Raw genomic sequence first — 143,311 nt, forward strand, 5'->3', positions numbered from 1 at the left:
GAAGCAGATCAACATACAGGGTCATGATATGAATGTCAGATACTTAGCAGGTGGAGACAGGAAACACAGGAGTCAATGATACCAAGAATATTGAAAGCAGATGCCTTAATACCAGTGTTGACCTCCCAATATGCTTTGGGTCATGTCTATTAAACTGTATGTCAGGTTGGCTGTTTATACCATGGCTAGAACAAAAAAAGAGCTCTGTTACTTTAAAAAGAGGGGATGTTTTAAATTGGCTGTATGGTGAATGTAGATAAGCCCTTTATCTGACAGAGAATTGACTGTATGGTGATTTGTTGTCTATTCTCTATTTTCTATCCAAGTCATGTAATATCCAGTGTCTGAGAATTATTTAAATAGTTGAATGTAAACACTTTTTTAACACCAGTTTTAAAAGAATTTGTTACATAATCCTTAATATAGGTATGAATATATATCTATTTTTAAATTTGGGCTCTGTCCCCTAACACCCTAGTGAGTGAGGCTCCGCTGTACCCCCTACCAATTCTACTGGGACATACAGGCCGGCACGCCCGAGAGGAAGTCGATGTGAGTGGTTCTCCCATGATTCAGCTGTGCTGTACACGCACACACACACACGCGGAGGGGAGGCCGTGCTATATGAGCTGAACATAACTCACCTTAGAGTTGTTATTTTAACACTGGCTTTTTTCTCAGGCACACCCAGATCATATACTGTATACTATATAATTTTAGTTTACACAACACGACATGAGAGGACACATACCAAAATGCAAATCAGGGCGTGAACGGGCGTTAAGAGAGGGATATGGCCTACTGAGGGTGAGAGCTCTTTAAAAGTGACATTGTAGCCTAAGACACACACAAACACACACACAGGTTATTTGGTTATTTCCATTAAACACGGAAAACCCCTGTTATTCACTTTTTATTATAGCAAATAACATGCCGAACACACACACATCACAGACTACAAAAAAAGCCAGTGCTTCATAAGTATTGCATCAGAATTGCCTTACATTTGTACATTCACAGAATATTACGTGGTCTGGTTGTGCTGCTAGTGATAGGCAATATATAACAGACAAAATACACAAAAAGTTGAATTTTTTCCCGTAATTGGGGTCTCAATTTACAGCTTGAAAAATACATGATTTCTAAATTGGCCTAACAGGTAGCTACTCAGTCAGACTTCGAACTGCACTTACAGGTCCATATGTGCCACACGCTCAGCAGTTGAGTAACCTTACAAGTCAAAATAACATTTAAAAATAATTAGAAGAAAAACACGCAGACGATAACCGTACATTCACACAGTTTGCGAAATTACGCATAGCTAAGGCTAGCATCGCCTAGAGCGCTTCGTTTGTGGCATTTGTGGGCGTGTCTGTGGGCGAACTACGTCATAACAGCAGGTAAACTGTGTATTAAGGTTTGAGACAGCACATTTGTATGAGGGAACGAAAGCTTATTAAAATTGGAAAATTGGAATAGAAACGTATTTTAATACATTTTTACATAACTCTACTTAATATGCCTCATTGATGTAATTCTTACAACCTACAATGCTAGCTAGCAAACCATGCAGCCAGCTAGAATTAGGTAGTAACCAGAAATTCTTTTTTGGTAGCAACCAGTCAACTAACTATCCAGGACTTGCCAGGATGAAGTGACTGAGGGGGCAGTTAAAATTTTGGCTACTATTATAGGGTGTTTAACCCTTTGACGCATACAGTCACACAGGTGTGATCAGGCTAGAGCGGTCCCAGGAGCGTACGATCACTGGTCAGACCGCGCTTTTATTAACTCACATTTAGCTCAAACAGTGTTTATAACTTTATTTCCTCATTGTAATTGTCTGAAGATCTACACTATGATATTAACGAGTTAGAAAGCGTTCAAATCGGGACAAGAAGTCATATTTTTCTAAAATAAATATAATATGTCTGACACAAAAATAAATAATATTAGTGACTCTCCCATTACCATATCCTGGGAGAACTGACAACCGGTCAAAATCATTTTGTAAAAACTTCATAGACGTTTTTGGGCGCTGCAATGTTTGTTTATCAACCAAAATAAAGAAAGGTGATTACACGATGAATTACGGATGATTATTTACATATTTCGGACAGATTTTCCATACCGGGAAAACTATGATTTGTCCCTCCCCAATATATCACTGTAAACAAACTATGTAATTTCAATAATATTTATAACACGTAATGAAAGCAATTGATTATAGCACGCTGATTATAGATACTTAATAACGTGTTTTTAAGTTTCAAAAGATGGCGACCGCCACCCATTGGCTCACAATGGTTCGGTCCAGTCCTCATGCTGGTGCTATAACTAGAGTGCGTGTGTGGGAATCTGAGGGAGTGTCTTTGGTGGCTGACTGTCAGTAACTACATCAAAGAAAAGATATGTTAGACGTTTCTTTTCTTCTACCACTCAATACAATAGGACACATTATTATCCGTCACCTTCATTTCGTCACCTTCATTTTTGCATTGAATTACAGGTCACGCGGTTAGCTGATGTTTTCTAGCTACAGTAACACCTGTTTTTGCAGCTGTAGTGTTCCTTTACCTGGCAAGGTGACTGTGTTCATGTCAACCGTCCGAGTGGCACTCAATGCACGTAGATAATCCAGCCAGTTTATTTTATGTTGGTAGGTTTCCCACACACAATAGCTGAATTTGCAGAGCTACAGTAGCGAGCAAACCAATGGCGCAAACTAAAACAGTATTACAGCACTACTCAGGAATTGCTCTTCAGAAAAAAGCTCAACATAACCTTCAAACATCAATTTTTTCACTGATCGTATTTGTCCATACTAAATATGCATGAATAGGAATTCATAATTTGTCATAAACCATTGAGAGCTTCTGAAATAGTACGTAAATAAATTATTTTCACACCACTTATTGCGTGAAAGCATATGTTTTATTGATACAAGTGAAGCCTGTCAGAATCTTTTGCGCCGCAATATTTAGAAAAATAACAGCATTTTCTACGGTTGGTCAATGATTATTCAATATGCTATACCTTCTTAACAGTAGCCTATTACTACCGGCAGTAGTTTGCTAATATTATAGATTTTTTTTTTTGATGCATAACTAGTAAGCAGCATATGTTGTTTTTGGGAAGCAGTGGATGAAATGTGTTGTGATGGCATAAGCACATTCTGGAACTCTGAGCACTGAAATCACTCGCAAAAAAACTCAAGCTCAGGGGACCGTTAAGTGATATTTGAAACGTATGTGTGAAATGTTAAAACTTAAACTAAGGGGGCAGAAAATACAACTGAAGGTGGCTAAGCCCCCTCTTGCACCCTCGTGGCGCCGGGGCTGCTTGTCGTAGAAGTAAACTCCATAATCCCTATTAATGTGCTATGTACTATCTCCGTGGGCAGACTAATCATATTACATATTTGTCAGCGAATTTTTTTTCAATGTATTAACTTGTATGTGCTGTAACACACCAGTAATTATCTGGTTAATCCCTTCAAGTCGAGCTTCAAAAGACGTGCACGTCTTGTTTTTTTAACAAAAGTGATTTGTTCACTCAAACCGGGCACCTGCAAGCCATATTTGTTACAAAGAGAAAGTAGTTTAATGGTTTTCGGCATTAAGTCGTAAAACACTTCACTGCCCCCGTCTGAGATTGGAGGAGATGACGGACCAAACGGTTTGACCATTCGTTTGAATGATTTGGCGAAACGAACGCGAGCTGGGTCAACCACCTCCTCTAATCAAATCAATATAAATAAATATGGAGCAGTGTCTCCAACATTCCTACAGCCACACACACACACACGCTAACTTATTCACGTTCACGTACACGCACGCGAGTTGTAGTTTCACTTCGTTTGTAGTTAGTTGAGGTGTTAAGGTGTGCATTGTCTTGTCTGTGCATTCCTGCATGTGCGAGGGTGATACCATAAAGCGGACTGCTTTAGTGTCTAAATGGCACATGACTTGAATAGTTTGGGGAAAGCCTTCACAGAGACAAGATCCTCAAAGACAGATGCTTCAATGGGAGGTAGCTGCTCATATACAAAAAACAAGCTGGAGTATTTAATTTTAGATGGAGGAGGTTATATAGATGCTGGTGGTTATATAAATGGTGGAGGTTATATAGCTGGTGAGGTTATATAGATGGTGGTGGTTATATAGATGGCAGAGGTTATGTAGATGGTGGAGGTTATATAGATGGTGGAGGTTATATAGATGGTGGAGGTTATATAGATTGTGGAGGTTATACAGCTGGCGAGGGTATATATCTGGCAAGGTTATTTCGATAGTGGTGGTTATGTAGAGGGTGGTGGTTGTATAGATGGTGGTGGTTATATAGATGGTGGAGGTTATATAGATGGTGGTGGTTATATAGATGGTGGATGTTATATAAATGGTGGAGGTAATATAAATGGTGATTGTTATATAGATGATGGAGGTTATATAGATAGTGGTGGTTATATTGATGGCTGAGGTTATATAGATGATGGTGGTTATATAAATGGTTGAGGTTATATAAATGGTGGAGGTTATATAGATGGTGGTGGTTATATAGATGGTGGATGTTATATAAATGGTGGAGGTAATATAAATGGTGATTGTTATATAGATGATGGAGGTTATATAGATGGGGGTGGTTATATAGATGGTGGATGTTATATAAATGGTGGAGGTAATATAAATGGTGGTTGTTATATAGATGGTGGAGGTTATATAAATGATGGAGGTTATATAGATGGTGGTGTTAATATACAGCTCTGGAAAAAATTAAGAGACCACTGCACCTTTTTCTTTCCTTTCCAAAAGAGCTGTAGATGTTGGAGGTTATATAGATGGTGGTGGTTAATGACTGTGCTGGGTTCTGAGTAATGTACGTTATACCGATGTGCTCACTGGCTATTAGATAATGTAAAACTGACAACACGCGTGGCTTATTTAAAGTGAAGACGAGTGGACACGACAGTGGAGAGGAAGGCTACGTGCTGATCATATGGACATTACTATGTAGCGTCCTTTACCGAATTAAGGAAAGGCAGCTATTGGATGAGACTGGATGAGCTTTAATTAAACCATCACCGTTAAGTGCATCATCATCACGGTTAACTTTGTGTATCAGTCAGCCGAGTTCTAACCGAACCCCAGGAGGTAACTGCGGTTTCTTCATTGGTTTGCCCCAACACGCTACTGCCTCAGGCCAGCTGAAACGACATCTCTGCTAATATGCAAAGCAGGTTGTCCGTGTGAACGTGCAGTGTGTATGCGTGTGTTGGTGTGTGTGTTCACAACTCTTGAATGCTAGTTGGCAGGTCTGGCAACATAATGATGAACTACCTGTGTAGTGATAATATCTCTCCTCCACTCCACTCAGGAAGGCCATGAGCATTACCATGGCACTATGATACCACGGTACTATGATACCACGGCACTATGATACCACGGCACTATGATACCACGGCACTATGATACCACGGCACTATGATATCACGGTACTATGATACCACGGCACTATGATACCACGGCACTATGATACCACGGCACTATGATACCACGGCACTATGATATCACGGCACTATGATACCACGGTACTATGATACCACGGCACTATGATACCACTGCACTATGATACCACGGCACTATGATACCACGGCACTATGATACCACGGTACTATGATACCACGGCACTATGATACAACGGTACTATGATACCACAGCACTATGATATCACGGCACTATGATACCACTGCACTAGGATACCACGGCACTATGATACAACGGTACTATGATACCACGGCACTATGATATCACGGCACTATGATACCACTGCACTAGGATACCACGGCACTATGATACCACGGTACTATGATACCACTGCACTATGATACCACGGTACTATGATACCACGGTACTATGATACCACGGCACTATGATACAACGGCACTATGATACTACTACACTATGATACCACGGTACTATGATACCACGGTACAATGATATCACGGCACTATGATACCACGGCACTATGATACAACGGTACTATGATACCACGGCACTATGATACCACGGCACTATGATACCACGGCACTTTGATATCACGGCACTATGATATCACGGTACTATGATACAACGGTACTATGATACCACGGTACTATGATACAACGGTACTATGATACCACGGTACTATGATACCACGGCACTATGATACCACGGCACTATGATACTACTGCACTATGATACCACGGTACTATGATACCACGGTACTATGATACCACGGTACTATGATGCAACGGTACTATGATACCACGGTACTATGATACAATGGTACTATGATACCACTGTACTATGATACAACGGTACTATGATACCACGGTACTATGATACCACGGTACTATGATATCACGGCATTATGATACCACGGCACTATGATACAACGGTACTATGATACCATGGTACAATGATATCACAGCACTATGATATCACGGCACTATGATACAACTGTACTATGATACCACGGTACTATGATACCACGGCACTATGATACAACGGCACTATGATACTACTACACTATGATACCACGGTACTATGATACCACGGTACAATGATATCACGGCACTATGATACCACGGCACTATGATACAACGGTACTATGATACCACGGCACTATGATACCACGGCACTATGATACCACGGCACTTTGATATCACGGCACTATGATATCACGGTACTATGATACAACGGTACTATGATACCACGGTACTATGATACAACGGTACTATGATACCACGGTACTATGATACCACGGCACTATGATACCACGGCACTATGATACTACTGCACTATGATACCACGGTACTATGATACCACGGTACTATGATACCATGGTACAATGATATCACGGCACTATGATACCACAGCACTATGATACAACGGTACTATGATACCACGGTACTATGATACCACGGCACTATGATACCACGGCACTTTGATATCACGGCACTATGATATCACGGTACTATGATACAACGGTACTATGATACCACGGTACTATGATGCAACGGTACTATGATACCACGGTACTATGATACAATGGTACTATGATACCACTGTACTATGATACAACGGTACTATGATACCACGGTACTATGATATCACGGCATTATGATACCACGGCACTATGATACAACGGTACTATGATACCATGGTACAATGATATCACAGCACTATGATATCACGGCACTATGATACAACTGTACTATGATACAACGGTACTATTATACCACGGTACTATGATACCACGGTACTATGATACCACGGTACTATGATACCACGGCACTATGATATCACAGTACTATGATACAACGGTACTATGATACCATGGTACTATGATACCACGGTACTATGATACAACGGTACTATGATACAACGGTACTATGATATCACGGCACTATGATATCACGGCACTATGATATCACGGCACTATGATACCACGGTACTATGATACAACGGTACTATGATACCACGGTACTATGATACCACGGTACTATGATACCACGGTACTATGATGCAGGGTTGTTGACTGGATTACAATCCATTACCGTCAGATATCTTCATTGGTGTGTGTGTGCGGGTGTTGTGTGGGTGTGTGTTACTGGAACTCTATTATGAGGTTTCTTAAGCTGCCACAATAGAACCCATACCAACCCTGGGTGTGGTCATAGCCACACACACACACACACACTCTTTTCATTCTCTGTCATTTAACACAGAACCAGTGATCTTGCTCTTTGCCCTCAGGTCACCTGCTCTGACTTCTAGTTTCTCTGTTCTATTGTTCATCAAAACAGTTAGTGGCTGCAGTGACATGCAATAGGTTAAATAAAAGAATGCTAATTTAAAACAACAAAGAAGAAGTGCACATGGAGAACAAATAAACATTTTACAAAGACAATAAAACCAATTAATCAAGTAAATAGAGTACTCATTAATGAAACATGTGAAATGGTTTCCATGGTGAATCTGTTGATGTTTGTCTCTTGTGGGTCGAGAACTTAAAGCTTTCGACTGTGTCCATGTGACGTCAGTGGATGTGGTTCTTTCCCAGCCTCCCAATGCTATTCACAAAGACCCTTCACAAAGAGGGTTCTACTGTTCTGGTACTGGAACAATTTTAAGCAGGATCTGTGGTCAGAGCGTTTACCCAAAATGAAAGGTTGTCGGGTCAAATCCTAACTCTTACGAGGTGAAATATGTTTTGATGTGCCCTTGAGCATAGCAACAGACACCTGATCATGTTCCCATAAATCACACTGCATTCAAACAATGGACATCTAGACACCTGTGGATACAGGAAGCACCTCCTCCTCCACACCGTCACCTGTGGATACAGGAAGCACCTCCTCCTCCACTCCGTCACCTGTGAATACAGGAAGCACATCCTCATCCTCCACACTGTCACCTGTGGATACAGGAAGCACCTCCTCCTCCACTCCGTCACCTGTGAATACAGGAAGCACATCCTCCTCCTCCACACTGTCACCTGTGGATACAGGAAGCACCTCCTCCACACCGTCACCTGTGGATACAGGAAGCACCTCCTCCTCCACTCCGTCACCTGTGAATACAGGAAGCACATCCTCCTCCTCCACACTGTCACCTGTGGATACAGGAAGCACCTCCTCCTCCACACCGTCACCTGTGGATACAGGAAGCACCTCCTCCACACCGTCACCTGTGGATACAGGAAGCACCTCCTCCTCCACACGTCACCTGTGGATACAGGAAGCACCTCCTCCTCCACACGTCACCTGTGGATACAGGAAGCATCTCCTCCACACGTCACTTGTGGATACAGGAAGCACCTCCTCCTCCACACGTCACCTGTTGATACAGGAAGCACCTCCTTCACACAGTCAGACATCCCATTATCGCTCACACAAATTAGAGCCTTTTCTGTTTTGACACTTGAAGTGCCCCTGAGGCAGAAAATGTTGCACAGTTTGTTTTGGCAGATTTACAGAGAAACCTAAAGAAATATATTTTTAAAGGAAGATATATTGGTATATATATCTTCCCTCCTATATATTTATATACATATATATGTATATATAGAACAAGCTATAGTTGTGTGTGAGTGTAAAGTAAACTCAAGAGGTTTGAGATCAGATCAGAGGTTAGAGCATTAACCCTAACTGAAAGGTCGCTGGGTTGAATCCCAGAGCCAACCAGGTGAAAAATCTATTTGATGTGCCCTTGAGCATGGCACTTAATCCCAGTCTAGGGTGGCTAATCTCTGGTCTTGTTCCCCGCTCTCTCTCAGGGTGACTCAGTTAGCGTAGTGAGTTAGGCATCCACTACACAATAAAAGCTGACAATGCAGGTTTTATCCAATCAGTCTATCAGCCATTCAGCCAATTACATGAAGTTGTATTTAATCCTCAAGATTGTTATACAACCTATATAGATTGAGTTCCAAAATCAGCTTTCTGGCTCGGATGCTCTCAATGTCTCTTCAGTCAGTGTTTCTCAGTGATTTTGTTGTTATTGTTTGTAAGGGCTCCATTAGATACCGGGGCGTTGTCAGAGTCGATTAAAGTTGAGACATGCCTATTGTATAACAGCCTAAAATGATTCATTCACTTTCAATGGTCTCCGAAGAAAACAAATAAAAAACACCCAATTAGACCAGGAATATTACAAATTAGATCATCTCTCATTCACTGTCAGTCATTACGATAATCATCAAGCCAAAACAGCTTCCGAAAACAAATGAACCAGTTCTGTTGCCAATCGACTCATCACATAAGTATGAATATACATGTACAGAGTATTCTCTATTCTCGCACACAGGTTTTCTCTAGATCCTTAGATTACTAAGGAAAGTTCTGTAGTATATTTTCCATTAATATTTCTGGAAAGATAAGGGGTCGTAAACAATTCTCTCTCTCTCCTAAAATACGTATAATATTTTTGTACATTTTTATTTTGACTGATATAGTATAATTAAATATATATTATTCAAAAATCTACTTGAATTGAATGATCTGTGTACATATTCCTCTGCCAAGTAAGCCTGTTTTGCAGCTTTGAGAAGGTTTTGGGGAGTTCAGAGTTTCCCAGCCCACAAAATGCCATTATTATTTGCAGCTGACAGACGGAGTGATCAATGGTCTACCTGGAGAGCTTCTCAGAAACGGACTGCCTGCTACTGGGAACCAATTATGAACATGAGCATTTAAATGTTCAACGATGTGATTCTCCTGTGTTTTACATACATTTCGAAACTGTGAACTCACAGAAAGTTAAATGTTTCCCAAAAAATATTTGACATTGAGATGCATAGGAGCTTTAACAAACCAAGGTATGTGTTTGAAAACTTGGTTTAACTTCACATCAGCATATAGCGAACTGGAGACTTCAGTCCCCACAAGATGTTTTAGCCAGTCCCCAGAAGATGAAAGGCTATTTCAGGCTTAGGAGTAAGGTGTAGGGCTAATTGTTTAGGGCTAAAAGTTTAGGTTAAGCCTCAGTGGTTTGATTTATGGCTAAAGGGTTGGGTTTGGGTCTAATGGGTTAGGTATAGAGTAACATTTACAATTGGGCTCAGGGTTAGAATTGTTAAAATTGTAGGACTAGGCATTAGGGGAAAGGTGCAGGCATAAGGTTTAGGGTATTGAGGTCAAGGTTAGGGATAAGGTAATATCCATGATAGGTGAATTTTTAGGTTAGGGTCAGGGGATATGGAAATATAGGGAACAATATTTCTGGTCCACACAAGCAGAGTAAAGCAAATGGGTGTGTGTGTGTGTGTGTATTATCAGCCTTCTGCCAGGGTGTGGTAACTCATGGCTTTGTTCAGGCATCATGTAGCAATATTTGTTAGACACGGAAGACCTGCTATTATTAACAGTTCTCTTATTATTAATCGATCAAGGAACGGCAGGCTTGGTACCATGTTCATTTATTAACTGTGTTCAATATGAGCCATTTGTCCTTCAACCCCCCCCACCCCACCCCCTCTGTATTGTAGTTACTTGTCTGTCGCGTCACATGTCCTGCACTTGAGCTGACGCCCGCGTCACGCCCAAAGTTTCCTCTTCCCTCCGGGAACACACATAGACACACACGCACACACACACACATGCAGTCCGACCCCACCCCTCGCCTCCCGGAGAGCCGCCCTAGTCCCGCCCTACGGAACGATCATATGACACGCGCACAGCGCACTCCGTATCTCGGGGAGTTTTGAACGAATAGAGGACGAAGAGCAGTAGAGTTTCATAACTGGGGAAGTTTTGTCTCTGTGCCAGGCCGGACTATCTGTCATCGGGATTTTTTGTTTTGTTTTCCAGACTGCGGTGGGTTGACCGATGCGTGTGACATCGTATTGTGCTTTTCGAGTGCGTCACTTTTTCAACGGAATTCTAAACGGAGTTTTAGACAAACAAAACGTTTTTACGGAGACAGTTGCTTAAAGAGATCTAACCGACGGGAATAACAAATTACGCGCAAGACTCCGCCGTTACCATTCAGAAGTAAGTTTTATTCTGTCAAGCTGCTAATTAAGGACGTTTATTTTAAATAGCTGATTAACAATCGATTAATATTACATACATGTGACTGTTGACATGATTTTTGTTTGTTAACTAAAAGTGTTTTGAACTTGACCTTTTAACGTTCTATATCTATCTTTCACATAGGGGTTGTTTTTCAATATTTTTAAGTCGTTAACACTCGTTCTTCACCCTTCTAGTATAATCCTTTTCCAAATAAAGAACATGTTAACAATTACGCCGTTTTGACAATTAACTATTTGACAATTTACTTAAATGTACTTTTCTTGTACTTTGTATAATATACTGTAATAGGAGCATTTTTGGGGAAACGCACGAAGGCACACAATTGTACGTTAACGTCACGTTAGTCTACCGTAGTGGTAAACGCTCACGTAGGATTTACTATTGAGGTGAGGACCGGCAATTTAGTACCATTAAAAAATAACAATATTACCTAACCCCTAACTCTAAACTTAAACCTAAAACAAACCTCAATAACCTAATCTTTAAGCCTAAACTTAACCTAACCCTAACTCCTAATTTAAACCTAAGCCTAATTCTTAGCCTAATTCTAAACATTAGCCTGAATTTAACCTCAAGACAGATAAAGTTTCTTGTTAAAGTGTGTACTAAATGTCCTCAATTTGCATTCATTTTCTTCTTTTACTATCATAGTGAGGAAGACACACACATGTTAAGATCACATTGTTGCATTCCAGTGTGTGTAGGTGCGTGTGTATTTCTTCAAACTGCTGGTCTCTAGCTATCACTACATAGGGGAAAAACAATAAACATCAAATTACTCTAAATGCAGCATGACACACCAATGTTTGGCCAAGTCAACAGGTGAACTGATCTGAAAGCAGCTTGTTTAGGTTATTTTTTTGTTGCTGATGGGTGTCAAGCTTGAAGGACTTGTGTTTGTAGCCGGGGCCAGCTAACTAGTTCAAAGGTCACAGGGATGAACGTTGAAAGGGGTCAGAGTGTAAAGGGCACAGTGATGAGCATTGAAAGGGGTCAGAGTTTAAAGGGCACAGTGATGACTGTTGAAGGGGGTCAAAGTGTAAAGGTCACAGTGATGACTGTTGAAAGGGGTCACAGTGTAAATGTCACAGTTATGACTGTTGAAAGGGGTCAGAGTGTAAAGGTCACAGTGATGACTGTTGAATGGGGTCAGAGTGTAAAGGTCACAGTGATGAGTGTGAAGGTGGCAGCTGCTAACAAAGTGGATGACAGAGTGTTATATTGCATCTAAGATTCATAGGTGATTGTTAGTGGCCTTAAAGTCTATAGACAATGTTGGCAAAGTTGTGGATTGACAGGCCGATAATTTGTACCTGGCAGTGGAGGGGATGGATGCCTTGTTGAAGAACAAGAAACCAACTGTGGATGGACAGTGAGCAGTCTGGCCTTATAACGAGGCATGTTTGGGTGTTGAAATAATCTAACTCTGACAGGTTCAGGAGCAGGATGTTTGGTGGAGCGGGCAGTCAGATTTTGGTATTACGTCCATGGAGGCTAAAGAAGGCTTTTTGAATAATGTTAAATTAATGTTGGAGAGTGGCCAGCATTGTGTTCAGTGAGGGGCCAAATATATACAGCAGTGTTCAGTGAGGAGTCAGATCAATCAATCAATCAGTCAAATGTATTTATAAAGCCCTTTTTTCATCAGCAGTTGTCACAAAGGGCTTTTACAAAACATGTATACAGAGAGTGTTCAGTGAGGATTTGAATATTTACAGGACACTTCTGTGAGGAGTTAGAGGTTTACAGGACACTGTTAAGTGAGGGCCCAGATGTTTACAGGACAGTGTTCAACGAGGGCCCAGATGTTTACAGGACAGTTTTCAGTGAGGGCCCAGATGTTTACAGGACAGTTTTCAGTGAGGGCCCAGATGTTTACAGGACAGTGTTCAGTGAGGGCCAAGATGTTTACAGGACAGTGTTCAGTGAGGGCCCAGATGTTTACAGGACAGTGTTCAGTGAGGGCCCAGATGTTTACAGGACAGTGTTCAGTGAGGGCCCAGATGTTTACAGGACAGTGTCATCGGCATGAAGGCGAATTAGTTACCTGCAACAAGCTACACGTCCTCTTGTAAATAAAGAACATTTCTAATTACATTTTGCTTTAACTCAATCAGACAACATCACCTGCCTACACATCTACTAAGTTACTGTGGTATTACTGGATAGATACAGATAGACCAATAGATAGAAAGATGCATGGTTATAATGTAGTAATGGTTGATCTATTGCCTATGCGCATTTTCAGTAGATGGATAAACATATTTGTAAATTCTATGTGGATTTTTTATCAACCTGTAGATGTAGAGATATAGAGAGGTATTCTATGTGGATGTTTAGTAACCTGTAGATGTAGAGATATAGAGAGGTATTCTATGTGGATGTTTAGTAACCTGTAGATGTAGAGATATAGAGAGGTATTCTATGTTGATGTTTAGTAACCTGTAGATGTAGAGATATAGAGAGGTATTCTATGTGGATGTTTAGTAACCTGTAGATGTAGAGATATAGAGAGGTATTCTATGTGGATGTTTAGTAACCTGTAGATGTAGAGATATAGAGAGGTATTCTATGTGGATGTTTAGTAACCTGTAGATGTAGAGATATAGAGAGGTATTCTATGTGGATGTTTAGTAACCTGTAGATGTAGAGATATAGAGAGGTATTCTATGTGGATGTTTAGTAACCTGTAGATGTAGAGATATAGAGAGGTATTCTATGTAGATGTTTAGTAACCTGTAGGTAGAAAACCCATCTATATCTCTACATCTATCTACAGGTTACTAAATATCCACATAGAAAACCCATCTATATATCTCTACATCTATGTGGATGTTTAGTAACCTGTAGATGTAGAGATATAGAGAGGTATTCTATGTGGATGTTTCGTAACCAGTATATAAAGTAGATCGGCAGATATAGACTGACATTATGTATGGGTATTCAGTAACCAGTAGCTTTGTCTGTTTGGTTGAACCCATAGAAATATAATCTGTAGAACAGGCCTCTCCATTCAAGCCGGAGATGTGTTAGAGTCTTCAGGCCCTGTTAAGCTGGTTCTCCCAAACACAGTTCCAGGAACAGATTTTTCTTGCAACACAAATCCAACCCTTTTCATGAGAGGTGACACTGGGTTAGGGCTGTGTGTCATTAGGTCTCTAGATATAGCCAAACAATAGCTGGCAGGTTAGGGTCACTGAGGTTAGGGTCGCGGTGGTTAGGGTCAGGGGTCACAGCGGTTACTGTGTGTGTGTGTGTCTCTTGTCTACTGTATAGTATAGTACAGTACATATCTCTGTCTGTCTCAATCCCGTTTTCCTGTGCTTTTGTTTCAAGGCTGGGGCTTGCGTCACACATTCCACTTGGCACATGAAGCCTCTTATCCTGTTTAGAAACCTGGAAGAGAGGGGGGAGGGAGAGAAGGGGGAGGGAGAGAGAGGGGGTAGGGAGGGGAATGGCTGATGAGGAATCTCACACACCCTAACCGAAGCCTAACCTAAACATAACCTTAACCATCTAACTTTTATGCCTAAACTTCACCCAGGCCTATATCTGACCCTAAACCGAATTTAATGCCTAAACCTAAAAGTAACCAGAATTCTAACACTTTGTCTCAAGTTCTTCCCTAAACCTAACCACTGTCGCTCGCTCACTCACACACACACACTTTCACACACACACTCACACACACAGTCTCTCTGCTCAAAGGGCAAGTCCTAGGGAACATTGGGCTAAACATTAAACTTTGAGGGTTGTTACCAGGTGTCTGGAGAACCTTTATGTCTACTAGTGAACTTTTACAAATACAGTAGCTGTCATTATCTTGTTAACTAAAGCCTTGATATTTCCTGCTGCTTCTCTCTCTTTCTCACATTTTCTTTCTATTCTCAGTCTGTCTGTTAAAGGTTTGGTAGTTATGTCATGTTCGGTAAGATCTTGGTTAAGACTTCAGATTACTGTCCTTTTCCCTTCCTCTTTCCCTCTCTTTCTCTCTGTCTCTACGACAGGAAACTGCATGCCCCCTGCATCAGCCCCCCCCCACAGGGCCCCTAACCCCCCCTGCCTCCAGTGTGGAAATAATAACAGTCAAAGAACTTCCGCTCCTCTCTCTTTCTCTAGCAGACTGTTCCGTTCCCTCTTTCTCTTTCTGTCCTCTAATATCTGGAAAGGCTCAAGCTTTCCTCTCTGCATTGGCGTGGTTCGTGTGTGTGTGTGTGTGTGTGTGTGTGTGTGTGGTTCGTGTGTGTGTGTGGTTCGTGTGTGTGTGTGTGTGTGGTTTTGTTTGTGTGTGTGAGAGTTTTGTTCAAACTTGTTTCCCTCTCTTTCCCTCTGTGAACTATATGTCTGCGACCCCATCAGTGTGTGTATGTTTTATGTAAAGCTTTGTGTCACAAGTGTCTGTGTGTGTGTGTGCATGTAGGGGTGAATGTGTTGTTTATGGTTTTGACCCTGTGTGTGTGTGTGTGTGTGTGTGTGTGTGTGTGGGTGTGTGTGGGTGTGTGTGGGTGTGTGTGGGTGTGTGTGTGTGTGTGTCGCTGATGTCCTCATCGGAGCTTGTTTGGTGTGAATAGACGTGTGAAATGGTCTTGTACTGGAATATGTCATCTGTAATCTGTAATCAGATGTACAAGGATATTTTATGGAACTGGTGCTTTGGTTTCTGTAGGAAAACCTGCCCACTGAGGTATACAACATTTGAGACTCCAAGACCCATTCAGTATTTATGGGTGATCCTGGTTTTCACTAAGATATTCAAATCTGAAAACTCTGGGGGGTTTTGCCTGTACTAAATTTGGGTTATGTTTAGGTTCAGGCAATATGGGTTAAGGATGGGATTAGTGTTAGGGGTCTACAGGATGGGGTTAGTGTTAGGGGTCTACAGGATGGGATTAGTGTTAGGGATCTACAGGATGGGTTTAGTGTTAGGGATCTACAGGATGGGATTAGTGTTAGGGATCTACAGGATGGGATTAGTGTTAGGGGTCTACAGGATGGGATTAGTGTTAGGGGTCTACAGGATGGGGTTAGGGGTTTACAGGATGGGATTAGGATTAGGGGTCTACAGGATGGGATTAGTGTTAGGGATCTACAGGATGGGATTAGTGTTAGGGATCTACAGGATGGGATTAGTGTTAGGGGTCTACAGGATGGGGTTAGGGGTTTACAGGATGGGATTAGTGTTAGGGATCTACAGGATGGGATTAGTGTTAGGGATCTACAGGATGGGATTAGTGTTAGGGGTCTACAGGATGGGGTTAGTGTTAGGGATCTACAGGATGGGATTAGTGTTAGGGGTCTACAGGATGGGATTAGTGTTAGGGATTTACAGGATGGGATTAGTGTTAGGGATCTACAGGATGGGATTAGGAGTAGGGGTTTACAGGATGGGATTAGTGTTAGGGATCTACAGGATGGGTTTAGTGTTAGGGGTCTACAGGATGGGATTAGTGTTAGGAGTTTACAGGATAAGGAACACAGACTTCAGCCCCCAGAAGGATAGTAAAAAAAACATGTCTGTGAAATGTGTCTGTGAAATGTGTCTGTGAAATGTGTCTGTGTGAAACTTATTTGACACCCCAATTGAGCAGCTAACATTCTTTCAGTTCCACAAAAAACAGACGATAAAAGCCTTCTAGACAATTTAAAAATACATATTTCTACATACAAACGCCACAGCTGAATCCAGGTCATGAGTCTCTATGTCCCTATGACATCACCATATTGACATCCTCTCATCTTTTTTTGAAGGTGATTTAGGTTTTTGATTGAGTAATTGAAGATGGAAAAATGTTGTGTGTGTTCTGCTTAAAGTCCATAGTCTGGAATAAAGAGTGTTTAAACCTTTAATTATTAACCTAGGGCGAGAGCACTGGTAGACACACCTCTGTAAATATACACACACGCACACACATACACACAACCAAAATTTGCTCTGTTTCTTATTGTAGAGTTGAACCAGGGGTCAAGCTGCTCTCTGTAACTTCGCTTAAACTAAATTACCAGAAAGACAGACAGAGAGAAAGACAGACAAACAGAGAGTCAAAGAAACAGAGATACAGAGAGAGAAAGACAGAGTTAAAGAGACAGAGATACAGAGAAAGACAGAGATACAGAGAGAGAAAGACAGAGTTAAAGAGACAGAGATACAGAGAAAGACAGAGATACAGAGAGAGAAAGACAAACAGAGAGTCAAAGATACAGAGAGAGAAAGTGGGAGGTGCAGTGTTCACTCATAGTTTGAAATGGGACCCACATCAACCAGACCTGCATTCAGAATTATTTAAAAGACTCCTCAGAGTACAGAGAAAAACTCAACAATGCATGCAGAGCAGAATTAAAACAACTCTCAAAACGAGCCTTTTATTTAAATGACCAACAATTCTACTGTTCTGAAACTTAGAGGGCCGACATAAAGACCATTATTCACAGAGGAGGAAGAAAAACAGGAACATGAACGAGGAAGATGAACAGGAAGAAGACGAATGGGGAAGATGAACATGAAAGACAAAAAGGAGGAAGAAGAGAGACGACGTCTGACAGGAAGGGGAAAGAAGAACAGGACGATGGAGGAAGAAGACATTTTTGTTGTCACACAGGGTGTCTTGGTAAAGATGGGTTTGCAGTGAGGGCTGGGAATCCATCCGTTTGCAGACTCATTTACACACCTTAAGGCTGCAAAATCCTTTTCAGGCTGAGGTTCTATCTGCTGGTTATTTGACAACTCTACAGAACACATCTTGCCTTTTAGCAAACAACCGCACACACACACACACCTAGAAGCACGCAATACTGATAGAAAAATATATTGAGAAAAGGTCCCCTGCCAACCAAGAATTCACAACATGATAGTCACACCAATTTGAGACTATGAATGCATTCTTTTCCTAAATTATCATCAGAGTACTTTGCCCATCTCCAAATAATGAATGCAGAGCAGACACAGTTCCACAGCTACTAATCATCTAAAGCCAGAAAAGAGCTGCTGAATTTCCCTTTCATCTAAAGGAGTGTTCTGAAGACTCCCATGGGCCAGCTGGTTTTGGGTCTCTATTCAGAAACCCAAACAGACCCCTCAGAAACCCGGGACAGCAACACAGTTAGACCCAAGCACATAATGAGAAAACAAAAAGAGAACAATTTGACTGAACCCAAATGAAGAAAATCCTTGACTGAGAACAGGTTCAGTGAGCATGGCCTTTCTGTCAGCCATATTGAGACATAGAGAGAAGACTGACTTTGCACACTGCCCACAACTTGAGGTGGAAACTGAGCTGAACTTCCTCAACTCCTGCCAAATGTATGACCATATTAGAGACACATATTTCCCAGATCAAACAAACCCACAAGAAATATAACAAGGCGCAAAATACTTCGAGTTTTAGATTAAAAATGTTTATCACTTGTTTAATTTCTTATATTTGCTTTGGCAAAAAAATGCCTTTAAATTTTGAATTAACAGAGATAACAAAGATGGAAAGAAAAAGAAAAGACAGACTGAGAAACAGACTGAGAGAGGCAGACAGACAGGTATGTACAGTGGGGAGAACAAGTATTTGATCCACTGCCGATTTTGCAGGTTTTCCTACTTACAAAGCATGTAGAAGTCTGTCATTATTATCACAGGTACTCTTCAACTGTGAGTGACGGAATCTAAAACAAAAATCCAGAAAATCACCTACCAACCAGTAAGAATTCTGGCTCTCACAGACCTGTTAGTTGTTCTTTAAGAAGCCCTCCTGTTCTCCACTCATTACCTGTATTAAATGCACCTGTTTGAACTTGTTACCTGTATAAAAGACACGTGTCCACACACTCAATCAAACAGACTCCAACCTCCCCACAATGGTCAAGACGAGAGAGCTGTGTAAAGACAGCAGGGATAAAATTGTACACCTGCACAAGGCTGGGATGGGTTACTGGACAATAGGCAAGCAGCTTGGTGAGAATGCAACAACTGTTGGCGCAATTATTAGAAAATGGAGGAAGTTCAAGATGACGGTCAATCTCCCACGGTCTGGGGCTCCATGCAAGATCTCACCTCGTGGGGAATCAATGATCATGAGGAAGGTGAGGGATCAGCCCAGAACTACATGGCAGGACCAGGTCAATGACCTGAAGAGAGCTGGGATCACAGTCTCAAAGAAAACCATTAGTAACACACTACGCCGTCATGGATTAAAATCCTGCAGCGCACGCAAGGTCCCCCTGCTCAAGCCAGCGCATGTCCAGGCCCACCTGAAGTTTGCCAATGACCATCTGGATGATCCAGAGGAGGAATGGGAGAAGGTCATGTGGTCTTTTGCCCAGCGACAACCTGAAGGATCTGGAGAAGGTCTGTATGGAGGAGTGGGCAAAAATCCCTGCTGCAGTGTGTGCAAACCTGGTCAAGAACTACAGTAAATGTATGAACTCTGCAATTGCAAACAAAGGCTTCTGTACCAAATATTCAGTTCTGCTTTTCTGATGTATCAAATACTTATGTCATGCAATAAAATGTAAATTAATTACTTAAAAATCATAGTGTGATTTTCTGGATTCTTGTTTTAGATTCCATCACGTACAGTTGAAGAGTACCTATGATAAAACTTACAGATTTCTACATGCTTTGTAAGTAGGAAAACCTGCAAAATCGTCAGTGTATCAAATACTTGTTCTCCCCACTGTAGACACAGAAAGATATGTCGAGACAGACAGACAGACAGGTGTGTAGACAGACAGACAGGTATGTAGACACAGACAGATAGACTAACTGTATCTCTCCTGCAGCAACCTCATTGATTCTGACTTATCTTTGTAACGCATGTCACCATTGGAGGAATTACTGTGTGTGTGTGTGTGTGTGTGTTTTAGGTATAACTATATTCATGAGGACCAAATGTCCCCATGAGTATAGTAAAACCAGAAAAAACCCTAACCTTTTGCCGGTCCCCATGAGGCAAAAGTCAATTTCCAGATCAGGGTTTAGGTTTAAGGTCAAACTTACAATTCATTTTAGAGTTAGAATTGGGGATCTTTAAGGTCCAGGTGTTGTTGGTTAAGTTTGGGTTTAAGGTTAGGCGTTACATCTAGATACATTTTTGGCATAAATGTTACTTTATTGAGGTTAGGGTTAGGTTAATGGTAGGGTTAGGTTTAGTGGTAGGGAGCATGCAATTTCTCTTTCTGGTCCTCATGAGGGTCGCCATACAAGCTTGTGTGTTTGTGTGTCATTAAGAGAGTCTGTAAATATTGTCTATACAGGTCAGTGAATCTACTGTATCTCTTACTGCAAATACTTACAACATCCGTCCTCCCTCCCCCCTCCCCCTCCCTCCCTCCCCTCCCCCTCCCTCCACTTCCTCTATCTCTCTCCCCTCTACTTTCATTTTTGGCTTGCTCCCCCCCCCACACACACAAGCGCCAACCTTTCACTTCTCCCTCTCTCTCTCTCTCTCTCTCTCTCTGCCTCTCCCTTTCTCCCTCTCTCCCTCCCTCTCTCCCTCTCTCTCTCTCTCTCTCTCTCTCTCCCTCTCTCTCTCCCCCTCATGAGTTAGTAGGTGAAGTAGTACTTTAGCTTATTTAGTAATAAGCAGTAACATATTGCTTATTACTGCCCCCAAAAGTAACTCATTACTTTATTCACTACTCCCTGGGAAAAGTCATTTGTTGCATTACTTCTTAGATTACTTACTCATCATAAATGAATAAACGTTTGAATGGTCATCTTCTGTGAATACTGTAGCTGAGTGCCACTGTGACCAAGCAACTCACCACAGATTCATAACATTGTGATAATATATAACCTGCTTTTCTCATGCCTGTGTTGTGATTCAGTTTATTTGCTTGGGGTTATTATTCTCAGTGTACCACCGTATTTAAATATATTTGCTTCTTGGGCACCGTGTCCCTAAACTTTTATTTATAACCAAGCCGATCCAAAATGAAGAAATGAAATGTGTGTTGAAATGCTGTCTAAAGGTATTCCCATACAAGGGTACCTGTTCTGTCTGCAGCCCAGTCCAAACCTTACCCACTAAACCTGGGTAATGGTGACAGTTCAATATATGTGTATCATAACACCAATACTGTACAGTCACAACACTGATGATGGGAAGGAATGCTACACAACACTAATGATGGGAAGGAATGCTACACAACACCAATACTCTACAGTCACAACACTGATGATGGGAAGGAATGCTACACAACACTAATACTCTACAGTCACAACACTGATGATGGGAAGGAATGCTACACAACACTAATACTCTACAGTCACAACACTGATGATGGGAAGGAATGCTACACAACACTAATACTCTACAGTCACAACACTGATGATGGGAAGGAATGCTACATAACACTAATGATGGGAAGGAATGCTACATAACACCAATACTGTACAGTCACAACACTGATGATGGGAAGGAATGCTACATAACACTAATGATGGGAAGGAATGCTACATAACACCAATACTGTACAGTCACAACACTAATGATGGGAAGGAATGCTACATAGCACCAATACTGTACAGTCACAACACTGATGATGGGAAGGAATGCTGTTCTCCTTTGGACCAATGATTACTCCCCTTCACCCCTGTGATGTTGCTGGTTAGTATTGTAGCAGAGGGAGATACATTGTCATTCTCTGGTGACTGGGATCTGCTGTAGTGAACACATGGAAGCCTTTCTGAATTTATTTGCATTTTAGTTTGTCTATTTTTTATTTTGTAGTAAATAGATTAATGCACACACACACACACACACACACACACAAACTAGAAGCTAGCTACATGTAGCAAACCCTGAATAGATCTTTGAAAGTATATCCCTGAACTGGTCGAACGCTTAAGGTAGAGAGAAATGATGTAGTTAGACACACACACACACATATACATACACAGATATACATGAACATAATATACCCTGTAGTGTGTTGTAATGACCTTCCCTCTACAAGGAATTTACTTTTCAACTCATCTTCCCCTCTTCCTCTGCTGTCTTCAATCCCTATCTGTCATCAGAAACAGTGTGTGCGCGCATGTACGCGTGTGCGTGATCAATTGATTTGTTGTTGAACTGAGACAGACAGACTAACTTATGAATTATTAATTAATCTCTTAATTGATGTCTTGACAGATTTGTTAATTCATCCATGTCTCTCTCTCCCTGTATGTCTCTCTATCCTTCCCTGTCTCTCTCCCTGTATGTCTCTCTAACAGCCTGGGATCATGCTGATTTATGACTATCCACAGAAGAACAACATGGAGATGACAAGACTGGAGGTGTGTTGCTGTCACACCTTACACATGCCAGGGCATGCATTTAGCTCCATACACAAGACATGACACACACACACGTACACACACACACACACACACACACTTCTACAGTCCTCGACTCACTGCTTCCCCCATTGCCTCACACAATACAGTACAACCTTTTGTTTATTGTTGTTGTTTACTGATGTTCTTTTCCTCTGTGTTCCCCTGTCAGTCTGTTTTTCAGCCGTATCCCCCGACCGAGGCCTACAGCGTCATCTTCTCCCCTCACTCATACCAGCCCACACACACCCAGTTCACACAACCTTTCTCACACACACTCACACACACCTCCAACCCCACAGCACAAACACAACTGGAACCAGTTGACCTGTCCATCAGTAAAAGACCCTCCTCTTCATCCTCTCCCTCTTCATCCTCTTCCTCCCGCTCCTCCCCTGCCTCACCCCACCGCCGCTCTTCCCCCCAGCCCTCACTTCCCTTCCCTCTGATGTTAGGGTCAGGCTCTGGGGTCACAGGGGTCGTTCAGGGGTCAGGGGTCATGCTATCCCAGGTCATGCTTCAGCCGTTGCCTGTCCTCTTCCCCTCTGCTTTGCACCTGCCAATCATGGTCAACCACACTGTGTCTAATGACAACCGGGATCACCATGACCACCATCACCATCATCACCATCATCATCATCACCGGCCCACAGGCAGCTCTCAGCCCAACACAGGTGACCCTGCTAGTCTGTCAGTCTGCCATATGTCTGTAGACCAACCTGTTGGCCTGTCTGTCTCTGCCTATCTGACCGTCTCTGTCACTATCTGTCTTTGTTTGCCTGTCTGTCTGTTTATTAACGGGTGTATTTTGTAATCCAGCATCCTCTATGAAGACCGAGCTCAGAGGTGACACCCACCACGACCTACACAAACCAATCAAAACGGAGCATGCCCACGAATACAGCCAAGAAATGACCTCATCAGTCATGAGTGGGCCACGAGCCTATAGCGAGTAAGTGGAGGCGGGGGCTTGTAATGGGACAAATAGAATGTCCAATGACTAGTTAAAATATACATTCACGTGTCGTCAAAACAGTAATGAGTAGTAAAACATTAATGAAAGGCTGAGCGGGGGAGAGAGAGAGGGAAGGAGAGAGAGAGACAGAGGGGGGAGGGAGACAGAGGTGGGGGGGGGGGGGTGGAGGGGGGGTGGAGACACAGAGAGCAATAACAGAATTAGAGGATCAGAATGAATTGATGACAGAAACAGGAGGCAGTGGAATGTTACTTCCTGGTTGTGTTCCTTCCTGCTCTAGTTGTTGGGAGTGGTTGTCTGGGTGGTTTCCAGGGCATGCCCCCCCTCATTGTCGTGCCAATGCTGAGATAATTGGCTTCTACAGAAGTGGGCATGGCTAGACCTGTCACCAGCTTTTCTTGTTCAACACACACACACACACATACACACTGAACTTGCCTGACTGGAAGATAACACGTTTGTTTGTTTAAAGCTGAACGGTACTGCAATTCCCTGGTGTGTGTGTTTGTGAATATTAGACGAAAAATCACCTGCAACACACCTACACAATTCAGGAAACTCTATACAGGAACACAACATTTTATTAAAACTGACTCTTAAACCCCATTCAAATCCTGAAGACCTGACCCCAACACCCTGTGTTAGAATATGCCTAAACAACTCCCTAAGCAGGAAATTGCCTTTTTCCTTGTGAGAACCAGCAGAAGGTCCCCACAAGGTCCAACATCCCTGGTTTTACTATCCTTTTAACTTTGACCGTACCCCTGAAATCTGTATCCTTTTAACCTTGACCGTACCCCTGAAATCTGTATCCTTTTAACCTTGACCGTACCCCTGAAATCTGTATCCTTAACCCTGACCGTACCCCTGAAATCTGTATCCTTTTAACCTTGACTGTACCCCTGAAATCTGTATCCTTTTAACCCTGAAGGTGAATCTAAATGTACCCCTAACCCCTTAACAAAAATAGCATTTCTAAAGCTAAGGACATTGGTATACCTGTGAGGAATTCTGGTCCTCCCTAGTAATGCAGTCCAACAACAATGACAGATACACAGATAAAATCTCCCAGCATGCGTCAGTTAAGACAGTGTGTCTCCAAGAAAACCCAAATGTGGGCAGTGGATCTGATTGACAGTCTGTGTGAATGTGTGTGCTCTCAAGTGTCCTGTTAAAGAACCACTCACCAGGGATAGGAAGAGATGGGCCCAGGTAGAACACACACACACACGCACACACACACACACAATAAACTGGATATATGACATAAGTATTAACATTAAGATGATGATGATGTAATAGAAGGTAACAGCACTCCCTGGTGGTGGGAATATAGACACACACACACACACGTTCTGGTTGGTCTCATTTAGCATGTTTCCATTACCCAACAGATGGAAAGAAATGGACTAAATCATACTCTTCTTCTCCATCTCTGTCTCTGTCAGTAACAACCCATCTGTGATTGTCCATTCTGGAGGTAAACATCCACTGCCGGTTGAGTCTCCTGATTCGCTCAAGAAGCGACGAATCCATCGTTGCGATTTCAACAGTTGCAACAAAGTCTACACCAAAAGCTCCCATTTAAAGGCTCACCGCCGCACACACACAGGTGAGATGAACACACACATACACACACGCACACACACAGGTGAGATGAACACACACACACAGGTGAGATGAACACACACACACAGGTGAGATGAACACACACACACACACGTGTTCTAATAGGCTTATCTATTCAATTGTTAGATTTTCTTACCTTCTCCCCCCTTTGTCCTCCGCTCTCCCCCTCCCCTCCCCCTCTCCCCCTCCCCTCCTCCCCAGGAGAGAAACCCTATAAGTGTGTATGGGAGGGGTGTACATGGAAGTTTGCCCGTTCGGATGAGTTGACACGACACTTCCGCAAACACACCGGGGTCAAGCCGTTCCAGTGCCTGGACTGCGACCGTTCCTTCTCCCGCTCAGATCACCTGGCTCTGCACAAGAAACGCCACCTGCTGGTCTGAACACGCCACTGCAACTGAATGCAACTGAATGCAACGCCTGCAGAACTCACCATGAATGCAGCCATGTGATAGTTGGACGTTGGACCAAACTAAAGTTCCACCCAGCAGAATTGGAATAAATCCCCCCACCACACTCACATACATACATACACACACACACAATTCCACACTCTTTTTTCAGACAGTTCTTCATCCACCCAAACAACCACCCGAACATCCACCCAAATATCCACCTTGCATCCATCCAGCCATTCCTCCACCCATCCCTTTATTCATCGACCCATTCAGCTGTGCTCTTTGTCTATTCATCCTCTGTGAAAAAAAATGGTCTGAGTACTGCACCCTCTGCTGGTTGGAGGAACTACTGCAGTGTCTCTGAACTCAGCGGGCACACACACACACTCACAAACACACACACACTCACAAACACACACAGACTCACAAACACAAGCTGAAGCTCACACACACGTTTGTGCAAAGGCATGCCGCTAGAAAACTCACTCATACATAAGCCACCTCTCTCTATCACACACACACACACACACACACACACTGGCTCGACAGACTGTGTTCGGAGTCTTCATTACAAGACAGCTTGTTTGTTGTCTTTGCATCTAGAAATGTGAAACTATGTTTTATTATTCAGGGCATTATCTTTATCTTATGTGTTATTATTTTAATTATTATTATTATTGTTGTTGTTGTTGTTTGTTTTCTCTGTGAAAATGATTTTAAGTAGCCAGTTAAAGGTGGGCTCAGCCACACTGTGTCTTCAGACACAATGGACCAACTAACAATAACCAGATGGAAGAGGCATGGTGCTGGTCCATAGATGACTGTCCCTTTAAGTCTGGCTAGGAGCGATGGGTTGTTGAATTCTAATATTGTGATTGTTTGTATGTGGTTTGTCAACACAAATATTATTATGTGTATTTGGTTTATATAATGTGATTATTCTATGTTATTTTATTTTAATGGGTAAACAAGGAAACATGGATCCATTGTTGTTAATTGGTTAACCTGTTCTCTCAGAAGTGTTTTTTAATATGACTGAGTTCACATCAGCATCCCAATTCGTATCTTTTCGCCACTTATTGGTCATCTGACTAATATGATCCGCTATCTATGTTTTGTCTGGAGCAATTAGATCAACTATTCTGCTGCTGATCGTTTGTTCACATATCTAATTATCATTTTGCAAATAATCCTTCTTTTACCAAACAAATCAATAGTATGGGAAATGGTTAAGGTTGGGCTACTTGTTTTAAACACCACCTGTGGAGATGAACACCTGGTGACCAGATTATATTTTACATTAACTATAGGAAACTGGTGAGCACTTTAAAAAACATTCCCAAGACCAAACATTTAATATATCTTGATTTAAAATGATTTAAAAAACATTCCCAAGACCAAGCCTTAAACACCTCTTCATCTTAAAATATTTCATTGATCAAATTCCTCATTCATCAATTTAATTATTCCGTCAATCATATTACTAAATTGATGGATATGCTGACTGGTTGATGGGTTTATTGATTAACGGTGTCTTCTTTTGCATTTGGTGTTTGTGAAGACTTTTTCATGTTTGATGTCTGGCATTCCTCTGCGGTGCTGAAGTACTTAAACCAGTTTGAATTATTATATTGTAGTGACCAACCTTGTGGTGTTAAGATAATGTACAAACCACAGCATCCACTTTAATCAGCAACATTAGATCTATTCTATGGATCAGCTTTGTTGCTTTTCATCCACAGCGAGATTACACTCACACTCACACACTCACACCCTCACATGGGCATGCACATATTTAGTTTGTGACTGTTTTTTCTAACTATGCAGATGAAATATGATGTAATATATTTTATAATTAATTAATAGACTGAAAGGGCAATTAAAGGTATTTTATAAAGCATGATGATGATTGATTTTTTTTTATCAATGAATTATTAAGATTTTTTTCATACAGTTGTGAATCTTTATTCAACTATTTTTCTTCATGTAGGTTATCAATTCAAAGGGTAATTATATATCAAACTGTGAACTTATATACTGTACAGATTATATTTGAACAATTTTGCATATTGTTTTTCATCAAATATCCATATCCTAAAATAAACCTATATTGCTACTATCTTTTCATATGGGTGTTTTTGTTTATGTGTGTACTTCACCTATTCTAAAGTCTAAAGAAAAAAGAAACAAAACAGATAGCGTTTTAAAACGTGCAATTATATTTTATATGTAGTATGTTCCATACCTCTAACAATGTGAAACATGAATAACAAAACGGGGGAGAAAACACGGGAATTAAAAAACCAGGGCTCGTCCGGGATTTGAACCCGGGACCTCTCGCACCCTAAGCGAGAATCATACCCCTAGACCAACGAGCCGCACACGTCATGTGTTGTGATAGTTCACATTTTAAAGTTGTTTTATACGTAATTTTCTTTTCTAAATACGATTGAAATTAGATAAATCAAGGTTGTCATATCACTTATTAAAATATGGACATCGCGGATTAATTTCGGATGTATCGAAGGATTGTTTGGTCTCAATGCTGGTAATAATCTATGCAAGAAACTCTGACTGAACAACAAAGTCCACAGCAAGTACCAGAGGATGACGTCACCGCCCATTACCGCCCGGCAGACAGCACGCGGACCAGGCTGTCTACGTGGCGGCCGGGGCGGAAGGAACGCGACTAGGAGAACTGCAAGGCCGACTGGTGAGATGCACTGTCATTTTACAAACAAAACCTAGCTGTGCTTTTGAATTTTAGCTTATTTGTTTAGCTTTTATTGTCAACCTCATGAGAGTAACTTAGTTGCGTGATGGCATGTTATTGCAGCGGACATAGTTGCAGAATCACTCCGTGTCTGTAAATATGTAGTGATTAATTATTTTATCAGTGTTGTTTTGTTCATGTATCATACATCATGATCCGGGCTGACTACCGCTGCCTTCTAACTTCTGTAAATGGGCTGGAACTGTAACGTTGAGTGACTGTGTAAAGATTTCTTAGTTTTAAGACAGCTTATTTTTGTAAACTATATTTTAAATGACATCTTTAGCTTATGACACACTACATTTTATGCTTTAACCAAAAGCAAATGTCTAACTCCTAAACCTTTATTTCAAAATGTTTAGTAATATTCTGAAGGAAAGGTTTGCTGCACTTCGCTGTCCGTATCAAGCAAATGGACAACAGTCAGGAAAACACCACACCAAGATAACTAGGGAACAAGCTGTTTGTTTTTCTGGGAGCAGTTTCACTGATTCATTTTAAACGTTTACTTCTTTACTTTATGTGAATGATGGGTTCAGGACATCGGGTTTCACTCCGCTTAATCAGTCCAATATAAATGTTATCCCAGTCACCTTTGATTCCCCCCCAACTCAATTAAATTACAACTGCTTCATTGGCATGACAGAACAATGTACATACTGCAAAAAACAAAACATTTTCTGTAAAAATAATAATGGCGTGAAGCAAGTTTTTTGCTTTGTCCGTCATCTTGTGACAGGCAGCAATGTGGTAGTGAGCTGTGAATACACTGATTTCTGCTTCCTCCGCGAAGAGGAACTGGAATTATGGTCTGAAAACACAGCCTTTCTGTGCAGGGTGTCTACTCAATGACAGGGCTGTGCTCACAGAGCCTGTTCTATGTCAAGGTTTGGATCGGTAACCTTGGTGTGCTGGCTTTGGCCCAGACAGAACATAATTTTGCTTTGTGATTTTGTTTCCCAAGTAGGTCATGTTTTGTTTTGACTGTGTTGTAATTTGGTTTCTTCTTGCTGATTGGATGTTCTGGTCTCCCTTCCCCAGATGATGTCTGACTCTGATCTCCCCATAGTCACCCCTCTTTCCCTCTCAGACCCCCCTCAAACCACCCAACCCAAGCCCCCGGAAAGCCCTCCCCTCCCGCCCTCCCCACTGCTCCACCAGTTCTCATTGGCCACTGAGAGTTCAGAAGGCTCAGATACTCCACCCATTGCGAAGGGAGGAGAGGAAGTGACCCGGGTGGATGGCGGTGAAGCTCTAACTGACCAACCAGAGTGCGTCGTGGAGGGTCTCGGGTCTGAGTGTGACCAACCAGAGAGCGGCGTGGAGGGTCACGTGACTGAGTGTGACCAGTTGGTGAGCCTGGAGGCGGAGACTGCTGCTGGCAAGGGGGATGTTGCGGTACGATTGGCTGTTCCCATTGTGCAGTGATGTCGTCATGGTAGTGATGTAATGTAATGTGTGTGTGTGTGTGTGCGCCTCCAGGGCCAGGGTAAAGCTTGGTCTGGATGGGGCTCCTGGGGAAAGTCTCTATTGACCAGTGCCACCTCTACTGTTGGTAGGTACACAGACACACGTGTACACAAACAAACAAACATATAAACAAACACACACACACAATAACGTCTTGTCAACTTAGTTGGATTATCAATGTTACTTCCCTCCAGGTCACAGTCTCAGTTCTGTGAAGGAGAAGGCAGGTGAGGCACTGCGACTCCACAGGACCTCCATCGGGGAGGAGGCACGAGAGGAGAATGGGGAGGAGGAGAGTAAAGAAGGAGGTGGAGGTGAGGAGAAAGTGAAAGAGGCAGGAGAGGGAGAGGAGAATCCTCAGGCTGTCATGTCTCCTAACACAGCACCAAGCAGAGGAGTACTCTCAACAATTACACATGCTGTGAGTACACACACACACACACACACACACTATCACACAGCTGATAATCATGGAAGTACTGTACTCCACACTTGGTTTTCAGCATTTATGAAAAATGACTGTCTTAATTGTTATTTTAGTTGTTGTGTAATTTAAACGCCTCTTTGTTCGGGGTTTTAATTGACACATACATCCTGTATAAAACATCTTATACTTGTGTGATAAATATGAGCAACAATCACTTTGTACATTATCATCAGATGATCAGGCAGGTTGGGATTACCTGCCCTTTTAACACCTAACCCCCCCACCCCCCCAGGGTAAGTCAGTCATCAGTGGAGGGCTGGACGCTCTGGAGTTCATTGGGAAGAGAACCATGACTGTGCTGGCGGAGAGCGACCCTGGTTTTAAGAAGACCAAGACCCTAATGCAGAGAACTGTGTCACTAAGCCAGGTACTCACACACACACACACACACACAAGTACACACCCAGGTACACATTCACACACACACACACACACACACACACACACACACACACCCAGGTACACACCCAAGACACAGGTACATACACACCCAGGTACACACACATACACACACCCAGTTAAACACAGGTACACACACACAGCCATGCATACACACACCCTAAACATTACACACACACACTAAATATTATACACACTAAACATTACACACACTCACACACACTGTATAAATGTGTATTTTCTAATTGGTTGTGTTGAGTATCTGTGTGGTGATTGGCTAAGGAGTTGTATCTCTCTGGGTTGGGATTGGTCAGATGCTGAAGGATGCCAAGGAGAAGGAGAGGGCTCGTCTCAGCTGCCAGCCAATCAGCGAGCCCACAGCTCACTATGGAATCCTGTTTGACGACTATCAGGGCCTATCACACCTCGAGGCACTGGAGATACTAGCCAATGAGAGTGAAGCTAAGGTAGGCTTAGGGATACCCCCGCAGATTCTACCCCACTCCCCAAAACCCACTTGATCCTTGACCTCTCTTCTTCCTCCTACTCCCTACTCGTCTTCCATCTCCTAGGTTCAGTCATTTCTATCATCCTTAGAAGAGGAGGATCAGGAGGAGCTGAAGAAAGAACTAATCGCCATAAAAGATATCTTCATCACCCGTGAGGAAGAGGAGGGTGAGGAAGGAGAAATTGGAGAGATGAAGGAAAAGAGTGATCTAGTTTCAGAGTGTCCTACTCCTCTATGTGAGTTACCAAGACAACACTGTATTTAATATTAATCCTAATCCCTTCCCTTATCCAAATCTTAAACCTAACCCTTAGTCACAGAAAGACAGAATAGATAACATACTCTCCCGTCCTAATGTCATCAGATATACTGATATACACTTACCTAAAGGATTATTAGGAACACCTGTTAAATTTCTCATTAATGCAATTATCTAATCAACCAATCACATGGCAGTTGCTTCAATGCATTTAGGGGTGTGGTCCTGGTCAAGACAATCTCCTGAACTCCAAACTGAATGTAAGAATGGGAAAGAAAGGTGATTTAAGCAATTTTGAGCGTGGCATGGTTGTTGGTGCCAGACGGGCCGCTCTGAGTATTTCACAATCTGCTCAGTTACTGGGATTTTCACGCACAACCATTTCTAGGGTTTACAAAGAATGGTGTGAAAAGGGAAAAACATCCAGTATGCGGCAGTTCTGTGGGCGAAAATGCCTTGTTGATGCTAGAGGTCAGAGGAGAATGGGCCGACTGATTCAAGCTGATAGAAGAGCAGCTTTGACTGAAATAACCACTCGTTACAACCGAGGTATGCAGCAAAGCATTTGTGAAGCCACAACACGCACAACCTTGAGGCGGATGGGCTACAACAGCAGAAGACTGGAAGAATGTTGCCTGGTCTGATGAGTCTCGATTTCTGTTGAGACATTCAGATGGTAGAGTCGGAATTTGGCGTAAACAGAATGAGAACATGGATCCATCGTGCCTTGTTACCACTGTGCAGGCTGGTGGTAGTGGTGTAATGGTGTGGGGGATGTTTTCTTGGCACACTTTAGGCCCCTTAGTGCCAATTGGGCATCGTTTGAATACCACGGCCTACCTGAGCATTGTTTCTGACCATGTCCATCCCTTTATGACCACCATGTACCCATCCTCTGTTGGCTACTTCCAGCAGGATAATGCACCATGTCACAAAGCTCGAATCATTTCAAATTGGTTTCTTGAACATGACAATGAGTTCACTGTACTGAAATGGCCCCCACAGTCACCAGATCTCAACCCAATAGAGCATCTTTGGGATGTGGTGGAATGGGAGCTTCGTGCCCTGGATGTGCATCCCACAAATCTCCATCAACTGCAAGATGCTATCCTATCAATATGGGCCAACATTTCTAAAGAATGCTTTCAGCACCTTGTTGAATCAATGCCACATAGAATTAAGGCAATTCTGAAGGCGAAAGGGGGTCAAACACAGTATTAGTATGGTGTTCCTAATAATCCTTTAGGTGAGTGTAGTTAAATGTTTTGACATTATATTGTATAATTTTAGACAATATTTGATATCCTTTTAACATTTTCACACCAAAGACACATGGTGTGCTGTTGATTCTGGAACATTTGAATCACAATCCGAATACAATCATGAGAATCACAATCCGAATTGAATCATGCGAATCACAATCCAAATAGATTCTTGAGAATCACAATCTGAGTAGAATCATGAGAATCACAATACTAATAGAATCAGCTGCTGATAATCTCCTTATTTCTGTCTGTGTGTGTATGAAGCTGCTGATGGAGAGGAGTTTGTCAGTGTTCTTACTGAGCTGCTCTTCGAGCTTCATGTTGCTGCCACCCCAGACAAGCTCAATAAGGTAACACTCATTCATTTTTATGAACACTCTTAAGACTGGGTGTCTAAAGGTCTTAAGACTGGGTGTCTAAAGGTCTTATGACGGGGTGTCTAAAGGTCTTATGACGGGGTGTCTAAAGGTCTTATGACGGGGTGTCTAAAGGTCTTATGACGGGGTGTCTAAAGGTCTTATGACGGGGTGTCTATAGGTCTTATGACGGGGTGTCTAAAGGTCTTATGACGGGGTGTCTAAAGGTCTTATGACGGGGTGTCTAAAGGTCTTATGACGGGGTGTCTAAAGGTCTTATGACGGGGTGTCTATAGGTCTTTTGACGGGGTGTCTAAAGGTCTTTTGACGGGGTGTCTAAAGGTCTTTTGACGGGGTGTCTATAGGTCTTATGACTGGGTGTCTATAGGTCTTATGACTGGGTGTCTATAGGTCTTATGACGGGGTGTCTAAAGGTCTTATGACGGGGTGTCTATAGGTCTTATGACGGGGTGTCTAAAGGTCTTATGACGGGGTGTCTAAAGGTCTTATGACGGGGTGTCTATAGGTCTTATGACTGGGTGTCTAAAGGTCTTATGACTGGGTGTCTAAAGGTCTTATGACTGGGTGTCTAAAGGTCTTATGACGGGGTGTCTATAGGTCTTATGACGGGGTGTCTATAGGTCTTATGACGGGGTGTCTATAGGTCTTATGACGGGGTGTCTAAAGGTCTTATGACGGGGTGTCTATAGGTCTTATGACGGGGTGTCTATAGGTCTTATGACGGGGTGTCTAAAGGTCTTATGACGGGGTGTCTATAGGTCTTATGACGGGGTGTCTATAGGTCTTATGACGGGGTGTCTATAGGTCTTATGACGGGGTGTCTATAGGTCTTATGACGGGGTGTCTAAAGGTCTTATGACGGGGTGTCTAAAGGTCTTATGACGGGGTGTCTAAAGGTCTTTTGACGGGGTGTCTAAAGGTCTTTTGACGGGGTGTCTAAAGGTCTTTTGACGGGGTGTCTAAAGTCTTTTGACGGGGTGTCTAAAGGTCTTTTGACTGGGTGTCTATAGGTCTTATGATGGGGTGTCTATAGGTCTTATGACGGGGTGTCTATAGGTCTTATGACGGGGTGTCTATAGGTCTTATGACGGGGTGTCTATAGGTCTTATGACGGGGTGTCTAAAGGTCAGTGATTATGTACATAATGTGATATAATCTCCAGGCCAGAATGAGGGCACATGATTGGGTGAGAGAAGTGGAGCAACCTGTCGCCAAGGATACTGTCAAGGGGGCAGCTGAGGAGGAGCATGCAGGAGAACCTGAAACTGGCGGAGCAGAGGGGAAGGACGAGGAGATGAAAGAGGAGGTAGAAAATTGGAGAAAGGAGGAGGAGATGAAGGGAGAGGAGGAGGAAGGGGAGAAGAAAGAAGAAGAGAGGAGTTCCAGAGCTGTAGAGGTGAGACTCCAGCTGTAGAAAAGAATAAGATCAGTTTTTTATGTCTGTCTGTCTGCCTTGTTCTGTCTGTCTGTCTGCCTTGCTCTGTCTGTCTGTCTGCCTTGCTCTGTCTGTCTGCCTTGGTCTGTCTGTCTGCCTCTGCCTGCCTCTCTGTGTCTGCCTGCCTCTCTGTGTCTGCCTGCCTCTCTGTGTGTCTGCCTGCCTCTCTGTGTGTCTGCCTGCCTCTCTGTGTGTCTGTCTGTCTGGCTCCCCTTCTGCCTCTGTCTGCCTCGCTCTGCCTGCCTGTCTGTGTGTCTGCCTGCCTGTCTGTCTGCATTCTTCTGTTCTCATGTAAATCATGAGGCGTTTCCGTCCGTGTGTCGGTCTAGGCAGTGTATCTCAGTTCAGTGGGCTCCCTGGCTGAGGTGACAGCCCGCAGTATTGAGCAGCTCCACAAGGTGGCAGAGTTGATCCTCCACGGACAGGACCAAGAGAAACCAGCCATAGACCAGGCTCACGTCCTAACCAGGTCTGTCTGATTAATATGCGGCCTCAGACATTTAAGTATATATATATAATGTGTTTAATATATTATGTCGGTGTGTTGCAGGTTAACGTGTGCCATGTGTAAGGAGGTGGGCTGCCTTGCCAGGACATTTTCAGATACTTTACTCTCTGTCGGGGTGAGAGGCGGTGTGGCGCTTCTTTAAACAATTAATTAACAGCATGAAGGACACGTTAGCAGATTATCATCCATTAATTCCCTTCCTCTCTCTCTCCTCCTTCCTCCTCACCATTCCATCCATCCATCCCTCCCTCCCTCTATCCTCCTTCCCCCTCCCTCTCTCCCTCTCACCTCCTTCCCCCTCCCTCTCTCCCTCGCTCCTCCTTCCCCCTCCCTTTCTCCTCCTTCTCCCTCCCTCCCTCCCTCTATCCTCCTTCCCCTTCCATCCATCCCTCCCTCCCTCTATCCTCCTTCCCCCTCCCTCCCTCGCTCCTCCTTCCCCCTCCCTCGCTCCTCCTTCCCCCTCCCTCGCTCCTCCTTCCCCCTCCCTCGCTCCTCCTTCCCCCTCCCTCTATCCTCCTTCCCCCTCCCTCTCTCCCTCGCTCCTCCTTCCCCCTCCCTCCCTCGCTCCTCCTTCCCCCTCCCTCTCTCTCTCACTCCTCCCTCACCCTCTCTCCATCAGCACCAGAGAAAAGCAGAAGAGTTGAGTCCGTTGGTTGAGAGTGTTCTGCTTGAGGTAAGACACAGACCTATGGTTCTACCAGTGTTCCGTAGGGTTCCAACAGCATTCTGTAGGATTCTAAAAATGTTTTCTCTCTAGGGTTCTAACAGCACAACCTACATCCAGAATGCCTTCCAGCTTCTTCTGCCGGTTCTCCAGATATCACACATCCAGACCCGGGGCTCCAGAACCCAGACAGAACCACAGCCTTAACCGTGTCCTAATCACCAAATTGCACACACAGCGTAGCGCTGACACGTCCCTAGTGTGCCATGTTAATGTAGCCGTGTACAGTTAGATTACACAAGATATGATATAGAGTGAAGGTGACAGATCTACTGGGAGCCATGGTAACGCACTCAGACCATACCATAATGGTCATGGCGTAGGAGCCCCTAAGAAGTGCCATTGATTGTGCTCCTGTCAATTGTTGTGTTTTAGGATATTTAGGTTTGGAGATCCTTGCGCTGAGTAACCCAAGGAGTGGTTTGGAGGAACACATCATTTGTTCATGTTTAACACGTTTTCGGTGCTGCTCCGCCAAAAAACAAGTATCGGTTTTGCCTGCATGATGAAGGTTATTTAGCTTTCTTGTTTATACTGTGTCATGCTAAGAGTTACTCATATCCGAGTTAACCAATGATGTATTCTGGGTCATTACCGTCCCTAAACCACTCGAATGTTTCTTAATGTTTGTATTTAGTTAAGTAGGACAAGGGTTCAGGCTGATCATGTGTTGATGTATGCAGCATTTGAAGGCATTTTCCCTGTCTTCAGAGAGATTGCTTTCGTTGAGCGCTACAGATGTTGGCTTGATGTTATTGCCTTTGAAACAGTCAATGCCATTGAATCCTTTGTATCAACAAACCAGTAAAGATGTAATTCACCTTGTATTTTAATTCACCTTGTATTTTAATTGCATTCCTCATGTGGTATTACATGTTTTTACTGTAAGATACTCTGGATATCAGCTTGTGCTAAATTATGTAAATGAGTGGAAATATTTTACTGATAACACTACTACTGCAAAACAAGGACTTAATTCCCTTGCTGAAAGAAAATATCCTAAAATTATATATTCTTAAAAAGTGAAAAGATCATATGTTATTAAGCTGCTATGGTAACCGACCATGACCTGACAAAATCCCCCCCAAAATAAAAACTAATTCTTAACCCTTTCTGAGTTTCAGATCCCTTCTTCCCCACACAGTGTTCAGAGACAGACTCCACACACAGTGTTCAGAGACAGACTCCACACACAGTGTTCAGAGACAGACTCCACCGTCTCATCCATTAAAACAATAACATCATTTTTCACAATCTGGAAATTCTTGTCTTCTCTCCCTTTCTTCTTTGTCCTCTGACATATTTGGGAGCGACAAGGTAGAGGGCTAGGGAGGGGTGACGTGGTAGGGTGGAGGTAGAGGGTTAGGGAGGGGTGACGTGGTAGGGCGGAGGTAGAGGGCTAGGGAGGGGTGACGTGGTAGGGTGGAGGTAGAGGGCTAGAGGGAGGGGTGACGTGGTAGGGTGGAGGTAGAGGGTTAGGGAGGGGTGACGTGGTAGGGTGGAGGTAGAGGGCTAGAGGGAGGGGTGACGTGGTAGGGTGGAGGTAGAGGGTTAGGGAGGGGTGACGTGGTAGGGTGGAGGTAGAGGGCTAGAGGGAGGGGTGACGTGGTAGGGTGGAGGTAGAGGGTTAGGGAGGGGTGACGTGGTAGGGTGGAGGTAGAGGGTTAGGGAGGGGTGACGTGGTAGGGCGGAGGTAGAGGGCTAGGGAGGGGTGACGTGGTAGGGCGGAGGTAGAGGGCTAAAGGGAGGGGTGACGTGGTAGGGTGGAGGTAGAGGGTTAGGGTGGGGTGACGTGGTAGGGCGGAGGTAGAGGGCTAGAGGGAGGGGTGAGGTGGTAGGGCGGAGGTAGAGGGTTAGGGAGGGGTGACGTGGTAGGGCGGAGGTAGAGGGCTAGAGGGAGGGGTGACGTGGTAGGGTGGAGGTAGAGGGTTAGGGAGGGGTGACGTGGTAGGGCGGAGGTAGAGGGCTAGAGGGAAGGGTGACGTGGTAGGGACGGAGGTAGAGGGCTAGAGGGAGGGGTGACGTGGTAGGGACGGAGGTAGAGGGCTAGAGGGAGGGGTGACGTGGTAGGGACGGAGGTAGAGGGCTAGAGGGAGGGGTGACGTGGTAGGGACGGAGGTAGAGGGCTAGAGGGAGAGGAAGGAATAAAGGATTGGATGAGAATGTCAGGCGATTATAACATTTACATGTCTTTAGAACTGATATCTGTTTTGTTACCATAGTAACCATGCAGAGCCAAATTCAGTCTCCTCTCATGGTTTCTTCTGGGATGGGGGACAACTGGTCTGTCCAGAAGAACACAACATTATTATGTTCACAACAAACCCACAGGGAGCAACAGGTTGTCAGTTGGTAGAGATGTCTGATTGACATTCTCCCAGCACTGTGTTTACCCCCGTCTGTTACCTGTCTGTACACTGGTACCCCCATCTGTTACCTGTCTGTACACTGTCTGGTACCCCTGACAGTCTGTTACCTGTCTGTACACTGTCTGGTACCCCTGACAGTCTGTTACCTGTCTGTACACTGTCTGGTACCCCTGTCTGTTACCTGTCAGTACACTGGTACCTTCGTCTGTTACCTGTCTGTACACTGTCTGTACACTGTCTGTTACGTGTCTGTACACTGGTACCCCCGTCTGTTACCTGTCTGTACACTGGTACCCCCGTCTGTTTCCTGTCTGTACACTGTCTGGTATCTCCGTCTGTACACTGTCTGTACACTTGTACCCCCGTCTGTTACCTGTCTGTACACTGTCTGGTACCCCCGTCTGTTACCTGTCTGTACCCTGTCTGGTACCCCCGTCTGTTACCTGTCTGTACACTGTCTGTTACCTGTCTGTACACTGGTACCCCCTTCTGTTACCTGTCTGTACACTGGTACCCCCATCTGTTACCTGTCTGTACACTGGTACCCCCGTCTGTTACCTGTCTGTACACTGGTACCCCCGTCTGTTACCTGTCTGTACACTGTCTGGTACCCCTGTCTGTTACCTGTCTGTACACTGGTACCCCCATCTGTTACCTGTCTGTACACTGGTACCCCCGTCTGTTACCTGTCTGTACACTGTCTGGTACCCCCGTCTGTTACCTGTCTGTACACTGGTACCCCCGTCTGTTACCTGTCTGTACACTGTCTGGTACCCCTGTCTGTTACCTGTCTGTACACTGGTACCCCCGTCTGTTACCTGTCTGTACACTGGTACCCTCGTCTGTTACCTGTCTGTACACTGTCTGGTACCCCTGTCTGTTACCTGTCTGTACACTGGTACCCCCATCTGTTACTTGTCTGTACACTGTCTGGTACCCCCGTCTGTTACCTGTCTGTACACTGGTACCCCCGTCTGTTACCTGTCTGTACACTGTCTGGTACCCCTGTCTGTTACCTGTCTGTACACTGGTACCCTCGTCTGTTGCCTGTCTGTACACTGGTACCCCCATCTGTTACCTGTCTGTACACTGTCTGGTACCCCTGTCTGTTACCTGTCTGTACACTGGTACCTCCATCTGTTACCTGTCTGTACACTGTATGGTACCCCCGTCTGTTACTTGTCCGTACACTGTCTGGTACCCCTGCCTGTTACCCGTGGAAGTGACAGTGGTTGTCATGGGCAAAACCATAACCCTAATCCCCACAGATACACATATGTTTTTCTATTCTTTCGGGTACCACACACTCACACAAATACTCACTTGTCCACGGTGAGGTTCTGTATCTACTCAGGAGCCCTATGGAAGAAAAACACAGGGTCAGTCGTGTCCTTAAGGTTCTCTAGGGACCACAGTGTCAGTCGTGTCCTTAAGGTTCACTAGAGACCACAGTGTCAGTCGTGTCCTTAAGGTTCTCTAGAGACCACAGTGTCAGTCGTGTCCTTAAGGTTCACTAGAGACCACAGTGTCAGTCGTGTCTTTAAGGTTCACTAGAGACCACAGTGTCAGTCGTGTCCTTAAGGTTCTCTAGGGACCACAGTGTCAGTCATGTCCTTAAGGTTCTCTAGGGACCACAGTGTCAGTTGTGTCCTTTAGGTTCTCTAGGAACCACAGTGTCAGTCGTGTCCTTAAGGTTCTCTAGGGACCACAGTGTCACTCATGTCCTTAAGGTTCTCTAGGGACCACAGTGTCAGTTGTGTCCTTAAGGTTCTCTAGGGACCACAGTGTCAGTCTTGTCCTTAAGGTTCTCTAGAGACCACAGTGTCAGTCATGTCCTTAAGGTTCTCTAGAGACCACAGTGTCAGCAGTGTCCTTAAGGTTCTTTAGAGACCACAGTGTCAGTCGTGTCCTTAAGGTTCTCTAGAGACCACAGTGTCAGCAGTGTCCTTAAGGTTCTCTAGAGACCACAGTCTCAGTCATGTCCTTAAGGTTCTCTAGAGACCACAGTGTCAGTCGTGTCCTTAAGGTTCACTAGAGACCACAGTGTCAGTCGTGTCTTTAAGGTTCTCTAGAGACCACAGTGTCAGTCGTGTCCTTAAGGTTCTCTAGAGACCACAGTGTCAGTTGTGTCCTTGAGGTTCTATAGAGACCACAGTGTCAGTCGTGTCCTTAAGGTTCTCTAGAGACCACAGTGTCAGTCGTGTCCTTGAGGTTCACTAGGGACCACAGTCTCAGTCGTGTCCTTAAGGTTCTCTGGAGACCACAGTGTCAGTCGTGTCCTTGAGGTTCTCTAGAGACCACAGTGTCAGTCGTGTCCTTGAGGTTCTCTAGAGACCACAGTGTCAGTCATGTCCTTGAGGTTCTCTAGAGACCACAGTGTCAGTCGTGTCCTTATGGTTCTCTAGAGACCACAGTGTCAGTCGTGTCCTTGAGGTTCTCTAGAGACCACATGGTCAGTCATGTCCTTAAGGTTCTCTAGAGACCACATGGTCAGTCATGTCCTTAAGGTTCTCTAGAGACCACATGGTCAGTCGTGTCATTTTGCATTTCAAACATATATTGTTCATTCAAACATTGCTGGCTTTGGATTGGTCCTTTGCCTTGCACTGTCTGTGATGACATATTTGGTGAACGTGTACCTTGGGAGAGTTGAGGGGAGACACCGACCACCACCTGGTTTGGACGGACATCCTTAGTCTGGACCACACTGCGCTCCTCTGAAGGGGAGTAGACGGACAGCACAGGGGAGGGAGGAGACGGAGAGCACAGGGGAGGGAGGAGACGGAGAGCACAGGGGAGGGAGGAGACGGAGAGCACAGGGGAGGGAGGAGACGGAGAGCACAGGGGAGGGAGGAGACGGAGAGCACAGGGGAGGGAGGAGACGGAGAGCACAGGGGAGGGAGGAGACGGAGAGCACAGGGGAGGAGACGGAGAGGTGACTTCCGCGCACTTCAACAAGTCTGCATATTGCAACAGAGGGCAGCGTGTTTGGTTGTGTGTGTGTGAGACTCACTTCTGCAGCATTGTGTCTTCATGTAGACCACAGTCAGTGAGGACAACATAAACACAGCCAACACCAGCACACACATGTCGTCAACTAGAGGGACAGAGACAGAGAGAGAGAGACAGAGAGAGACCAAGAGAGAGAGACTGTCAGTATGTCGATCTTAACCTTGATGACACCATTCTGCATCATAGCAACCAATAAGCTGTGTGAGTACGGGTCTCTTCCTGTCACATGACATGGAGTGCAGGAAGTGGAATGGGTGAGCAATGTGTAGGTGCAGGACATGGAAAACAGATGAGGATTAGGAAGCCATGTTGTACTCCTCACCACTGTTTGATGTGTGCACATCAGATGTCACATTGTGGTTGTTTCCTTGGGTGTAGACATGAATGAGACATGAACTGTGATTGGTGGGTGTGGAAGGGAGGCGGTTCTGAAGACAGCAGTAGATCCTGCCTTGCTCTTCCTCGTCCCTCTTTTCCCTTCCCTCTGTGTTGTCTTCCTCCATCCTCCGGCTATGCAGAGTGACGGTCATGTTCCTCTTGTCCCACACCACCAAGGCCTTCACGCTGAGTCCTGGAAAGATGGGTGGAGAGGAGAGAGGGAGGGAGGAGGAGAGGGGAGGGGGAGACTCAATATGGAACTAAGCATTTCGAGACCCCCACATAAAGTAATTAAAAGTAAATTGTTAATCGATAAACAGCGATCGACTTGCGACATGCCCTCCTACCTGACATCGGGGTGTTGCCATGGAGACCAGACAGGTTTGTCTCCGTGTCACACAGTAACCATGTCAGTTTGGAACTGGAAATATTTTCCCTGGGGTCACCAGGGTTACCAGGATTACTAGTGTTACCAGTGCAGACAGGCTTCTGGTCTAGAGGAGTGTGCTTGGGGTCACACTGTGTTGTCACTTCCTGATGCCCGCAGGGGTCAAAGGTGATACAGTGGAAGGTTACTGCAGCCAGAAAGAGAAGTATCATTTTGAGAGTGTGTTGTAGCTTAACGCGTGTTACCTGACACTGCTCTATCTGCTCACTTAATCCTGATGTGTGACCCACAGAAAAAAAAGGAGATACTTTTGCCGTACTGAGAGACAAATGATTCATGGTTCTTGATCATTCCAAAGGCACGTTTTCAAACGGGGCACCTTTCATGAGGGAAAACGTTAGTAAGGCGCTAATCTGTGGATTTAACATCCGTGGAGATGCATGTGTTGACCCCTGATTAAGGTGGGGGTGTGGATCAGAACAGTCAGTATGTGGGTGTGACGGGAGCTTTCAGTAGAGATTTCCGGGGATAGTTTCTGGTAGTTTGTGCAGCTGGTGTGGTTTCACACAGTCTACAGTTGTGAGGCCGAGTGGAAGTGACTAAAACCATGTCAGAGGTTGCTTATGGTTGAGAAATTAATTTTCAGTTCAGCAGAAACAGCTCTGGTGGACATTCTTGCAGTTAAAATTTAAACTGCACTCTCCCTCTAAATGTGACACGACTGTGGAACTGTGTTGTCTGACAAAACTGCAGATTTCACAGTGGCCTTTTAATGTCCCCAGGTGCAATAAACGATGCTGTTTAATCAGCTTTTTGATATGCGACAACTGTAAGGAGGATGGATTATCTTGACAAATAAGTGTTCACTAAGAGTTTGTAACATTTCTGGGATCTTTTAAACCATGGAAGCAACACTTAAAATACTGGTTTGTGTTTCGGTTCAGAGTAGATTATCTGATAAAAATATTAAGTATATTTGTGTCACATAACATTACCCGTAAAGTGTGGACCAGAATGATTACCTCTGGGTCTCAGAATGTCTGGGAGACAGATGATGATGACAAGGATGACGAGGATGAAGAGTTTGCTGGGATCTGATGATGTCATGGTACATACCATACAAAGACACACACACGTTTTAGCCCTCTAACAGCAGTCTCTTGTTGCTGTCTGTAATTCCACAAGGCAGGTGATGAAGTGTCTGTATTTGTACAAGGTAGGTGATCAGGTGTCTGTAATTCCACAAGGTAGGTCATCAAGAGTCTATAATTCCACAAGGGAGGTCATCAAGAGTCTGTAATTCCACGAGGTAGGTCATCAAGAGTCTGTAATTCCACGAGGTAGGTCATCAAGAGTCTGTAATTCCACAAGAAACAAGTTATCCGTTGTTACACTCATCTGTCAGGTATAACGAACCACATGTGGCTCACCTCTTAACTTCCGGTGTAACTTCCGGAAACTGTCAGACTGAGAGAAAGACAGATTGTGAAAGATAGAGAGCAATTTGAAGAAAGTTGAACGACAGGATGTGAGAGAGAATAGATTATTAAAGTGTTAACATCCTGAATATGAATACCTATAATGAACATTTACATAACATTACTTCCAAATGTGGATAAGTCATGTGAATCTGTGGTGAACCATTCATTCAAAAGAACCATAAACTTTTACCAAAAAAAATCAACATTTGTAAGCATGATAACCAGCAATGTTATATAAATTCTGGTAATGAGACTTCTAAATAGAAGAAAATTATCAGTTGATCATTAATAATTTCCTGAACCTTAGTTGGGGTAGAGACATTTGAACGCTCTTGTGAAAAGCTCCTCTGCTGAGGGAATGTGGTTAATGGTGTTTATTTGGTAAGAATGATGAACCTTGCTGTGTTCTATGAAAATAAGGCTAGACTAGAGGTTGACAAGTTGATTTGTCTGGTGTGTGTGTGTGTGTCTGAATACTAGAAGTGTTTTTGTTCCCTAGGACCGAAACTGAATTCCACTGGTGTAAGGTTTAAGGGCTATTCATTTTGCAATTGGAGTTAAGCGCAGATGAGTCCGCTTCACAAGCGTCCCCGGAAGTCTCGCGATGTCCCATACCATTCCTATAGTGACGTGCAGGGAAAACCTAAGGGAGGACCGCTCTTTTCAAATAGATCTGCGCTCGGGACAGATTAGTACTCTTAACTGGTCACAGAAATGATCTTCACTCACCTGCAGCACGCCGATATGATTTGCTCCAGACTCGATGACAACCGTATTTACTGATTTCCGTTCAACTGTCTTTCCATCAGACTATAGAAAGGAATACAATTCACTTTATCAGCCGTGATCATCCTAGTTAATTCTGCATTCAGAGAATCCGAGAAGATAGCGAACATATTCCGTTTTGAGTGAGGTGCTTTTCAACGACAACAGAGCAGACTATAGCCTAACACATGGAAACGCGATGCAGTTATTGACAATCTATAATTAAAACCCCTCAAGGTGAGTGATCGGACACAAGGTAGGAAATTGTTGTCTTGCTTAAATGCGACAGTTCATCTGTCATGCACTGCGGAAGCAGATTTTGCAGGCGTCAGAAAGAGGAAAAGCTTCACCCAGTAGGGTGCTTTGGAAGCAGCGAAGTCCGAGGAAAGCTGGGGGTTTTAACTGGCCTGTAGATTTTTCTGCAATGTTTCTATTGCTTTAAGGAAGCCACACATTGCATACAAGTCTATGTAAATCCCATTAAGAAACAAAGGTTATGTTGTGACTACATTTTTTTTATCGAGCAAACGAAAACGGCATCTGTGCCGAGAGTTAAATCAGATGATTAGGCTAGAGTTTGCACAACTTCTGACGTATCGATTGGAGGGCTACCTAATCGTAATGGGCGACCAGATAGCCGGAACGCCGAAGTACCTTCTCAACTGATGGTTGTTATGTATTTATTGCGCATTTGCTTTAATAACGATTGGTGATAAGGGTGATGGGTAACTCGGTCGGTGAGTCGCAGTAAAGGTTGGCTACACTAGGAACACGGAAGCGTTACTCAGGCGTAACTGTCGGAACCATATGTCACTCTGACCTCATATATAATTTCGTCCAGTCTTGGCTAGAACTGCCATAACACCGGCTTTATTTTTTTTACGAAGTGTGGGAGCAGGTTTGCAGTGCTAGGTGTTTTACATAGTAGGCTATTAACGTATGAACAACACAATAGTGACGTGTGCATGTGAGAGAGGGAGACAGACTACATATTTTACATTCTTTATTTGAACCCAAAACCCCTTACATACAGCATCTTCTCCGCACGCTCCGAGTCGGTTCAAAACTGCTGACATGCCCTTGATTTATGTAGATCTGCAATCTGAATGCCATGTACTGTTGGTGGACATGCCACATACTCCCGAACGTCAGTGCTGCGAGTTGGTACTGATAACCCAGGCTGGTCAGGCTTAACGCAAGGGCAACATCAGCAGACATACTATACATCCTCGTCAAATATTAAACCCGCTTCCTTTTACACATTGATGTTTATGGATGTGTCAAAGGCAGTGCTTAAACCTGGTTAAGGCTTCACATGCGTCTCACATTGTATGCGTAGTGGCACAGTCAGAGGTGACTGTGGAAAAAATATGACAGGCATTTTATGAAATGTAACACTTCATGTTAGACTATGTGAGATACAGAATTATTCACAATAACTCAAACCAGTTCAGATGTTTCCTCAATTGCTGGCTAAAGAGAGAAATTGATTGGCCAGAAGAAATGTGAATCAGTGTAAAAAGATCAGAATTGCGCTCCCAGTGTAAACACTACAATAGTTCAGTGGTTCTCAACCGTTTTTGGGCCAGCGCCCCCCTATCCATTATCCAGGTCCATTACTGCCCTTCATCAAATAAGATATAGGATAATTTTCCGGAATATTAATAATAATTTTTGTTGTGATTATTATTATTGTTGTTATTATTCTTTTTGTTACTATTGTATTTATCAAAAATCATCAAAAAGGCACACAATTGAATGACAAACAGATGTATTAGTTTCCCAGGGAAACAAACAGCAGCCAATCAGAAACAGCTAACAATATAACATTCATATCTTAATTTAACAACAGCCAATCAGAAATGCGAAACGATAATCATTCTTACGAATTGTTCCAACAGAGAGCAAGCTGGTACTTATCTAGAGGTAAAAGCAGAAGGATTAACTTAGTGAGCCCTGCACCTGGTTTTATTGCAGTCATGTCAACAAAGCCACTGTATTGAATAGTCTTTTAATGTGCGTTTGGATGCTGGACGCTAAGTTGCTTTCAGGGGAAGTCCGACAGTGGAATATCCCTCTGGTAAAAGTGTAAACCCTGCAATAACAAGGCTTCACAGTGTATCCCTCATGTGGGTGAAATTGTATACGAAATTATTGGTATTCCTCCACGGGTAATACCAAGAAAGAGAGCGTCCATTTTCCAGAGTTTAGCTACACAGTAAACCCCATGTGGGTGAAATTGTATAGATGAATCATCGTTGTAAACCTGCCTTAAAACATACGACCCCCAAAGGCACCTCAACGCCCCCCTTTCCATAATATTGCTTCCAGCGCCCCCCGTCGTCCTCTGAACGCCCCCGTTGAGAAACACTAGATGAACGAGACGTGATGCTAGATTTGTTAGATTTGAAATGGAGAATCATTCTTAAGTTGCGTCCCTGGCAACCGTTTGACCATGATGACTATAGTTATTTTCTAATGTTGTGAACAACGATGGTTGTTTTTGGAAGTCCTGATGTTGTGAACGACGTCAGCTTTAACCTAGAGGGCTACATGGGGCTCATGCTTTGACCTGTGAAATCCACTCAGATCTCAGAGTGTTCCAGATCCCTGCGAAAATACACATTTCCAATTCCCATCAACACACTTACAGGCCCTGTATTTGATGTTTGACATAAGAAGCGAGCCAATTTTGGCAACGAAAACAACTATGAATCCAAAAATGGTAGATGCCAAGGACTGTTAAAACACCAGGGGAAAATACAAACTACAAAAAATTAATTAATTTTAGATGCATTAATAAGAATTAAGCGTTTATGTGTGTAGAAGCATCTGATAAATCATTAAATTTTATTGAAGTAGTCCTATTATATATATATTTCTGGCCTCTTGATGTCGATTTTCTGTTATGACAGTTATTTCTAATCATGTTTCGCCATGTCTGGATGACTGACTGGGTGTCATCAGTTATCTCTAGATGGAGAACATTTCACTCTCGGGCCATAAACCTTTGCAATGTGTGTACCTGCCTGTCTGTCTGGCTGTGTGTGTGTGTGTGTGATCTGTCTGTCTGTCTGTCTGTGTGTGTGTGTGTGATCTGTCTGTCTGTCTGTCTGTGTGTGTGTGTGTGATCTGCCTGTTTGTTTGGCTGTGTGTGTGTGTGTGATCTGTCTGTCTGTCTGTGTGTGTGTGTGTGTGTGTGTGTGTGTGTGTTTGTTTTAACCTTTCTGCACATTGATTGGAACCATAAAAAGCTGTCTGCGAGTTGAGTTATGACCCAATACATGCCCAGTTCTGGCACAGGGACCAATCACGTAGCTGTCTGTGGAAGGCCTCAGCCAAGCGACCAATAATTATGTGTCTGAAGGATGTAGTCGCCAATCACTCTTCAGTTTAAATATTCCTTTGAGTTTCATTCCAACTCTCCTTCTTTCTCCCAAGGCTAACAGTCCATTTATCTTTCACTCCTGTGTAATTTTGCATCTCAAAGCTGCAGTGCTCTGTATTGATCCTGTATTGATTTATCGACCTGAGAAAATGAGGCCATTAGACAGCCTCTGTCTGTGTGTGTGTGTGTGTGTGTTAGGTCTTACTGAACTTATGGGGACCAAATATCCCAATGAGTACAGTAAAACCAGAAAAAAATTAACGAATTGGGACCTTTTGCCGGTCCCCGTGAGGCAAAAGTCAATTTCCGGCTCAGGGTTTAGGTTTAGAGTCAAAATTACAATTGATTTTATAGTTAGAATTGGGGTTTCTTTAAGGTCCAGGCGTTGTTGGTTAAGGTTAGGGTTAAGGTTAGGCATTACATCTAGGTAAAGTTTAGGCATAAATGTTACTTTAATGAGGTTAAGGTTAGGGTTAGGTTTAGGTTAAGGTTAGGGTTAAGTTTAGGGCAAGGGAGCATGCAATTTCTATTTTCTGGTCCCCATGAGGGTAGCTGTACAAACTTGTGGGTGTGTGTGTGTGTGTGTGTGTGTCTGTGCGTGCATGCTTTTTCCGGTTGTAGATTTTAAAATGGTCTGGCCATTGTGGGTTAATCCAGAATGTGTCTGGCTGGTCCCAATGTAAAACACCAGGGTGATGGCACCTTGGGGACGAGGAGAGAAGGTCAAGTGGTTGGGGAACTAGAAGAGGAGGGAGTAAGACAAAGGGATGAGACACAGACAGAGGGATGAGACACAGACAGAGGGATGAGACAGACAGAGGGTGGAGGGGAAGAGCAGGGGTAGAGAAAAGGACATGTGTTGAGACTAATGAGCTTGTGTCATGAATAGCATACTATTCCCTATGTCTTGCACTCTGATGCTCAGACTAAAGTGTGGAGTGAGGCTGTGCCACTATGTTCGGAAGCCCCATAATATAATGCAGGACAAAATCTGTTGGTTTCTAGGGGGGAGCGGTAGAAGAGAGGGAATGCAGAAAGATGTAGAAGGTGTCATCTGTCACCTCATTTCTTTTCAATCCATTATTTAAAAGGATAATGAACAAACATTCAGCACTTATTCAATCTGTCAGACTCTGCCTTGGAGATCTTCTGTAATCTCCTGTTGAATTATTCATTCGCCTGTGGTCCCTGGTTTGTTTATAATGCATTTGGCACAATGAATTATTACATAGTTTATATGGATGAAGGATGTGGGCGTGTTGCTGTGGTGAAGTCAGTACACAGTCTACACTAGGCCTGGTAAAGTGGCCCAATTTCGAGCTCCTCTGTGCCTTTGCGTGGATGACAGAGAGTGTGTATGTAGGTACAGAGTGAGCACCAGGGACTAGGTGAAAGCTTTCATGTTCACTTGTGAACCGAAAGCAGGGTTGTGCTGTTTGTCTCTCTCTTTTCCGCGTTCTTTCCATTATCTTTCGCTCTTTTTTCCTCTCCTTTTGACTGCTTCAAGTCTCGCTCTCTCAGTTGTAAGCGGTTGCCAAGAGAACTGTAGTACAGTAACGACGGTAACAAGGCACGAGCTCCCCGCCATTTCTTCCCGTTTGGAGAGCTGGAATGTCGACCGGCGGCTCGAGCTCCTCTTCACGGAAGGACTTTGACGTGAAGCAGATCCTCCGGATCCGATGGAGGTGGTTCGGCCAGCAGGCGGCCCCTCCGCCCAATAATCCCAATTTACAGGACTTCTTTTGTGGGAGAGGAACTGGAGCAAGCAAGAGCCCGTCTGTTAGCGGCTGTTCTACCAGTAACGGATCCGTAAACGGCGCAAGTACGGGAAATAACGGTGTTGTAGCAGCCAGCAGCAGCAGTTACACTGGCAATAGTTTGTGTAATGCCAACAACAACAGAAAGTTCGTGGATAATTCTTTCGGGATTCGCGCCGCTATCCCAGTAGGAGCAGCTGGAAATTCTTCTTGTCCGCGGTCCTTTAGCCAGCCGGAGTGGGTCACCCCGCCTTTCTCTCACTCCAGGCCGGTAGCAGACATGGAGCGCCCCGGGGAGGGCTCGTTTCCCCAGCCGGCCGTGGCGGCTATTTCCGCAGCTGAAGAGGAGACCGGGCCGCCGGGAGCTGAAGACAACAACAACCACGCGGACACTGACTCCAGCTCGTGCAGGTATGACAAGAACGGAAAGATGACGGGAAGTTGTTTCTTTTGAACGGAATACATTCAACTTCACGTGGAGATGTAAAAATAGGATACTGGTTTGCATATCGATCTGATTAGTTTTTTCTCCAGTACATAGGTTATGTGTTATGGAAAATGTGAATCTTATATGACTTTAACAGTACTAATCCACGTCGACCCATGTCTGTGTTGATTATGCTATTGAAAACGTTTCATGGTTAGAGATATGAAGACTGCCGACACTCATGCACGCGCCAGTACACACACAGACGAACAGTCATGATATGAAAACTGCTGATTCACTCACACACACTCATACGCACACGCACACAGGAAAATTGTGAGAGATTGTTCTATTTGTTTAATTCTAGTGAGAGTACTGCATGTCTCATCTGTGTCTTGTCTTTCTGTGTCTTGTCTGTCTGTCTCTGGCATGGGTGAAAGACACTTAAAGGAGACATTGCGATAGACAGAGGGAAAGAGAGTGTGTGTGTGTGTGTGAGATTCACACACTCCTGAATATCCAGGCTGATGGGAGATATTTTTAGCAGAGTGTCTGAATTCTAAATGACATTCCTGTGAGTGGGAGGAATGCAGGTGGAATTCCAAAGTCTCTGATTCAGCCGCTCTTTCCTATTTTTTCTTTCTCTCTCTTCCTTCACTCCTTTCCTTTCATTCTCCGAATCTCCTTTCAGTCTTTACTTTTTTCCCTATTCTCTAATCTTTCCAACTTTCTCCCCATCTTTTATTTCCCTCACTTTCTCCTCTTCAATCTCTTATATTTAGTTTATATTTACCAATTTGTCTGTTTAAAATCCTTTTCGTCTTGCTCCAATATACTTGATGAAGGTGGTCTGCGTAGTTAACTATTTATTTGAGCTAGAGAAAATCATTCCCTTTTGCGTCAACTCTTTGGGTGCCACTTGTTTCTTTTTTACAAATTGTGGTTAAATTCAGATTGATATTTGTGGTAATGTTTGTTTCTGTCAATTTGGTTGTGCCTATAGAAACGGAAAATTAATGCCATGCCGAAAGAGACAAGACGACAAAATATAACTTATAATATAAGAAATATTGGAAAATCCATAACTGTCAATTAAACTTCAGGGATGTCAATCTGTCCAGTTAGGAAGCATAAGTGGTTGTGAATCAATGTTACCTGTTTTGGTGCACATGAAAGTGACAACAGGTGCACTGGAGAGGCAACAGCAAGACAACCCCCAAAAAGGGAATGGTTTTGCAGGTGGTGTCAATTGCTCTCTCCTGATCCTTCTGGACTGATTCTGTTGTCCTTGTCACTACTGGCAGCATGAGGTGGTACCTGCAGCCCATTCAGGTTGCACAGGTAGTCCAGCTCCTCTAGGATGGCACATCCATACGTACTATCGAGAAAAGGTTTGCTGTGTCTCCCAGTACGGTCTCAAGAGCATGGAGGAGAGACCAGGAGACGGGCCTTTACACGAGGAGATCTGGACAGGGCCTTAGAAGTGCATAAACCCAGCATCAGGATCGGTATCTGCTCCTTTGTGCGAGGAGGAACAGGAGGAGCACTGCCAGAGCCCTACAAAATGTCAGAAACAAAGTCCATGAGGGCCTGACATCCTCAAGTGGGACCTGTGCTCACAGCCCAGCACCGTGCAGCTCGATTGGCATTCGCCAGAGAACACCAGAATTGGCAGGTCTGTTCTGTTCACAGATGAGAGCAGGTTCACCCTGAGCACATGTGACAGACGTGACCGAGTCTGGAGACGCCGTGATGAATGTTATTCTGCCTGCAACATCATCCAGCATGACCGGTTTGGCGGTGGGTCAGTGATGGTCTTGGGGAGACATATCCTTGGAGGGTCTCACAGACCTCCACATTCTAGCCAACGGTATCCTGACCGCTGTTAGGGCCCTGGGTTCCCCCTGGTGCAGTGGGACCTGGGTTCCCCCTGGTGCAGTGGGACCTGGGTTCCCCCTGGTGCAGTGGGACCTGGGTTCCCCCTGGTGCAGTGGGACCTGGGTTCCCCCTGGTGCAGTGGGTCCTGGGTTCCCCCTGGTGCAGTGGGTCCTGGGTTCCCCCTGGTGCAGTGGGTCCTGGGTTCCCCCTGGTGCAGTGGGTCCTGGGTTCCCCCTGGTGCAGTGGGTCCTGGGTTCCCCCTGGTGCAGTGGGTCCTGGGTTCCCCCTGGTGCAGTGGGTCCTGGGTTCCCCCTGGTGCAGTGGGTCCTGGGTTCCCCCTGGTGCAGTGGGTCCTGGGTTCCCCCTGGTGCAGTGGGCCCTGGGTTCCTAATGTCCGGCCTCATGTGGCCAGAGTGTGTAGGCAGTTCCTGGATGACAATGGCATTGATGCCATTGACTGGGCCTCACGTTCCTCAGACCTGAATCCAATTGAGAACCTCTGGGACGTTATGTATCGGTGCATCCGACACCCCCAAATAGCCCCACAGACTGTCCAGGAGCTCACTGATACCCTGATCCAGGTCTGGGAGGAGATCCCCCAGGACATGATCCACTATCTCATCAGGAGCATGGCCAGACGTTATCCAGATTGCATACAGGCACGTGGGGGCCACACACACACACACACACACACACTACTGAGTCACATTATGAGTTGCTGTAATAAAATCCACGTGGGTTGGAGCAGCCTGTGATTTTCAATTGTTTATTTAGATTTTTGATGTGAGTTTGAATCCAGCCCTCAATTTCTTGGTGAGTTGGTTGTTACGCCATTTTTTTCTCAACGAATTACACAACTTTCAGTAAAGATTTTGATCTTAAATGTATGTAGTTCGAGACCAGATGTGTGATTTCAGGGTCCCTCAATTTTTTTTGAGCCGTGTATATCAGCAGTACCGTTGCAGTGAGCAGTCGTGTTGTCCTTCTCCATATTTGTGTGCGTGTGAACGCGCGTGCAGGACGTCCAACAGCAGTGCCACGCTGTCCTCATGTGTATCAATGGAGCCGTGCGCGTGTGCCGAGGACAGTGTGTACCTGGCCCCCCGCCACGCTGACCTGACCTTCGGCCGGATGGAGACCTACCTCCGCACCAAACAGCTCTGTGACGTCACCCTGGTGGCCGGGGATCGCAGGATACCTGCGCACAGGTACAACGCTCGCTACACACACATGCGCGCACACACACACACACACACACACACACACACACACACACAGTCATTCAGCATTGTTCTATAGCCTTGTGTGTTTGCCAGTATAAAGGGGAACTGAAGGAGGGAAAATGTTGCTCATCTGATATCCTGTACTGGTGTCAAATACCAGATGTGTCACACGTCTTGTGAAACGTCTTTCTAAGGAAACGGCAGTGTCATCTGACATTGTCTGATTGGTAGATCTGAGATGTTTTGGGCGATGACATCCTGCCTGGTAGATCTGAGTTGGTGTGTGTAACATCCTTGCTTCGCCTCGCACAAAAAGTGCTCTTACTTTGTCAAAAATCAAATTAAATAATATTTTATCTTTGTTTCTCTAATTCTCTCCCTTTCTATTTCTTACTTTTCTCTCTGTCATTTCCCCACACGCCTCTCTCAGTATCCCTCTTTTATCTTTCCATCTCTGTATCAGTCCATATCTCCATCTTGGGGTCCCTCTCCTCTTATGTCTTTATCTTCATAATCCTCAGTCTGAAGAGAGAGAACTCTGATTTGATTGCTTTAATTTGCTGTTAGCTGTTGTTACACAGGCAGTCCAGTTCTGATGTTTTTTTGACTAATTGGTCAGATTAACTTATTAAAATATCTCATGTGATTTGACAAATAACCAGTTAGTGGAAAAAAAATAAGAAAAAGATATTGTGAGGTCCTTGGGTAAAAAATATCAAGAATCCACTGGACCTCAGACTGGGGGGGGGGGGATTTGCAAAGCACCAGCTTTGCAAATCCTAGTGTGCAAAGCTGGTAGAGGCCTGCTATCCAAAATCCAGTGTAATAAATGGACTGTGTTAGATTAGACTAGGCCCCAATTTCTTTAGGCTGTTCAGCCGAGCCAAGGATAGTCAAAGACCTTGGTCAGCAAGTCCTGTTCCTGGGTGTGGTAGTGGCCCCAACAGAAGGTGTCAGGCCTTAAGCTCTTCTATCAGTGGCCCAGCTGAAGACTGTTCCAAGGTGAAGTTGCTTGTGTCTCTTCTGTTCCTTTCATTTGAGCAGAACAGTAACAAGTTGGAAATCAGACCAGAAGGTCTATCAACTCTGAACTAGAGCTATGGTTGCCATGAGAGCGTAGCATTCTGTCCTGTTTTCATGTTTGTGTGACATCTTGTTTCTTTGTATGTATCTTGATCAGAAGACAATAGTATTTTGGGAATGGACAAAGCGGCGTATAAAAAGGTAAAAGCAACAATATGAAGGCAGAACATCCCATAGAACTTTGCTCTTGACCTGTTCCCATGCAATTAAAACATTGAAATTATCAACTATTATCTGTGTTTTGAGAGTTTCTTCTGACTTTTTTCTTCATAGTTTTTCCCTGAATAGTGGACTTTTCCACGATGGCAATATTCAAATCTTGAACCTGCGTGAAGTCGGCCCCCCACCCAACATAAAAGGGGTTAATAATCTGTGCTCCGTTTGTGCCGTTTACATTTTTGTTTGTGCTTTTATCATTTTGTGATGATGTCACCAGACCCCAACCTGCTCCACATTTCACACAGCTTAGCATGGATGAGCTTTTGGACAAAGTTTTTACAGAGATTGTCAACTTTCTTTTCCTCCCCCTTCTTTCCAGGCTGGTTCTGTCTTCGGTATCAGATTATTTCGCAGCCATGTTCACCAGTGATGTCCTGGAGGCCAAACAGGAAGAGGTTAAGATGGAGGGGGTGGACCCAGATGCATTGTGGGCGCTGGTGCAGTACGCCTACACAGGTACCCACTTGCATCCTGTGTGACGGGGGAATGTCCCGCCTCTTCCCACTCGCGGAGGCGGCCTCTGATACCATGCTGGTGGGTGTGTTTGCCCCAGGTCGTGTGGAGCTGAGGGAGGAGACCATCGAGAGTGTTCTGTCGGCGTCGTGTCTGCTCCAGCTGTCAGCGGTGGTCCAGGCCTGCTGTAACTTCCTCATCAGGCAGCTACACCCGTCCAACTGTCTGGGAATACGCAGCTACGCTGATGCGCAGGGTTGTACCCACCTCCACTCTACAGCACACAGCTACACCATGGTAGGTCCTCTGTCACACACACACACACACACACACACTCCCCTCACTGCTGTTAGTTTATGTCAGTTCAATTCCAAGATGTTTAAAAGCTTTCTCTCTGTCTCTCTCGGTCTCAGGAGAACTTTGTGCAGGTTGTAGAAGGTCAGGAGTTTCTCCTTCTCCCCCTGGACGAGATGGACAGGTTGTTGTCCTCAGACGATATGAATGTTTCCGATGAGGAGACCGTGGTTACGGCGCTACTGAACTGGGTCCGCCACGACTGTTCTGCCCGGCAACCCCACCTGCCGTCGCTCCTCGCTCACATACGATTGCCTTTACTGAAACCCCAGGTCGGTCTGTCTGACGCGAAGAGGGCTGAGGGAAGGATGAGAGGGAAGGAGGGCTGAGGAAAGGATGAGAGGGACGGTGGGCTGAGGGAAGGATGAGAGGGACGGAGGGCTGAGGGAAGGATGAGAGGGACAGAGGGTTGAAGGAAGGATGAGCGGGAAGGAGGGATGAGGTAAGGATGAAAGGGACGGAGGGCTGAGGGACGGATGAGAGGGACGGAGGGATGAGGGGAGGATGAGAGGGACGGAGGGTTGAAGGAAGGATGAGAGGGACGGAGGGATGAGGGAAGGAGGAGAGGGACGGAGGGATGAGGGAAGGATGAGAGGGACGGAGGGATGAGGGAAGGATGAGAGGGATGGAGGGATGAGAGTGATAACAGGAAAGAGCAAGAGAGGAGAAGCGACAGGGAGAGGGACGGTTTCTTCTGACCTGCTTTTGATTGATTCAGAAAGAACAAGACACACTTCTTGTATTCCATAAAAACTACAAATAAATTTTTGGGGAACCAAAATCCCCCGATACGTCCATTCCTCTTCTATCAGCTATATTTACACTCACACACACTCACACACACTCACACACACTCTCACACACACACACACACACACACACACACACACGCACACACAGTCCTATCTAAATGTAAATGATGTCGTTTCCAATGCTCTGTTTGTCATTCAGACTCCCAGGCAGTTCACTGATGCATCGCCCCCTGATGGTGTGTGTCTGTGGTCGCCGCTAATGACACCACATCCTATACATTTATATTCTCAGCAGACACTCTCAAAGACGCCCTTATCCTGTGAAGAGCCTTGTTTGGGAGATATGGGCCCGGTTCTCTATGACTACTGTGCTACATGCCCAATACTTGTTTCTGATTTGACCTGGTGTTGAGCCACATACAACCTCATGTCCAGTCTGATGTGGTAATGAGCCCTCGTCTGCTCTTAACAGGCTTCTCTCTCCGTCTCTCTGTAGTTCCTGGCAGACTTGGAGTCTAACCCTCTTCTCAGAGACAGTGTGGAGTGTCAGAGGCTTCTAATGGAAGGTAGGTCATAATCGCAGGTGGAAGCTAAATGGTTAGCAACAGCACGCTGATTTTAATTGGTGCCGTGACCCAGAACGTCTGTGGTGGCGTGCTGTGTAGCCAGTTTAGGAGGGGTGAGTGTTGTAGATATAAGCACACCCCACAGTTAGCTAGAAACATTGCCCACAGGGCGATCCGATTGGTAGCTTTTGTGTAACTCAAACAGTTGGAATATTGTCAAGGAAGATGCTCAAGAGTTGTGAAGCAGAGGACCCGCGTTTAGACCAGTGTGGGGTCAGGCGAACTGCCAGGGGAGGACAATACTGCTAGCAGCAGTAATGTCAATGTCAACTTTATTTATATAGCACATTTAAAAACAACCATGGTTTACCAAAGTGCTGAACAGGATAAGGATCAGATACATGAATGAGCAAGTACAAAGTTACTAACAAATAAAAAGAAAATAAACAGAACAGCAGCACAGTAAAAGACATCTGATGCCAAAGTCAGCTAGGATTAAAAGCCAGAGCGAAAAGGTGTTTCTTTAGCAACGATTTAAAAGTTAGTAGAGCCTGCGCAGCTCTAATGTGCAGAGGTGAGCTATTCCAGAGGATGGGGGCACCCGTCGCAAAGGCTCTAGTTAGTTGACCTCAGTGCTCTAACTGGAGAATGGCGGTGAAAGAGCCAACCCATTTAAAACCTTGAAAACAAGCAATACAATCTTAAAATAAATCCTGAAAAGGACAGGAAGCCAAGGGAGGGAGGCCAATACTGGTGTTATGTGTTCACGCTTTCATTTTCCAGTCAAAAGATGAGCAGCTGCATTCTGTACTAACTGGAGCCGATGCAGAGATGACTGTCCTACCCCCATGTACAATCATCTAGCCAGGAAGTAATAAAAGCATGGGTAACGAGAGATGGACCTTAACTTTTGCTAAAAGTCTTAAATGAAAGAAGCTCATTTTGACAACTGAACTAATCCGCCTTAAAAATTTTGAAGGAGCTATCAAAAGTAACACCAAGATTCTTAACAAAGGATCGACTGTGAGAAGCTAAATGGCCCAGAGTACCAAGTGGATCAACCACACAAGTCTCCACACATATTGATCTCTGTCTTACTTTCATTAAGAGTGAGAAAGTTTAAAGACATCCAAGTTTTGATGTCCTTTAAGCAGTCTGACAAGGGCGGCACAAAATCTTTTGTTATAGTTTTCATCGACGAATAGATTTGTACATCATCAGCAAAGCCGTGAAAGGAAATATTTGTGCTTCTTAAAAAGGGACCCCCCAGGTGAGAAAAGGGTGCCTTGAAGGACCCCCCAGGTGAGAAAAGGGTGCCTTGAGGGACCCCCCAGGTGAGAAAGGGGTGCCTTGAGGGACCCCCCAGGTGAGAAGTACCGTAGTCTAAGAATATTCGGCTAGGTGAACCGAGAAGCGCCTATCTGTCAGGTATGACTGGAACCACTTCAGGTTTCCTTTGATGCTTACAGTGTTCAAGGCGTGATAAAAGTCTCCCATGATCCACAGTGTCAAAGGCAGCAGTCAGGTCTAAAAGCACCAGAATAGCAGTTAAGGCATGACGTCTGTTTGAGTCACATCCTTTACTGATGTACCTTCATTGATTGGTTGATTGCTTTACGGACTGATTCATTGACTGACTGGCTGACGGATGTGCTGTGTTGAATGACTTGATTGGATTGTGCAGGTATGAAGTACCACCTCTTGCCTCAACGGCGCCCCCTGCTGCAGAGCCCCAGAACTAGACCTCGCAAAGCTACGGTTGGAGTCATGTTCGCCGTTGGAGGCATGGACGCTACCAAAGGTTAGTTCGATTTAGGTTTAGGGTTAAGCTTAAGACTTTCCTGTTAAAGTTAGGTTTGGGGAAACTAGTTTATTATAGGAATAATGTTCGGGTTCCCCACAATCATGTTACTTTTTTGTGTTTCCAGGGGCCACCAGTATCGAGCAGTACTGTCTCCGAAGGGATTCTTGGCGCCAGGTAATCAAAAGAAACGTCACAATATGGCACACGACTTCAGAAGGACGCATTTCAAGGTGCTCAAAGACAAGAAACCGTGACCGAGATGAAACCTGGTTGGCAGGTGGCGGTGATGAGTGGGCGTCGGCTGCAGTTCGGCGTGTGTGTGTTGGACCAGCGGCTGTATGTGGTGGGGGGGCGTGACGGATTGAAGACCCTGAACACCGTGGAGTGTTACAACCCCCACAGCAACACCTGGAGCGTCATGCCGCCCATGTCCACACACCGACACGGGCTGGGTGAGACTCAACACTCCCTAACACATGTCCACACACCGACACGGGCTGGGTGAGACTAAACACTCCCTAACACATGTCCACACACCGACACGGGCTGGGTGAGACTCAACACTCCCTAACACATGTCCACACACCGACACGGGCTGGGTGAGACTCAACACTCCCTAACACATGTCCACACACCGACACGGGCTGGGTGAGACTCAACACTCCCTAACACATGTCCACACACCGACACGGGCTGGGTGAGACTCAACACTCCCTAACACATGTCCACACACCGACACGGGCTGGGTGAGACTCAACACTCCCTAACACACACAGACACACACACACTCACTAACACACACAGATCCAGGCTGGGTGGGGACCTGCACAACTTGCTCGGGTGGTGATAACGGCTAGAAGACTCTCTGCTTAATTATTTGGATAGTGAAGAGCTACCAATGTGTGTGTTAATATGAGGTCATGTTATCCTAGGTGTGATTGTGTGGTTCTGTGTTAATATATGAGGTCATGTTATCCTAGGTGTGGTTGTGGGGTTGTGTGTTAATATATGAGGTCATGTTATCCTAGGTGTGGTTGTGTGTTAATATATGAGGTCATGTTATCCTAGGTGTGGTTGTGTGTTAATATATGAGGTCATGTTATCCTAGGTGTGGTTGTGTGTTAATATATGAGGTCATGTTATCCTAGGTGTGGTTGTGTGTTAATATATGAGGTCATGTTATCCTAGGTGTGGTTGTGTGTTAATATATGAGGTCATGTTATCCTAGGTGTGGTTGTGTGTTAATATATGAGGTCATGTTATCCTAGGTGTGGTTGTGTGTTAATATATGAGGTCATGTTATCCTAGGTGTGGCAGTACTAGAAGGTCCCATGTATGCAGTAGGAGGTCATGATGGCTGGAGCTACCTCAGCACTGTAGAGAGGTGGGTCCTTCTTCATTCAGAAATTAATCCATCTTTATTCATTGGCTTTGGGAAATATTTATTCACATTCCATAAGAAATAAAATGAAAAGCACAATAACAGATTTGTGTCAACAGTACACTTTTGTTTTTGAGGATGAAGATCTTCTGAATGTAAACTGTATATCTCATGTATAGTGATAGTCTACACACCTGTTAGCCTAGTTTTATGTTGACTTCAAATCTAAAGTGTGTGTGTGTGTGTGTGTATGTGTGCGTGCGTGCGTGTGTTCGTTCTAGGTGGGATCCTCAGGCTCGTCAGTGGAGCTTCATAGCCAGTATGGCCACGCCTCGATCTACTGTGGGAGTTGCAGTCCTCAACGGGAAGTATGTTAAATACACACACACACACACACACACAAATGCAAGCAGAGGTCCCTCACTTAACTGAGCGGTTCTCCCTCCAGGTTATATGCAGTAGGAGGTCGTGATGGAAGCTCCTGTCTGCGCTCGGTAGAGTGTTTTGACCCCCACACCAACAGGTGCGTGCGTGCGTGCGTGCGTGCATGTGCGTGCCTGATTCGGTCCTGTCTTTACCCATCCACAGTGAGGTTAACTATTTGGTCCGTATATCAGAGTTTCTGTAACACACAAATGCAGTGCTAATGAACTGTGGCGTCTCCTTAACTGAGTAATAAATGACATCTGCAACCAAGTAAACTGGTCCGACCCGGTAGGTAAAACCCTGATCTATGGAGCAGGGTTAGAATTGTAAAATGACGACAGATTCCATGTGTCTTGCTGTTTTAAAATGGACAGGTCAGATAATTATTGGGCGGGCTGTAACAAGCTGTGAACTCCTGAATGATGTTTCCTCATGTAGCTTTCTGTTACAACACAAACACAATGAGGCTGTGTTGTGACCTACACACCACCAGGTGGAGCTGCTGCGCTCCAATGGCCAAGCGCCGTGGCGGGGTGGGCGTGGCTACGTGGAACAGTTTCCTGTATGCTATTGGAGGACACGACGCTCCCGCCTCCAGCCTGGCATCAAGACTCAGCGATTGTGTGGAGAGGTGTGTGTGTGTGTGTGTGTGTGTGTGTGTGTGTGTGTGTGTGTTTGTGTGTGTGTGTGTGTCGCGGGTGCAAATGACATGGTGACATTTTAGGGTGTGGTTTTGTGTGCATACAACTGGATAGGTACTGGTAATGACTGATTTGTAAGTTGGTGTGACTACTGAGGCATGTTTGTGTCCTCAATTGTGTGTGTGTGTGTGTGTGTGTGCAGATATGACCCTCAGACAGACGCGTGGACGGCAGTAGCGTCCATGAGTATCAGCCGTGACGCTGTAGGTGTGTGTCTCCTTGGAGACCGTCTCTATGCAGTCGGTGGTTATGACGGGGCGGTCTACCTGAGCGCTGTCGAGGCCTACGACCCCCAGACCAACGAGTGGGCGCAGGTACGCACCCATCCTCTCCAAAAAAAAAAGCTTTATCATTGTGACCTTTGGAAGGTGAAGGTCATTATTTCAAACAGCTTCTAATTTGAGTTCGTTGGACCTGGTTTGGATTTCCGTGGAGGCGTTTCCTCTGACTTGATGACTGTTGTGGGACGTGCCTCTGGGTGGTTATGTCAGTTCCCTGTTTCTCCTCTAGGTGGCTCCGCTGTGCCTGGGCCGAGCTGGGGCCTGCGTGGTGGCTGTCAAACTGACGACAAACACACACACCTGAAAATGTTCGGTTGGCATTTGTCCTCCCACTTTTCTGGTCTCCAGGGTTACCTTCAATGACAGAAAGTTTGATGCCACCATTTCAACCAAACCAGGAAGAAACATTTGATACATTAAGCTGGATTAGATATAACGCTTATTAAAGTGTCTCTTTCGCCATCACACTTTCACATTCCTTAAGGATACAGGAAATGAGATTAAACAGTATTTCTATACCTAACCAGCCTTTTTACTCGTGAGGATTGGTGACGTCCTCCAAAGGTCACTGTTTCTTTATCATCCTGAAGGGGATTTGGGTCCTCAAGTATTAAACAAGAACACGCACTGGAACCAGCCCTCTATTTTGAGAGCAGACTAAGTGCAAAATGGAGAGTTGAACAGTGTTTAAAAAATTCAAAATCAAGAAAATGCTTGAACCAAGCCAAACAAACTCATTTCAAAAATTCAAAATCGTTTAAATCTGAAGCGTGTGTTAAATCTGAAGCGTGTGTTAAATCTGAAGCGTGTGTTAAATCTGAAACGTGTGTGTGTGTGTGCAAACGTGGATGCAGCCAGTGTGTTGACAGACAGGTTGTCAGGTACTTTGTTGTTTAGCTTGTTTGCTACTTTGGCAGATCCAGGATGGTCTTATAGAATGGAGTACTAGTTAAAGACTGGATGAGATTCATCCACTAGATGTCCTCAGATCAGATTTATTGGGTTATTGGTTTCAATCTGCAATGTCTAAGGTGGGAGTGTTTCTATAATGCAATAGAGACAGGCAATAGTAATGCATATTCAGAGCATTGGGATTGATATGGTTATATAATATATACAGTGGATATGTATGGCCTCTGTATATCTAGATATGTATATCTATGGCCTTTTTAATATGTATGGCCTCTGAGGTAGTACAGCACATAGAGTACTGTGGCCTACAAGTAGTCAAGGGCTGCTGACATTGGTAATTCATAAGACATTGGTAATTCACATTGATGTCTCCAATATGAACAATAAAAAATATTCATGATGATCATGATAAATTCACTATATTCCCTTTTGCCCTTGTGTTGGTGGTTTCTGCATCACAGTTAGAACAGTGTTCCAAGGACTGACGAGACAAAAATAGCCCTTTTTGCCAGAAGGCCAAAATGCTATTCTTGGAGGAGGGAAAGGTACTGCATAGCAACACCAAAACCTGATTCCAACCGCTAAGTATGGTGGTGTGAGCATCATGGTTTGGGGCTGCTTTTTGGCCTCATCTCTAGCAGCTTGCAATCATTGAGGGAATTATGACTTTTATCAGGAAATTCTACAAGTGAATATCAGGGGGACCTATCATTTGGAGCTTATAAAAGGTTGGGTCATGCAGCATGAGAATGACCTTAAATCCGAAAATGCTGTGGCAAGAAACCAATGAATAGCAATAAACTGAAACAGTTCTGATCAACAACTACAGGAAAACTATGATTGAAGTTATTGTTAAGAAAGGAGGCTCCATCCAGTTACAAAAAGTCATTACATACTTTTTTCCAGCCTATGCTGTTTGTTGTAGATTGTACACACTGTAGATGTAAAAATACATATTTTCTGTTGGACATTTTATAAATCTCGCTATGTTCATGTATTGTTCACAACATCCGGTTCCTTGGTGTCAACATCAGCGATGACTTGACCTGGTCTCATCACTCTAACATCTTGGTGAAGGAGGCCAGGAAACGGCTCTTCTTCCTACGCCGATTAAGGAGATTTGGCCTGGATTTGGCCAGGATACTCACCAACTTCTACAGATGCACTATCGAGAGTATCCTGTCCGGCTGTGTCACCGCCTGGTATGGCATCTGCACCGCCCTCGACCGTAAAGCATTTCAGAGGGTGATTAAAACAGCAGAGAGCATCACAAGGTCTGACCTGCCATCCCTGCAGGATCTCTACACAGAGAGGTGTAGGAGGAGGAGCAAACGGATCATTACAGATGCCACAGACTGTTTACCAAGCTTCCGTCAGGCAGAAGGTACAGGAGTATTCAGTCCAAAACTAACAGGCTACAGGACAGTTTCTTTCCTCAATTCAGGAACCCCTCCTCCCTTCCATCCATAGTCCCATGCACACCTGTCACTTTATATCATGCTCACCTGCCAATCATATCATGTACACCTGTCACTTTTACATTGCACTACGGTTGTACAGTTGTATAGTTATTATTATTATTATTGATGTGTTGTTTGTATAGTGTTATTATTGATAGTTTGTGTTATCTTGTTATCTTCTTATTTATATATTATAATTTCTGTTACTTTTTCTAACTTTTAACTGCACTGTCGGGAGTAGGAAAACCAAGCATTTCATTGCCATAACTTATTGCAAATGACAAATAAACCTTTTGAACCTTTTTTGTTTGTTATGATGAACCTCAGACTGGAATTCAAGTGCTCCTGAAAATCATTCTGGAAACCGCATATGCATGATCAAATGTTATAATTATTTTTAATATAAAATAATCGTTTCTGGAAGTGGGAAAAAGGCGTGATTTCTCTTAGTTCTGTTACCTCAAACACGTACAGCCTCAATGCGCTATGATACAACGGAAGTGTATTTGTTTCCGAAACAGGTGTGCCGCGTTTCAGAGACAACCGAGTTGTGATACTCCGAAACCTGTCCAGGAATCCGATGGAGTTTGTTTTGATGCAGTGTGTGGGCTGAGAGGGAAATATAGCGATTACGTGAAAAGGGGATAGACTGTTTTTTTAAAAGAATTTTTTAAGGAGGAGTTTGAGTAATGCAATACAGTAAGTTGCGGAAATGCGCTAAAGATGTTGGTGGCGAACATGAGGAGAATGCGGTGAAATCTGTTCTGGATTGGACTTTGAACAGGTCTGTGCAACATCGTATACACTTTTGTAATCACAGTGAGACCAATACTGGATTGACTGAATACTTCGTTAAAGATGCCATAACTCTGGGAATCTGGGAACCTACTGTCTCAGTTAGAAATTATTTAAGGAGAGGAATGACACAGTGTGCTACAATAACTAACACAACCCCTATGAACTTGTTTTTACTCACTTCTCTCCCACGTTTTACTTCCTTTCCCGCCGTTCCACTATTCCTATCCTTCTTTTCACTTCCCTTGTCCGTCTCATTTACTTTGTCCCTCGTTTCCCAGTCTGGGCCGTGGTGCTGCTTCTGTCCTGATTCTGTCTATCGGCTGCAAATGTTTTCCTGTTTCCATGGTATGAATGTATCTAAGGGCATTGACAACCTTGAGGAGGGCATTTCAGTACTGTGGAGTGTTTGGAACCCAGACCGAAGAGGAGGTGACATTGCAGATGGGAGGCAACAGCCCTTTCTAGGGGTTTTCACAAGGAAGGGGAGGTTGGAGATTATGAAAATACGGATGCTATGAATGTTGGTGGGGTCCAGACCAGGTTTCTTTAAGATGGTTGTGACTGCAGCAGTTTGAGGGTTTGAGGGGACAGTGCCCGTGGGAGAGAGAGATTGATTATTTGAGTGATGTGTGGACAGAGGGCAGGAAGGCAAGTCTTGATGAGAGTTGCTGGAAGGGGATCCTGGGAGCAGGTAGTTGTTTTTGTTGATAAAAACCGGGGTAAAAGTATGCAGATGGGTTTGGAGAACAGGGGGTGGAAAGGGGAGCTAGTTAACTGTGGAAGAACAGGCTGAGGGAGAAGGATTAGCCAAGGATGAATTAATTTGTGTGATCTGGTCCTTGAAAAACTGAAGAAATTAGTTTGCAAGCAGAGTAGAGGATGTGGAGGTCTCACTGTGGGGTTGGAGAAGTTTGTTGACTGTAGAAAACACCGCCTGGAAGTTCGTCCCAGGGTCCTGAGCTTAGGAACAAGCTTGGCGGGCACAATAGTGTTGAATGCAAAGCTGTAGTCCACAAACAGCATTCTCACGTATGTTTTGCCTTTTTCCAGGTGGAGGTGTGTGTTGTCAGGGCAATGGCATCGTCCGTAGATCTATTGGGGCGGTGTGTGTCGTCAGGGCAATGGCATCGTCCGTAGATCTATTGGGGCAGTGTGTGTCGTCAGGGCGATGGCATCGTCCATATATCAATTGGGGCAGTGTGTGTCGTCAGGGCGATTGCGTCGTCAGTAGGTCTATTGGGGCGGTGTGTGTCGTCAGGGCAATGGCGTCGTCAGTATATCTATTGGGGCGGTGTGTGTCGTCAGGGCGATGGTGTTGTCAGTAGGTCTATTGGGGCGGTGTGTGTCGTCAGGGCGATGGCGTCGTCAGTAGATCTATTGGGGCGGTGTGTGTCGTCAGGGCGATGGTGTCGTCAGTAGGTCTATTGGGGCGGTGTGTGTCGACAGGGCGATGGCGTCGTCAGTAGGTCTATTGGGGCGGTGTGTGTCGACAGGGCGATGGCGTCGTCAGTAGATCTATTGGGGCGGTGTGTGTCGTGAGGGGCGATGGCGTCGTCCGTAGATCTATTGGGGCGGTGTGTGTCGTCAGGGCGATGGCGTCGTCTGTAGATCTATTGGGGGTTGTGTGTGTCGTCAGGGCGATGGCGTCGTCCGTAGATCTATTGGGGGTTGTGTGTGTCGTCAGGGCGATGGCGTCGTCCGTAGATCTATTGGGGTGGTGTGTGTCGACAGGGCGATGGCGTTGTCAGTAGATCTATTGGGGCAGTGTGTGTCGTCAGGGCGATGGCGTCGTCAGTAGATCTATTGGGGCGGTGTGTGTCGTCAGATTAGAATGCAAGGTGCCACTCCCACGCCCTACGGCAACCAGTGGCGGTTTTACCTGTCTAAACTCCTGGCGAATCTTCTCCCTTTTCTGGGACGGCGGCCAATATCTGTCTTATCTACCAAACTGACACGGCAGCCAATATCTGTCTTATCTACCAAACTGACACGGCAGCCAATATCTGTCTTTTCTATCTTAGTTCTTCCAACTGTTGTATACTTTCTTGTGACACATCAACATCAACCTCTCTGTCTCTGGTCAACCCACTCTCTTCCTTTTGCGTGCATATAACACGGGTTCACACAATGTCATGCACACGCCAAAGTCCTTTTTTGCGTGCAGTTGAGACGTGATGTCCCCCCATTAGTAATAATGGTCAATAAAATAGTTTAATTGACACGCACCAACTGAAACCTATTTGACGTCACCATAATCGAGGCACGGATTTCCCGAAGAGTGACTAATCCGTAGATTAACTTTTTTCTTGAAAGAACGAAAAAGGGTAAAGGTAAAAGTTTCATATCGCATTTATTCACCATTGCTCTTAATTGGAGGAGGTCGCGTCTGAACTGCACTCAGTACTTTGGCGTCTGCATAGCACGAAATCGTGAAGTGTAAACCTGTGTTATATGTACGCAAAGGGAAGAGAGTGGGTTGCTCTGGTAGCACTGCATGCTTTGTCTCCCTTCTCATTTACACAGTGTACAACGCTCTCTAAAAAAAAACATTTAAAAAATGTGTTCCCTGGAATAGGAAGACTGGGTAAGTGATTGTGATTTCTAAATTCTGAAACAAACGTGCAGAAATACAATAAAAGCTAATAATCTATTATTTAAGATCATTGTAAAGGTTTGATTTATAATTCAAACTTTTGGAGTGTAGAGACAAAATATGTTATAATGCCTCATTGTATGGGGTGCACTGCAATGTCCATGGGAGAAGAGTTTCCCAGTGAATTATTTGGTTCGTTATACATTTCAGAAGCTTTCCTAAAATAGTTTGTGTTGTTTCTTGTCTAACTTTAAATATTTGTTTGATATAGATGAAAGATTAACCTATTTAAGCATTTCGTATTATAATTTCGAAGGAGTTTATTTTGTTTCTCCAGAGTTTCATGAAACTTCCCGTTTCATTTTCATGCCCCGCTTTGTTGCTTTCTGGATGTCTGTATGCTTTGGTCCAGCCCTTCAGAAAGGCTTTATTGTTTCCCATTACAAAAATGGAGGTCGCATAAAGTGTAATAAACTGTTTTACAAAGCAATAAAGTAATATTCACAAAACACAAGCTCTGTGACGAGTTGAGAGTTAAACCTCCACATCCTCTCATTCGCCATTGCATAGGCATAAGCGGAAATCCCGAAGTGGACAAATATACCACTGTAAACATAACTATGTAATTTCAATAATTCAAGTACCTATGTTGATCAGTTGCGTCGTTAGCTCTGGGCGTACGGATCTTTTATGAATAGCCCCGGATCTCAAACGTACGGAAGAGTACGGAAGAGGATTAGTGCCAAGCAATAATAAAAATAATAGGGTTAGGGTTAGAATTTAATCTCGCATTATAATGACTTTAATGTCGAGATGGTTTTATTTTTTTATTATTGCTTGGCACTAATCCCCTTCCGTACCGTACAAACGGACCAAAAATAATAATAATATTATAAAAATAGCCCCTGATCTATTCATCTATAATTCCAATCGCGCATTATGACAATGTAGACGTTTAGGATGTTAGCGTGTACATCGACATTTTCCGCATGTACGTTGAAAAGCCTGTACTTTCTGTCCCGGGCGGGGCGAAAGGGGGGGGCTAAGCCCCGAATGTATTGTGCTCTTAGCGACGCCTCTGGTGTTGATTATAGACCACAGGTGTCAAACCGGTTCCACAAAGGGCCGAGTGTCTGCAGGTTTTTGGTTTTTCCTTTAAATTGGTTCCCAGTTCAGACCTACACAACCAGGTGAGGGTAGAAACTAACCAATCAGTGACCTAATTAACCAATCAAGTACAAGGAGAGAGCAAAAACCTGCAGACACTTGGCCCTCCGTGGAACTGGTTTGACACCTCTGTTATAGACACTTAAGTTTCAAAAGACTGCGAACCCCCGCCTTTGCCTCACTGTGGTTTGATCCACTGCCCCCCAGCCCTCAGCATATCCAGGATATATAAACCATGTTAAGTAAAAAAGTATCAGTAAAAATATTTTTGGGGCCAAGTAAGTTTCAAACCCGCTGGCCCCCTGGAAATCCCTAATACTTACACTGACAAAAATGTGGGATGAGTGTACCTGGTGGATTTGTAGCACTTCAGGAATAGGGAGGGGTGTAATCTCATGATGTAGCTCTGTTGCTCTTCTATGCACTACATGGAGAGGAGTGGGACTGGGAGAGGAGAGGGACTGGGAGAGGAGTGGGAGACAATTCAATTCACTTTATATCTGCCATTTGTTATTGTAGGCAGCGAGCGTCTAAAGTTGTTCTTTTGTGGAGAGAAAGTGGACAACTGCCTCTAAAACAAGTCTCATTTGGGTTGTGAGGTGCTGATCACTGCCTCTAAAATGAGTCAAGACAGCGGTTCTGAGAGGTAAGAGAGTCATTATTAATAGATTCAGCTGTCTGAAATAATCAGGCTGGGTAGCTGCATGTACTTTGCCGATCCGACAATTCAGGCGGACATTTTTATGAGGCAGGCTAATGCCCAGATTGAACATGCCTGGGGCTTCTACCTATGCTACTGACAGCATCTCATGGTCAAACTGGCCATATTTTTGTGGTTGTTTGTTGGTCCCATGGAGGAATAGTCAAATGTCCTTTACTATGTGCTCTCTAAAAAAGTTAGGAAATGGGGGGGGGGGGGGGGGGGGGGTTGGCTGTTTTTACCATAAGAATATTGCTTTAAAAGAAACATTGAGACTTTTTTGGAATTTAGTCTATAAGCAACAGAAATTAAACTGGTGAGCTGTTCATGAGGTGATCAGTTTCCTTGTTTTTAGTCAAAGTGTCCAGAATCCAGAACCTTTACAGGAGAACGAAAAGGAAATGGAGAGTTTAGGCAGCGAGGATGCCTCTAACATCACATACAACCTAATGGACATGAGAAGTAAGACTGTTTTTTCTGTTTTTTACAGATAGATGAGAATTCAAATTGTAATGCTTACCCTAACCAATAACGCTTAGACTCAGAATTAACCTCAGTTATGTTTCTCCTGACCCCTAAGAACAAAATAGCTTTTTTCTTATTGGGTCTAGCAAAAAAAACGTATGGGGACCTGATCTTTCTGGTTATAACTGGGTCACAGACAAACACATATAAACTGATCAGTCTCAACTCAAGCTTTTCTTACAGGTCAAATTATTCTTAGAACCCAACAAGATATCAAGGCCAAACTGACACTGAAGTATAAACTAATAAGGGAAGGAACTGAACATCAAGGAAACCAAAATCTCTTAAAGAATATGTACACAGAGCTCTATATCACAGAAGGTGGAAGTTTAAGACTCTGTAAAGAACATGTGCAGAAAGGGGTCAGTAAGGCTACTTTAAAGAAAAGAACCACATTTGAGACAGCTATCAAATGCAACGACATCATCAAACCAAAACAAAGAGAACGTCTCCATCGGTATTCAATCCCTGGTGACCTGCACAAGGGAATTTTTTTGATGAACATGGATGCCACGGCCCCCTCGTCACCAAGATCAGACAGGCCTCCTCTATATGCACCTTATCATAAAAAACGAAAAAAAAGGAAAGGTTTTAGAAACCTGACAAAAGGAATCGCTGGCATTGGAAAAACTGTGTCTGTGCAAAAGGTCATCCTTGACTGGGCTGAGGGAACAGCCAATCAGGACATCCATTTCATATTTCCTCTTCCTTTCCGCGACCTGAATCTAATGAAGGATCAATATAGTCTGATGACACTTCTATCCCACTACTTCCCAGAACTGAAAGAGATTGACAGGATTGAAGATGGTGAAACTAAAACGGTTTTCATTTTTGACGGTCTGAATGAGTGCCGGTTTCCTCTAGACTTCAAAAACAATAAGAAATTCTATGATGTCACAGAATCAACCTCAGTGGATGTGCTGCTGACAAACCTCATTGAGGGGAATTTATTTCCTTCTGCACACATCTGGATAACCACACGACCTGCAGCAGCCTATCAGATCCCTCCTGAGTATGTTGACCAGGTGACAGAAATACGAGGATTCAGTGAGCCACAGAAGGAGGAGTACTTCAGGAAGAAAATCACAGACCAGAATCTGGCCATAGAAATCATCAAACACATAAAATCATCCAGAAGCCTCCATATCATGTGTCACTTACCAGTCTTCTGTTGGATATCAGCTACTGTCCTTGAGACGATGCTGAAAGAAACAGAGAAAAATGAAATCCCCAAAACTCTGACCCAGATGTATTCACACTTCTTGCTCATTCAAATCAGTGTGAAGAACAAGAAGTACAACAAAGACACAGAGACAAACCCAAAAGATCTGTCCCAGGCAGACAAAGAGTTGATCTTTAAACTCGCAAAGCTGGCTTTCCAACAGCTGCAGAAGGGCAACCTGATCTTCTATGAGGAGGATCTGAGAGAGTGTGGCGTTGATGTGACAGAGGCATCAGAGTACTCATCACTGTGTACAGAGATCTTCAAAGAAGAATCTGGGCTGAACCCAGAAAAGGTCTTTAGCTTTGTTCATCTGAGCATTCAGGAGTTTCTAGCAGCAGTACATGCTCTGGAATCATGTCTGTGCAAAGAGGAAGATGTTTTCCTCCCTAAACCAGTTTCAGATAAGGTGTACAATGATTATTATGATGATGACAAAGAGACAAAGTCAGACAAGTTGTATGACGATGATGGAAAGACGAAGTCAGATACATTTTATGATGAAGGTGATGATGATGATGATGATGATGATGGTGGTGGTAGGGCGTCAGACAAGTTATCTAACTTTCACAGGAGAGCAGTGGACCAGAGCTTGAAGAGTAAGAATGGACACCTGGACCTGTTCCTCCGCTTCCTTATGGGTCTGTCTCTGGAGTCCAATCAGAACCTGTTACACGGACTACTGACACAGACAGGAAGTTCCACACTGAGCAATGAGGAAACCGTTAAAAGAACAGTTGAGTACATTTCAGACAAGATCAAAAAGGAATCCTCTCCAGAAAGGGTCATCAACTTGTTCCACTGTCAGAATGAACTTGGTGCCAACTCTCTAGTTGAAGACATGCAGACCTCCCTGCAATCAGGAACTCTTTCAGGAACAAGACTACAACCTCACCAATGTTCAGCCCTGTCCTACCTGTTACTGATGTCAGAGGAGGTTCTGGAAGTGTTTTCCCTTAATATGTACAACACATCAGAGGAAGCTTATCAGAGGTTGCTGCCATTAGTGAACATCTGCAAAAGAGCAGTGTAAGTTATTTTAATGTGTTGATGTATCAAATATAATTACTCTGAAGACTTTTCTAACAGATTATCTTCTCTTTCCAGATTTGATTACTGGATCCTCTCATACGAATTTTGTGAGACTCTGACCTCAGTTCTACAGACTCCAGACTCAACCCTGAGGGAACTGGACATCAGCCACAATAAACTGAGCGAGAGTAAACTAAAGCTACTCTGTGCTGGAAACAGTCCATTTTGCAACATACAGACACTTGTGTGAGTTAAATGTCTATATGTTGAAAATGTCTTTAGAGAGCACTTTAGGGGTGTGACGAACAAGCAGTTTTCATGAATATTTAAACAGGTTTTTAAGCAGGTTTTTCTGAAGTTTGAAAATATTTATGAAATTCCAGGTGTATTGGCACGTGTCGGTTGTTGTTTTCATTCAACCAAAGCAGCGTTAAAGAACCCTAGAATAAATGTACGTTAGACCCTCTAGGCTGTGATACCCTAGCAAGCAGCTACGTGCGGTTGAAGTATTACTACTCTTTCAATCAATGAAAGGAGAGAGAAAGCAACAAGAACCTGAGCAGTGTGGACCTGGCATGGGAGACGAGAACACTCTTCCATTACCAATTAATGGGTTTTCTGTCAGTGTCATGCTGGAATGTCTTTTATGACTCAACCAAATGTTGAATTGCAAGGAACCCTTAACTATTTCCAGGCAAACAAATGTTAAATCCCAACTCAACACATAGCTGCCCCTTCAGAGTAAAATTAACAACATATTGCTTTTGAGGGCACTCTAATTAATTATTTAGTGTTGCGTGGCTTGTTTGGGAATCACTGTAATACATTTCAGCCCCATTAATACATTTTCTTTTGTCCATGTTCTGTTTGGGGGGAGAATGAAAGTAGAAGTTGTAGTTACAGTCATCATGAATTGCATCAGTAGATCCTTTTTTTTATTGATTCAGCAAATAATAACGAGGGATTGTCAGCCATAAGACAACATACAGACGTTTTACACAGCCAGGGATCTTATTCAAGCGAATCATATTGATTTCACATTTGTTTCTCAAGTAGTGATTTAATGTTTAACATGATGTATAAAAATATCTGAGTGGAGAAATTGGTTCCAAGCTAAATCTGCCTGATTAGAATTTTGACAATTTTACAGGGATTTTATTTACATTAAAATTGCATTGAATCAGAAATTCAAAATTAGGTAAAATAAATATTAAGGGAAGACATTCCAAATTCTGTTTTGATTTTTAAGGTAATTCTGAATCCAATTTATTTGAAAGTGTTGTTTAGAGTATTGAAGCAGAAAACGTCAAGCCATCCTTGTTCTTGGGTAGAACTGAGAATATCCTTTTGGAATTAGTGAGGTAACCTGCCTCATAACACAATCAACATATTTTAGATGACCCATGGGCTAATCTCACAGTCACCAAACCCAAAAAAACATATTGCTTTCATCAAAAACACATGTTGTACAGTGTTAAAAAGCTTTGTAAAAATCATTAACCATGACATCGCTATAACAATTCGTATCTGATTTTAACTGTAAGTTAATATTTTTCAACTGTGTATGAACCCAAAATGTTCGTCATCCGTTATGTCATTTGAGCCTTGTTTCAATCTCTTACAAGTGCTAAAGACTAGTATCTATATTCTACAAAGTAATTAGTCTGAAATTGTTTTTACAAATCCTTATTAGGTTTAGGAATCAAAGTAATTACCCCTTGCTTTATCAGTTCTATGAACATACAATAATAAACAGAATGAAGTGATTACTGTATGCTTTCTCCATTCATTCATCATTCCCAGAAGATTTATTATCCTTGAGGTTTTTAAATTATAATAGGTCATTCATCACAAATTCCCTGATATCTATTTTCCTATCCCAAAAATGTAATATTGGAAGTTGATTGGGCTGATGTATAGAGTCTGGTAAAACTGGATTACATGCTAGTGTTATAATAATTCTCCCTGTTGGCTTGAGCAATTTTTTTCCTCCCTTGAAATAGGGAAGTCCTTACAAATTTCATCATCTCCAAGGAAAGCTTTTAAAACATTAAAAATAAATGGGCCTTTTTGTTATTTGCATGTGATTGTTTTAAAAATGTTGTACTTTTTACTATGCTTCACCAATTATGTTCTCTCCAGACTCGCTGGCTGTAACCTCACATATAAATCCTGTAAGACTCTGGCCTCCGCTCTGCAGACAACAAACTGCCCCCTGAGAGAACTGGACCTTAGGAAAAACCACCTGGGAGACAGAGGATTGAAACAGTTATGCTCTGGACCAGTCATTCCACTCCGCAACATACAGACACTTGTGTGAGTTATAGTTGCAGTCGGGGTCCTTTGGGAACTAACTATTAACACGTCCTGTTTTGTGCTGGGTGTTAACATTGTGCATAATCTGGAAGTGTAATCATCAATATACGTACACAGTGGCCACTTCGTTAGGTACACCTTTTCAACTGCTCGTTAACGCAAATATCTAATCAGCCAATCACGTGGCAGCACCTCAATGCATTTCAACCTGTAGACTTGATCAAGAGGACCTCCTGTTCAAACCAAGCATCAGAATGGGGATGAAACATGATGTAAGTGCCTTTGAATGTGGCATGGATGTTGGTGCCAGACAGGCTGGTTTGAGTGTTTCAGAAAGTGCTGATCTGCTGGGATTTTCACACAACCATCTCTACAGTATATAGAGAATGGTCCGAAAAACTGAAAATCTCCAGTGAGCGGTAGTTCTCTGGGTGAAAATGCCTTGTTGATGGCTTAGGTCAGAGGAGAATGGTCAGACTAGTTCGAGCTGAGAAAAAGAAAACAGTAACTCAAATAACCACTCTTTACGACCAAGATCTCTGATTACACAACACGTCGAACCTTGAAGTAGATGGGCTACAACAGCAAATGACCACACCCTGTGCCTCTCCTGTCAGCTAAGAACAAGAAACTTAAGCATCAATTTGCACCGCCCAACCAAACTTGGACAATAGAAAATTGGAAAAACGTTTCCTGGTCTGACGAGTCTCGATTTTTGCAGGCACATTCAGATGGTAGGGTCAGAATTTGGTGTAAACAACACGAACGCATGGACACATCCTCCCTTTTATCCACGGTTCTGGCTGGTGTAATGGTGTGGGGGATATTTTCTTGGCACGCTTTGGGCCCGTTAGTACCAGTTGAGCATTGTTTAAACGCCACAGACAACCTGAGTATTGTTGCTGACCATGTCCATCCCTATATGACCACAGTGTACTCATCTTCTAATGGCTACTTCCAGCAGGATAAAGTGCCATGTCACAAAGCTCACATCATCTCAAACTGGTTCATTGAATATTTAAATGAGTTCACTGTACTCAAATGGCCTCCACTGTCACCAGATCTCAATCCAATAGAGCACCTTTAGGTTGTGGTGGAATGGGAGATTCACATCCTGGATGTGAAGCCAACAAATCTGTAGCAACTGCGTGGTGTTATAATGTCAATATGGACCAACATCTCAGCATATTCATACTGGACCAAACCTTCAGCATATCCCCTCCATTATTTGGCTGTATTCTAATCATATACATTTGTATTCTATATCCTAACCTTACAGGGCCTGGTTTAGTGTCCCCTCGAGTTCTTGGCTCCACTCACAAACTTATCAAATGGTCTGGGGGCCTCCAATTATAAATGGCAGCAATGAAACATGAATCTGTGTTGTGTTCTTTTACAAGATTATAGAACTAAAATACACCTATATTACTGACAATTTGTAAACTTAACACCAATTATCTTCTCTCCAGACTCGCTGGCTGTAACCTCACATATAAATCCTGTAAGACTCTGGCCTCAGCTCTACAGACACCAAACTCTGCCCAAAGAAAACTGATCCTTGGGGACAATGACCTGGGAGACAGAGGAGTGAAGCTGCTCTGTCCTGGACTAACCAGTCCATTCTGCAACTTACAGACACTTGAGTGAGTCAACTATTTGGATTATGATTTATAACCTGTGTTTTAAACATTTATTAACCATGTGTTCTTCTGTCTTCTAGTCTAAATTATTGTGGTCTGACAGAAGATTGCTGTTCAGCTCTGGCCTTTGTCCTTCGTTCACCCAAATCTCAACTGAAACATCTAGAGCTACGAGAAAACAACCTGCAGGACTCAGGCGTTAGACTGCTCTCTGCTGGACTGGAGGATCCAAACTGTAAATTACAGACACTGGGGTAAGTGTGTTTGTTTGCATGTGCTTGGGAGATTAAAATGTTTAAGGAAAATTTGGCAATTTGGTCCACACAAGGTAAAAGTCTTCCGACTTAGGAGTTAGGTTTAGGGTAAAACTTACAAATAGGTTTAGTGTTAGAATTGGGGTTTGTTTGAGGTTTAGCTAATAGGGGTCTGATTAAGGTTTATGGAATAAGGGTTTGATTCAGGTTTAGGGAATAGAGATTTGATTAAGGTTTAGGGAATAGGGGTTTGATTCAGGTTTAGGGAATAGGGGTTTGATTCAGGTTTAGGGAATAGGGGTTTGATGAAGGTTTAGGGAATAGGGGTTCGATGAAGGTTTAGGGAATATGTGTTTGATGATGGGTTAGTGTAACGGCCGTGTCGTTGGCATCGGCGGCGTAATGCGTCAACCAATCACGATGTCCAGACGTTTACTTTTGCTTTGCTGATCCATTTATTACTCGCAAATACAACAGTACGTCTCTTGTGTCCAGGTAGAACCTTGTTTTAATCACACTGGCAGGAAGCCTAACCATATTTCAGCTACTGCCACACTACCTGCAGACACCACGGTTAGAAAACGTTCAGCTCCACCTGGCAGGCACCCCAGTCTGCATTACCTCGCCTGTATAAAGGCGGTCCCATTGCAGGTTACTGCCACCTGGTGGTACAACTCTGTTACACTAATCTAAACACAGGGGCACACATGGATAAATGGCTCTACCAGTTAGGGCTGGGGAATAGGGACTAAAAGGGAATACATTTTTTGACCCTAGAAGAATAGCAAAACAATGTGTGTTTCTGTACTGACAACCTGCAAAAGGGCACTGTAAGCTGTTATTGAGTTTGTGTGTACAGTATCAATAATCTGAAGGCTTTTTATATCTAACAGATTATGTATTCTCTATAGACTGGACTACTGTAACCTCACATATAAATCCTGTGAGACTCTGGCCTCAGCTTTGGGGAATCAAAATTGCCCCCTGAGAGAGCTTGTCCTCAGCTACAATCACCTGGGAGACAGAGGGGTGAAGCTGCTCTGTGCAGGACTAACCAGTCCACTCTGCAATATACAGACTCTTGAGTGAGTTAACTAACTGGGGATAAAAACTATTTGGAGTATGATTTATAACCTGTGTTTTAAACATTAATTAACAATGTTCTCTTCTGTCCTCTAGTCTAGATTATTGTGGTCTGACAGAGGATTGCTGTTCAGATCTGGTCTCAGTCCTGCATGCTCCAAACTCCCAACTGAAACAACTGGAGCTGAGAGACAATGACCTGAAAGACTCAGGAGTTAGACTGCTCTCTGCTGGACTGGAAGATCCAAACTGTGAACTACAGACACTGGGGTATGTAAAGGGTATTTTTCTGTGAACTACAGACACTGGGGTAGGTAAAGGGTATTTATCTGTAAACTACAGACAATGGGGTATGTAAAGGGAATTTATCTGTAAACTACAGACACTGGGGTATGTAAAGGGTATTTATCTGTAAACTACAGACACTGGGGTATGTAAAGGGTATTTATCTGTAAACTACAGACACTGGGGTATGTAAAGGGTATTTATCTATTGATTATCTGTTTACCTGCAAATCATTGCATGTCTGATGTTGTTGGAGGGCCTGTAGGGGGCACTCTTCCCCTAATATAACGATCAAATCCCTATGCCCCAGGGCAGAGAAGGGGACTAATTGGTCTTCATGTAGGACTTTAAGCAGGACTCTGACCAAAATAAAGGTTCAATTGAATTATTTAAGCCTGAAACCCTGTTTTTTTATTTAATTTTAGGGACCTGAAAGGAATTCAAAATGTACACTAAAATAAAAATATATTTTCAATTTTTTGTTTAATGTAATTTCTTGTTTAGTTACATTAAACAAGAAACCAGGCAAGCCTAGTTCAGCCGGCCTACAATAAAATGTGGTAATCATGGCTTCCTTCTTGAGATTCAAACCCAGGTCACCCATTTGAAAGGCATTGTCATTAACCACTACACCACCAAACTACGCTTATGCTGGGCATTAGTATAGCCTCTTCACATTGTATTATATTCATTAACATTACGCCAAGTTTGAATATTTTGTTACACCCCATTAACTAGCTGTTGGTGTGTCTCTCTGTAGGCTTGCTGGCTGTCTGGTCACCGAGGAAGGCTGTGCTGCACTGGTCTCAGCTCTGAGGTCAAACCCCTCCCATCTGAGGAACCTGGACCTGAGTTACAACCGCGGAGTACCAATGGGAGGGGGACCTCTTTCGACAGTTCTGAAGGATCCCTCTTATAAACTCACAGAACTTAAGTGAGAAATAACAATTCAGATCTTCGTAAAGTGTCAAGCAGGTTTAAATGTTTACTTTTATAGTGCCTTTGTCAGTGAAATTGTTTCTCTTACAGAGTGGATGATGGAAGAGACATATGTTTTCAAAGTAAGTATGGCTAGCTGGTTTGTTGTCCATCTACAGTGTGTCCTGAACTGGCACTAAATCCACTAAACCCTTTTTTCTTGGTTTTTGATTTCAGTGTCATCAAGTGCTCGCCTTGAAAAACCCAAGTTACGGGTTGAGAGGTGAGTCATAGCAATGTTTCATAATGTTTCATATTATGTTTACTGTGTTTATGATGCTTGGCTTGCAATGAAACCAGATGTTTACTCAAAATGCAGTTTGTCACCCAGATCTGAGGTGTGAATAATGAAGGCATTAATTGTTTCCAGGTTCTTTCAAACATATTCCAGGAGGATAGTGATTACATGCAAAAACTAAAGTTTATACAAATCAACTCCCACAAGAAACAGTCAATAAAAAAGATATGAACTAAAAGAACGAATTTGGACGAACTATAACTATAAGTTGGCGTCTATCAAAACACATTTAAACAGTATGGGCCTGACTAATGTCTCTGAATCTCTGTCATTTCCATTTGCTTGTCTTATTCAGACTTCACAACCCAGGAAAGAAATCTCTCCGAACCCATTTATTTTATAGGAATATCTGGGCAATTAATGAGGCATTTCCATCTACCACTCAGACAGAGACACAAGAGGGACATGTAAGTCATTTATGTTTTATCCATCCATTAGTCCATGCATCCATCCAAACATCTTTTCATCCAATTATCCATATCATCTCTTCATCCATCCATCATTTATCATTTTCACTCGGAAAAATTAAGGTTTTAGATTGAAGGAGCCATTTTTAAAAGACAGATAAGGTTTATTGAAATGAATTTCCTCATTCCAGACCCTGGATATAGAATTCACACCAGAAGTGCCACTGGAAGTACTAAACACATCCAGGTGATCAATAAGCCGGTCCTCATAAAGATTAACGTTGTACTTTTGAAAACATTTATTAATTAACAGTCTAAGCTAGATGTTCAACACTGTTATAATCACCACAGTGATAGCTGCATACCTGTGTAGGCTTGGAAAGTTACGTCATTTTGGCAATACACCTTACATAGGCAGTTGCTATGTCATCCTTTCTATTGCTTATGTAGACTGTATGTACACTATGTGTAGTGTAGTTTGTTTTTTGAAATGTTGTAGTCTGGTTGATCAGGTTCTCTATTTCTGCAGAGTCCCAGAGGAAAGTCAGGTCAAGTGTGGACCTGAGAGATGTAAGTGTTAAGTATTTTTAATAATCTTTCATAAAGCATTATTTTAAGTAATAACTCTATTATTTGTGTTGTAAAGAATATCACTGCGCAGGAAACAAATTACATCAGGTTGTCCAATACACCTTAAGACCTTTGTCATGAAATCCAACACTACTGTTGTTTGCTCCTTGGGGTTTAAGGCCGGGTGTCTCTGTAAAGCACTTTGTGACAACTGCTGTTGTAAAAAGGACTTTATAAATAAATGGGATTGATTGATTGTCATGTGCACATAAACTAATATTTATTGACCCGCTGGTCATCTTAACCATTAATATTCATTGTGCCCAAAAAGGTCTGGTACTTTTATATTCTTCACCCAGCACAGAGGATGAATGGCCTAAGAGCTAATACAATAACTGGCCTAAGAGCTAATACAATAACTGGCCTAAGAGCTAATACAATAACTGGCCTAAGAGCTAATACAATAACTGGCCTAAGAGCTAATACAATAACTGGCCTAAGAGCTAATACAATAACTGGCATAGACTTCATTTGATCACATTTACTATGTCACTGATTATAGTTTTAATACGGTAACAATTATGGACAAATGTAGCTCACAGACACTAACTACACTACTGATTAATAGATTTAATTTTACTTCAGGAAAGGACCACATTAATTATGTATCTGTTAAAAATATTACTCAAGCAATATATTGCCCCAGAAATAATCTACCAAACATGTACCAGTTTCCTGATTCCACAGTACACTGATTGTATCCTTAACCCTTTCCTTGTCAACATACAGCTCCGGACAAAAAATTAAGAGACCACTGCACCTTTTTCTTTCTGTTCCAAAAAATGTGAAAAGGAAAGTCCACGTGATGTAAAAGAAATGGGACTCATCGGACCAGGCCACATTTTCCACTTCTGCAAGGTCCAATTCTGATACTCGCGTGCCCATTGGCCCAATGCAGTGGGTAGGGGTCATCGTGGGTAGGGGTCATCGTGGGTAGGGGTCATCGTGGGTAGGGGTCATCGTGGGTAGGGGTCATCGTGGGTAGGGGTCAACGTGGGTAGGGGTCAACGTGGGTAGGGGTCATCGTGGGTAGGGGTCATCGTGGGTAGGGGTCATCGTGGGTAGGGGTCATCGTGGGTAGGGGTCATCGGTGGGTAGGGGTCATCGTGGGTAGGGGTCGATGGTGGGTAGGGGTCGATGGTGGGTAGGGGTCATCGTGGGTAGGGGTCGACGGTGGGTAGGGGTCATCGTGGGTAGGGGTCAATGGTGGGTAGGGGTCATCGTGGGTAGGGGTCGACGGTGGGTAGGGGTCGACGGTGGGTAGGGGTCGACGGTGGGTAGGGGTCGACGGTGGGTAGGGGTCATCGTGGGTAGGGGTCATCGTGGGTAGGGGTCATCGTGGGTAGGGGTCATCGGTGGGTAGGGGTCATCGGTGGGTAGGTGTCATCGTGGGTAGGGGTCATCGTGGGTAGGGGTCGATGGTGGGTAGGGGTCATCGTGGGTAGGGGTCATCGTGGGTAGGGGTCAACGGTGGGTAGGGGTCAACGGTGGGTAGGGGTCATCGTGGGTAGGGGTCGATGGTGGGTAGGGGTCGATGGTGGGTAGGGGTCATCGTGGGTAGGGGTCGACGGTGGGTAGGAGTCGACGGTGGGTAGGGGTCATCGTGGGTAGGGGTCATCGTGGGTAGGGGTCATCGTGGGTAGGGGTCATCGTGGGTAGGGGTCGTCGTGGGTAGGGGTCGTCGTGGGTAGGGGTCGTCGTGGGTAGGGCTCGTCGTGGGTAGGGGTCGTCGTGGGTAGGGGTCGTCGTGGGTAGGGGTCGACGGTGGGTAGGGGTCGACGGTGGGTAGGGGTCGTCGTGGGTAGGGGTCGACGATGGGTAGGGGTCGACGATGGGTAGGGGTCATCGTGGGTAGGGGTTGTTGTGGGCACTCTGACCCAGTCCCATGCGCTGTGTGATGTGACATAGTCCTCCGTAACCATCAAGCGTGCCGCACAAGCCCTGAAAAGTGAAGCCAAAACGTCTCGATCGCCCCCTGGTGAGTGGTCCCAGTATAGGTCATAAACCCCGCCTCCCCATGTTATTCAATGGGACGCGAGACCAACTAAACAATTAAATTACCCTTCAAATATATTTTTTCTGAAGCTGGTTTCTGTCATTTACTGTAGTTTGTATCACACTAATGTAAATTCAAGAGTTTGTTTTTAAAATAAGTTGGTTTTTAGTTAGTTATTTATTGCTCTAAAAACGGTGGTGTGACGTCGTGATTGACAGCTATCTGAGCCGAGGAGCCACTGCAGCGCCAACAGGCTTTTTTCGCGATCTTCGGAGGACTAAGGAGATTGGAGCTTTAAATTTAATCTCTAAATTTCTATAAGAAATATAATTTCACACGGACATAATGTTGTTGTTCTGCAGTACATTGTGCTAACCGATCTGGCATTTCCAATCGATCTTTGAATTTTTTTCGGTAAGTTAAATTTATAAGCTATTTAATTAGTAAATAAATGTAATGGGCTAGCTAACGTTAGCTAAAAGACAACAAGCCTCGTTAATAGCCATGTTAATAGCTAGCAGGTGGTCGTTAGCTAGAAGTTACCAATTATTTTTGTATTAGGCCTATTCTAAATTAAGGTTTAACATGATGTAAGTTAGGCTATAACATATCGTCTAGGTTCAACAAGCAAAGGTTGTACTGTACTTGGACTTGCGATTGATTACGGTATGCGCATTCTGCGAGGGAGAGTGAGGGCGGGGCACAGGGGTGGGGCCGTTGATTTCGCGGCTTTACGGCTTTACTTCCTGCCCGCTACTGCGCATAACTACTGCGCAGAACTGGTCCCAACATCGCTATCTGCACAGACGCAAGTCCAAGATGTTTTTTTTACAGTCTATGGTAACCATCATTAAGATTTTCTGTGACTTTTCTGTGCCACCGCAGACCTCACGGTTTGGAGCAGACATGATAGCCGTCATTACCCTCAGGCAATGAAGAGCCTTGGGCGCTGACCGGGAGCAAATAACAATTTGGCCCTTGTCAAACTAAACATGGAGAAGCTGAGTTTAGCAGTTATGCTGTACACAACTGGAATAAACTACCAGAAGATCTTAGATGTGCCCCACACGTATTAATTTTAAAATCCAGGCTAAAAACACTTCTCTTCTCACGTGCCTATGACTGAGCAATTAAACTTAACCACACTGTTTAGCCTTATAGCTTCATATGTTTTTATCACATGTTTCATCTTTATATGTTTTCAAATTGTATTATTTTTTTATTATGATGATTTCATTTGTTTTGATGTTTTCATTTGATTATTTGTTTTTATGTTATTGTACTTTCATATATTTTTCTTTGTAAAGCACATTGAATTGCTTCGATGTATGAATGTTTGGAATTTGACATTTTCACTTAGGGGTGTACTCACGTTTGTTGCCAGCGGTTTAGACATTAATGGCTGTGTGTTGTGTTATTTTGAGGGGACAGCAAATGTACACTGTTATACAAGCTGTACACTCACTACTTTACATTGTAGCAAAGTGTCATTTCTTCAGTGTTGTCACATAAAAAGATATACTAAAATATTTGCAAAAATGTGAGGGCTGTACTCACTTTTGTGAGATACTGTATATATATAATATAAATTATCCGCACTTCAATGCACAGAACACAAATTAGACTATTTTTATTATAAGACTGAGGAATAATTGCTTTAGTTATTAAAAATAACTTCTTTGGTTTTGACTTCAGGGATTCCTCCAAGCTGTAAGACTTGTGACTTTATTGATGTAAGTCATATTTTTACTTCTCTGTCATGCCTCCAGGAGTCAGACAGTCTCAAAGCCAGGTGTGAAATGATCTACCATTTTGCTTCGTTCTGGACCTTTGTATTGAATATATCAATTCACCATGTTTACTCTTGTTCAGGACTCCACATGGCTTCCTATTGAACCCTTGACTTCCACTCTTCAAGGAGTGAAAACTTTCAGGTGAAATTACAAATTCTAACATGTAATTCTACTAGCTAGTGTGTTCGTTTTGTGAATATTTGTCTAATCCAACCTCTCCATTTATGATTGACCCTCTCTTCCCTCTCCACCATATTTTGTTGTTGCCCCCAGCCAGAGGACACCTAAAGGGCGTTATGAGTGTTCAGTCTCTGGACTCCGCTGGGTGTGTGAGATGGATGTCATTCTTAAGTATCACTTCAGGAGCTGGGAACCCTACAGTGAACTTCTGACAGACATGCAGTTCACACCAGTTGGTCCTTTACTGGAAATCACTAAGGAGTTGGGTGAACTGGAGGAAGTTCATCTGCCGCACTTTGTCTGTTTAGGTAAATTACTGAAGTATTTAGGATGAAAGTTTAGACAAAGAAATAGAGTATCAGTTACTGAATGAATGATTTACCTACTTTGGGATTTTATTCAATATGGCAAGTTGCTTTGCATATTTCTTGTGATTCAGTTGAAAGAACCAGAAAAGGAAAAGGAACTCTGTAATTCTAGTTCAGCCAGCCTGCATTTAGAAGTGATGAAAGTTGTTGCCCTCACTGTGTCTTTAACCACTACTCCACAGAGGCAAACGTAGGCCGCGTTTCAGTGTAGCGTCTCGACAAGTTTGAATATTTTGCCAGACACCATTAAGCATTATGTTCAACTGACTTATGTTTCTTATTAAGTTTACCTTCACCACATATAGCATCTATGAACAGTATGGCTTTTGCCACTGGCCATTTTAACAGCTTACTATTACTGTTACTGGCTAATATCTACTAACTTACTAATTGGAAAAGTCATAAGAATTGAGCAATTGTTAGCAAGACTGGGGATTAACTTTACACTGCCAAAGCTATTTCATTTCATGGTACAACAACGTTTGTTTTTCTTTCATTCTTGAATGACATTGATACAATAACTATCAATATACAGTAGGAGAACAAGTATTTATACACTGCCGATTTAGCAGGTTTTCCTACTTACAAAGCATGTAGAGGTCTATAATTTTTATCAAAGGTACACTTCAACTGTGAGAGACGGAATCTAAAACAAATATCCAGAAAATCACATTGTATGATTTTTAAGTAATTCATTTGCATTTTATTGCATGACATAAGTATTTGATCACCAACCAGTAAGAATTCTGGCTCTCACAGACCTGTTAGTTTTTCTTTAAGAAGCCCTCCTGTTCTCCACTCATTACATGTATTAAATGCACCTGTTTGAACTTGTTACCTGTATAAAAGACACCTGTCCACACACTCAATGAAACAGACTGGGATGGGCTACAGGACAATAGGCAAGCAGCTTGGTGAGAAGGCAACAACTGTTGGCGCAATTATTAGAAAATGGAAGAAGTTCAAGATGACGGTCAATCTCCCTCGGTCTGGGGCTCCATGCAAGATCTCACCTCGTGGGGCATCAATGATCATGAGGAAGGTGAGGGATCAGCCCAGAACTACATGGCAGGACCTGGTCAATGACCTGAAGAGAGCTGGGACCACAGTCTCAAAGAAAACCATTAGTAACACACTACACCGTCATGAATTAAAATCCTGCAGCGCACGCAAGGTCCCCCTGCTCAAGCCAGTGCATGTCCAGGCCCATCTGAAGTTTGCCAATGACCATCTGGATGGTCCAGAGGAAGAATGGGAGAAGGTCATGTGATGAGACAAAAATAGAGCTTTTTGGTCCAAACTCCACTCGCCATGTTTGGAGGAAGAAGAAGGATGAGTACAACCCCAAGAACACCATCCCAACCGTGAAGCATGGAGGTGGAAACATCATTCTTTGGGGATGCTTTTCTGCAAAGGGGACAGGACGACTGCACCGTATTGAGGGGAGGATGGATGGGGCCAGGTATCGCGAGATCTTGGACAACAATCTCCTTTCCTCAGTAAGAGCAACAACCCGAAACACACAGCCAGGGCAACTAAGGAGTGGCTCCATAAGAAGCATCTCAAGGTCCCGGAGTTGCCCAGCCAGTCTCCAGACCTGAACCCAATAGAAAATCTTTGGAGGGAGCGGAAAGTCCGTATTGCCCAGCGCCAGCCACAAGACCTGAAGGATCTGCAGAAGGTCTGTATGGAGGAGTGGGCCAAAATCCCTGCTGCAGTGTGTGCAAACCTGGTCAAGAACTACAGGAAACATATGATCTCTGTAATTGCAAACAAAGGTTTCTGTATCAAATATTAAGTTCTGCTTTTCGAATGTATCAAATACTTATGTCATGCAATAAAATGCAAATGAATTACTTAAAAATCATACAATATGATTTTCTGTATTTTTGTTTTAGATTCCGTCACTCACAGTTGAAGAGTACCTATGATAAAAATGAGAGACCTCTACATGCTTTGTAAGTGGGAGAACCTGCCAAATTGGCGGTGTATCAAATACTTGTTCTCCCCACTGTAGGTGACGATAACTGACTTAGTCAAATGAAAAGACAAGAGAAACGTGGGAACCCCTACTCTTTTACTGCCCAATGGGTTGTAATCTAGCCTATATCACCCCAAAAAGCATGCACAGATGCGTACTTTAAAAATCCACCAGAAAATGTCACAATGTAACCGTTATTTTATGCTTACTATAACATAACCACTGGAGGTTGTAGCCAGCAAAGTTTTTGTCTATCCTGAACAAATCCTAACGCATCATTTGTTTTGACTGTGATGAGGCTCGAACGTGTCTCTAACCACTATGATATTTAACAAGGTGTAGTCTGTCAATCAGTCAGTCAGTCAGTCAGTCGCTCAGAAAGAGACATTCACTCTTCTTGGCCGACTCTGCTTACGCGGTTTGGCAATAATACAACATTTTGTCTTTTTTGTTTTTATGTTGTTCAGGGACCAAACCATCTCTGAGGAATGAGATGAGGATTCTTCATCTGGAGGAACATGGAGTGTCTTTTGAGGAAGTGAATGATGTCACCAGATTCCATGCTAAGCTTCTCCATCCAAAGTTTTCTGCTCTCTCTGTCATCATGAGGTTACTGTTTTTCACTGTTGATGTACACTGTGAGCTGATGCTCTATATGACAGTGAAACAGTCAACAATAATCCCACGACTTTACCTGTTTCCTAGTGACCCCAGTCAAAAACAGGTGAGGCACCAACATTTCAAGAGATTTCCGTAAGTGCAGTTTCTCTACCCTTTGTAAGTTGAGATACTAGTTGGTGACAAGTCTTCTGAGTGATGATTGAATAAGACTTCAGCTTGACTGGCTAGATGTTCCCTGTCTCATCATGCAGGCTGTGGAACAACAGGAAGAACAGTTTCAAGGTTCTTCAAGGATTCCCATCTCAAGACCAGAGGAGGCCTTCAAACTGAATAATGCCTTCAGACTTCAAATCCCCACTTCCATCGCCATCAATCCAGAGGTGCTGTTTTAGCAGACCAACAATGTGAATCTGATATTTTAGTCACATTGTCACTGTAGATACTATAATCTAAAGATTTTGCTTCTTGTTTTCTCTTATGTCCAATTCTATTCATAAAGATGTTGAAGCTCCAACACAGAAAAGACACTCCGAGCTTTTTCAGGGTGGTTATGAAAAACACAGGGGTTGACATTGAGATGGAATTGATTGGCGAGGATGAGAGGACAGTTTGGAAAGATTTGGTACCAAAAGGTGGGAGGAAATATACATGTTTTTTTTTTAATATTGTAGCAAATGCTACTTTCTGTATTAATATAACCTTTTTTCTTTCAGATGAATACCTCACTGACAGCCCTTCAAACTGTAAGTAAACGTAACAGAGACCAACCAGTGGAATCGTTTTAATGTAGGTCACTATAGAGGAAAATTACTCCTAATAAATGTGAACTCCCAGGTGCTGTTTTGGAGGCCAGGCGACCTGCAGAGAGCAGTCCTGCGGAACAGCAGCTGCGTTCTGTCCGGTCAGAGTTTGTGATTCGGGTGTCAGAACCTGTCCTGAACAGTCTGTTGGACGGACTCTTACAAGACACAGTCATCAACCAGGAGGAAATGGACTCAGTAAAGGTGAATGCTGAGAGGGCAGAGAAGGCCCGTAAAATCATGGACATGGTGTTGAGAAAAGGAACTGAGTCCAGTTCCAGGATGATTGTCCTTCTCTGGAAGATGGACCCCTATCTGTGCACTCAGCTTCAGCTAAGTGTTCAGGGACCAAGCTAATGTAAGAACTGAGGTTCAGTTTGTCAAACACTTCACCATTCTGGGAACAGCAGCATGTGTCAGGTAGTGTTATGCATTTATTTGTATGTGTTCATGAACGTACGTTTTCTTTTTTACATTGTATTTTCATGTGATTGGAATGTATCATGCTGTTTGCATACTTACTGTTAATGTGTCGAAGAGAATTTGCTAATTAACTGAAAACCGCAGATCTTTTCATGAAATCGCACGGTGACAACCTGTTAAGTTAATGCAAGCAGATGCATATTGACCAAACAACCTGAAAGTCCGCCAGCTGTCTCAGGGAGTAACTCAAGTTTTTAGTATTTAATTAGGATCCTCGTTTTCCCTGCCTAGGCAGCGTCAGTTCTTATGCTTTATTACAGGTTTCTGTTCAGTTCTTATGCTTTATTACAGGTTTCTGTTCAGTTCTTATGCTTTATTACAGGTTTCTGTTCAGTTCTTATGCTTTATTTTCAGGCGATTGTTCAATTTTTATGCTTTCTTTTCAGGTGACTATTCAGTTCTAATGCTTTACTACAGGTGACTGGTCAGTTCTTATGCTTTATTACAGGCGACTGGTCAGTTCTTATGCTTTATTACAGTTAGTCAGATCAGCTTTTCGTTTTTCTGCATCTCACATTTGGAATAAATTCCAACATAATTTGGAACTGAATTAATTGGTGCCTGTAGGGCAAAATATGGTGGCAGAATATGTTTGTTTCTTATGGATTGCGTGGTCATTTAAAAAAAAAAAAAATGTGCTCCCCATTTTTTGTACATTGTGAAATTGTGTCGATGCAGAGCTCACACGCAAAAGAGACCTTTGGTCTCAACATGGTCTTAGCATGTCTTCCCTTGCTACAATAAAGTTTTAATAAAAACAAAAATAAATCATATGGTATTGGAATAAGCAGCCTATTGGCGGAGATCTGTCAATATGTCACTCCTCTGCCAATGGCTTCAGAATGTGGCTGTAGGACAATAAAATGCAAACATTGACGTCTTGATTCATGTGTATTATGTACTCAATGTATAGCGTGTGTGTGCGTGCGTGCGTGCGTGCTTAACAGAAGTTAATGGGCGTGGCTCCTTGGCCGTTGCTATGACACCGCTTTTGCAGACGCTTTGGAGTGGAGCATTCTGGGACATGTAACTTAATAGGTATACAAGTGGTGATGGTTTGGTAAGGATTTGTCTGGCTCAAACACAGGAATGAAGGTATTGTACTATGAGTAAACGTCTCTGTTTACTTTTTATAAGCTTATACATTTTCGGATTAGCTTTACGCGTTGATATGTCGCGTTCTTCTGGAGATGAATAGCTTGCGTTAGCTAACTAGTTGCACGGCTAACTATCTAACCCTAACTGTTAGCTAGCATTGCCACAAGTCAAACCACTTGTTATAAACTAGATGGCTGCGTTTAGACAGAGATACCGATGGTCTTTATTGATGATTTGTGTCAGGTTTTGTGAACTGCTCCTTGCAGTGCTGTTTGTAGAGAATTGTCTTTAGAACCATCACTGACGTACACAGGAATAAAATGCAGCCACTACTGTTCGCGCTTACTGTACTGTGTTATACCTGTCTGCTGAGGAGCGTTTGCTTAATTACTGTAAATGAAAACTAGCTGGTCACCAATAGCCATAAACTGTCATTTTATATAGTCACGAGGTCAGATTTCATTGCCACAAACACGGAAAATAGTATTTTTTACGGTACATTTGAATACCATTGGTATTCAACTCTTACCCATCGATGGAACCTCATGACCTACACCCGATGTAAGACATTCCCGTTGGTCATTTTATGCCTTAGTTCTGGGAGAAATCCGAACTGGTCCACAAAGCGCCATAATTTGGTAACTGCCCAACAAATATCTGTCTAAAATGAATGTCCTCTATTGCTTTTAATGAATCAGGTTATTATAGGAATGTGGGTTTGAGTGTGCTTTAGGCTATTTATTTCAGAATACAAAGTAGAAATAGGTGGGTTTATTAAGCTATGATGTCCTGGGTGGATTAATTAACCTGGTATGTTAGATAATTGGATGAGAGTGGCAAGATATATTAACTTGGAATAATTAACCTGGTAGGTTAGATAATTGGATGAGAGTGGTATGATATATTAACTTGGAATAATTAACCTGGTAGGTTAGATAATTGGATGAGAGTGGTATGATATATTAACTTGGAATAATTAACCTGGTAGGTTAGATAATTGGATGAGAGTGGTATGATATACTAAGCAGGTTAGGGGATCCCTGGAGGTCTGATGCAACTTAACACTTGAACATGGGTTCAAATCTCTCAGCAATTTCATCAGAAACTCCTCTCTTTATCAGTCTCTCCTTCATCACTCTCTCTCTTCTCTTCATCAGTCTCTCCTCTTTCCAATAAAGCATCCCAATAACCCCCCCCCCCCTCCACACACAAAAAAATAGTTGAAATAAGGAAGTAGGCATGTTGTTAAGTTGCAAAATGTCCCGACAAACAAAATGTTTTAGTTGCAAAAACATTTAGTCAAAACAGTTAGAATACATCCAAATGAAAAGGATCGAGGAGTTTACCTGGATTATGTAAAATATTATTAATATCAAATCTGTTTGATAAAACCGTTCTGTCTGATGAAACGTTTCTTAACCAAAAGTTGGATTTAGCAGAATGAATACACACCAGGTTTAGATGAACAAATGTAGCTGTTTGGGGGATGCAATGCTACAGTTGTCCCTTGCAACCAGTAGGTGGCGCTAAAGGCCTACTCAATCTAGAGACACAACCAAAGAAACACACACACACACACTGTCAATGCTGACATCTGTCATAGTAAGAGAAAATGTGGTCCAGGTGTACCCGTTCTATGCATTCTTATTTCCATGCCATCTTCTATGGTGAAATAGAGTAGAGGTTCTGTTGCTATTAGATGCTATTTCAATGGACGGACCTGGTGATTGTGATTCCTCCTCTCTCCCGGTCCCCTCAGCGCGTGTTCACCCTGGCGGACCGATCCTGGGCCGGGTCCTGTGTCCAGTACAAGTGGCAGAAGACCCTGGGGAATTACATCGCTGTTGCAGGGTGAGTTGCTGCTGAGTTTTGTCTGAAATGTTTCAGTTGTGAAACAGAGCTGGATTTTAGTTCTGGTTTTACTGTGTATTAGAAAGTTATAGGAAACAAAAGAAAATAGTTTAAAGCTATGTATTAGGGCACTGTTTTTATTTGCTAATGAAAACACGGTACAACATTAATGTAAATACACATAAACAATAATTTTGTCGCTTTCCAAAAGGTATTATGATATCTTGCGAGATGGCTAGCTGAAATGTTTATAAGGTAATTTGAAAAAACTAAAGAGAGAGCTGTGAAGATCACCTGTCATGTAGTGATGTTATTCCAGTCTGTATTTTACCTGGACCAGAGCTAGACTTTGGGTTTGTGATATTATACCAGTCTGTATTTAACCTGGACCAGAGCTAGACTTTGGGTTTGTGATATTATACCAGTCTGTATTTAAACTGGACCAGAGCTAGACTTTGGGTTCATTATTTTATTATACCAGTCTGTATTTAACCTGGACCAGAGCTAGACTTTGGGTTTGTGATATCATAGATATTCAGCCTGTACTTGTGAAGTTGAGGCCTTTGGCATTGCTCTGGGACGCTGACCCCATCTTTTATTCTAGCGTAAATCTTGTCCTTTTTATTTTCAATTGTATTGTTATGGACTTTCTTTTCCAAAGACCTGACAACTCTGTGAAGATATTTGACAGACATGGGCAGAGGAAGAATGAACTCACACTTCCAGGGTGAGTAAAACAAACAGACACCTGATCTGAGTCAATACTAACATACATGTTCAACACTGACAGACAGACACTGATCTGCTGATATTTATTTGTAGCTGGGAACTAGTGATGGCCAAACAAGGCTTCATTAGTGTTATTTCAGCAGCAGAATATTATGCTGGCAGCACTCAGATTTTCTTTATCACAATAAAAGCCATCATTGAAATTTGAGGCCATATATTTAACAATCTAGTCCGTAAAAAAGAACAGACTAGAACCTCATTGGGAAGGACATTAAACATAAAATGACAGACTAGATTGACAGATTAACTATATTACCATATATATTTCAATGATGGCTTTTATTTTGAAAAGAAAATCTTTTGTGCGCTGCTAGCATAACATCCTGCTGCTAGAAGAACGGTAATGAAGCCTTGAATGGCCGTCACTACTGGGAACTATTACTTTTCCCTATGTCTAATTATTTTCTTTATGTCCATCTCTCTCTACTTGTCTCTCTCCTTTTCTATCTCACTTTCCCCTTCCCACTGTCTTTCGTTCCCTCTCTGTCTCCCTCCTCCTAGACGTTGTGTGGGAATGGACTGGGATAAGGACGGAGACGTCTTGGCAGTGATCTCTGACAAGTCCAGTTCCATCCACCTCTGGGACGCCAACGTCAACAAGACGTCACAAATAGACAGCGGGATGAGGTCAGCAGGAAACACACACACGCCAAACACTCAACACACACACACAGACACGCCAAACACTCAACACACACACAGACACGCCAAACACTCAACACACACACAGACACGCCAAACACTCAACACACACACAGACACGCCAAACACTCAACACACACACAGACACGCCAAACACTCAACACACATACAGACACGCCAAACACTCAACACACACACACAGACACGCCAAACACTCAACACACACACACAGACACGCCAAACACTCAACACACACACACAGACACGCCAAACACTCAACACACACACACAGACACGCCAAACACTCAACACACACACACAGACACGCCAAACACTCAACACACACATACAGACACGCCAAACACTCAACACACACATACAGACACGCCAAACACTCAACACACACATACAGACACGCCAAACACTCAACACATACAGACACGCCAAACACTCAACACATACAGACACGCCAAACACTCAACACATACAGACACGCCAAACACTCAACACACACACACGCCAAACACTCAACACACACACACATGCCAAACACTCAACACACACACAGACGCCAAACACTCAACACACACATGCCAAACACTCAACACACACACACACACTTCAAAAACTCAACACACACACACACACTCCAAAAACGCAACACACAAAGACACGCCAAACACTCAACACACACACACACACACTTCAGAAACTCAACACACACACACACACTCCAAAAACGCAACACATACAGACACGCCAAACACTCAACATACGCCAAACACTCAACACACACACAGACATGCCAAACACTCAACACACACAGACACGCCAAACACTCAACACACACACACAAAAATAGACATCCAGAGTTTATCATCCCCCTGTGTTCATTACTGTGTGTTGTCATAGAGACCAGATGTCATTCATCCTGTGGTCGAAGACTGGGCTCCTATTGGCTGTGGGGACTAACAAAGGAAACCTTCTAATCTACAACCAGCAAACGTCACGCAAGATCCCTGTTCTGGGTAACACACGGACACACAAACACAGACACACATTCTCACACAAACAGACACACATTGGTGTCACTACACTGGGGACGACCAACCCCTGATTACCATAATAAGAATATCTTATTTCCCTTAACCCCAAAACACCTGACTCTAGCTCCTGATTGTCATTCTAACTCTTTGACCAAACCAACTACACGCCTGCATCGTTCATCATAGACAACTCTGTCACGCAACATGTCTGGTTTAGTCAGGGTTGTAATTCTATATCCCAAAGGATTAAAATACCAAAAATAACACTTCTTTTTACCACCTTTGGTTTCCTGATTATAGTAAACCTAGCACACACACACTATGCAGATTGTTGTTTGGTGTGTCATTCTGTGACCCCCACAGGGAAACACACAAAATGCATCACCTGTGGGTGTTGGAGCTCTCAGAACCTGTTGGCACTGGGCAGCGAGGACCGCAGCGTAACCATTAGCAACCAGGAGGGAGACACCATCCGACAGGTATCGCACACACACACACACACGGACACGCACACACACGCACACTGATACTTTGTTCTTAACTAACCTCTTCCTGTACAATCCCGTCTCTCGTCATGGCCTCCTCATCATCTCGTCTCCTCATGGCCTCCTCATCATCTCGTCTACTCATGGCCTCCTCATCATCTCCTCTCCTCATGGTCCCCTCTCCTCATGGCCTCCTCATCATCTCCTCTCCTCATGGTCTCCTCATGATCACTTCATGGTCTCCTCAGACATCAGTGCGTGCTGATCCAGCTGATATCCAGTTCTCCGTGATGAAGACAGATGAGCGGTCTTCTCCTGGACAGAGCACTGTGAGTATTATGGATATAGTACACTACTTTAACCAGAGTCCTATGGAGAGATGACACCCTATTCCCTATATAGTACACTACTTTAACCAGAGTCCTATGGAGAGATGACACCCTATTCCCTATATAGTACACTACTTTAACCAGAGTCCTATGGAGAGATGACACCCTATTCCCTATATAGTACACTACTTTAACCAGAGTCCTATGGAGAGATGACACCCTATTCCCTATATAGTACACTACTTTAACCAGAGTCCTATGGAGAGATGACACCCTATTCCCTATATAGTACACTACTTTAACCAGAGTCCTATGGAGAGATGACACCCTATTCCCTATATAGTACACTACTTTAACTAGAGTCCTATGGAGAGATGACACCCTATTCCCTATATAGTACACTACTTTAACCAGAGCCCTATGGAGAGATGACACCCTATTCCCTATATAGTACACTACTTTAACCAGAGCCCTATGGAGAGATGACACCCTATTCCCTATATAGTACACTACTTTAACCAGAGTCCTATGGAGAGATGACACCCTATTCCCTATATAGTACACTACTTTAACCAGAGTCCTATGGAGAGATGACACCCTAGTCCCTATATAGTACACTACTTTAACCAGAGTCCTATGGAGAGATGACACCCTATTCCCTATATAGTACACTACTTTAACCAGAGTCCTATGGAGAGATGACACCCTATTCCTTATAAAGTAAACTCTTTTGACCAGAGGTTTAAGTGATAGGGACCAGCACCTCAGCTATAGGAATAGGGTGAATTTGGGACACAAACTCATAACACTGTCTGAACTCCAACCCGTGACCTTTGACTTCCTCAGGTGAGCGTTGCAGTGGGGAAGAAGACCCTGTTCCTGTTGAACCTCAACGACCCTGAAAACCCTATAGAACTGGCCTTCCAACAACGCTACGGACACATCATCTCCTACCGCTGGTGCACACACACACACGCACACACACGCACACGCACACACACACACACGCACGCACGCACACTGGAAGTATATGTCTATAACTTTGTTTTTCCAGGTATGGCGACGGCTACATCCTGATTGGGTTCTCTCAGGGATATTTCGTGGTGATCTCCACTCACATCAGAGAGATCGGTCAGGAGCTGTTCCAGGCTCACAACCACAAGGACAGTCTTGCCAGCGTGGCCGTCTCCTCAGCGCTCAACAAGGCTGCTTCCTGTGGAGACAACAGGTGCAGTGACTACACAGGGTTCACACACTCAACTGTATTTACCCCGCTTGGACCTTTACACAGAGATGACTGAACACAGGGTTCACACACTCAACTGTATTTACCCCGCTTGGACCTTTAAACAGAGATGACTGAACACAGGGTTCACACACTCAACTGTATTTACCCCGCTTGGACCTTTACACAGAGTGGTGGGTGTGTGGATAAGTGGGTGGGTGTGTGGCATTGTCTTTTTTCCATCCATATTTGCCCAGTTATCTATGTCCTTGTAAATCTTTGGTGTGTGTGTTCGGCAGCATTAAGATCCATGACCTGTCTGAGCTAAAGGAAATGCACGCCATTGTCAACCTGGATGATGAAACTAAAGGTGAGACCTCAACCTCTTCAAATTACAACACTGTTGACTGCATTTACAACACTCTTGACTGCATTTACAACACTGTTGACTGCATTTACAACACTGTTGACTGCATTTACAACACCGTTGACTGCATTTACAACACCGTTGACTGCATTTACAACACCGTTGACTGCATTTACAACACCGTTGACTGCATTTACAACACCGTTGACTGCATTTGTTTCTGTGTCCTCTTGGTGTGTCGTTATCGTTGTGTGTGGTTGCCTTTGGTTGTGTTGGTGTGTGTGTGATTATATGCATGTGTTTCCCAGGTCTGGACCAGTTGAGCTGGACAGATGATGGTCAGCTTCTTGCCTTGTCCACCCAGAGAGGAACGATTCATGTTTTCCTGACACGCCTCCCCATTCTGGGACACAGCTGTGGGACACGCCTGGCCTACCTGACCTCACTGCTGGAGGTCACAGTGGCCAACCATGTAGAGGGGGTGAGAACACACAACCTACCTCACCTCACTGCTGGAGGTCACAGTGGCCAACCATGTAGAGGGAGTGAGAACACACAACCTACCTGACCTCACTGCTGGAGGTCACAGTGGCCAACCATGTAGAGGGAGTGAGAACACACAACCTACCTCACCTCACTGCTGGAGGTCACAGTGGCCAACCATGTAGAGGGAGTGAGAACACACAACCTACCTCACCTCACTGCTGGAGGTCACATTGGCCAACCATGTAGAGGGGGTGAGAACACACAACCTACCTGACCTCACTGCTGGAGGTCACAGTGGCCAACCATGTAGAGGGAGTGAGAACACACAACCTACCTCACCTCACTGCTGGAGGTCACAGTGGCCAACCATGTAGAGGGAGTGAGAACACACAACCTACCTCACCTCACTGCTGGAGGTCACATTGGCCAACCATGTAGAGGGGGTGAGAACACACAACCTACCTCACCTCACTGCTGGAGGTCACAGTGGCCAACCATGTAGAGGGAGTGAGAACACACAACCTACCTCACCTCACTGCTGGAGGTCACAGTGGCCAACCATGTAGAGGGAGTGAGAACACACAACCTACCTCACCTCACTGCTGGAGGTCACAGTGGCCAACCATGTAGAGGGAGTGAGAACACACAAACCTACCTGACCTCACTGCTGGAGGTCACAGTGGCCAACCATGTAGAGGGAATGAGAACACACAACCTACCTGACCTCACTGCTGGAGGTCACAGTGGCCAACCATGTAGAGGGAGTGAGAACACACAACCTACCTCACCTCACTGCTGGAGGTCACAGTGGCCAACCATGTAGAGGGAGTGAGAACACACAACCTACCTGACCTCACTGCTGGAGGTCACAGTGGCCAACCATGTAGAGGGAGTGAGAACACACAACCTACCTCACCTCACTGCTGGAGGTCACATTGGCCAACCATGTAGAGGGGGTGAGAACACACAACCTACCTCACCTCACTGCTGGAGGTCACAGTGGCCAACCATGTAGAGGGAGTGAGAACACACAACCTACCTCACCTCACTGCTGGAGGTCACAGTGGCCAACCATGTAGAGGGAGTGAGAACACACAAACCTACCTGACCTCACTGCTGGAGGTCACAGTGGCCAACCATGTAGAGGGAATGAGAACACACAACCTACCTGACCTCACTGCTGGAGGTCACAGTGGCCAACCATGTAGAGGGAGTGAGAACACACAACCTACCTCACCTCACTGCTGGAGGTCACAGTGGCCAACCATGTAGAGGGAGTGAGAACACACAACCTACCTCACCTCACTGCTGGAGGTCACAGTGGCCAACCATGTAGAGGGAGTGAGAACACACAACCTACCTGACCTCACTGCTGGAGGTCACAGTGGCCAACCATGTAGAGGGAGTGAGAACACACAACCTACCTCACCTCACTGCTGGAGGTCACAGTGGCCAACCATGTAGAGGGAGTGAGAACACACAACCTACCTCACCTCACTGCTGGAGGTCACATTGGCCAACCATGTAGAGGGGGTGAGAACACACAACCTACCTCACCTCACTGCTGGAGGTCACAGTGGCCAACCATGTAGAGGGAGTGAGAACACACAACCTACCTCACCTCACTGCTGGAGGTCACAGTGGCCAACCATGTAGAGGGAGTGAGAACACACAACCTACCTCACCTCACTGCTGGAGGTCACAGTGGCCAACCATGTAGAGGGAGTGAGAACACACAACCTACCTGACCTCACTGCTGGAGGTCACAGTGGCCAACCATGTAGAGGGAATGAGAACACACAACCTACCTGACCTCACTGCTGGAGGTCACAGTGGCCAACCATGTAGAGGGAGTGAGAACACACAACCTACCTCACCTCACTGCTGGAGGTCACAGTGGCCAACCATGTAGAGGGAGTGAGAACACACAACCTACCTGACCTCACTGCTGGAGGTCACATTGGCCAACCATGTAGAGGGGGTGAGAACACACAACCTACCTCACCTCACTGCTGGAGGTCACAGTGGCCAACCATGTAGAGGGAGTGAGAACACACAACCTACCTGACCTCACTGCTGGAGGTCACAGTGGCCAACCATGTAGAGGGAGTGAGAACACACAACCTACCTGACCTCACTGCTGGAGGTCACAGTGGCCAACCATGTAGAGGGAGTGAGAACACACAACCTACCTGACCTCACTGCTGGAGGTCACAGTGGCCAACCATGTAGAGGGAGTGAGAACACACAACCTACCTCACCTCACTGCTGGAGGTCACAGTGGCCAACCATGTAGAGGGAGTGAGAACACACAACCTACCTGACCTCACTGCTGGAGGTCACAGTGGCCAACCATGTAGAGGGGGTGAGAAAACACACCGACACGTGTCATGAACTGTCTGTCTTTGACAGGAAGCTCCTGTTGCCGTGGCGGTGGAAGTGGAGCCTAACTTCATTGCCGTGGGACCCTACCACGTTGCCGTGGGGATGAACAACCGAGCCTGGTTCTACGCCCTGGGAGACTCTGGTGTGTGCATGTCCGAGTGAGTGCGTGTGTGTTTGTGTGTTTGAGACACTGACTGTCTTTGATTGGGTATCATGCATCCGTGTTAAAAAATTACATTAAAGACAATTACATTAAAGACAATTACATTAAAGACAATTACATTAAAGACAATTACATTAAAGACCGTTACATTAAAGACCGTTACATTAAAGACCGTTACATTAAAGACAGATACATTAAAAGCAATTACATTAAAGACAGATACATTAAAAGCAATTAGATTAAAGACAGATACATTAAAAGCAATTAGATTAAAGACAGTGACATTAAAGACAATTACATTAATTCCAGAAGCAAGAAGAGTGATCAAATGTATTGAAGTTAAGCTATAACAGTTTATGTCCCCCAGTCAATGTGTCTGAATATGTTATGTCTCGTGTCTGCATCACCTGTCCGTCATCTTCATCATGCTGTCTGTTGTTTCCTCTAAAGGTGTTGAGAAGCTGAAGGACATTGAGTATTTGGGCACCATTGCCAGCATGTGTCTGAACTCGGATTACGCAGCGGCTCTGTTCGAGGGGAAAGTCCAGCTCCACATGGTGAGATGCCATCTCTAGTGCATCTCAATGTCTGAAACCGTCGCAGCCTGCCCCCTCTTCCTATAGGGGTCAGGGTTATAGACCTCTACCTCACTGTATAGGGGTCAGGGTTATATACCTCTACCTCACTGTATAGGGGTCAGGGTTATATACCTCTACCTCACTGTATAGGGGTCAGGGTTATATGCCTCTACCTCACTGTATAGGGGTCAGGGTTATATGCCTCTACCTCACTGTATAGGGGTCAGGGTTATAGACCTCTTCCTCGTTGTATAGGGGTCAGGGTTATAGACCTCTTCCTCACTGTATAGGGGTCAGGGTTATAGACCTCTTCCTCATTGTATAGGGGTCAGGGTTATAGACCTCTTCCTCACTGTATAGGGGTCAGGGTTATAGACCTCTACCTCACTGTATAGGGGTCAGGGTTATAGACCTCTTCCTCACTGTATAGGGGTCAGGGTTATAGATCTCTACCTCACTGTATAGGGGTCAGGGTTATATGCCTCTACCTCACTGTATAGGGGTCAGGGTTATAGACCTCTACCTCACTGTATAGGGGTCAGGATTATATGCCTCTACCTCACTGTATAGGGGTCAGGGTTATAGACCTCTACCTCACTGTATAGGGGTCAGGGTTATAGACCTCTTCCTCACTATATAGGGGTCAGGATTATATGCCTCTACCTCACTGTATAGGGGTCAGGGTTATAGACCTCTTCCTCACTATATAGGGGTCAGGATTATATGCCTCTACCTCACTGTATAGGGGTCAGGGTTATAGACCTCTTCCTCACTATATAGGGGTCAGGATTATATGCCTCTACCTCACTGTATAGGGGTCAGGGTTATAGACCTCTACCTCACTGTATAGGGGTCAGGGTTATAGACCTCTTCCTCACTATATAGGGGTCAGGATTATATGCCTCTACCTCACTGTATAGGGGTCAGGGTTATAGACCTCTACCTCACTGTATAGGGGTCAGGGTTATAGACCTCTTCCTCACTATATAGGGGTCAGGATTATATGCCTCTACCTCACTGTATAGGGGTCAGGGTTATAGACCTCTTCCTCACTATATAGGGGTCAGGATTATATGCCTCTACCTCACTGTATAGGGGTCAGGGTTATAGACCTCTACCTCACTGTATAGGGGTCAGGGTTATAGACCTCTTCCTCACTATATAGGGGTCAGGATTATATGCCTCTACCTCACTGTATAGGGGTCAGGGTTATAGACCTCTTCCTCACTATATAGGGGTCAGGATTTTATGCCTCTACCTCACTGTATAGGGGTCAGGGTTATAGACCTCTACCTCACTGTATAGGGGTCAGGATTATATGCCTCTACCTCACTGTATAGGGGTCAGGGTTATAGACCTCTTCCTCACTATATAGGGGTCAGGGTTACTACGCACACAGGGCTAATCCAGAGCGAGGGACGGGTCTGGGTCAGAGGTCATGGACGGCTGTGGACGTACTGCTCTGTGTGATGAATGGAGGGAAAGGTGCTTTTGAATAGTTTAAATCCTTCCTGTCGCGTGTGTGTGTCTGTCTGTGTGTGTGTGTCTGTCTGTGTGTGTCTGTCTGTGTGTGTCTATCTGTGTGTGTCTATCTGTGTGTGTCTATCTGTGTGTGTCTGTCTGTGTGTGTCTGTCTGTGTGTGTCTGTCTGTGTGTGTCTGTCTGTCTGTCTGTGTGTGTCTGTCTGTCTGTCTGTGTGTGTCTGTCTGTCTGTCTGTGTGTGTCTGTGTGTGTGTCTGTCTGTGTGTCTGTGTGTGTCTGTCTGTGTGTCTGTGTGTGTCTGTCTGTCTGTGTGTGTCTGTGTGTGTCCGTCTGTGTGTGTCCGTCTGTGTGTGCAGATTGAAGGGGAGGACCAGCTTGAGCAGAAACAGACTAAATTGTTCCCAGACGGAGACAGTAAAGAACGCATCATCAGCCACGCCCTCACTAACGACTTCCTGTTTTACGGCACAGATGTAAGATACACACACACACACACGCACACATACACACACACATATTACACAAGAAAGGCCGTTCAGTATAGATTAAAGCAGCACATGTACCAATCATCCATCTCCCTCTCTCTCTCTCTCTCTCCCCCCTCCATCTTTCTCTCCCTCTCTCCCTCCCCTCTCTCTCTCTCCATTCTTCAGAGTGGTGTAATAGTGTGTGTTCTGGTAGAAGACTGGCAGGTGGTAAATGAATACCGTCACCTGGTTGGCGTCAGAAAGGTGTGGTGTCATTAAACTCTTCAACAACACAATGCTTATTGTAATGATGATGATTCTTTTTAGAATATTATGCAGTTTTATTATACATTACTATCATTATCATTTCTGAAACTGTGTTTGTGCAATTGTTTCTTTGGTTTCATAAAATATTAAGACAAAAGTAATATATTAAAGGTGTTTCCTGATCCCAGCGGAACACGACTGGTCTTCATCGACGACAAAAGTGACGGCTTCCTGCTGTCGCCTGTGGCTGTGAGGGCACACTAACGAGACACACACACTCTATTAACACACCCACTATGCGCTGTCATATACTGCTCTCTCTGACGTGTGTGTGTGTACCAGGTGAATGACTCCTATGTGGAGATCCCGAGCTTCTCCCCGACCATCACAGGTGTGTTGTGGGAGACCTGGCCGGCAGACAGAGGAGTATTTGTAGCCTTCGACGATGACAAAGCCTACACCTATGCCATGCATAAAAACACCATCTACGGTACGGAGACACACACCATTTCTTGATATTATGTCTCTCTGTTTCCTCCAGGTCTCAGGGTGTGTTTGATGATTGTCTTTGTCTCCAGGTCTCAGGGCAGTGTTTGATGATTGTCTCTGTCTCCAGGTCTCAGGGCAGTGTTTGATGATTGTCTCTGTCTCCAGGTCTCAGGGCAGTGTTTGATGATTGTCTTTGTCTCCAGGTCTCAGGGTGTGTTTGATGATTGTCTTTGTATCCAGGTCTCAGGGCAGTGTTTGATGATTGTCTTTGTCTCCAGGTCTCAGGGTGTGTTTGATGATTGTCTTTGTATCCAGGTCTCAGGGTGTGTTTGATGATTGTCTTTGTATCCAGGTCTCAGGGTGTGTTTGATGATTGTCTTTGTATCCAGGTCTCAGGGTAGTGTTTGATGATTGTCTCTGTCTCCTCCAGGTCTCAGGGTGTGTTTGATGATTGTCTCTGTCTCCTCCAGGTCTCAGGGTGTGTTTGATGATTGTCTCTGTCTCCAGGTCTCAGGGTAGTGTTTGATGATTGTCTTTGTCTCCAGGTCTCAGGGTGTGTTTGATGATTGTCTTTGTCTCCAGGTCTCAGGGCAGTGTTTGATGATTGTCTTTGTATCCAGGTCTCAGGGTGTGTTTGATGATTGTCTCTGTCTCCTCCAGGTCCTCGGGTGGAATTTGTAGGCAGCACTAAGCTCCCGTTCTCCCACAAGCCCCTACTGCTGTACAACGGCGAGCTGACCTGTCAGACGCAGAGCGGGATGACCAGCAGCGTTGCCCTGAGCACACACACCTTCCTCACACACGCACACACCCCCAGCCCGCCCCCACACCCCCCCGAGGAACTCAGCAAGCAACTCACACAGGCACTCATGCTGAAGAGGTGAGGCCACAAGCCAGCACTGTGACGTGTGTGTGTGTTTGCATTAATTTCAGCGTGTCTTTATTTACTAATGTGTGTGTGTGTGTGTGTGTGTGTGTGAGGTTCCCGGAGGCGTGGGAGCTGTGTAAGGCGCTGGGCACGGTTGAGGGCTGGACTGAGATGGGTCGGTCCTGTCTGGTTCACATCGAGGTGGACCTGGCCATCAGAGTGTTCCGGATGAGTGGCAACGTTGGCATGGTGATGTCCCTGCAGGCCATCAAGGTCAGAGGGCACACACACACACACACACACACACACTGAATGAGATACCCACCCTCTCAGAAACCCTCTCAGTCAAATAATTTTCTCTCCCTCCTCTCTCTGTACCTCCATCTCTCTCTCTCTCTCTGTACCTCCATCTCTTCCTCCTCTCTCTCTCTGTACCTCCATCTCTTCCTCCTCTCTCTCTCTGTACCTCCATCTCTTCCTCCTCTCTCTCTCTGTACCTCCATCTCTCTCTCTCTCTGTACCTCCATCTCTCTCTCTCTCTGTACCTCCATCTCTCTCTCTCTCTGTACCTCCATCTCTTCCTTCTCTCTCTCTGTACCTCCATCTCTCTCTCTCTCTGTACCTCCATCTCTTCCTCCTCTCTCTCTGTACCTCCATCTCTCTCTCTCTCTCTGTACCTCCATCTCTCCCTCTCTCTCTGTACCTCCATCTCTCTCTGACAGGGGACAGAGGACATCAGTCTGTTAGCAGGACATCTGGCCATGTTCCTTAATGACTACAACCTGGCCCAGGACCTCTACCTGCAGTCTTCGTGTCCCAGTGCCGCGCTGGAGGTTAGCAAGCAGGTTTATTTATGTAGCACAATTCATCCAGAGAAACTATTCAATGTGCTTTACAAAGAAAGAGAAAAAATATAAAAATGCAATAACATAAAAACCAATACTCAAATGAAAACATCAAAACAACCTCATCATAATAAAACATAGAATAAGAAAATATAAATAGAATTAAAACGGTCATAGGCACGTGAGAAGAGTGTTCCCACGGTTTGTTTGAGTTGTCTGTTTGCATCAAGCGTCTTTCAGTGCAAGTGATTAAGTTGCTAGTGTGGGTGTGTGTTGGACCCGGCAACAGGACCTACAGCACTGGGACAGTGCTCTAATATGTGTGTTGGACCCGGCAACAGGACCTACAGCACTGGGACAGTGCTCTAATATGTGTGTTGGACCCGGCAACAGGACCTACAGCACTGGGACAGTGCTCTAATATGTGTGTTGGACCCAGCAACAGGACCTACAGCACTGGGACAGTGCTCTAATATGTGTGTTGGACCCGGCAACAGGACCTACAGCACTGGGACAGTGCTCTAATATGTGTGTTGGACCCGGCAACAGGACCTACAGCACTGGGACAGTGCTCTAATATGTGTGTTGGACCCGGCAACAGGACCTACAGCACTGGGACAGTGCTCTAATATGTGTGTTGGACCCAGCAGGACCTACAGCACTGGGACAGTGCTCTAATATGTGTGTTGGACCCAGCAGGACCTACAGCACTGGGACAGTGCTCTAATATGTGTGTTGGACCCAGCAGGACCTACAGCACTGGGACAGTGCTCTAATATGTGTGTTGGACCCAGCAACAGGACCTACAGCACTGGGACAGTGCTCTAATATGTGTGTTGGACCCAGCAACAGGACCTACAGCACTGGGACAGTGCTCTAATATGTGTGTTGGACCCGGCAACAGGACCTACAGCACTGGGACAGTGCTCTAATATGTGTGTTGGACCCGGCAACAGGACCTACAGCACTGGGACAGTGCTCTATTATGTGTGTTGGACCCGGCAACAGGACCTACAGCACTGGGACAGTGCTCTAATATGTGTGTTGGACCCGGCAACAGGACCTACAGCACTGGGACAGTGCTCTAATATGTGTGTTGGACCCAGCAGGACCTACAGCACTGGGACAGTGCTCTAATATGTGTGTTGGACCCGGCAACAGGACCTACAGCACTGGGACAGTGCTCTAATATTTGTGTTGGACCCGGCAACAGGACCTACAGCACTGGGACAGTGCTCTAATATGTGTGTTGGACCCAGCAACAGGACCTACAGCACTGGGACAGTGCTCTAATATGTGTGTTGGACCCGGCAACAGGACCTACAGCACTGGGACAGTGCTCTAATATGTGTGTTGGACCCGGCAACAGGACCTACAGCACTGGGACAGTGCTCTAATATGTGTGTTGGACCCGGCAACAGGACCTACAGCACTGGGACAGTGCTCTAATATGTGTGTTGGACCCGGCAACAGGACCTACAGCACTGGGACAGTGCTCTAATATGTGTGTTGGACCCGGCAGCAGGACCTACAGCACTGGGACAGTGCTCTAATATGTGTGTTGGACCCAGCAGGACCTACAGCACTGGGACAGTGCTCTAATATGTGTGTTGGACCCAGCAGGACCTACAGCACTGGGACAGTGCTCTAATATGTGTGTTGGACCCGGCAACAGGACCTACAGCACTGGGACAGTGCTCTAATATGTGTGTTGGACCCAGCAGGACCTACAGCACTGGGACAGTGCTCTAATATGTGTGTTGGACCCAGCAACAGGACCTACAGCACTGGGACAGTGCTCTAATATGTGTGTTGGACCCGACAACAGGACCTACAGCACTGGGACAGTGCTCTAATATGTGTGTTGGACCCGGCAACAGGACCTACAGCACTGGGACAGTGCTCTAATATGTGTGTTGGACCCAGCAGGACCTACAGCACTGGTACAGTGCTCTAATATGTGTGTTGTGTTGTGTTAGATGAGAAGAGATCTTCAACACTGGGACAGTGCTTTGATGTTGGCTAAAAGTTTGGCGGAGGATCAAATACCGTTCATATCTAAGGAGTATGCCGTTCAGCTGGAGTTCATGTGAGTACACACCCTAATACACATGCTATTCAAACAAATGAAATGAACACCCACATAATGGTTTCAGTTTCTGATTTACCCCAATGTCTCTGTCTCTCTCTCTCTGTCTCTCTCTCTCTCTCTCTCTCTGTCTCTCTCTCTCTGTTTCTCTCTCTCTGTCTCTCTCTCTCTGTCTCTGTCTCTCTCTCTCTATCTCTCTGTCTCTCTCGGTCTCTATCGCTCTCTCTGTCTCTCTCTGTCTCTCTCTCTCTCTCTGTCTCTCTCTCTGTCTCTCTCTCTGTGTCTCTCTCTGTGTCTCTCTCTCTGTGTCTCTCTGTCTCTCTCTCTCTCTCTCTGTCTCTCTTTCTCTCTGTAGTGGAGACTATGTCAATGCCCTGGCTCACTTTGAGAAAGGCCTGACCCATAACAACAAGGCAAGTCTATGTGTTGTATGTTTCTTAATGCGGATGTGTGTGAGAGTGTTTATTTATGTGGGTGGGGTGTGTTAATCATTTGGATCTGTGTGTGAGAGTGTTTATTTATGTGGGTGTGGGATGGTTAATCCCTCAATAGGAACTCTTTATGTAAGTACGGAGACAAAATTCCCTTGGCACAATTAACAGTTTATTTGCAAATAGAGAGTCGTGTCAAAAGCTTACAGAATAACCCTCTGAGGAATCTCTGAGGTAAATACATGAACAGTCAGTATTTATTACAGTTAAAAGGGGTGTGGTCAGATGCTGCCCAGCTGTCAACAATACATAGATGGATGTGTGGATGTGTGAGTGTTTACTAATGTGGATGTGTGTAGTTCAAGGAGCATGATGAAGCTTGTCAGGGGGGTGTGGCCAGGATGTCAATAAGGATGGGTGACATCAGAAGGGGCGCGGCCCAGGCCATCGCTCATCCCAGCAGAATCCTGAAGAAGGACTGCGGAGCCATACTGGAGAACATGAAGGTATAGATCTATCATTGACTACCTCCATACTGGAGAACATGAAGGTATAGATCTATCATTGACTACCTCCATACTGGAGAACATGAAGGTATAGATCTATCATTGACTACCTCCATACTGGAGTTAATAATAATATAGATCCAGTCTGATAATGACTAGACATCCTAAACATAATAATAATATAGAACCAGTCTGATAATGACTAGGTATCCTAAACATAATAATATAGATTCAGTCGGATAATGACTAGGCATCCTAAACATAAAAATATAGAACCAGTCTGATAATGACTAGGCATCCTAAACATAATAATATAGAACCAGTCTGATAATGACTAGGCATCCTAAACATAATAATAATATAGAACCAGTCTGATAATGACTAGGCATCCTAAACATAATAATAATATAGAACCAGTCTGATAATGACTAGGCATCCTAAACATAATAATAATATAGAACCAGTCTGATAATGACTAGGCATCCTAAACATAATAATATAGAACCAGTCTGATAATGACTAGGCATCCTAAACATAATAATAATATAGAACCAGTCTGATAATGACTAGGCATCCTAAACATAATAATATAGAACCAGTCTGATAATGACTAGGCATCCTAAACATAATAATAATATAGAACCAGTCTGATAACCAGGCATCCTAAACATAATAATATAGAACCAGTCTGATAATGACTAGGCATCCTAAACATAATAATAATATAGAACCAGTCTGATAACCAGGCATCCTAAACATAATAATATAGAACCAGTCTGATAATGACTAGACATCCCTCTCTCATCCCTCTCTCATCCCTCTCTCATCTCTATTATTTCTACAGCAGTTCTCAGAAGCGGCCCAGTTATATGAGAAGGGACAGTATTATGACAAGGCAGCATCAGTCTACATACGCTGCAAGAACTGGTAGGACACAGACACACACATCTCTGTTCTACCCAGGGGAACCTCCTGCTGTGCTCCTGTTGTGTTCCTGCTGTACTCTGATGTGTTCCCTCCTGTCAGGTCCAAAGTAGGAGAGCTGCTTCCTCAGGTGTCGTCTCCTAAGATCCACCTGCAGTACGCCAAGGCCAAAGAGGTGGATGGGAAGTAGGTTCCTGCTCCATCCTTCTGTTTTCCTTGTGTCTTTATGTCTGTCTGGGTGTGTCCTGCCTGCCTGTCTGTCTGGGTGTGTCCTGCCTGTCTGTCTGGGTGTGTCCTGCCTGTCTGTCTGGGTGGGTGTGTCCTGCCTGTTTGTCTGGGTGGGTGTGTCTGCCTGTCTATCTGGGTGTGTCCTGCCTGTCTGTCTGGGTGGGTGTGTCTGCCTGTCTGTCTGGGTGGGTGTGTCTGTCTCTGGATTGGTGTATGAGTCTGTTTGGGTGGGGGGGTCTGGCTGTCTGTCCGGGTGGGGGGGTCTGGCTGTCTGTCCGGGTGGGGGGGTCTGGCTGTCTGTCCGGGTGGGGGGGTCTGGCTGTCTGATCCCAGGTTTAAGGTGTTTCTGTGTGGGACTGACTGTGTGGGTCAGGTTTCAGGAGGCGGTCCAGGCCTATGAGAGTGCCAAGGACTGGGACAACGTAATCCGGGTCCTGTTGGAACACCTCAACAACCCAGAGGACGCTGTCCGCGTCGTCAGGGAGACGCACAGCATTGACGGGGCCAAGATGGTTGCCAGGTGGGTGTCTGGCCCACACTTTCCCCTTCAGAACCATTGGTCTGGCCCACACTCTCCCCTTCAGAACCATTGGTCTGGCCCACACCCTTGCCTTCAGAACCATTGGTCTGGCCCACACTCTCCCCTTCAGAACCATTGGTCTGGCCCACACTCTCCCCTTCAGAACCATTGGTCTGGCCCACACTCTCCCCTTCAGAACCATTGGTCTGGCCCACACCCTTGCCTTCAGAACCATTGGTCTGGCCCACACTCTCCCCTTCAGAACCATTGGTCTGGCCCACACCCTCGCCTTCAGAACCATTAGTCTGGCCCAGTGGTCTCTTTTCTGTAGTCTTGAAACCGAACATCCTCCTACACATCCCATTTAGACTGGAATTGTTGAATATGTTTTGTTCAAGTCACACTGAAGTCTGTGTGTGTGTGTGTGTGTGTGTCAGGTTCTTCCTGTGTCTCTGTGACTACGGTTCAGCCATCCAGTTCCTGGTGTTGTCTCACTGTAATGACGAAGCGTTCCAGCTGGCCCAGCAACACAGACAGATGGACATCTATGCTGACATCATTGGTCTGTCTGTCTGCTCGCCTGTCTTCATGTCGGTCTGTCTGCTCGCCTGTCTTCATGTCGGTCTGTCTGTCTGCTCGCCTGTCTTCATGTCGGTCTGTCTGTCTGCTCGCCTGTCTTCATGTCGGTCGGTCTGTCTGCTCGCCTGTCTTCATGTCGGTCGGTCTGTCTGCTCGCCTGTCTTCATGTCGGTCGGTCTGTCTGCTCGCCTGTCTTCATGTCGGTCGGTCTGTCTGCTCGCCTGTCTTCATGTCGGTCGGTCTGTCTGCTCGCCTGTCTTCATGTCGGTCTGTCTGTCTGCTCGCCTGTCTTCATGTCGGTCTGTCTGTCTGCTAGCCTTTCTTCATGTCGGTCTGTCTGTCTGCTCGCCTGTCTGTCTGTCATTGTGATACATATTTACTTGGCATGTTGAGTTACACAATCTAAGAAGTGTATTTACTCTGCGTGTGCGTGTAGGGTTGGAGGCCACCAAAGAGGACTTCCAGAGCATAGCGCTCTACTTCGAGGGGGAGAAGAAGCATCTGCAGGCCGGGAGGTTCTTCCAGAAGAGTGGGCAGTTCAGCAGAGTAGGAACCCCCCCCCCTCTCCTTCAACACTCCCTACTTCTATAAAATCACTGACTCACCCCCCCTCCCCCTCTCTCTCCCTTCAACACTCCCTACTTCTATAAAATCACTCACCCCCTCCCCCCTCTCTCCCCCACCCCTCCCTCTCTCCCCCTTTCCTCTCTCTCCACCTCTCAGGCTCTGAAGCACTTCCTGAAGTGTCCCAACACTGATGACAACCTGGCCATTGAAATGGCTATAGAAACGGTGAGGTGTGTGTGTGTGTGTGTGTTTGTGTGTGTGTGTGTGTGTGTGTGTCCATGCAAATAGGTTTACAGTGAGAATTATTATTTATGGATCCCCTGCTGATTTTGTACGTTTGCCCACTGACAAAGAAACGATCAGTATAATTTGAATGGTAGGTGAGAGACAGAATAACAACAAAAATATCCATAAAAACACATGTAAAAAAATTTATGAATTGATTTGATATTAGTATTCGACCCCTCTGCAAAACATGACTTAGCACTTGGTGGCAAAACCCTTGCTGGGCATCACAGAGGTCAGACGTTTCTTGTAGTTGGCCACCAGGTTTGCACACATCTCAGGAGGGATTTTGTCCCACTCCTCTTTGCAGATCTTCAAGTTATTAAGGTTTTGAGGCTGACGTTTGGCAACTCCAACCTTCAGCTCCCTCCACAGATTTTCTATGTGATTAAGGTCTGGAGACTGGCTAGGCCTTAATGTGCTTCTTCTTGAGCCTCTCCTTTTTTGTCTTGGCCGTGTGTTTTGGGTCATTGTCATGCTGGAATCCATGACCTATTTTCAATGCCCTGGCTGAGGGAAGGAGGTTCTCACCCACGATTTGACAGTACATGGAGCCCCAGACCGAGGGAGATTGACAGTTCTTTTTGTGTTTCTTCCATTAGCAAATAATCACACCAACTGTTGTCACCTTCTCACCAAGCTGCTTGGCGCTGGTCTTGTAGCCCATTCCAGCCTTGTGTAGGTCTACAATCTTGTCCCTGACATCCTTGGACAGCTCTTTGGACTTGGCCATGGTGGAGAGTTTGGGATCTGATTGATTGCTTCTGTGTACAGGTGTCTTTTATACAGGTAAGAAGCAGAGATTAAGAGGACTCCCTTTAAGAGTGTGCGCCTAATCTCAGCTCGTTACCTGGATAAAAGACACCTGGGAGACAGAAATCTTTCTGATTGAGAGGGGATCAAATACTTATTTCACTCATTAAAAAGCAAATACATTTATAAAACTTTTCACATGTGTTTTTCTGGATTTTCTTTTTGTTATTCTCTCTCCCTTTTCAAATAAACCTACCATTACAATTCTAGACTGATAATTTCTTTGTCAGTGGGCAAATTTACAAAATAAGCAAGGGATCAAATAATTTTTTCCCTCACTGTATGTGTGTGTTTCTGTTCATAAACGTGTGTGTGTGTGTGCGTGCGTGCCTGCGTTCCAGGTGGGTCAGGCGAAGGAAGAGTCTTTGACCAATCAGCTGATTGATTACCTGATGGGTGAGAGTGATGGCATGCCCAAGGTAATCAATATTACATTACCTCATCTGTTTACCTCTGTGTATTTGTCGGTCATTAAGTGCGTGCGTGCGTGCTTGTGTGCGTGAGTGTGTCTGCGCGTGTATGTGTGTGTGTTAGACTTTCATTTTGAGCGATAGAGGCTAAATGGAGATGCAATGGAAGATGGGGATTGTCTTATAATATTTATTATTGAATGTACAGCTTCCCAGTGTCGTGGTGTCGCCACCTGCCGCCCAATCAGTGTGTTTGTTTTCCATTTAATCTGATTGGCTGCCTCAGCCAGGGAGCCAATCGTTGAGCAGAGCTCTGTTGTCTTCCTGTCCAGGATGCCAAGTACCTGTTCCGCCTGTACATGGCCCTGAAGCAGTACAGAGAGGCAGCGCGGACCGCCATTATCATCGCCCGAGAGGAGCAGTCTGCTGGTACAGACACACACGCGCACAACCTGTGTGTTTGTCAAGCTTTTATTGTATATGCATACTATACAAGCATAGTAACTCATGGAAGCTCATTTAGGCTTGGGATTAGGGTTAGAATTAGTTATGGATTCAGTTTCAATTCAGGGTCAAGGTGACTGTTGGGAATTGAATTGGAGTACATTTGTGTCCTCACAACTGCAGTTTGTTTTCTAGGTAACTACCGTAATGCCCATGATGTGCTGTTCAGTATGTACACGGAGCTGCAGACCCAGAAGATCAGGATCCCTGCTGAGATGAACACCAACCTCATGATCCTACACTCCTATATCCTAGTCAAGGTAGGACTACGATGTTAAACTTGGTAAAGGTGTGGGTGAAATTCAACACTACTGTTGTTTGCTCCTTGGGGTTTAAGGCCGGGTGTTTTGTAAAAGCACTTTGTGACAACTGCTGATGTAAAAAGGGCTTTATAAATACATTTGATTAATTGAGTCATTACACTAGGAAAGGGTTTAGTAACTGAAGTTGCATAGATCTGTGGGGTTTAGTCACTGATGTTGGTGTGTCAGGTGTCAGGTTTAGTCACTGAGGTTGCATAGATCTGTGGGGTTTAGTCACTGATGTTGGTGTGTCAGGTGTCAGGTTTAGTCACTGAGGTTGCATAGATCTGTGGGGTTTAGTCACTGATGTTGGTGTGTCAGGTGTCAGGTTTAGTCACTGAGGTTGCATAGATCTGTGGGGTTTAGTCACTGAGGTTGGGTAGATGTGTGAGGTTTAGTCGCTGAGGTTGGGTAGATCTGTGGGGTTTAGTCACTGAGGTTGGGTAGATCTGTGGGGTTTAGTCACTGAGGTTGGGTAGGGACGTGAGGTTTGGTCACTGAGGTTGGGTAGGGACGTGAGGTTTAGTCACTGAGGTTGGGTAGGGACGTGAGGTTTAGTCACTGAGGTTGGGTAGAGACGTGGGGCTTAGTCACTGAGGTTGGGTAGGGACGTGAGGTTTAGTCACTGAGGTTGGGTAGGGACGTGAGGTTTAGTCACTGAGGTTGGGTAGAGACGTGGGGCTTAGTCACTACCTAACCCTTTCTAAGCTCAGTGATCAAACCCTAACTAAGTGCAATGATTAAATCCAAGCCCCTTGCCCAGTGCAATGACATAGCCCCACACACCTACCCAACCTCAGTGACTAAACCCTCCCCAAGTGTAATGACATCCAGGTTTGAGTCGACAAGGGATTACTACCTACAGACCCAGATGTCTTGGTTTCAGATACACGTTAAGAGAGGTGATCACTTGAAAGGTGCTCGTATGCTCATCAGAGTTTCCAACAACATCAGCAAATTCCCCTCACGTAAGTAACACACGCACTCCCACGCAAACTAGTCATTTATTTCTCCCACAATTGTAACCCTTAAATGACGTGTCTGTGTGTGTGTGTGTGTGTGTGTGTAGACATCGTGCCCATCCTAACATCTGCAGTAATTGAGTGCCATCGTGCTGGTTTGAAGAACTCGTCATTCAGCTTCGCCGCCATGCTTATGAGACCAGAGTACCGCAACAAGATTGATCCCAAATACCGGAAAAAGATAGAGGCTATGGTCCGGTAGGAAACATGTTCACCAGATACAGGGAACCGAGACCTAACCCTGCCCCCCAGACCTAACCCTGCCCCCGGGGCCACACCCCAACCCAGAAATGTTTGTTTGATCCAGTGTGAACTTCCCCACAGAAACACCTCTCTCTCAGTTAATTAATTGTTGTTCGATGACCTTTCAAATGATATTAATTACATTGTCAAAGTATGTGTAAACACTTTGGGTTTGGTCACTGAACTGGAATGTACTTTGGGTTTGGTCACTGAACTGGAATGTACTTTGGTTTGGTCACTGAACTGGAATGTACTTTGGTTTGGTCACTGAACTGGAATGTACTTTGGTTTGGTCACTGAACTGGAATGAACTTTGGTTTGGTCACTGAACTGGAATGTACTGTGTGTGTGTGTGTGTGTATTTAACAGCAGTCAGAACTCTCACCTCGTTCTACCATGTGACCTGTGTGGGGTCCTGGGTGGGGTCCTGGGTGGGGTCCTGGGTGGGGTCCTGGGTGGGGTCCTGTGTGGGGTCCTGGGTGGGGTCCTGTGTGGGGTCCTGTGTGGGGTCCTGTGAAGGGTCCTGGGTGGGGTCCTGTGTGGGGTCCTGGGTGGGGTCCTGTGTGGGGTCCTGGGTGGGGTCCTGTGTGGGGTCCTGTGTGGGGTCCTGGGTGGGGTCCTGTGTGGGGTCCTGTGTGGGGTCCTGGATGTGCTGACGGTGTTCTGCTCCTCCTGTAGCCGTCCTGACACCAGTGAAGTGGAGGAGGACACGACTCCCTGTCCGTACTGTGGTTTTCAGCTGCCCCAGTGTGAACTCCTCTGTCCCGGCTGCAAAAACACTCTGCCCTACTGCATCGCCACGGTAACACTCCTCACCACAGTATTACATCAACTAGGAAGTGTTGCCAGGATGAGTTAATCAAACGTGTCGTCTCCTCGTGTCCAGGGCCAACACATGGTGAAGGAGGACTGGTCGATTTGCCCTCACTGTGAATTCCCTGCTCTCTACTCTCAGCTCATCCAGTGGGTGATGCACTACACACAGCCCTCATACCCCCTAACCTCTAACCTTTAACCCTTTCCCTGTTCTCACTTAGCGAGAAAGCTCTCTTAAACTTGGGGGAAAGGTTGGGGTTCGGATTAGCTTTTGGTGTTATAGTTAGGTTACTGGGAAAATATCATTTTAAAATTGAGTCCCTAAAAGGTCCACACAAGTATAATAATGTGCAAGTGCGTGCGTGTATGTGTGTGCACGTGCAGGCTTTTGGAGACGGAGAGTGTGTGTCCCATGTGTTCTGAGACTGTCATTGTGGACCAGGTGAAGAAGATCTCTGACTGTTCTCACTACCTGCAACCTGATGTCCTGGAGCACTGAAACAGGTTAACACAGACACACACACACAGACGGACACACACTTTAGCACCAATACATTTATTTTGTAAAAAAATGTTTTACAGGCTGACAAACACCCTCTGTGTTTTTGTGTGTTTCCCACTCACAAAGATGGTTTACTTTCTATATTTGATCATTCTGGTTCAAAATAGTAATACACACACACACAAAGATAGTTTACATGCATACATACGACAAACAGACCTACATGATATAAACAGCCAGATGGCATAAAGCTGCACATCAGTGTTGAACTGTAGTAACGGTTTAGATGGCAGACTGTGATGTTCTCTGCTCCTCAGAGCTGCTGTGCCCTGGTGGTGCCGAGGGGAACTACAGCACCAAATAAGGGACAGTGTAACCTGGCAACCTGGGACAGTCCTCGTCTTTCTGTTTACTGTTGTTTAAATGGGTCAACATGGAGGGACGACTGAAAACTGTCGACATTACCATGAAACTGTTTTACCTATATTTGCTGATGTACTGTACATATCAGCAGTGACTCTTGTTTTCTGTTCCTTCATATCGACAATGTTTAAAATATCACCATGTTCAACACATCACATTACTGGTGTTATTTATTGCCTCTCCTCAACTTTGCAACCAATGATGACAATAAACACATTTATTGGATTAAATAATAATAATATAAAGTGCCTTAATATTATCAATGTAAGAAAGGAAAGCACATGTAAATGAACATCTGGTCTATTTAGCTAGTTTTGTCAGAGATGTAGTTAATACAGTCTAGGGTCTCCCAGGATCAGATTAGGTCCGGTCACTTGGTCTCCCAGGTTTAGATTAGGTGCTCCACCCACTAAACCAAGCACCATACCCCACCCACTAAACCAAGCACCATACCCCACCCACTAAACCAAGCACTGTGCTCCACCCACTAAACCAAGCACCATACCCCACCCACTATACCAAGCACTGTGCTCCACCCACTATACCAAGCACATTACTCCACCCACTAAACCAAGCACCATGTTCCACCCACTATACCAAGCACCATACTCCACCCAATAAACCAATCACCGTGCTTCACCTACTATACCAAGAATAGTACTCCACCCACTAAACCAAGCACCTTGTCTTACTTATCAAATCAAGTTTATTTTCATACTTCAATTCCAGTCATTCACAAACATAATAATGATGGGGGGGTCAAACATGTCCTACTCAATACCTTCAACTTTTGGAAAATGCTAAATGAAAAACAAACCCTAAGAAAAGGTCATCCTGGAAAACCAAATCCTTGTTCCTTGTTTTTTGGTTGCCCTTCTCACTCATTCCATACCCAGATCACTCACTTTCAGTGTAAAGTTAAATACAGGCTTCTTATGAGGCATTCTTCACCCACTGTATTCACCTAAAGAAAGTATTATCTTGCTAATCAACTACTGTGGTAACATACAATACTGAACCAAAGTTTTAGGTCACCTAACAAAAATGTTCAAAACCATTTGTCTGGAAAGTGTTTATTTGCAATTAAACACAATTATATAACAATACTACTGTGTATAACTTGCCCTTTGGTAGTTCTTGTCTCATTCTGGTCATTCCTAAAATCCACTATTCCTTTGGCTGTCAGTAATTTCAGTTCTTTGCAGCCAATTACCAAATTAAAAATAAATCCACAAATTCACCGCACCTCCTAAACAAGAACAAAGAAACTCAGTCCAGAAGAGAAAAGGTATTAGCCCTTCCACATAGTGGTAATCAAATCTAATAACTGGTCCCAGGTCACACTAGACGTACATATATTGTGTGTGAATAAAAGCCACTTTTTGTGGGGCCCACAGGAGACATTCTGTCAATTCAGACCAGACGGGATAGCTTTCATTGCCCTCACACATCGAGGAGCCTTGGGCATCCACCAAGCCTTGTTTCAGAGATGCTCTGACCCAGTCGTCAGGCCCTGACTATTTGACCCTTGTCAAAGTCACTTCTGCCCATTTCTCCTGTATCCAACACATTGACTACAAGAACTGATTGTTCACTTATTATCTAATCCACCCAGACCTTGACATGTGCCCTTGTTAGGAGATGATCAATGTTATTCACTTCACCTGTGAGTGGTCATCATGTTTTGGCTCATTATTGTAAACATTAGTCTCTCACAATGGATTTAGAAGGAAAATGATCTCTCTGCATCCAGCAAATGATGTCTCACGATTAACATCCTGCATTTCAGAAATTGCACTGATTGGCCAGATTGTGGTGCTGTACAGCCAGTCACTGGAAACACCAACAAGGTCACAGCATTTACAACATTTGTCCGCAGTGACACTGACTGCGTGGCAGACAATAAAATGAAATTATACAAGTCTAACCACCTGAACACAGGAAACAGCCAATGGTTATTATGCCACATTCTTAAGTCACACACACATTTGCACAGCTCCAATCTGAAATGTACTATGTAGAAAAATGCACTGCAGAACTTTCAATTCAAATTTACAAACAACACAACCATTATATAAATTACACCTATATCATATATCAACTACTATAATCTATTGGACAGCATCTCATTTAATAAATTAATTCCCTGAGATTTGGATGATTGCATTTCAGATGTATTTGTGAAGTTCTCTAGTTGGAGGGGTTCTGCTGTTCGCTGGCTAAACAGGATACACGTGTGTTAAAGGAAAGTCAACACTATTCTGAGTAAACACATCCTGGGTTTCATGATACCTGATGCTTGTTCTGTGTCTTCTGGAGGTGGTGTGGTTGGCACAATGTTTTCCTTTGTCAGTTGTAGGTTTGGCACAGAATCAGGCTTTGGCTGTTTCTGTGTGGGTTTGAGCATGTGGTTGGGCTTCTTTAATAGGGACATTGGTTGCTTACTGTCACATATTCACAAGTCTTGCCCAATGCATATTTACCAACATGGCTCCAGGGAATTTTATGTAAGAGAGTGAAGTGAGCCAATACATAATACACATTGATGCTCATGCTCTGTGGTGTAATATTCTGGGGTTTCTCGTTCTCATTACCTTTACCATCACCATTCCACAAAGCCCTGAGGATGTGTTAATGTCCATAGTGAATAAAAGTGAATCTGACCACATTTTATATCACGTCACAGGTAGTTTTCCCCATCACCTATATTCAACAAGTACAGTTACACTTAGACATTTATTTTTGGATAGCTGTTTCTAGTGGCAACCATGCCAAACAGATTCTACTTGTCATAATTGCTCTTCAGGTGAGATTAATGGAACCAACTACAGAACAAGGTGGGCCACTTCCCATCAAAAGTGGGCATTGTCCAGTAATGACGTTTCTGTCACTAAAGACTGAGGTTCTTTTTTCTAACCAACAGCAGAACAGGTTTAGCTGGGTTTTGAGTCATCTGTCGTCGTGGGCAACCTCTGTAATGATGTACTTTGGTGTGGCTGGTTACACCTTGACTGCTGGTCTCTAACATATCGGGAGCAACCGTCACAGAGTTATCAGCTAGGAGCCTGGCAGGTCATGGATATCTGTGGCAGACTGGGAGACCGGCAGGTCATGATATCTGTGGCAGACCGGGAGACCGGCAGGTCATGATATCTGTGGCAGACTGGGAGACCAGCAGGTCATGATATCTGTGGCAGACCGGGAGACCGGCAGGTCATGATATCTGTGGCAGACCGGGAGACCGGCAGGTCATGGATATCTGTGGCAGACTGGGAGACCGGCAGGTCATGGATATCTGTGGCAGACTGGGAGACCAGCAGGTCATGATATCTGTGGCAGACTGGGAGACCGGCAGGTCATGGATATCTGTGGCAGACTGGGAGACCAGCAGGTCATGATATCTGTGGCAGACCGGGAGACCGGCAGGTCATGATATCTGTGGCAGACCGGGAGACCGGCAGGTCATGGATATCTGTGGCAGACTGGGAGACCGGCAGGTCATGGATATCTGTGGCAGACCGGGAGACCGGCAGGTCATGGATATCTGTGGCAGACTGGGAGACCGGCAGGTCATGGATATCTGTGGCAGACTGGGAGACCGGCAGGTCATGGATATCTGTGGCAGACTGGGAAATCGGCAGGACAGGGTTGTCTGTTGAAGGTCAAAGGTCAATTTTGAAGTTTGTAAGCTTTCAGAGTATAAGATGCTTTACTGACACAGACCGGAGCTGACCATACACCAAACAATCATCTATAAACACTCGATTTTAACATTCCCCTGTCTGATACGCATGTAAATACTGTATTTAATTTAATCATCCTTACTCCCCTAACTGATATGGAGCCAAACACACTCTTTCCTGCATCAATTTCTATCCAATGTCCCGTCAGAACCACCTGGCCAGGGGCTGTAGAACGACGAGGCACACCTGCCTCTAATCATTACCTGGCAGGGGGAGGATAGAAGGAATGAAGGTAAAGCAGAAGGGACGAGGGTAACGCAGAAGGGACGAGGGTAACGCAGAAGGGACGAGGGTAACGCAGAAGGGACGAGGGTAAAGCAGAAGGGACGAGGGTAAAGCAGAAGGGACGAGGGCAAAGCAGAAGGGAGCAGAATAACCCAGAAGGGAAGAGGGTAAAGCAGATGGGACGAGGGTAAAGCAGAAGGGACAAGTGTAACGCCTCATGGCTAGAACTGCCCCAGCGAGGCTGCTAGATGATGCCGCCTCTTCTACACCTTCCCAATGTTTAGGGTTTTCTGCAATGTTTGTTAGTAAAAGGCCCTCCAGGGCCCTGAACGCTGGTACTGTTTCCATTTCCCATGTCTCTCCCCTCCACAATGTAAATTACTGTCTCATCTGATCCTTAACCAACGCAAATGCCTCACTAGCCACCATGTTTATCGTTATTCAGCTTGCTATCTTTATTAGTACTGGGTGTTTCATATTTATTTTATTTCACTTTATTTACATTATTATTTCTATTGCTTCAGCGCTGTAACATACAACCCTACAGCTCCAGGAGTTTTGGGGGCCCGTGGGTCTGTCAATTCAATCAAGGTGGGGAGTCCAGGAGATTTGGGGGCCTGTGGGTCTGTCAATTTAATCAAGTTGGGAAGGTCCAGGAGGTTTGGGGCCCATGGGTCTGGCAATTCAACCCAGCCCAGAGTGTTTTAGTGGCCGACATTAACGCAGCTCAGATGGTGTGACTGAGACGTCAGGCGATGGGCACTTTGTTTCAACGATGACCTCATGATTTCAACTGCACAGGATGGCATGAAACAACACCAAACCGTTTGCAGGGTTTCTAAATCAACTGTCCGTTTGTAAGAAGGCTGTTAGGATACACTATGACAAAGAGACCAAAACTACACATTTGGGTTAAAACCCTCTTTATTTTGAAGTATGGTAATGGGAGCATCTTGTTATGGTAAACCTTTCCACGGCAGCAGCTGGACAGTTTGTCAGCATCCAAAGAAATATGAAAGGAGCAAAACCCATGAGAGAGGAACAGTCCTGACTCAATGTCATCTGATGCCATACCATACCATACCATCTTCTTCCGCTTATCCGGGGCCGGGTCGCGGGGGCAGCAGTCTAAGCAGGGATGCCCAGACTTCCCTCTCCCCAGACACTTCCTCTAGCTCTTCCGGGGGGACACCGAGGCGTTCCCAGGCCAGCCGGGAGACATAGTCCCTCCAGCGTGTCCTAGGTCTTCCCCGGGGTCTCCTCCCGGTGGGACGGGACCGGAACACCTTCCCAGGAAGGCGTTCCGGAGGCATCCGAAAAAGATGCCCAAGCCACCTCAGCTGACCCCTCTCGATGTGGAGGAGCAGTGGCTCTACTCTGAGCTCCTCCCGGGTGACCGAGCTTCTCACCCTATCTCTAAGGGATCGCCCGGCCACCCTGCGGAGAAAGCTCATTTCGGCCGCCTGTATCCGGGATCTTGTCCTTTCGGTCATGACCCAAAGCTCATGACCATAGGTGAGAGTAGGAACGTAGATTGACTGGTAAATCGAGAGCTTCGCCTTGTGGCTCAGCTCTTTCTTCACCACGACAGACCGATACATCGACTGCATTACTGCAGAAGCTGCACCGATCCGTCTGTCAATCTCCCGTTCCATCCTTCCCTCACTCGTGAACAAGACCCCTAGATACTTAAACTCCTCCACTTGAGGCAGGCACTCTCCACCAACCTGAAGTGGGCAAGCCACCCTTTTCCGACTGAGGACCATGGCCTCAGGATTTGGAGGTACTGATTTTCATCCCCACCGCTTCACACTCGGCTGCAAACCGTCCCAGCGCATGCTGAAGGTCCTGGTTAGAAGGGGCCAACACGACAACATCATCTGCAAAGAGCAGAGACGAAATTGTGTGGTCCCCAAACCTGACACCCTCCGGCCCCTGGCTGCGCCTAGAAATTCTGTCCATAAAAATTACGAACAGAATCGGTGACAAAGGGCAGCCCTGCCGGAGTCCAACATGCACTGGGAACAAGTCTGACTTACTGCCGGCAATGCGGACCAAGCTCCTGCTTCGGTTGTACAGGGACCTGACAGCCCTTAGCAAAGGACCCAGGATCCCATATTCCCCAAGCACCCTCCACAAGATGCCGCGAGGGACACAGTCGAATGCCTTCTCCAAATCCACAAAAAACATGTGGATTGGTTGGGCAAACTCCCAAGAACCCTCCAACACCCCGTAGAGGGTATAGAGCTGGTCCAGTGTTCCACGGCCCGGACGAAAACCACACTGTTCCTCCTGAATCCGAGGTTCTACTATCGGCCGTATTCTCCTCTCCAGAACCCTGGCATAGACTTTCCCGGGGAGGCTGAGAAGTGTGATCCCCCTATAGTTGGAACACACCCTCCGGTCCCCCTTCTTAAAAAGAGGGACCACCACCCCGGTCTGCCATCCCAGAGGCACTGTCCCCGACCGCCACGCGATGTTGCACAGGCGTGTCAACCAAGACAGCCCCACAACATCCAGAGACTTGAGGTACTCAGGGCGGATCTCATCCACCCCCGGTGCCTTGCCACCGAGGAGTTTCTTGACCACCTCAGTGACTTCAGCCCGGGTGATGGACGAGTCCACCTCTGAGCCCTCAGCCTGACGACATCCCCAATTGAGGTCAACAGCTGCCCACCTCCACTGTAAACAGCGTTGGTAGGGCACTGTTTCCCTCTCCTGAGGCGCCGGATGGTTTGCCAGAATCTCTTCGAGGCCAGTCGATAGTCCTTCTCCATGGCCTCACCGAACTCCTCCCAGGCCCGAGTTTTTGCCTCCACAACCACCCGGGCTGCAGCCCGCTTGGCCTGTCGGTACCCGTCAGCTGCGTCAGGAGTCCCACAAGCCAACCAGGCCTGATAGGACTCCTTCTTCAGCTTGACGGCATCCCTTACTTCCGGTGTCCACCACCGGGTTCGGGGATTGCCGCCTCGACAGGCACCGGAGACCTCACGGCCACAGCTCCGAGCGGCCGCTTTGACAATGGCGGTGGAGAACATGGACCACTCGGACTCAATATCTCCAGCCTCCCTCGGGATCCAGTCGAAGCTCTGCCGGAGGTGGTAGTTAAAGATCTCTCTGACAGGAGACTCGGCCAGACGTTCCCAGCAGACCCTTACAGTACGCTTGGGCCTGCCGAGTCTGTCCAGCTTCCTCCCCCGCCATCGGATCCAACTCACCACCAGGTGGTGATCAGTTGACAGCTCCGCCCCTCTCTTCACCCGAGTGTCCAAGACATACGACCGCAGGTCAGATGAGACGACAACAAAGTCGATCATCGACCTGCGGCCTAGGGTGTCCTGGTGCCACGTGCACTGATGGACACCCTTATGCTTGAACATGGTGTTCGTTATGGACAAACTGTGACTAGCACAGAAGTCCAATAACTGAACACCACTCGGGTTCAGATCAGGGGGGCCGTTCCTCCCAATCACGCCCCTCCAGGTGTCACTGTCGTTGCCCACGTGGGCGTTGAAGTCCCCCAGTAGAACAATAGAGTCCCCAGTCGGAGCACTTTCCAGCACCCCTCCCAGAGACTCCAAGAAGGTCGGGTACTCTGCACTGCCGTTCGGCCCGTAGGCACAAACAACAGTGAGAGACCTATCCCCGACCCGTAGGCGCAGGGAAACGACCCTCTCGTTCACCGGGGTAAACTCCAACACATGGTGGCAGAGCTGGGGAGCTATAAGCAAACCCACACCAGCCACATAAGAATGTGCTCTCCTGTTACATGTTTGTTAACAATATTATTTTATTTCACGATATTCTATCCATAATCAAAATGTAAACCCATGGTCACTAGATCCCTGACGTTCAACCACTGGAATGTTCATAATGCCCTTAATTCAGCCTTGAATCAATACAATAGTTTGTAAAGAAGTAGAACCTGTACTGATCTGATCACAGATGTAAATTCCATGTTGACTGATAATAGTGTGTTCTGAAAGTATTCAGACTCTTTCACTTTTCACTATAAAACTATTTGGAAAAGCTACATCTGACATCCAGAGGGGCCAGACGTTAGTTAATGTTTGTAAGGCTGAACTGCAGATACCTCCACTTTATCTTACCTCAAACATTAAGTGGAAAACCTGCAGTTTAACTGGGCTAATCTGACATGTCTCAGGCTCACTCAGTGTTAGCAAGAACTGCTTTTGGCTGCTACACCCCCCAAGCATTGAACGCCTTGTAAAGTAGCCTAACCATAATGTTCTGGTGCCTGTAAGGAAATCTGAATGTTTCATACATTTATTCTTTACTGTGATGATTTTTCATGATATAGGTGTACATTTTATGGTTTGCATTTTATATTTGTATGTTTTTTGTTATGCAGGGTGAAAATGCTTCCCTTTATCAATAAAGAAAACAATAGTTTACGGTCTGGCGCTTAGATAGATAAGATTATCTTAAGGAGTAGAGCAGGAGTAACGCAGGAGTAGTGCAGGTACACAAAGGCCTGCCAGCAGCAGACAACCTGGTTGACACACTAAATCTAAAGTATACAGCAAACTGAGTTCTAGGCCATATTTACAGTGACACTAAATACAATCTACAAATGACATAATGACATTTCATGTGCTGCAGTTCTTTTAAAAAATACTCTTGCACTGGCCTAACAGAAGATTTCCAACCAAAATAGGGATTGCATGTCTTTAAACCACAGCGGTTTAACTCAGTGGAAGCACATCCAACAGCTATTAAGGCTGTGAAATATTTGTAAAATCATTATACCAACAAAACTAGGGCAATGTGTTTATTTGCAAATTATTTCTGAAGCACAGTAGTGGGTACCAATATTTGTAACTTTTACAGCAGATAAAAGTCAGTACAGACAATGGAGACCATTCAGGAACACTTAAAACTTTAAATGGATTATTATGATGAAGATTTTGACTCTCAGCATGAATTCGAACATAAATGTTCAGAAGACATCATCAGTTAATGGTTTAAGCAAATGTTTCAAATATTTTTCAAATGTTTCAAATATTTTTCGGCAAAATTGTTCCTATAATATTACCCATTTTAACTTTCTATCAGTCCATCCATCAAATTGCAATGACTTGTAATTTCCTCATACTCACTTTAGACACTACTATCCCCCATCCTAAACCACCCTGGAGTAGCTGGTACTATACCAGTCAGTACTATCCCCCACCCTAAACCACTCTGGACTAGCTTGTACTATACCAGTCAGTACTATCCCCCACCCTAAACCACCCTGGACTAGCTGGTACTATACCAGTCAGTACTATACCCCACCCTAAACCCCCTGGACTAGTTGGTACTATACGAGTCAGTACTATCCCCCACCCTAAACCACCCTGGACTAGCTGGTACTATACCAGTCAGTGCTATCCCCCACCCTAAACCACTCTGGACTAGCTGGTACTATACCAGTCAGTACTATCCCCCACCCTAAACCACTCTGGACTAGCTTGTACTATACCAGTCAGTACTATCCCCCACCCTAAACCACCCTGGACTAGCTGGTACTATACCAGTCAGTACTATCCCCCACCCTAAACCACTCTGGACTAGCTGGTACTATACCAGTCAGTACTATTCCCCACCCTAAACCACTCTGGACTAGCTGGTACTATACCAGTCAGTGCTATCCCCCACCCTAAACCACTCTGGACTAGCTGGTACTATACCAGTCAGTGCTATCCCCCACCCTAAACCACTCTGGACTAGCTGGTACTATACCAGTCAGTACTATCCCCCACCCTAAACCACCTTTGACTAGCTGGTACTATACCAGTCAGTACTATCCCCCACCCTAAACCACTCTGGACTAGCTGGTACAATACCAGTCAGTACTATCCCCCACCCTAAACCACCCTGGACTAGCTGGTACTATACCAGTCAGTACTATCCCCCCACCCTGGACTAGCTTGTACTATACCAGTCAGTACTGTCCCCCACCCTAAACCACTCTGGACTAGCTGGTACTATACCAGTCAGTGCTATCCCCCACCCTAAACCACTCTGGACTAGGTGGTACTATACCAGTCAGTACTATCCCCCACCCTAAACCACTCTGGACTAGCTTGTACTATACCAGTCAGTACTATTCCCCACCCTAAACCACTCTGGACTAGCTGGTACTATACCAGTCAGTACTATCCCCCACCCTAAACCACCCTGGACTAGTGAGTTACTACATTTTGCAGAAATGCCATAGAGTTGTGACGTCCCATGAAACAGTTGTGACGATTGTACAGTTTAGAGAATGTTAAGACTGTTTGAAAAAATGAGCCAAAGCGACTGAGAAAAACTGTAATATTTGGTCAAGTGTCCCACAGAAGGATTTAACTGTATCCCAAAGGAATTCTTCTGTCACCACCACCTCACATTGCATAGTTGAAAGGGGTGTGTAATATGGTCAATATACCGTAGCTAAAGACTGTTCTGCTGAATGATGCAACGTAGATACAGATGCCTGATCCCTGCCGTGGAATACTGGTCATACAGCCCCAACCCTTTATGCTCCTTATCGCTATTATAAATGTACTTATTAACTAACTTATAAATGTTACTATTATAAACCTACTTATTAACTAACCTGTAAATGTTTCTATTATAAGCATACTTATTAATTAACTTATTAATGTAACTTCTAAACTACCATCACAACTAGAATGGTAGCGATTGATCTTTCATACTCAGTGGTATGAGGTCATAAACACCTCCTAACCCCTACTAAATTTGAAATCTGAAGCATGTGATAAAACAAATTGAGTAGATCAACCTTTTGACAGACTAACAAACAAGTTCCGCAAGGTACAATATCCTCTATGATTGCCAGCAAACAAAACACCCTCCCAGAAGACATACAGTCACTTTGAGCATCATTGATCATTTGAGTGGACTACATATCACAGCTCCTGTCAGACGTCTACGGATAACAATCATTCCCAAGTAAGAAACTGCTAAGGTGAGTTTCATGGTGTTGGTGGCTCATTTATATTAAAATGTTTCTGGCCTACTTTTTTATCGGGATGCAAACTGCAAATACAATATCCAGTGTTCCTAAGAACTGTTTTGTAAGTAAACACTGTTTATACAGGAAACCCAATCATTTTTTATTCAGAATTGGCTTTTGCCCATTTCAATGTGCTCTGAAAAAGATTTGAGCCAATTATTGACATTATTGGTCAGAAGTCCAATTTGTGGGGAAGATCAGAATATTTCTGCCTTCATAAATGGACCAATGGACAGAAAGGCATCTCAAAACGGTATTTCTTTAAGCAATTGGGTGGTATGTGTAAAAATGATTGGTGAATAACATCAGGTTTCTGTCTGGTGACCACTAGATCAGTACTGAACAACCTGTTTCTGGGTTGGTGACCACTAGATCAGTACTGAACAACCTGTTTCTGGGTTGGTGACCACTAGATCTGTACTGAACAACCTGTTTCTGGGTTGGTGACCACTAGATCAGTACTGAACAACCTGTTTCTGGGTTGGTGACCACTAGATCAGTACTGAACAACCTGTTTCTGGGTTGGTGACCAATAGATATGTACTGAACAACCTGTTTCAGTCTGATGACCACTAGAACTGTACTGAACAACCTGTTTCAGTCTGATGACCACTAGAACTGTACTGAACAACCTGTTTCAGTCTGATGACCACTAGATCTGTACTGAACAACCTGTTTCACTCTGATGACCGATACACTGTGACAGTGGCTTCAGAAAGTATTCACACTCCTTCAGTTTCTTTATGTTTTAAGGGAAAAACACAGCTGTTTGTGTCTATTTGTGGACTCAAAAACGATAGATCACAGAATGCATCTTATCTCAGTTTAGAGTGATTAATGGTATGTATCCTTATGTACATGAGATATCAGTTTTTCAATAAATTGGCACAAATTCCTAAAAACACATTTCCCCTTTGTCATTATGAGGCTTTGTGTGAAGATTGGAGATATATTTTTTTCTTTTTAATCATAATTTAAATCCAGGAGTCTGAATACTTTCTGAAGGCACATTATGCGTTTTTTTCTAGCCAATGAGAACAGACATTATGGCTTGTCTAGCTAATGTGACAAAGACTAAAAGAAAGATTTCTTGGTGACCGAGTCTTAGACACTTCCTCAGACTTCCATTTCTTATATGGGATTTATTTTATAATTAAAGAACAAGTTAATGGTCCTTCCACTCGATGGTTTAATATTGTTTGTGTTTTTAACACATTCCCTTGCTGTACAAGGTAAACAGTGGCTGTTAGAGAGGTGAAAGAACCGATTGGAATCAATTCCTGGTGTTATTATAACAATTCAAAATCCAGTATGAAAACTCTATTATCCAATAGCATGATTCCAAATCAATACAAAATATGAAAATCTTGTGCACACACACACACAGATAGAGAGACATGTGGTTGCCCCAGAGGTTTTTTGGCTTACTATAATGTAGCTACTGAAGGTTGTAGCCATCTAGGTTATTGTATATCCTGACCCAAAAAGCAGGCATGGATGCAGACTTTGAAAATCCACCAGAAACAGTTGCAATATTACCGTAAAGAGTTTTATTTTAGGCTTACTATAATTTAGACACTGAAGGTTATAGCCAGCAAGGTTTTTGTCTATCTGGAACAAACCCTAATGCATACTTTGTCTTGACTCTGAGAATATACTAATGTGGGACCTATAGTTGACAGGTCCGCTTCTCTAACCTCTATGCTTTTTAACAAGGTACAGTCAGTCACTCACTCACCCACACAGTCAGTCAGTAAGTCACTCACCCACACAGTCAGTCAGTCAGTCACTCACTCACCCACACAGTCAGTCAGTCAGTCACTCACTCACCCACACAGTCAGTCAGTAAGTCACTCACCCACACAGTTAGTCAGTCAGTCACTCACTCACCCACACAGTCAGTCAGTAAGTCACTCACCCACACAGTTAGTCAGTCAGTCAGTCAGTCAGTCAGTGAGAGACCTTCACTCTTCTAGGCCGGCTCTGCTTACGTGGTCCGGCAAAAACAGCTGGACTCCATGGTTAAAGTACTACGGATGTGGATTTGACATATATCGCCATCTAGTGGTCTAGTGGCCTAGTGGTGAACCTGATTCTCTTGACCAGCTTTATTAGTTCTTCTGACCGGGTACAGAACCAAACCATCTGTGTCACCATAGTTTGACATTAGATTTATGCCCAGACCATTGCACTGGCTACAGTTTTGAAAACAGAACACACAACTTGAGCCAATAAATTATGAGAAATTGTAACGCAGATAAAACCTGTAAAGTAACACTGCCTGACCTGAAAAATTTGGGTAGTTAAATAATATACAGCGGCACCCAGAATCCTGTTTTTCTATACTGTACATACACCTCTGAACACACACATGGCTAGCTATTGTTAAACAATGTTTGATTATAACACATTATAACACAACAAGGGGCTTGATTCTTGGTTTTGGACAGTTCTTTAATTCTGTAGGTGTCCTACCTGTTCTTTGTTTTTGGTGTCTAGCGTCAACTTCTGTAACTGTCTCTAAAACCTGTCAACAGCATAGTTAGGTGTGGCATTTAGATGCAAACAAAAATGTCAGTTGTGTCAATCTAAGCATCGTTCTTCCAGGGTTTGGGTCAGTTTTATTTCAGGGAAAATCACAATCTGAAGAGTAAGTGAAACACCATAATTGGACTATTACTGGAGATTATGGACCCCAACCCTACATTCAACCTCTCCTGGACATCATGGTTCTGTGATCTTGGATAATGTGTTACACATTACCACCAACAGGTTTAATGTGTTGCTATAAACTGGCTCATTATTAAAATTTAGATTTTGGTCATCTAGCAGAACTACTTAGAGGAGTAAGTATATTCTGTACACATTTGGTTCCTGGTCCCCAGTAGGATTCAAACCCACAACCCTGACATAACAAGCATAACAAGGTTTGAAAGTGCAGTGTTTATTGATGATTAGATGTGCATGTGTTTAATTTGTTTATCTCCACAGGATCTTACGAAGACATGGAGGAAATAAAACATCTAATGATTCTTGTCCTGGTAGCAGGTAATTAACATTATGTGTGTATGTGTGTGTGTGCGCCTCTGGTGTCAACGTGAACTAGCTTAACTATTTGCACATGAATTTTGAAGAACCACTTTTTACCACAATATGTAGTTGGGAAAGTCTTGGTTCTGTATCAGGATGGAGAAATAAAACTGATGACTGACAGGTGGATCTTGGTTCTGTATCAGGATGGTTAAATCACACTAATGACTGACAGGTGGATCTTGGTTCTGTATCAGGATGGTTAAATCACACTAATGACTGACAGTTGGATCTTGGTTCTGTATCAGGATGGTGAAATAAGACTGATGACTGACAGTTGGATCTTGGTTCTGTATCAGGATGGTGAAATAAGACTGATGACTGACAGGTGGATCTTGGTTCTGTATCAGGATGGTGAAATTAGACTGATGACTGACAGGTGGATCTTGGTTCTGTATCAGGATGGTGAAATTAGACTGATGACTGACCGGTGGATCTTGGTTCTGTATCAGGATGGTGAAATTAGACTGATGACTGACAGGTGGATCTTGGTTCTGTATCAGGATGGTGAAATTAGACCGATGACTGACAGGTGGATCTTGGTTCTGTATCTATGTATGATGGATATAGATTTTAATGGACTGGAATGTATTCTGGTCTGAACATTTCATAAATCATTTTCTAACAGGACTATTGGGGAACACACACCCTTATACACACACACACACACAGACACACACACAGTTCAGGACGTTTTTTTATCACATTTCTCTACATATACCAAGAACCGCTTTTCCAAAAAAAGTTGGGACGCTGCATATTTTGGGCCCTCCTCTGTGTTTCATTAGGAAAACAACCAATCAACATACAACATACATTTTGTGTACCGTCTTCTGTAACTGAAGTACCACAACATAAAGGGGAGGACTGGTCATCTGGCAATGGGCCAGTATATTAAATAACTTCTGTTCCCAATCCACCCCTGCTAATACTCACAAATAAAATAACAGCACTCACATGAACAAAACATCTATAACTATATATTTTACACCATCACAACCGATAAAAATAAACTTCTGCACATAGAAATGTGACAATCCTATCAAATTGTACTAACATAATCTGTTGAACTATCGATTAAATATTTGATTCCAGGAACTTAATTTCCTACTGTTTCCATCCACAGCAACTTTAACCCCAACTGCCGCACCAGGCCAAAGCACATCACAGACCACCTCACCAACCACCACACCAGGCCAAAGCCCAGCGCAGACCACCTCACCAACCACCACACCAGGCCAAAGCACATCACAGACCACCTCACCAACCACCACACCAGGCCAAAGCCCAGCGCAGACCACCTCACCAACCACCACACCAGGCCAAAGCACATCACAGACCACCTCACCAACCACCACACCAGGCCAAAGCACAGCACAGACCACCTCACCAACCACCACACCAGGCCAAAGCACATCACAGACCACCTCACCAACCACCACACCAGGCCAAAGCACATCACAGACCACCTCACCAACCACCACACCAGGCCAAAGCACAGCACAGACCACCTCACCAACCACCACACCAGGCCAAAGCACATCACAGACCACCTCACCAACCACCACACCAGGCCAAAGCACATCACAGACCACCTCACCAACCACCACACCAGGCCAAAGTGCATCACAGACCACCTCAGCGACCGCCACACCAGGCCAAAGCGCAGCACTGACCAGCAGCCCCATCCTTCTGGCTCCAACAGTCAAACCTCCATCTCCTGGGGAAGGAGCCCTGGGTCTTCAGTTCAGTCTCAACCAGATATTCACTCCAGATCTCTCTGACCAGACATCATTAGGGTTCAAGAAACTGGCTGCCTCAGTAACATCAGAGGTTAGTTTTCATACACCCTAAAACAGCCAAGGACACCAGGGGACCCATTTATCAATCATTTATCAATAATCTCAGAGGTTGGTAAACACAACGTATAACTGAGTTGGGATCAATACTTTTTATTCCAGTCAATTCAGGAAGACCCTTGAAATGGCAATTATTTGTACAGTGGGGTTAACAAGTATTTGATCCACTGCTGATTTTGCAGGTTTTCCTACTTACAAAGCATGTAGAGGTCTGTAATTGTTATCATAGGTACACTTCAAATGTGAGAGACGGAATCTAAAACTAAAATCCTGAAAATCACATTGTATGATTTTTAAATAATTAATTTGCATTTTATTGCATGACATAATTATTTGATCACCTACCAACCAGTAAGAATTCTGGCTCTCACAGACCTGTTAGTTTTTCTTTCAAGAAGCCCTCCTGTTCTCCACTCATTACCTGTATTAACTGCACCTGTTTGAACTCATTACCTGTATGAAAGACACGTGTCCACACACTCAATGAAACAGACTCCAACCTCTCCACAATGGCCAAGACCAGAGAGCTGTGTAAAGACATCAGGGATAAAATTGTAGACCTGCACAAGGCTGGGATGGGCTACAGGACAATAGGCAAGCAGCTTGGTGAGAAGGCAACAACTGTTGGCGCAATTATTAGAAAATGGAAGAAGCTCAAGATAACGGTCAATATCCCTCGGTCTGGGGCTCCATGCAAGATCTCACCTTGTGGGGCATCAATGATCATGAGGAAGGTGAGGGATCAGCCCAGAACTACATGGCAGGACCTGGTCAATGACTTGAAGAGAGCTGGGACCACAGTCTCAAAGAAAACCATTAGTAACACACTACGCCATTATGGATTAAAATCCTGCAGCACACGCAAGGTCCCCCTGCTCAAGCCAGCGCATGTCCAGGCCCTTCTGAAGTTTGCCAATGACCATCTGGATGATCCAGAGGAGGAATGGGAGAAGGTTATGTGGTCAGATGAGACAAAAATGTAGCATTTTTGGTCTAAACTCCACTCGCCGTATTTGGAGGAAGAAGAAGGATGAGTACAACCCCAAGAACACCATCCCAACCGTGAAGCATGGAGGTGGAAACATCATTCTTGCTTTTCTGCAAAGGGGACAGGACGACTGCACCGTATTGAGGGGAGGATGGATGGGGCCATGTATCGCGAGATCTTGGCCAACAACCTCCTTCCCTCAGTAAGATCATTGAAGATGGGTCGTGGCTGGGTCTTCCAGCATGACAACGACCCGAAACACACAGCCAGGGCAACTAAGGAGTGGCTCCGTAAAAAGTGTCTCAAGGTCCTGGAGTGGCCTAGCCAGTCTCCAGACCTGAACCCAATAGAAAATCTTTGGAGGGAGCTGAAAGTCCCTATTGCCCAGCGACAGCCCCGAAACCTGAAAGATCTTAATCACTCACAGTTGCAGTGTACTTATGATAAAATGACAGACCTCTACATGCTTTGTAAGTGGGAAAACCTGCAAAATCGGCAGTGTATCAAATACTTGTTAACCCCACTGTATTGTCAATCAATGAGGAAACTGTAAAACAATTAGTAGAAACATCTTACAGTAACTTTTTGAATTGCCTGCTTGAATTGACATGGAATAGTCCCAAATCCTGATATAAATCACCCCAGAGAGACTGATATGAGTGGCATCTTGATGTCAGATTCAGGAACTCCAAACTTTTATTCAGTCAGGCGACTGCACTTTGACAAATACCCAGTACTGTTGACATTGTGTAAGCCTGATATTTGCATGAATAGATTGGACTCACCACCCAAGCAGTCCTGCTAGAATGTCTGCTAGGGTATCTGCTGAGAATGACAAGTGAAACTCTTTCGTCATTAAGCGTTTTATGTGACATATGGTCAACTTTGCTCATTGTATAGTAATCTTTCAATCCAATTCAGGTGAACAACGTTTACAGAAGGAAATTTGCATCATTCCTTCGTTCTCTTGTCAAGTCATTCAGGTAATGTATTAATTATTTAAATGTCATACTCCCCTCCTCAATATTTTGATATCCAGTTGTATCTAACACTCAGTATCATCAAAGCAACTCCCAAAGGTTCAGGAGAGCAAAGGATTCTGGGATGCCTGCCTCTTAGGCATCGGTCAAACCATTCTGCCTTACCCTATTACACATCAGTCAGGCAGATCAGTGTTTGACGTCACACTCATTTGACAGACAATCCAAGTTAGCTGGTAGGTAGATGACCTGTCTGAGGGGGTCGCTAGAGCACAATGAGTCAAGACAATCTGTGCTGACACTACCCAGACCCTGGGAAAAGCTTTTTCATTATGGATGGCCTCATCCCAGACACATGTAACCTTTGACTGTGGAGGACGGCTTCAGCATTAGACTTCTGCGCCACCTGGGAGGCTGAATTTTTTTATTCTGTACATACACTGTATGGTCAAAAGAATGTGGACACACCTACTTATTATTGAGTTCAGGTGTTTCAGCCACGAGTTTAGGTGTTTCAGCAACATCAGCACAAGAACTGTGCGTCGGGGAGCATCGCACAATGGGTTTCCATGGTTGAGCAGCTTTACGCAAGCCTCGCATCAACAAGTGCAATACCATGCGTTGGCTGGAGTGGTTCAAAGCAAGACGCCACTGGACTCTGGACAAGTGGAAACGTGTTCTCTGGAGTAATGAATCATGCTTTTCATTAACTGGCAGTTTCATGGACAAATCTGGGTGTGGCGGATGCCAGGAAAACGCTACCTACCGGAATGCATAGTGCCTACTGTAAAGTGATGTGGAGGAGGTGTAATGGTCTGGGGCTGTGTTTCAGGGTTTGGGTTAGTCCCCTTAGTTCCAGTGAAGGGTCATCTTAATGCGATAGGATACAACGTTAACAGATAACAGTTGGGTGCTTCCAACTTTGTGGCAACAGTTTGGGGAAGGCCCTTTCCAGTTGCAGCATGACGTAAAGACATGGTTCGACAAGGTTTGTGTGGAGAAACTTGAGTGGCCTGCACAGAGCCCTGACCTTAACCCCACTGAACACCTTTGGGATAAATTGGAACAGCAATTGCAAGCCAGGCCTTCTCATCCAACATCAGTGCCTGACCTCACAAATGCTCTTTTGCCTGAATGGGCACAAATTCCCACAGAGATACTCGAAAATCTTATGGAAAGTGCCCATGGTTTTTGGAATCGAATGTCCAACAAACTCATATAGGTGTGATGGTCGGGTGTCCACATACTTTGGCCATATAGTATATTTAATGATCATTCAGTGACTAAATTATAGCAATGTTCCACTTCTGTTTATATGGTTGTGTATTGTCTATTTCACATTGTAAAGTCAAATGTATTGATAAGGATCTCAGAAGGTTTTCAATTTTCTTTTCACCTGTCTAGGAGTGGATCTGTAGTGACTGAAATGACTCTGGTTTTTGCCAACCAAACATTGGTTCCCAGCACAGACGTGGCACTGGCAGCTTTTAGCAACAGTACCACCAATCTGACTATTGTACCAGGCAGCATCAATGTTGGTATGTATTGACCATCTAGGATGGATTGGCGATATGGCATTTCAGGCTGGTCATTTTTGTTTTGCCCTGTCGGAATGTCTAAATTGTTATTTTTTCAATGCAAAATGGGAACTCAAGGAGAATAAATGGGCCAGTGTGTTAGAAAAACCAGAAACGATTGTTGGTCAATGTCCGCCCTTGTTTACAGTCTTTATAAGATCACAATTCTTTACGAGCTACATTTGAGTAAATATATTTTTTAAAGCAATTTGACTTTCGTCAATTACTGAACCACATCGCTGTTTTCTCACATTTTCACAAGAGAAAGCAAAATTGTTTAATGTGCCTGTCTCAAATTTCTAAGAATACATTATGTATTTCTGTCTGATTCAGAATAAGCTGTTTTAACTAAGCTATGATAACTAGGTCTAATACAAAATTCCTTTCAAAACCAGACAATAATACTATGTTAGATAATATTTGGCCATCTGGCAATTGGCTGGTGTGTTAGAAAAATGCCAGAGATGATGTCTAGTCCTGGTCCGTCCCTGCCACTGTCTAGAAATGGAATAACACATCAACATATCAGCCCCTTCACATGTTTCAATGCTACAAACAGAAAATTACAAAATGTAACAATCTTGTCATATAATTTATTAACCTTTCCATCAACAGCACCTGACAACACAACTGCTGCTCCAAATGCCAGTTCAACTGCTGCTCCACATGCCACTTCAAATGCTGCTCTAAATGTTAGTTCAACTGCTGCTCCAAATGTTAGTTCAACTGCTGCTCCACATGCCAATTCAACTGCTGCTCCAAATGCCAATTCAACCACTGCTCCTGCACCAAGTGACCCTCCATCTCCCAGCGAAGGATCTCTGAGTCTTCAGTTCAGTCTAAACCAGAACTTCACATCAGATCTCGCTGACCAGAATTCTCAAGGGTTCAAAACTCTGGCTACAAAAGTGGTTTCAGAGGTTAGTAATGAGATCAGCATTCCAGTCAATTCGGAAAGAAATGGAATTTGGTTTTATCATCTTTGTGAACAGACTGTCTGAAATAAATTATAAATGTCCCCAACCCTGATATACCCCCCCCCCCCCCCCCCAATTGTCCTTAACATTTTGTGAGACTGGAATTGTAATATAATGGTAAAGTTTTGTAATTGTTTGGTATCTTTCAATGTAGGTGAACAAGGTTTATTCAAAAACATTTGCATCGTTCCTTCGTTCCCTTGTCGAGTCATTCAGGTAAGTGCAGGAATTACTTTATATTTCTTTGCTATTTAATATTTTTACTGACAATTCCCCTTTTTATCCCCTCCCCAAATTTACAATATCCAATTGTACCTACAACCCTGTCTGGTGGAAGGAACTACAGTACCTATGATCTAAGGAGACTAGAAGATGTAGATATGTCTTCCGCATAGGCATCCCCATGTCACTGCTTTGGTACATTATGTACAGAGGAAGTCATTCAGTTCTGAATATGTAAAGTCACGCCGACTCGACAGAGCTTAGTACTGTCTTGAGGGTGCAATGAGCCAAGAAAATCCCTCCTGTCGATGCCACCCTCCACACTGGGCGGAGCTTGGCCAATATGCATTGCCTTATTGTAGTTCCCAGCCACACGTAAGCCACATACAGAGTCATGGCATGCACCTTGAGGGTGGTGGAGTGCTTTAGCAATACAGAGAAGCACGTTATACTGCTGCACCATCTCAGAACCTGCATTCATGAACTCTGGCTGGCATTAACCTTTTTATTTTACTTAATGAAGTTAATTATTATAAATGTCTGTCTTTCTCCTGGGTAGAGCCTTATTGCTAAACGTTATACGTTATATATACACTATCTTCTTGCAATTAAAACCAAAGTCGTCATCTAAAATTAGAAATGGTTCTCAGTTGACTTGCCTGGTTAAACAACAGGTAATTATATAGGAGTTACATAATGGTAACATATGAAAGTGTCCTTAATATCTACAGAAATAGTGGAATAGTGCTGTTTCACTTTCACTCACTTATTATTTTGGGTGTATAAAAAAACACTTCTTGCAAACTGTTTCACTAAATATATAAGTATCTTTGTTGGGATTAAACGTGTTGTTACTGTAAATGTGCACGAGGTGGGAGCAAATGAGGAACATCCCCTTTAAAAAAACATTTCTAAAAGTTGCCATTTCTGTGTTTTTAGGAGCGGTTCTGTAGTGACCAGAGTGGTTCTGGTCTTCACCAACACGTCTTCGGCACCCAGCATAGCAGATGTCCAGGCAGCTTCCAGTTCCATCGCGCTGGACATTTTACCAAACAGCACCATTGTCTGTAAGTATTCACTAATACAATTTGGACGGGTGGGTTAGCCAGATAATGGTGGATTTGTGCGGCGGGCTAATGTGTCGCATCGGCTTCATATTCATCTTTTAATCTGGTTTCATATGCCTTGAGTGTACAGCAAAACGGTTGACATTACCGTCCTAACGGTGGTTGTCCAACAGGCAACGTGGCTAGGCCTCCAATTCATTTTAAATTGAGTCACATGATTGTGTGCGCAGGGCAGTTTGGGATACCAAGCAGTGCAAAGCAAGCGTTGGAGGCGCTGAAAAATAGAGCCACAAGCTATATTATGCAAATGTGAGATTAATTTTGCTTGCCGGCGGTGGGCAACAGCCAATCAGAAAAGGCATGTCTGGTACATTTTCCACTGGTTCCCTTTACAAAAGTTCCTACCGTACAATCTTTCCTATAGCAACATGGACAAAAAATGTATCATTCGTATTATTGGTCAGGAATACTAGCAGTTGCTATATCTCCTATAGAGCAATTTCGATTTTCATTAATCCAATTATCGGCTATCCTACCTGTGTGGATTGACATCATACTACTACTATGTATCGGTACTAGCTAGCTAGCTACAGGAAGTAGTAATTGTGAACTCCGGTGAACTCCCGGCATGGCTAAACCCTACAAATAGTGTAAACACCCACAAGCGTCTAGCGATGAGCAAGACGGACAGATGGACACCCAGTAATACGCGTTTTAAAGATGAAATTCGGCTACCAAAATGTTGCCTCCAATGAATTGTCAATGGAGTCATGTGACAATGTGGAGCTGGCGTGAGAGGCACAGGAAAATAGAGCTCCCCTCTATAATACGCAAATTTGAGAGAAATGTCACTAGCTGGTGTTGGGAGATAACCAATCAGAAAAGGTGTGTCTGTTCCTCTTTTCCATTGTATTGCTGTGAAAACTACCATAGCCTACGATATTGCTATTCTACAACCAACACGGATGAAAAATGTATAATTGCGGTGTCCGGATTTCCAGAACAAGTGGCGAGATGTTTGGTTGGACCAATAGCCCGATGAAACAGGGTGTCCTGCCTCACAATCCAGGGTCCGACCATAGCCAGTACTTAGTCAACCTCCTTGGTAAGCTGAAAATAAGCCTGGGAACTGGCATCGTCAAGGCGGAGCTCCTGTCCAAGCCTATTGCACTACCTGTGGACTGCTCGGGACTGGAGAATATGGTGAAACCAACAGGAACGGTGCTGCTGGCACAATCCTCTACTAAAGTAAAGCAGCAGTGCAAACGCAACAAGCCTTTTATTTGGTATATTTAATAGCTAGTTAATATAATAAGTTGTCACAAACACAAACACTACACTAGCTACTGTACTAGTGCTCTGTAGCTAATTTCCTGGTCTATTTTGAATTTGAATCATTGTTCATTTTGTTAATTGTCATTAACCTCATTATCCCTTAACCTTACCTGTGCTCAAAAAAGTGGAATGACATCATAATACTGCTACCTACATGAGCTAATTAAAGTAACTTCCTTCTTTGTTCAGAAAACCAAAATTTTTTTCGGAACAAACAAACAAACACCCCCACAAGCGCCCAGCGAACAGTGAAATAAGTGAAGGCACGAGAAAATGCTAAACATATTATGGATAAGGGCCGCCCGGCATTAATTCATCTGCAAATGCGCCGCCTTGCCCCAGATAGCTGCTTATTGGCATATCTGCTATGGTGTTTGTTTTTCGGCGGGGGAGGGCTGTGTTGACATCTCTTGGTGAACTTTTTTTAATTCAACATGAAACTAACCAAAATCTCGAACATTTTTCTCAAACACACGTTATCATGAGCACTACGCTAGCAGTCAACATGTCTCTGTGCTGCTTCCATTTAAAACAAACAAACTCAATGCTAAATAAATACAACAAAAACAATTTAAAACAGTGCTAATTTATTAAACTCACCTGAGACACCAACAATCTCTGCCACCAACTTCCAAGCAATATTACACTTTTCCCCCTCTATAACGTTTCACATGGACCAAATATTTAACTTACTAGTGTAGTACAGCAAAGGACCAACAAGGAAGACCGTCTCTTGTTTATGAAAGACTCAACATCCATTGGATAAACTTGCGTTACCCAGATTAATTTGCATAATATTGACCGTGGCCCAACTTCTGAACGCGCCTGAACAGCTCAAACGGGTTCCCGAGATGCTTTGCGCAAACGTCAACGATGCCATGACGCTATTCATAGAAAATATGTTGTATCCGTCCGATGCGGCGAGCGCGCTGGAACAGTGTACGTGCACCGTTACGGAGAGCGCTCCTCCGTAATGTGTTGGTGACAACCTGGCAATGGGTAAATGCTCTTTGCAATGCATATTCCTTTGACAGTCTGATACTTCGGCGAGCAATGTGTAGTTTTATAGTCAAATTATGAGTTTGACTTGATCGAGTAACATTGCAGCTGGAAATAACTGTTCCAGACGGCCATTTGCTTTGGCAAAGCTCGCCATTTACTAAAGCCTGTCTGTTTCTTTGACTTTTTCAGCAGCAACAAGCAGTGCTCAACGACCCACTGTCTTCTGTCTGGCCGTCTTACCTGTCACTTTGGCACTGATATTGGGACAGCTGGTGGCTAGCTAACAGCCTGGCAAAGCTAGTGGTACCTCTGCTGCTTAGCAAATAACCTGGCTGAGGTGGCACGGGTCTGACCAATGGACTCATCCCAGCTCATACATATTTAGAGAGACAGCCTAAATATGTATGACTTTAATATCAATGGCCTTAAGATGTACCTTTTCTGATGTCATTTAGCAATGTTTTTGAATAGGAATAGTCTTCGTATTATATATAATTTGATTAAGATAAGCAAATTCTATGTATAGTTTATGTAACTGTATTCCCACTTAACCAAATTGGCCAAATAATAGTTAAATTACTTTATTCATTTGCATCATGTACCTTTTACAATGCAACCAACATGTTTCTATCTAGTTATCTATTTGATGCAAAAAAGATTAGACTTTTTTTTCAGTCAAGGCCAACATCCAAATGTAACTTAATTTTTTATAAGCTTTTAAAACACATTTCCTGTCCTGTAATTGTCAGCTTGTTACTATTGGCATTCCACTAAATATCATATCAAAATAATGTCAATGTTTAAAATGTTTTTAAAGCCTCATTATTATTAAATCTAATATATTAAATGTAACACTTAAAGTATAGACTGAGGTCATTTTGTTCATTTGTTAAGATATCCTGTCCTCAAGTGGGTCTTTATGATCATTTGTTTGGAGTTGCTGTGGTTCTTTCCTTGTCTGTACATTGTCAGGTTTGAGTTGTCCCTTGTTCCCTTCATCTTTAGGTGTTTCTATTGGAGACAGTTATGTACTTAATAATTTTGATTCAACAATTGGATGCATGGACTGACCATGCACCAGAAAAAATCTATTATCAATCTCAGGATCTTATTTTAGATGTATTGTACATTTTTAGAGACACAGACTTGCAAACAATAGACCTTTGCGTTTGAATCTCTACAGTCAGAAAACATGTTGCATTAGAATCTCTTCCGGGTTGACAAAAACTTTGCTGGCTACAACCTTCAGTAACTACATTATAGTAAGCCTAAAATAAAACTGTTATAATGGGACTATTTCTGGTTGATTTTCGAAGTACGCATCCTTGTATGCTTTTTGGGGTAATGTACGCTAGATCAAACGCTAGATTGTTAATGTGTGACAAAATCTAATGCAGGGACACTATTTTATGATGAGGTAGTATGTCCAAATTGGCCCCAATACTGGCATACTGGCTTACTTGATACTCTACTACAAGTATCACTTGTTTATCGGCTTGAGCTTAACATTGAAGTAAGTAATGACTAAATAAAATTGACTCATTAATTATTTTATTCAAAGACATACCTTTGAAGCAAGCAAGTTTATTTATATAGCAAAATTCATACATAGAAGACATTCATTGTGCTTTACAAAGAAAAAGAAAGACATATAAAAATACAATAGCATAAAATATATTCAAATGTAAACATCAAAACACCATCCTCATAATAATACATAGAATAAGAAAATAGACATAGAAGAAAAACATTGGAAGCTATAAAAGCTGTAAAGCTAATAAGTGCGGTTTGGTTTAAGTGCTCAGTTATGGGGGCGTGAAAATACCTTTTAAGGTTCATAGTTTAAATTACATTTAGCAAACTCTATGCACTTACATTTGTGTTTTGGTCACAGCAAAGGCTTTCTGTTGGCAACTCTGACTAATATATTGTTGGCATGGAGGCGGCATCTAATTGTAGTTTATGAGTGATCACAAGGTGAAACCCTTTTCTTAAATCCTTGGAAATGTTTTTGCCTTTTGAATCATCCTTCACACTGTGTGATCACAATAAAGCTAGAGGACACATCTCAACTCCAGGCCTGGAGGGTCAAAACACTACAGGTTGTCTTCTTTCAGGTATAGACACATTTTGAACCGGGGAACCTGGGAAGTGCAATTTACTGGCAGGTAGAAATGAAAAACATAAGTGTTTCCATACCCCAATGCTGAACTCGCCTAGCGAGTGAGTAGTCTTGTCAAGACTCCCTCTCCTGTGGCTCCCCCTGCTGGTGCACCTGGGCTCTCGCGGTCGAAATCACCAGCCTTCCAAAGCCACTGCCCCTCCTTTCCCCTGTATTTAACCTGGACCAGAGCTAGACTTTGGGTTCATTATTTTATTATACCAGTCTGTATTTAACCTGGACCAGAGCTAGACTTTGGGTTCATTATTTTATTATACCAGTCTGTATTTAACCTGGACCAGAGCTAGACTTTGGGTTCATTATTTTATTATACCAGTCTGTATTTAACCTGGACCAGAGCTGGACTTTGGGTTCATTATTTTATTATACCAGTCTGTATTTAACCTGGACCAGAGCTAGACTTTGGGTTCATTATTTTATTATACCAGTCTGTATTTAACCTGGACCAGCGCTGGACTTTGGGTTAATTATTTTATTATACCAGTCTGTATTTAACCTGGACCAGAGCTAGACTTTGGGTTCATGATATTATACCAGTCTGTATTTAACCTGGACCAGAGCTAGACTTTGGGTTTGTGATATTATACCAGTCTGTATTTAACCTGGACCAGAGCTAGACTTTGGGTTTGTGATATCATAGATATTCAGCCCGTACTCGTGAAGTTGAGGCTTTTGGCATTGCTCTGGGACGCTGACCCCATCTTCTATTCTAGTGTAAATCTTGTCCTTTTTATTTTCATTTGTATTGTTATGGACTTTCTTCTGTTCCAAAGACCTGACAACTCTGTGAAGATATTTGACAGGCATGGGCAGAGGAAGAATGAACTCACACTTCCAGGGTGAGTAAAACAAACAGACACTGATCTACTGAGTCAATACAAACATACATGTTCAACACTGACAGACAGACACTGATCTACTGAGTCAATACAAACATACATGTTCAACACTGACAGACAGACACTGATCTACTGAGTCAATACAAACATACATGTTCAACACTGACAGACAGACACTGATCTGCTGGGTCAATACTAACATACATGTTCAACACAGACAGACAGACACTGATCTGCTGATATTTATTTGTAGCTGGGAACTAGTGATGGCCAAACAAGGCTTCATTAGTGTTATTTTAGCAGCAGAATATTATGCTGGCTGCACTCAGATTTTCTTTATCACAATAAAAGCCATCATTGAAATTTATGAGGCCATATATTTAACAATCTAGTGTGTAAAAAAAAAACAGACAAGCACAACATTGGAACGGACATTAAACATAAAATGACAGACTAGATTTACAGCCTGTTGGTGGCCTGTCTGGCTGATGCTCTTTCTGCCCAGATGCCCAGTTTCTCACAGTTGTACCATTTTCTCTGCATGTCTTAATAATGGAATTAATGGAACTTCAATGCCTTGAACATGTAATTACATCCTACCCCTGATGGTGCTTTCAGTAACCATGTTCTGGATTTGCTTTGAATGTTCTTTCGTGTTCTTGATGTTGTTTTAGTTTTTTTTTGTATTCAACGTGAAATCATGAGGTGTGAGGAATCTTGATTGCACATGTGGACTTGTTCAACTAAAGACAGCTGCTTTGCATTATTTTGTGTTTTATATTTGTAATTGTAACAGTGGCTAAATCTCCTGATTAAATCCATTTTTATTTCATGTTTTAACACAATAAAATGTGAAAAGGTTCAGGGGGGTGACTACTGTTGAGAGCAACTGTACAGTGTGTGTGTGGGGGTGTTGGTGGGTGGGGGGGGGGGGGTGTTGGTTATGAGTCCTTTTACAGTGGGGAGAACAAGTATTTGATCCACTGCTGATTTTGCAGGTTTTCCTACTTACAAAGCATGTAGAAGTCTGTCATTATTATCACAGGTACTCTTCAACTGTGAGAGACGGAATCTAGAACTAAAATCCAGAAAATCACATTGTATGATTTTTAAATAATTAATTTGCATTTTATTGCACGACATAAGTATTTGATCACCTACCAACCAGTAAGAATTCTGGCTCTCACAGACTTGTTCGTTTTTCTTTATGAAGCCCTCCTGTTCTCCACTCATTACCTGTATTAACTGCACCTGTTTGAACTCATTACCTGTATAAAAGACACCTGCCCACACCTCTCCACAATGGCCAAGACCAGAGAGCTGTGTAAGAACATCAGGGATAAAATTGTAGACCTGCACAAGGCAGGGATGGGCTACAGGACAATAGGCAAGCAGCTTGGTGAGAAGGCAACAACTGTTGGCGCAATTATTAGAAAATGGAAGAAGTTCAAGATGATGGTCAATCTCCCTCAG

General features: G+C 44.1%; 8 protein-coding genes, 1 long non-coding RNA gene and 1 other non-coding gene across 21 annotated transcripts in view; 8 read left to right on the forward strand and 2 right to left on the reverse strand.

Annotated features, from left to right (window-relative positions):
• Window positions 1-11,208: 11,208 nt before the first annotated feature.
• On the forward strand, window positions 11,209-26,271 carry klf3 (Kruppel-like factor 3 (basic)). The gene is made up of 6 exons (XM_034291031.1): window positions 11,209-11,533; window positions 22,785-22,847; window positions 23,059-23,560; window positions 23,706-23,838; window positions 25,311-25,474; window positions 25,693-26,271. Exons 2-6 carry the CDS (start codon window positions 22,794-22,796, stop codon window positions 25,872-25,874), a joined length of 1,035 nt encoding a protein of 344 aa, XP_034146922.1. The 5' UTR covers window positions 11,209-11,533; window positions 22,785-22,793; the 3' UTR covers window positions 25,875-26,271.
• Window positions 26,272-28,195: 1,924 nt separating this feature from the next.
• trnap-agg lies at window positions 28,196-28,267 on the reverse strand. Its single transcript has one exon. It is a non-coding gene; the product is annotated as a tRNA-Pro (tRNA).
• Window positions 28,268-28,525: 258 nt separating this feature from the next.
• On the forward strand, window positions 28,526-37,201 carry fam114a1 (family with sequence similarity 114 member A1). Its single transcript, XM_029118128.2, has 13 exons — window positions 28,526-28,602; window positions 29,704-30,060; window positions 30,145-30,217; window positions 30,327-30,553; window positions 30,852-30,986; window positions 31,333-31,485; window positions 31,591-31,762; window positions 33,315-33,400; window positions 34,590-34,823; window positions 35,192-35,331; window positions 35,413-35,485; window positions 35,990-36,043; window positions 36,128-37,201. Exons 2-13 carry the CDS (start codon window positions 29,704-29,706, stop codon window positions 36,239-36,241), a joined length of 1,818 nt encoding a protein of 605 aa, XP_028973961.2. The 5' UTR covers window positions 28,526-28,602; the 3' UTR covers window positions 36,242-37,201.
• Window positions 37,202-37,300: 99 nt separating this feature from the next.
• LOC105020834 lies at window positions 37,301-44,529 on the reverse strand. The gene is made up of 9 exons (XM_029118132.2): window positions 44,452-44,529; window positions 43,264-43,597; window positions 42,201-42,428; window positions 41,798-42,046; window positions 41,477-41,560; window positions 41,103-41,180; window positions 39,787-39,822; window positions 38,312-38,379; window positions 37,301-38,220 (listed from the first exon to the last, which is right to left on the reverse strand). Exons 2-8 carry the CDS (start codon window positions 43,358-43,360, stop codon window positions 38,336-38,338), a joined length of 816 nt encoding a protein of 271 aa, XP_028973965.2. The 5' UTR covers window positions 43,361-43,597; window positions 44,452-44,529; the 3' UTR covers window positions 37,301-38,220; window positions 38,312-38,335.
• Window positions 44,338-62,514, forward strand: klhl5 (kelch-like family member 5). Of its 4 annotated transcripts, XM_034291006.1 has the most exons (16): window positions 44,338-44,724; window positions 49,900-50,043; window positions 52,957-53,145; window positions 54,782-54,918; window positions 55,016-55,212; window positions 55,329-55,541; window positions 56,518-56,587; window positions 58,272-58,388; window positions 58,516-58,565; window positions 58,669-58,843; window positions 59,700-59,775; window positions 60,054-60,140; window positions 60,221-60,295; window positions 60,692-60,829; window positions 61,042-61,213; window positions 61,410-62,514. In XM_034291006.1, the coding sequence occupies exons 2-16, from the start codon at window positions 49,913-49,915 to the stop codon at window positions 61,482-61,484; spliced, it is 1,902 nt and encodes a 633-aa protein (XP_034146897.1). In that variant the 5' UTR covers window positions 44,338-44,724; window positions 49,900-49,912; the 3' UTR covers window positions 61,485-62,514. The 4 variants fall into 4 exon arrangements, with proteins under 4 accessions (XP_034146897.1, XP_034146898.1, XP_034146895.1 ...); XM_034291007.1 differs by lacking the exon at window positions 49,900-50,043 and having other exon boundaries at window positions 44,339-44,724; XM_034291004.1 differs by lacking the exon at window positions 44,338-44,724 and having other exon boundaries at window positions 48,451-50,043.
• Window positions 62,515-64,057: 1,543 nt separating this feature from the next.
• On the forward strand, window positions 64,058-88,578 carry LOC105020833 (NACHT, LRR and PYD domains-containing protein 3). 6 transcript variants are annotated; one of them, XM_020043609.3, is made up of 25 exons: window positions 66,007-66,934; window positions 68,630-68,756; window positions 69,166-69,272; window positions 69,519-71,586; window positions 71,665-71,835; window positions 73,732-73,905; window positions 75,375-75,548; window positions 75,626-75,799; window positions 76,711-76,884; window positions 76,979-77,152; window positions 77,928-78,101; window positions 78,197-78,228; window positions 78,323-78,368; window positions 78,739-78,850; window positions 79,042-79,097; window positions 79,380-79,420; window positions 83,172-83,209; window positions 83,349-83,410; window positions 83,543-83,757; window positions 86,266-86,407; window positions 86,504-86,522; window positions 86,671-86,799; window positions 86,919-87,051; window positions 87,133-87,162; window positions 87,254-88,578. In XM_020043609.3, the coding sequence occupies exons 2-25, from the start codon at window positions 68,731-68,733 to the stop codon at window positions 87,574-87,576; spliced, it is 4,794 nt and encodes a 1,597-aa protein (XP_019899168.2). In that variant the 5' UTR covers window positions 66,007-66,934; window positions 68,630-68,730; the 3' UTR covers window positions 87,577-88,578. The 6 variants fall into 6 exon arrangements, 4 of the variants coding, with proteins under 4 accessions (XP_019899167.2, XP_019899168.2, XP_010886449.2 ...); XM_020043608.2 differs by lacking the exon at window positions 66,007-66,934 and adding an exon at window positions 64,058-64,336 and having other exon boundaries at window positions 86,266-86,522; XM_010888147.4 differs by having other exon boundaries at window positions 86,266-86,522.
• A 134-nt stretch (window positions 88,579-88,712) lies between these two features.
• wdr19 (WD repeat domain 19) lies at window positions 88,713-115,804 on the forward strand. The gene is made up of 38 exons (XM_029118127.2): window positions 88,713-88,797; window positions 90,560-90,651; window positions 91,313-91,378; window positions 91,942-92,067; window positions 92,995-93,110; window positions 93,492-93,607; window positions 93,862-93,942; window positions 94,789-94,901; window positions 94,997-95,170; window positions 95,467-95,537; window positions 95,843-96,015; window positions 98,433-98,547; window positions 99,019-99,125; window positions 100,985-101,101; window positions 101,282-101,359; window positions 101,534-101,611; window positions 101,705-101,852; window positions 102,512-102,731; window positions 102,833-102,992; window positions 103,442-103,552; window positions 105,544-105,653; window positions 106,009-106,066; window positions 106,444-106,590; window positions 107,435-107,517; window positions 107,617-107,700; window positions 108,116-108,262; window positions 108,700-108,824; window positions 109,278-109,387; window positions 109,565-109,633; window positions 110,848-110,925; window positions 111,249-111,345; window positions 111,556-111,680; window positions 112,609-112,690; window positions 112,792-112,942; window positions 113,666-113,789; window positions 113,874-113,950; window positions 114,188-114,307; window positions 114,623-115,804. Exons 1-37 carry the CDS (start codon window positions 88,792-88,794, stop codon window positions 114,300-114,302), a joined length of 4,050 nt encoding a protein of 1,349 aa, XP_028973960.2. The 5' UTR covers window positions 88,713-88,791; the 3' UTR covers window positions 114,303-114,307; window positions 114,623-115,804.
• A 9,783-nt stretch (window positions 115,805-125,587) lies between these two features.
• LOC117594100 lies at window positions 125,588-130,178 on the forward strand. The gene is made up of 3 exons (XR_004575475.1): window positions 125,588-125,672; window positions 128,712-128,768; window positions 129,937-130,178. It is a non-coding gene; the product is annotated as an uncharacterized LOC117594100 (long non-coding RNA).
• A 218-nt stretch (window positions 130,179-130,396) lies between these two features.
• Window positions 130,397-143,311, forward strand: part of LOC105008934 (mucin-1) — a 101,493-nt gene continuing 88,578 nt past the window's right edge. For all 3 annotated transcript variants that reach the window (XM_034290996.1, XM_034290998.1, XM_034290997.1), the window contains exons 1-4: window positions 130,397-130,643; window positions 132,579-132,640; window positions 134,042-134,175; window positions 134,830-135,134. In XM_034290996.1, coding sequence (XP_034146887.1) covers window positions 134,064-134,175; window positions 134,830-135,134 — 417 coding nt within the window. In that variant the 5' untranslated portion in view covers window positions 130,397-130,643; window positions 132,579-132,640; window positions 134,042-134,063. The remainder of the gene's footprint in view (window positions 130,644-132,578; window positions 132,641-134,041; window positions 134,176-134,829; window positions 135,135-143,311) is intronic.
• LOC105008935 (WD repeat-containing protein 19-like) overlaps window positions 141,796-143,311 on the forward strand; it is a 4,956-nt gene continuing 3,440 nt past the window's right edge. For both annotated transcript variants that reach the window (XM_034291040.1, XM_034291041.1), the window contains exon 1: window positions 141,796-141,838. The gene's annotated coding sequence lies outside the window, so the exon portion shown is untranslated. The remainder of the gene's footprint in view (window positions 141,839-143,311) is intronic.

Source organism: Esox lucius, chromosome 25, assembly GCF_011004845.1.
Source record: "Esox lucius isolate fEsoLuc1 chromosome 25, fEsoLuc1.pri, whole genome shotgun sequence".
NCBI lineage: Eukaryota > Metazoa > Chordata > Actinopteri > Esociformes > Esocidae > Esox > Esox lucius.

Excerpts from the sequence above, each read along its gene's own strand:
- klf3 (XM_034291031.1), top strand. The coding sequence starts at position 22,794 with ATGCTGATTTATGACTATCCACAGAAGAACAACATGGAGATGACAAGA. Across the intron at positions 22,848-23,058 it reads TGGAGATGACAAGACTGGAG|TCTGTTTTTCAGCCGTATCC; the intron begins GTGTGTTGCTGT and ends TTCCCCTGTCAG. Across the intron at positions 25,475-25,692 it reads TCACCGCCGCACACACACAG|GAGAGAAACCCTATAAGTGT; the intron begins GTGAGATGAACA and ends CCTCCTCCCCAG.
- fam114a1 (XM_029118128.2), top strand. The coding sequence starts at position 29,704 with ATGATGTCTGACTCTGATCTCCCCATAGTCACCCCTCTTTCCCTCTCA. Across the intron at positions 30,218-30,326 it reads CAGTGCCACCTCTACTGTTG|GTCACAGTCTCAGTTCTGTG; the intron begins GTAGGTACACAG and ends ACTTCCCTCCAG. Across the intron at positions 33,401-34,589 it reads CCCCAGACAAGCTCAATAAG|GCCAGAATGAGGGCACATGA; the intron begins GTAACACTCATT and ends TATAATCTCCAG.
- LOC105020834 (XM_029118132.2), bottom strand. The coding sequence starts at position 43,360 with ATGGTATGTACCATGACATCATCAGATCCCAGCAAACTCTTCATCCTC. Across the intron at positions 41,561-41,797 it reads TGTGCACACATCAAACAGTG|TTGACGACATGTGTGTGCTG; the intron begins GTGAGGAGTACA and ends CTGTCCCTCTAG. Across the intron at positions 39,823-41,102 it reads CTCCCCTCAACTCTCCCAAG|GGCTCCTGAGTAGATACAGA; the intron begins GTACACGTTCAC and ends TTTCTTCCATAG.
- klhl5 (XM_034291004.1), top strand. The coding sequence starts at position 49,487 with ATGTCGACCGGCGGCTCGAGCTCCTCTTCACGGAAGGACTTTGACGTG. Across the intron at positions 56,588-58,271 it reads TCAGAGGCTTCTAATGGAAG|GTATGAAGTACCACCTCTTG; the intron begins GTAGGTCATAAT and ends TGGATTGTGCAG. Across the intron at positions 58,389-58,515 it reads AGGCATGGACGCTACCAAAG|GGGCCACCAGTATCGAGCAG; the intron begins GTTAGTTCGATT and ends TTGTGTTTCCAG.
- LOC105020833 (XM_020043608.2), top strand. The coding sequence starts at position 68,731 with ATGAGTCAAGACAGCGGTTCTGAGAG. Across the intron at positions 71,587-71,664 it reads AACATCTGCAAAAGAGCAGT|ATTTGATTACTGGATCCTCT; the intron begins GTAAGTTATTTT and ends TTCTCTTTCCAG. Across the intron at positions 86,523-86,670 it reads GTGACCCCAGTCAAAAACAG|GCTGTGGAACAACAGGAAGA; the intron begins GTGAGGCACCAA and ends CTCATCATGCAG.
- wdr19 (XM_029118127.2), top strand. Across the intron at positions 107,701-108,115 it reads GCCAAAGAGGTGGATGGGAA|GTTTCAGGAGGCGGTCCAGG; the intron begins GTAGGTTCCTGC and ends TGTGTGGGTCAG. Across the intron at positions 109,388-109,564 it reads AGAGTGGGCAGTTCAGCAGA|GCTCTGAAGCACTTCCTGAA; the intron begins GTAGGAACCCCC and ends TCCACCTCTCAG.